Here is a 144,179-nt window from a genome sequence, read left to right as displayed (position 1 = left end):
TATCTATGATACGTTTTTGAACCTGATTCACTGGTGCGCTGTTGAACCTAACAGAGTGCGATGTACCCTATGCTTCCTAAAATCCATCTTGCTGAAATCAACAGGAGGGAGCTGTAATCAACTCGATCTCTACTGAAATCAACAGTTTGCGCTGAACCTACGCTCAGACCTGCCAATCCTGCAGTGGGGAAATGCGTGAGAGTCTATTTTGGGGGGCAATGAAAACGCGAGGATTTGATAAGTGGGGTAAATTTTCATAGCGTATAAAAACACCACAGTGAAAGATAATATAACTCCATATTGAAACCACATGGCGTGGAGATTATTGATAGATGAGAATGCCACAAATATGTTTATGCCTAGTTGTTTATTAGTAGTAAGTATATGATTACTACTTGAAGATTGGGGCAAAAAACAGGTTTGTTTGGGTAAAAGGGGCAATTGCGTGACACGGACGTGAGAGGCATGGGGCAATTGCGTGAGTCTCATGCCCAATGCGTGAGAGTTGGCAAACTCTCACAGACCAGACAGACCAAACAAACAAACAGACCAACCGAAGCGAGCAGAAATCAACTCACTTGTGCTCCGTTGAAACCAACAAAGTGTGCTGAACCCACTGCTTCCTAAAATACAATCTGCTGAAACCAACAGAAGAGAGCTAAAACAACTCATCTGAGCTCTGCTGATACCAACAAAGTGTGCAGAACCCACCGCTTCATAAAATACAACCTTATGAAACCAACAAGAGAGAGCTGAAACCAGCCTATTTGTGCTCTGCTAAAACCAAACTCGTGTGCTGAACCCAACACTTCCTAAAATGCAATTTGCTGATGCCAACAGGAGTAGACTAAACTTTGTAAAAAAGATAACTCTTCAGTTTTAAGTATCATTGCAACTTTCTCCAAGCTAGCTGTCAGTTATTTAACTGATGATCAGAGAGCGATACCGTCTTTCCAACCAATAAACAATTTTATTGAAGTAACATATTTATGTGTTTTCGTCAGGAGCAAAACCCAAGTTGCCGGGCTTAACAAATTGGGGGAACTTAGCAGTTTTAGGTCAAACTGGCCAATTACATCGCTTGGCTGATTGCCGACTTTGTGCCGTTCTACTCTCAAGAAACAGTAAAGTATAGCCTGAAAACAAAAATAATAAGCGCAAAACCTTATCTCGAAAAAATTTATAAAAAAACAGTAAAATAGTACCTTAAGAATCTTTAACAACTAGTAACTAATTGGAACATACACCTACAATATTCTGACAGCCAATCATGGAAATAAATTAATTGTAATAACATACAAACAGTAGAAATAAATTTTTAAAGATTTTCAATTGCGGAAAAATTTCTATAAATTTTGGTAAAAGGCATCGGTCATCTTTGCTAGGTCAACCTCTATCCCAGAAGTTTTGTTTATATATAATGGCTCGGTCGCTTCAGCTTTTCATCAGTCTATCGGAAATGACTGTCACCCTCCAGTCTGGCCTACTCTGGAGTCCGCTCCCCATGGCCCTTTTCACCTTTCACGATTTTTAAAATTACTTCATCACAACAGCCAAACCCATTATTCTTGGCACATGTATTAACAATAATTTGACAGCCAATGTTAATAGCTTGTTGACCGGTCGATCAATTTTAGAAATAGTCTCAAGACCCAAACGCTTTTGCAAGTTCTTGTAAAGCGTTTGAATTTGTTCAATAAATCAACATGTTTATTCATCATTACAATACTCAAGACGTGTTCCAATAGAATATTGATTTACTCATGCAATCAGCTCGCTATAACCAGCTTGAAGATTTTTTCATCAGATGTTTTCTATTTATCAGAAGTGCTTAAAGTAGTTAGAGACCTAGTAAGTGTGAGAGGTGTTTTTAAGGCTTTTAAAATGACTAGATTCAATTTTTGTCAAAAAAGTTAACAATTTAATTCCGAATTCTCCTGCATCAGAGGTCATGTAAGAATTGATTCTCACATGACAATTCTCACTTTTTAGCTATCCTAACTTCAATGAATCTGTTCAATTCTCTTCTAAATTGACAATCAATTCTTAAACGATTGTTACTATAAATTGACTTATGATAGTATATCAAAATAGTAATAAATTACAATCATTAACTTATTTATACACATTAGCTCATTCCTTTGACTGTTAAAATAGCAAATATAAACATTCACAACGAATGTCATTGCTTGTTCTGATGGAGTTGTCAAGTCGAAAGTTTTTGCTGGCATATACTCGGTACTTTTATTGTAAACGCAGTGTTTCTGTAATAGGACTTTAATTTAAGTTGTTTTCAAATCATTACAAATTCTGCACAAAGATCAATGCATTTGAAAAACAAAAAGTATGTTTAATATTTTTGTAGTTTAGTGAAACCGGCTGCAGACTAAAAACGCTATCGTTGTTGCAGCTTGATCAAACTACAGACACATTCTTAAATATAGTGGTCAGAAATATTTTCAATCCAGTGCTGAAGAGTTTTAATTTTTGTTAGTTGCAATTTTTCTTTTCATCCATCCTAAACCGGAAATACATTAAATTTGATACTGCGATTTTATGCTGTAATTTTTGAATAAGGGAATAATTAACTAGGTCGTATCTTTAGGCAAAATGATAACCCAACATTGTAAATTTATTGTGGTAGTTTTGGGTGGATCTGTTGACTCTGTTTTGTACTTTGTTGGTACTATGGTGAGCCACTATAAAGGTTTTTTTGTGGAAGAATGAATGATTTAAACTGACAAGAGATTTTTGTAGGGAAAGAGTTGAGATGAGTATTCAATATTCATAAAGAAAAAACAAATATAAGCGTGACAATATAAGCATAAAAACAAGCATATCTTTCCTAAAAAAATGCCTAACATTACAAAATTACATTTAAAGCACATAAATTACATAATTTTTTTATCATATATTTCAATACATCAGAGTCTTGGCTTTCGAATGAGCCATTGTTTGACATGGTGAGACAGACATTGGTTGGTGTTTATAGGATTCCCCAGAGCTCTAACGCAGAAATGTTCAATGGTATAAGCTCGAAAATTGTGACATCACAATGTTCATATTCGGTGTTTTGTGCTCTTATCGCTTATTTTATTGCTTACCGCTTATATTTATCAACTATGATAATGACGCTAGTGGCAGGCGAAGGTAGGACAACTCCAGAGAACCAATGAAGATGACAACGGAATCAGTGTCATTAGCTCTCCATGCACAGATTATTTCTATGATAGATAACTCAGATTCTAAGCACCATACTATGTTTCCTGATGATATTATGCACTAGCCCTCTCTTTTTATTGTGATGTTGAGGGGCACTACTGAGACTAATTAATTTCAAGCATTGCGTGTTCTCGCGAAAGTGCGATTGACATATAGTCCTAGGGCCACGTAACTGCAGGTCACAATTTAATCGGTGGGATTTCATCACCTTTATCAACGACAGTATATTTATTGAAGCATAATTAATTAACCCAGAAAATGTGTTTGTATTGGTCAGGCGTTAGCACGATCCCCGGGCATTGTTAATTATCTATAATCCTAGTTTATTATTAGCGCTCTCTGGGTTTAACAGCATCGATTGTCACAGAAAAGCGCAGCCTCAATGGCTGCGAAAGGGATCGACTACTTAAGGCTAAATAATAATTATGACATCACATTGTGGGAACCGCAACCAAGTGTTTTTTTATTGCAGTACATACTTTTGGCACCCTAATTTTTATAGTTCTATTATTCTTTGTGTATTAACTATAGGCTCATTCGAAAACCAAAACTCTGATGTATTGAACTATATAATAAAAAAATTATATAATTTATGTGCTTTAACTGTTTTGCAATAAAAATGGCTCAACAAGCCTATTGTCAGAGCGCAGGCAAACCAGTTGAGCTATACTATATTAGTTCGTAGTACATATTATCAGCCAATAAAATATATGCAGTAACATCGGGGTCTTTTGGAAACTTGTGCAGCTGGCAACTTTGGATTGTACTGACATCTTTCCTTCGGCGCACAACAAGAACAGATTGGGTTTACTTAAGATATCGCTGTCCATTAAGGATTTTCCCGTCATGGACAGCAATGATAATAATCATAAGAGGTAATAGTAATAAAGGGAAGCAATAAGGCATTTTGACTCGATTGCTTATTAAAATTAGAGCCTCGAGTCAGTAAAGAGCCCATTCAATTCTTATTAGTAGGAGGCATCAATTCAATTCTTATTAGTAGGAGGCATCAATTCAATTATTTGTGAGTTGAACCTTAAGGTTTACTCGAGCAAGCATTTTAACTCAAGTGCCCATCTCTGGCAAGTGCAAGCATTCGTTGCACACAGTTTTTAAAACACAAAGTTTGAGCGATAATACATTTAATACAAAGTATTATTATGAGACAGTAAGATTATCACACGCAAATGCATTGATAGCGCTTAACTTGAACTACAATACTGTACAGATTAAAGATGATGCTTTATTCGATATTCCTCATTGAATCCTGCTGTATATTACAACGCAAGTGATTGTAAATACACTCTTGAATCACAAACGTAAAATAGTTGAAAGCCCAATAGACCATTTCACTAGATATAATCAAAAATGATTGGCAATCATTGATACGATTAAAGTTAAAATTTCACCCCAATCAAATTATAATTTTGAGTATGGCTCAGGTACGAACTCAGCAAAGAACCAACTATCGACGTTTCACAAATGTTTGATTAATCATCATTGTACCCAAGCTTGATATCTTGCCTTCTACTAAAACTAGTATTGTAGTTCAATTGATAAATATTTTCCCTCATAAACATGAGAAGCCTAAAAACATGCTATAGACCTGTAAACAATAGTGCATGCATCTGAATTTGGATGTTTCAAACGCATGTACTTGTAAATGTTAACAAATTAATGAAAAAAAGACTTTATTGTGTCCAGCTAAACCTAGACTAGTTCATTGTATCCGAAGCTCTGGTTTTTAAGCAAATATACTAAGTAGTATTATATACATGTATATAGTATGTATATAGTATATATATAGTCTATATATATATATCTATATAGTAGAGCAATCTACTTCTATGGAGAAGTAGATTGCTCCATACTTATTAATCTGATGCCTTATGATGCAAGTGGTTTCCTCAATGTTTACAAAGTGTTGTATTGTTCTTGTCATCTTCATTTTAAGTCTTTGCCATTACAAAGTTATTTCTTATTGCGTTTATGTAGAATCGGTAATCTAAAGCCTTTTCCAAATCTTGAACTATGTGAAACAATTATGTGGAATGTATGTTGTGTACGAACCTTGTTAAAATATTGCTTTTTTCTACCCTTTCAATTTTTTATTTTATTTAAGGTTACATTGGCAAATGAGCTAATCATTCTTGCACTGGATTAATTATGTCACATTGTTATGAAAGCCTGGTTATTGCCACTGTAGCCACCGTCTTTTGGTAGTTGGTTTAGATTAGGCATTTGCATGCAGATTGTATTTTTAATTAGAAGGACATTATGTCTGCCCAGTTTTTGCGTTAGTTGTGCTACTGGTATGTCAAGTGAGCATTGCACCCACATGCCACTGCATTTCAGATGCACATCACATCCCTAACATCATTACCAAAAAACTTTTCTTGTTATTGTCGCTCCTGGTCAGGGCATTTTCTTAGACTCTACTCGGCATAACCTTGACTTACGACTAATGTAGCAACATTATTGTTAGGTGTGAAAAATTTGACTGACGATATGAAAGCATGCATAACATGAAGGAAAATTGTTGGTACTTCATAAGCCTTGCTAAATATAATTAGGGAGAGTGAAGGTCATTTATCGATGTTTCAAAATGTTGGCTCACTGATTAAGTAGTTTTTTGTGACACAAATTTATAGCGTGTAAAATGAAAAACAGGCAGTATTCTTGCAGTTTTTGTGGGTTCAATGAGAATAGTGCAAATTATTTTTAGTCTGTTGCGCGTGCATTTCTTATAACTCCCGTCTCGTATACGCTCCCATCGTATGGAAAGATCTTGAGATCTACTTTTTGAATCTTGCTCTTTTATTATTCATACAGCCATAATTTTAACCTGTCCTTAGCTGTAAGATCACAGCCCCACATTCATACCTTTATTTGTCAAGAGGTGTGCTGAAAACTGTCAATTGTCACTGATTATGGATATATTCTTCTTATCCCACATTTGTTATGTTGTTCATGTGAATTTGCTTAAATTTTATTTAATCTGTAATTGTTCATGGGATCTAATCATTTCGATAGGTTTTTTATGATAAATTGATAGAAGTGTGATACCCCAGTTACAATGTTTATGCGAAACTTTAACAATACTAAACATGATTGTCTCGTTATTTTAGTTACACAGCTAGTTTTAATTTCTGAACATGTCGGAAGAAGCTTTCACGCAGAGGGTCATGGACACACTCACCCAGGGATTTGTGTCAGCAGGCATCGCCATGGGTTAGTAACATTATTTTATATACAATTTGTTAGTTGCAGCACCACTGCTGCTCATTCTGCTCTCCATTTTTATGCTTTGCTTAGCGGATGAAAGGAAGACAACCTCGACCTCAAGGTCAATGAAGTTGCTGGTACTATCATAGGGCATATACTCATTACTTAGATGTTTAGATATGATCAACTGCCAAAGGAACATATCTAAATTACCCAGCATCTCAAAAGTATATGAGTCTTGACAAATGAGCAAGCTTTCTGTCATTGTAATTTATTGTTTGTGTTACGCTATATTATGTACTCAATAAAATACTTTTTCAGTATAAATAGAAGCTGTGAATTTGTATAAGAAACTCCAATTATGTTTAAAAGCTTTTTGTTATAGATTACATTGATATATCTACACGAATAACAAAGTACATCAGTGGGAATATCAAAACATATTTTTACAGTAAATTTAAAATTTTTATACAATGTTTTTCATTTAAATGTAATTTTTTTAAAAAGTGTGATCATATTCCAAATTTCCTCTATAAAAGCTACCGTAATCCAAAGTCTAAGTCCAAAGCCTATATTCGTTTGTAAGTATTATAAATTACTAGTGTTTATATTAACAGAAATCAAATTTAAAATGAAAGGTTGATCGGTTTATGTAGTGAGAGGTTAGTAATACAATTAAGAGAATGTGCTCTATCTTTTACACATATCCTTGAGAAAGATGTGATGCCACCAACTTGAATGATACCAGTAACTTGAAGGGTATGATACCAGTAACTTGAAGGGTGTGATACCAGTAACTTGAAGGGTGTGATACCATGTAACTTGAAGGGTATGATACCAGTAACTTGAAGGGTGTGATACCAGTAACTTGAAGGGTGTGATGCCAGTAACTTGAAGGGTGTGATGCCAGTAACTTGAAGGGTGTGATGCCAGTAACTTGAAGGGTGTGATACCCGTAACTTGAAGGGTATGATACCAGTAACTTGAAGTTTGTGATACCAGTAACTTGAAGGGTGTGATACCAGTAACTTGAAGGGTGTGATACTAGTAACTTGAAGCATATGATACCAGTAACCTCTTATGAGTTGATGTTAGTTTTGTAGACAAGCAGTTTAGGAAGTATATCCATCTGTTTCTGAGAAGACTTATGAAGTTCCACTTCAGTTACTCCAACCTAAATTTAGTTCATGCTGTTCATGATGTTTTTGTCTCTCTTTCATGAGAGCGGATTTGTCCTATCATTGCATAGACTATTAGGTATTTGCCTATGTGAGTGTGTGATTGTATGCGCATATGTGTTCATGGCTGTTTGTATGTGCATCATTGGCCTTGTACTGAGGTGTGCCTTTTCCTGCACACATTCAACTTCATGATTGGATGTGTATATGTTGTGCAGGTAAAAGGTTAATGTGTATATGTTGTGCAGGTAAAATGTTAATGTGTGTATGTTGTGCAGGTAAAAGGTTAATGTGTATATGTTGTGCAGGTAAAAAATTAATGTGTATATGTTGTGCAGGTAAAAGGTTAGTGTGTATATGTTGTGCAGGTAAAAGGTTAGGCTTATTTGATGGACTCGCTAAACTGTCACAGACTAGAGAGTCAGCAGTTACTAGTGCGCAGCTAGCTGAAGAGCTACAGTACAGGGAAAGGTGAGTACACTGAGGTATACCTCGATATTCTTCTCTACAGTTTAATCCATGTTCAATTGTTTATTGTATTGTGTGGTTTAGAATATCTTGTCTCTTACTATACGCTGTCTGGTTAGTTAAATTTTAAATCTATGAATGTTTTGGTAAAAACTTAACAAACTCCAAATACAGATTGGTTCTCTCACTATTTCTTTTAGATATGTACGTGAATGGCTGAACGCGTTGGTGTGCGGTGATGTCATTGACCATGTTGAGATAGAGGGGGAGGATAGATACTGGATAGCTTCGTATAAAGTCGCCACCCTAGTCGGCGAAGGGTGCCCCGCTATCAATTCTGAACTTCTTGCTGGAGTCTTGAGTAATGCGAGAAATGTTGAGAAGTGCTTTGCCGTTGATGGACCTTTAGGTAAGCTCAATCGAGTTGCAAAAAACATCTGTTTCTTTGTCAAAAGTTTTTAAGAACTGCCTAGGTCATTCATGCATACTGATAGTGTCGGGATTGCATTATTCTGCGTCTCCACCAAATAATTTTACAAAATGTCATAAAAGTTCAAATAAGTGTTTGAGCGTATTCAAAAGATTGGTGGATTATTGCAATATTTAATATAGCATATGGTAGTAAAAATAATTTATAACATTGAATTGAACCCTTAACCACTTATGCCAAATATTACTCACGTCAAATTTTACTCGCATAAAATTTGAAGTGTCACCTTTTAACGTCTGCAGTAATCACTCTATTACTACTAACTATAAACCTATTACATGCTGTGGTCATACACATTTTTATCTTTCAACAATATTTCTGCTGATTCGATGTGCTGTGTATCGGGGTTAGTTATAAAATATTAAAGCACAACTGCCATTAACAGCTTTCATTGTTTGTTCATAGGTAAATCAGACATGCTGATTCCGATTTTGTACTCAGATTAGAGATTGTTTCACTAACTTTCAAAGTAATGAAGGTTTTTACAGCGTATTAATACCGGTCTCGAAAACAACACAATCGGCACAACAAGCTCTGCCCATAAATATGTGACATATGCTAGCTTTGTAGGAACGAAAGTTGGGGATGTTTAGTCCAATCTAAAATTATAGAGATGGATGTCTTAAAACCCATTATTCTCTTATATGATGTTTAATAGGCTGAACGCGAAGAGAAATTAACTCAAAAAATTAGCTCATTTTTCTTCGCGTTCAGCCTATTAAACATCATATTAAAGAATAATGGGTTTTAAGACACCCATCTCTATAATTCTAGATTGGACTAAACATCCCCAACTTCCGTCCCTACAAAGTTAGGTTACGTCACATATTCATGGGCGGGGCTTGTTGTGTCGATTGTGTCGTTTGAGACACCGATATTGAATCGCTTCAAAAAGCTTTCAAAAACAAAACTGACTTTGAAGGTTAGTGGATCAATCTCTAATTTGAGTACAAAATCGGAGTCGGCGTGTTTAATTTACCTATGAACAAACAATGAAAGCTGTTATGGTTCAAAGTTTACAAGATTTTCTCATCATCACTTATAACATCAACTGCAGTTGATTGAATATGAGAGAACAATTCAAATGATTTCACTGATTCTTGACGCATGCATGTAACGAAGAATGTAGTACATACAAGGAGTGAGCAATAAGTGTGTTGATTCATTCTGCAGGAAGAGACGTTGATGAGTATCCCGGGCTACACGATTTCCTAGCTAAGCACTCAACTCCATGGGCTGATGCACGCAATGTGAAGGACTTGCTAGCTGATGCTAGTCTTATCAAATTACTAGGTACTCAGATTAAGCACATGTAAGAAATTGTTGCTAGATCCGCCTCAGCTGTATATATTGAGTGTATTCGAATTTATACAGTAATTCCTTGACCTTCGAGTGAACCAACTTATGAGAAATTTGAGATACGAGCAGAATTTCGATGCGAGACAAATTTAAGATACAAGTAGACCAGCCAGTTCTCGGTGTGACGGCTAAGTAGGCTGCTTTCGAAAACTGCTTTCAGTCGATCTCGTCAGATTCGTTTAAAAAAGTTTTAAATAGGCCTGCTAAAAATGAAGCTGGAAGCGAAGCACGAAGCTGGAAGATGATAATACAATATTTAAATGAAGACGACATTAGAATTAAATTTGGTGTAAGATTAAAACTTTAGTAAGCTAAATTTATTTAGCTTACTAAATCTCTTATTTAGCTTACGTTAATTTTCATGAATTTAAAGTTTATGTTATAAAGCATCACAGCAGTGTAGCGTATCGAGCTTGTTGCCTTCAAGTCTCTCTGAGACTGCTGTTAGCAGCTACGTATGTCTCAAAGGTGAGAACTCTATGCATTACTGTACAGAGTAATTTTACATTTTAATGCAGATCATAACCACTAAATAAGCATTTGTTACTTTGTGAGCCTTGGTACTGAATTACCACAATTAAAAACATGTTTTTATATCGTAATATCCTTGTTTTTAAGTGTTTTTGTCTTAATATATAAGAGATTTTGTTTTGTTTGGTTTAGTGTGGTTTTGTCACAACATGGGAATGGATTAATTGGTATTTAGTCGTTTCATATAGGAAATATTGCTTTGACATATGAGCCCAGTCCTGGAATGCATTAAGCTCATAGGTGGAGGTACTACTGTACACTTAAATGTATGATACTCAGTAGACTGCATAACCACTGCTTTCATACCAGGAATATACTGACAGTTGAGTTGATAGACTAAGGTGTTTCTGCAGAGAGTGGTGGACGGGTGCTGGAAATCGGCTGTGGCGGCGGGGTTCCCATCAAGGCTATGGCATCTGTTTTCCCAAACAGCAGCTTTGTAGCCTCCGATATATCAGAACAAATACTGGATAAAGCAAAACTGAACTGCAAGGGTAAATCTATTTCCTTTATGTTTAGTCTGTGAGATCTGATAGTTTAAATGTAAAGTTTTTCCTTCATATGACGTAAAAAATTCCATATAGCGTAATTTGTCTAGTCGGACGAGTTCTCAAATTGGATTTGAATGTTAATCTATCTCATCGCACTTTCAAAAGAAAAACGATGTGCTTATAGCGTTATTTCTATAATATATATAACTTTTCCAACAATCTAGTTCGTCCTGATAGATCGTCAGATGTGCTTACAAAACAGAGAATAGGGTAGCTGCGCAATTGTTTATAAATACAAAGACGATCGATTGGTGCAGATGTTACAGCGTCGGTCCACCAATCTGAATGTCACGAGTTGGAGTGTCGTCAAAAGTCTCTTTTATACTAACCTTGATCCTGTCTAAACCTTAGCTTTAAGTGTGCGTTTAGTAAGCTAAATTCATTTAAGTGAAGTAAAAGTTTATCTGATGCATATGTCTCGAAGGTAAGAACTTCATAAGGTACATACCGTACGTAGTAATTTTACATTGTATTGCAGGTCATAACCACTAAATACACTAAAATTACTGCAGGTAACTATAGTTACCAAGGAAATCTACTGTTTAGTTATTAATTTTTTATATGAACAATACGTATATAATATTTGATGTTTTTTTTTATTAGGAGTGTTTGAATTAGATAATTACTGGATCTTTTACAAGGTTTCCCTCTATACAACATTTTTGCCTTAGGAAGTTAAGATGCGAACACTGGAGCAAATTAATGTCGTGTGGTGTGGGTCCACCCCCCCCTGTATATGATATTGATATCGTCTATACTCTATAGCAAGCCTTCTTCAATGATTTGAAGGGAGTTGTTACAAGTGTCTTTTAGTGATTGCAGTTTTTAATTTATCGGTGGCCATTTGAGTAATCTATGTCATTTTGTATTGCTGTCTTCTCAGGTGATTTTGTTTCATAAGTCAGCTCTCCAAATTGTCTGTTTTAGTCATATTTCTGGCGATAACTCTGCAAAGTTTTGTCTTGTCATTTTTAGACTTGCCCAATGTTACTTACGAAGTTCTTGATGCTTGCAATGTGCCATCGGATCGGGAAGACAGATTCGACTTGATTATGCTCTTCGATGTTTTCCATGATGTGTCATATCCTTCAAAGCTGCTCGCCGGGGTACTCCAACTACTCAATGAAGGAGGGCTATTTCTAATGTCTGATCTTGATATGTTCGGCAGTGTCCAAGAGAATAAAACAAAATGTGGTAAGGCCAATTAATAAAAACAACATGCTCACAGAACGTGTTTGTCAGATGTTCATTTTATTATATCCTCATTTGACTAGTTAAAAATCAACTTACACTAAATAAAGTTAAGTAAATATTTTATCAGAAAGTATCGGTATTTTTCTATCATTTGTGATTGTTTTTGATGTTTGAGGTGATCTGACTGCCAGGATCACAAGTTTCACGATTTAAATTGGCAAAACTTGATCGTGGTTAAAATGCTCAGAAGGAAAATACAGTCGGCGCTCCTACAACATAGATAATTCATTCCAGGATCATTTACGTTATAGGGATTTCATGTTTTAAGAACAGTAAATTACACATAAATTGTCTAATCTGTTTTAAGATCTTTCAAAACTCACCCTTTTTGGCATATAAAAAGGAAAAACTTGACTTGGATGTTCTTAATTTGTGGGCTGTAAATTAACTGCAACAATATTAGTTTGCATCGACACCTTTTCTCTTTTTTATGATCAACCTCACTGGTTTTATAGACCATGATTGCGGTAATTCTACAATAAGTTGATGGAGAGCACACATCCGACGTTCATTTACAACAATTTGCTTATTTATCTAAACAGCAAAGTCTATTCTGCAACGTAACACTAATAACAAATATTTTATGCGACTACAAGAAAAACAAACAAAATGTTTCGCAAAAAGTGGTACTACCTGTTCGTCGTCTAACTTTTACTAGGGGTCCAAGTTAGAATAAAAAATAACTTTGGATGATATTTCATATCGTGACATTCGGATTGGTGAACCGACGGTGTAACGTCTACACCAATCGATTGCCTTTATATTTATGAACAATTGAAGCTATCTTATTCTCTGTTTTGTCGACACATCTGACCATCTATCTCGATGAACTAGATTGTTGCCAATGTTAGGCCCGTATCCCCTGGCGCGGCTGTCCGGCTGAGCCGCCCCAACTTTTTAGAAATTTTTCACGGTTAAGTACCGTCAAACTCGGATAACTCGCCCTCGGATAAAATGTAACATTTCATCTCGAACACGAGGTTAACTTGAACGGATTTGTTTGATCCGTTCCCACGCAATGACAAATTGCTTCAGATAACTCGACCTCAACATCATTTACTCGAATAGTTATTTGCCCAACGGCTATGAAGACGGTTTTTATCGCTGTAGAATATCACTTTAATCCAAGCCATAGAGACAAACATCAACTTTTAGTAGTTCTTAGGCGTCATTATTATTATCAGTGGCAAAATATTCTTGTTAACGACTTTTATAAAGGTATGCAAAAGGTCAATTTTTACCAAACATCCGCTAGGGCATGTCCTATCGAAAGCGTGGAAACCTCCGGATGAACTTGAAATAAAATCGGCAAAATTGATCTTTGTTAAAACGCGTAAAAGAAAAAGCGTTTCTGACTGTTTTAACTGCAGTCAAGTTTTGCTTATTTTAATCTAAAAACGTTCCGGCAGTCACATCACCTAAAACAAAACAAATATCAGAAAATAGATAAATGTTGATACTTTCCGATAAAGATTTTTAAAACTTCACATGAGAGGCCCTGCTGAGGCCCTACATGAGAGAAACCTTTTGGGGGCTTACACGGCCCCCTCCACGCCCCCAGGTGTTCATAACTAGTCGCCTAACATTAGCCGCCCCAACTTGCAACCAGTGAATACAGGCCTGGCCAATGTTGTACATGTATATATAATAACTGTAACGCTACACGCACGTTCCTTTTGCAAGTGCGGCGAGATAAATTAACATTCAAATCGAATCTGAGAACTCGCCTGACTTGAAACTTTACGTTATATGGAATTTTTTACATCGTAGGAAGCAAAAACTTAACATAAAGTTTTTATGTTATCTGGAATTTACGCTATAGGAGCGTCTACTGTACTTGGTGAAATGATGCCACTAGTTGCTCTCTCTCATTTTTGATATCGGCTATTTCATTTAAGTCGCATCTCTTTTTCTATTCTGTCGATCTCTTCGTTGAAGTGCAACTATAGACTTGATAATCACACTCTCGCTTGAATCTGAGTCAAGGTTTGTTGATTTTAATCTTGAAATATTCTGCCGGCTAAGTCACCCCAACCATCAAAAACAATAATAAATTAATTATTAAATTAATAAACAAAAAATAATTGCAAATTGTAGAAAAATAACTGATACATTCTGATAAAAGCTACCAAAACTCTGTGCAAGTTCATCGTTATAGAAAGGGAGCCTCTCAAACCTGTTTCCTTGTCATGTTACAGCTGGCGCAGGTTCTGCACTATACATTGTCAGCTGCCTATACTGTGTGCCTACATCTCTACGATTCCCTGGAGGTGCTGGTCTAGGCGCGTGCTGTGGTCCTCAGGCTATCGAGCAACTACTTAATGAAAGTGGACTTACAGATGTTACGTCATCATCTACAGACCTCGGTCGGACATTCCGAGCTACAAAGTCATCCGAGGTGGTGACGAGTAAAAAAGCCAAAACTGAGTCAAGTAAAGGGACTTAATCACTCATACGCACTAGGTCAAGGTTGCCCTATGTTATTGATTCATGTCTTTCCTATGACCAGAGTTGTGAAACGATAAGACTTCTGAAATGCAAACATGTTTATTATCGGAAAATGTGACACTTACATGAATAGATTTGTTTAGTTTATCACCTGAGTAGCTCTATGTAATTTAGGATATTTTTAATTGATGCCAGAATTTAATGGTTCAGCCTGAGCCTGTGATTTGCTTTCTGTGATTTGGGTTAGGGCTTAACTTCTGTGATTTGGGTTGTGTTATGCAGTGGCCACCCTTAATTAAAGTTTGCCAGTTTTTACAGACATTTCTGATCAAGTCTTTGATATTTGCCAATTATTTATCTAGTCTCCCGTCTTGTAGCCCAATTTTTTTTTATTTTCTTATGTGTATACAGCTGCATTTATAAAATATGAAGGATTATCTTTGGCTAATTTATGGAATGATTACTAATAAAATACATTTGGTGCTTAATACTATTTGGGCATCTGTATTGTTAGATCGTACATGATTATCTTCGTAGCTTCAGCAACAGGGTTTCAGATGTTTCTGCTAGTGAATCTTAATAATAAAATTGCTGATTACTTCGTTGGTACAGAATCGTTTCGTGTGAACCATTCTTCGAATATTGACAATGATTTCTGCTTAGCTTACTGCAAGCAGAGGCTGTGCTTGGATTTTTAAGAACATCGTTAAACAAACAATGGCTCTGTGTGGCAAGGAAACCTCATTGCATGTCATTCCAGTCACCATCTGTGGCCTTTGTTGGGGATTGAACCTCAATTGATTGTTTGCTGGTTCAGGCGTCTAGGGTGACTTTGGGTGATTGTTATTGAGTAATAATACTCCTAAAAGTTACTGTTCCTATTTTATCAGTAATAATTATGCCGTAAACTGTAATAACTTTGATTAATCGTCCGACTCGGACAAGCTCTTTTTTAAAATAGCCAAAAAGGGTTCTTGGTATAAAAATATTTTTTGTAGACCCTGTGGTTTAAAAGTTATAACGATTTATCAATACCCCTGATAAATACATGTACATATTAGGTTTTATCGAATACATAATTACGTATGTTTTGGCAAAGAAATCAATTTGGTTGCAAAAGAGTTAATTATGCTCATACTATTTACTCATGATGATCTCTCATGGTGCGTGGGACTACCGAGTGTACTACTCTAAATAAAAAGACTGACAATATTTATGGAAATAGGCAAAGGGTAGACAACTTCAATTATATAAATAGTAAGTTTCTAGTGAGATGTACAATATCTATCTCCCTATAAATTTGATATATATTTTATACATAATTCTGTAAAAAAAAGGAAAAAGGCAACATTTTTCTGAAAATCATAACAAATAAAAAACCAAAGCAAATGACTTCTGATCAATTCTTTTAGCAAAATTTAACATTTACTGCTACGCCGAAAGTGATGAAAAGTAAAGCGGGGCTCAAATAACTAAAAGTAGACATACTAAAATATCTGGGGTAATTAACAATAGAATTAAAAATTAATATGAAAACAGCAGTATTTAGATAACCGAGTTATATGTTAAGTTAAATATTACATAGTCTCTGTTAGACTAGCTTTGTATTCCTATCAACCTGTATTTACACACCCTCCATCTCTAGTACCAGGAGGCTACACAATTGACCTGTTTTAATATTTATCATGTTTTGATATCATAGAAAATAAAATTTCTGATAGAGATAAAACAGTTACAATGGCCATTTTTAGGTTGGCCATTTTGCGCTTGATCTAATCTATTTAATATTCCATGATAACAGTACTAAACATCAAAGTAATATTGTATCAAACTTTATTGCTAATTATTAATCTCTTATTAAATGGCCTAATCTAGCCTGCCATCGGTTATAAATATACTAGTTGGATGCCCAACATTGCACAGGTAATCAAAAAAGATTTTTGATTAAAATTTTTTACTTTTAATCAACTTAATATGATAAAATTTTTTACTTCTAATCAACGTATACAACATTTACCATTCGTAGTTTAAAATGAAGGTGTTTGCTTATTTCTGTTTGTGTCCGGCTAATGCATAATTCAAATGTTTGAAAGCGCGAGGAATAGCTAAAATAGATTATTTAAAAACATTTCTTACTACTTATGCTACACATTCATTCAAGAAGTTAAACAGCTCATAAACCGTGGCAGGTATAGTGTTGTTGCCATTGGCTAAGTTTCTTTACCAATGAATTTGGGTAACTTGAGTTACTCTAAATCTTTACTATAACAAAAGTCGTACCGTCGTTCCGCCTGGGCGTTAAGAAAAATGATTGCACCTCACGGGAAACAAACCTGGACACTCGGATGCCTGGATGTTAAGCTAAGTCCACTAACGCTAAACCAGGCCGTGGTTCACTGGACTTTAATGATGACAATGTTTTTCTGATGAGATTAGTTTTTTGGTTTTCAGAGTTGTGTTTCCACAACAAGAAAACTCACAACAATTACCATTATGAAGTACATAAAATGTGTTATTTTGCAGTATTTCAGTGTAGTACCCAACAAGTGGTGAAGAATTCACAGCACTTTTTATTTGTGTTTACATAATATCCAAGCCAGAAAGCTTGCCGAACTTTGAACCACGATTGGTGCAACTGCTATTAGTTTTAGTGTACTGCTTTGGAGATGGTTGCCATGGCAGTAACATTCAGAACACCAGACTATGATTGGTCAATTCTTGATACCATGCTATATAATACAAGCAAAATATTGATAATGTTTTTAACCAAAACATACAGTTTACAAAAACGAAACTCCTGTCAGACAATAAAATACCAATCCTTAAATCTTTTCTACTCTTCTTGAAGTTAGTCAACAATTTACTAGCTACATAGGTCAATGACACTGACTTTTTATATCAATGTATGAAAATTAGGTACCACCACAATATAACCTTTGAAAGGTATATTGCAGCTACTTCTGAACCAACAACACTATATATATTAATACCGTAATACCTCCTATTATAGAGGAGTTATTACAAAAAGTTGGCCAATTTTCTTATCAGATATTAAAATGCTGCACTAATCGATCAAAGTATCCACAGATTTACAGTTACAAGGGCCACAAGGATTAGTATTTACAATATATGTTCTTTAATTATGTACTCATAATTAACACACCAGTATATTAGCTGTTCATAAGTAACATGTCCGTGTCTCTGTAGATAAGCTTACAAATAACATGCCAGTTCTGTATGTGCTTACAAACAACATGTTAGTAGATTTTGAGAGGGAGAAGGGAAAAGAGAGGAGGGAGAGAAAGAGCAGGAGAGTTAGAGAAAGAAGGAAGGAGGGAGAGGAAAGGAGAGAGAGAGAGGGAGAGAAGAGAGGGAGAAAAGAGAGGGAGGAGGGGTAGAGAAGGAGAGGGAAGGAGGAGGGGTAGAGAAGGAGAAAGAGAGGGAAGAAGGATGGTAGAGAAGGAGAAAGAGAGGGAAGGATTAGGGGTAGAGAAGGAGAAAGAGAGGGAAGGAGGAGGGGTGGAGAAGGAGAAAGAGAGGGAAGAAGGATGGTAGAGAAGGAGAAAGAGAGGGAAGGAGGAGGGATGGAGAAGGAGAAAGAGAGGGAAGGAGGGGGGTAGAGAAAGAGAGATGTTGTTGCTATGGCGACGAATGTTTAAAAATAATAACCTTTTTATCCGCTACAAGCATCTTATCTGACATTAATCCTGAAAGACTACTTCTAACTCTAAACCTGAGGAGGATATATACAGATAGTCTAGCCCCCACCAGTTTAAACATTTTAGCATTTTATATTTTCAAATTTATAAAAGCATTTTTTCCTGGTTTTCATTCATAAATTTTTACATCTGCGCAGTAACTAGCTAACTTCTTCTCAATTACTTTCTCTTTAATATATAAAACATGATTTTTTCCAAAATATGCTTCTTATTTTGTCAAGTTAATTGTATTTTCTTCACACTATGCAAATCTTTCTTGAAAGAACATAAAATAATTATAATAAAACTTGGTAAAAGTACCTCCTTTGACCTTCTTCACGTCGGAATCAGAAGATGTGGTTCTAGAATATTTTTTATATTTAAATTTTTTGGTTATGATGCTGTTTAGCATTGACATTACATCTACTGAAAATTCCTAAACTAATTAAAATATCAATCACATCTAACTATACGTATGTTGGTTGTCTACTCCTTCCTACTCTATCCACTGCTGTGTTGATGGTAATTATTGTGCTAACAGATTCACATGTTCCTTATTGTAGTCCAACCGTTAGACAATTATAGTTGAAATTGTTTGAATTATTAATATTCTTTATACAAGGTAAGGTTAATTATAGAATACTCGTAGCCAATGAACTCGGTGTTTAAATTATTACACCGATTTTATAAAGTTGCTGAGAAGTAAACAGCAACATAGAACATTCTAGAATAAACAAGCTCTATACATAACAGTAGTGACAAGAACGCACAGGTTGTATTCTAAGAATTCTACTGAAACTAGTGTTGTCACAGATTTTGTTCAGGTTACGCATTACTGCTGCCTGTGCCAAGTTGTATATCTCCCCTGCTCTCTAGTCTTATCCGCTGTTCAGTGCTTCACCGCTGTTCCCCGCTGCATACTGCCTAAAGTAATCGTAAGTATTATTAAGTAACTCTATAAAATAAACTGTCTGAAATGTCTCAGTTAACAAACTCTTAACTTTCTTAACAATACTGACAAGAAAGAGTGAAAAAGAATAGAGCTCAGTTAAGTTTCTTTATGGTTTTTATGTATGTTATAATAATATTATTTTTAAATAACAGAGCGAGATGAGCACCCAGACATTGTGTCAATCGTGTCATGACAGATGGTGTGAAACATGCAACCTCAAATTTGCAAGGAATTTTGATGGGACCAAACGTGAGTGTTATATACTTATGCTGTTACGCTGATGCTACTTGTAGCTTGTGACTAACTGGGTTATGTGTTTGGTCTTGTCAGCTTATTAACCTGGGTAAAGCTAAGCTTTAACAATGCCAATAAACATAACTTATTTTCTTGTAAAATCCTGTGTTCTAGTCTTGTTGTGCATTAGATTTAAGACAAAACACTATTGGCTACTGTGAGGTACTTTTGACATATACAATATCTTTGCATCCCTAAGGAATTCCTCTTACAGCCATGGCAAAAATGTTTCCATTACCAACATCTCTAACAACATTGATGGAATACCTTTACAGCTTTAACTCATGATTTACAGCAAAATAATAATTGTAAAAAAAATTTAAGAAGGCGAGAACTTCCATAATGTGTTACACTAAATAATAATCATCTGAAAAAATGTAGAGCAGCGCTGACATGCTATCACCTTCTCTTGATAGGTAGATTACCTCGAAGATATGAGTCTCAACGATTACCACCAACCTTCTACCAGTTATAATCAACCTACAACCACCTCAGCTTCACCTTCTTTGGAAGGTTCTGCTTGTCTTTGTTAAATTTTCTAATTTGATCATGCACTTCACAATCTAGACACCCTGTATCATTCACTGCTCCTGCCCAGAATGAATGCCAGTTGATCTGTTGATCTTGGGTGGTCTGTGGGTCTTGTGTGGTCTGTCTGACTTGCCATAGTGTTATACATTTGATTAGGTGTGCTTGAAGTCATTTTTCTGTTTGCCTTTGAGCCAACAACATGTAGTTTTTCACCTCTGTATTTCAATACTGATACTTTCTTTTATTTGTATCAAGTTTCATTATTACGCCAATATCATATACACATATAATAAAGAATTAACCAGAAGGAGGATCACGTACTATTTAGCAATCTTCTGGATGCGTTATTAAGGTAAATTATATACCTTTCATTTTATATGCTTTATTTTATATGTTGCCAATGGCTTTGCAGATGATCAACTGTATAATTAACATACCTTCATTGCATACACAGTACCATAGAGTTATCTCCCCTAGAGTGATAACTACACAAGCGTTTCCGGTGCCAACAAGGAGCGTTTAGGCCACGCCCCTTTTTTGTGCTAGTCAGTCGTAGTGATTGACTAGATCAATAACATCAGCCATGAGAAGGATTGAACAAGGATCATGAATTTCCAGTTAAGATAGAAATTAATGCTCATATTAAAGAAATGATGATTATAGTTTATTACTCTAATATATGCTTATTATTTAAAGCAATTCAATACTTACCAGGGAATATATTAACCGCTAAACATATTATGGAAATGTTTACTTTTCCATATCCATTTCCATAAATATAAATATTCCATAGTTTTAGGGAAATGGATATGGAAATTTTATTTTAGAAATATGGAAATGGTATGGAAATGGAAATAATATGAAAATGAATTATGGAAATGCTATGGAAATAGAAATAATATGGAAATGAAGTAGGGAAATGTTATGGAAATGGAAATAATATGGAAATGAATAATGGAAATGTTATGGAAATGTTATGGAAATGAAGTAGGGAAATGTTATGGAAATGGAAATAACATGGAAATGAATTATGGAAATGTTATGGAAATGGAATTAATATGGAAATGAATTATGCAAATTTTATGGAAATAGAAATAATATGGAAATGAAGTAGAGAAATGTGATGGGAATGGAAATAATATGGATATGAAATATGGAAATGTTATGGAAATAGAAATAATATGGAAATGAATTATGGAAATGGAAATTGTGACATGCACGTAATCTCTGATACCTACATGACTTGCAAAGGCACTGAATAGATAGTGTTAAGTAAGTGAGTTAATGCAAACAGTTACTCATAGATAAGATAGATAGTCATACTGGGGTTGTATTACATTAGTGTGATGGAAAGCTAATCGATTGCCATCAACTATGAGCTGTACTACCCGAGTTGCCCGAGTAATAAAAAAGTCTTTGGACAGAAAATTTATTTTTATATAACATTTACCATTCTAACTTTTAAACTTCATATCATGAGAAAATATTTTTAAGCAGTTCAAATGAATGAAAAGGAAAAAGAAAACAATTGTAGAGGTTTTCAAGCTTTTTCAAACAACTACAACTTTTAAATTTCATATCATGAAAGAAGGTTTTTGTTGAAATGAATTAGGAAGAAAAATGAAACTGCAAATGTGTTTAAATGTGAAATAATTAGCAAGTAATGGCTAAATATAATCTGTTTAGCTATGATTACAATAAAAAATTATTTAATAAATAAAGTAATAAAAAAGTCTATTTTATTTTAAAATAATTATAATTTAGTATAATTAAGTATAATTTATTTTTATTTAACATATGACAACATTTGCCACTTTAACTTTCAAAATTTTTGCTTGCTTACATCAAGCAAAGATGTCCACTAACTAGTGGATATCTTTGCTTCAAGCTAGTTTATGTATTTGAGTGATATGTATTGAAATCTAATATTACATGCAAGGGTTGTTTGTGAACTGTGGTGTCAATAAATCACTCTATCACCATACAATGTCAATACTTTCAGTTGATGGCAGTCGATTAGCTTTCCATCACACCAATGTAATACAACCCCAGTCTGACTATCTATCTTATCTATGAGTAATCAATGATATACAGCCCCCCATGTGTGGGGGCTGTATATCATTGGAGTAACTGATTGCATTAACTCACTTACTTAACACTATCTATTCAGTGCCTTTTTAAGTCATGTAGGTATTGAATTGCTTTAAATAATAAGCGTATATTAGAGTAATAAACTATAATCATCCTTTCTTTAATATGAGCAATAATTACTATCTTAAAGATGTAGTTGCGTCAAATTTAAGTTGATCTTAAAAGAAAGCATTTTTTTCCCTATCAGTTGATATGTTGTTTGTTGTGTTACGCGATCGCATTACCAAGATATTTGAAGATTAAAACCGAAAAAATCTGATCGCCGTAAAAACGCTCAGGCCACCAAAACGTGCCCAGACTTGCCCAAAATGATGTTTAGCATTTGGCAACCTGTCTTTATCTCTCGTATTCACATCGGATATTTGCGATAAAAGTCTAGTCTTACGCGGCTCTATTGGCATATATCTTATTTTGTATTTGCTCATGTTGGCTAGAATAAAATTTTAAATCCTGCTACAGATGCATTATTATGAATGTTTCAAAGGCCTCAAATAATGAAAATTGAAAATTTGTTCTACTCACTTTCTCCAAATGTTGTGTAAACATTTGGGTACCGACTACCAATTCTACCGGTCTACGGTAATTCTGTCAAGTCACTTATGTAGAACGCGGTCTTTGTATCAGCACAGTTCTGCAGCTACCCATACAAACGATATACAGCCTCCCATAAGCCCCGCCCACATTATGTCGCCTATTACCTATTGCCTACGTACTAGTTTCTTACTAGTAGTATTCTTACCGAATACTAAATAAGTGAAATAAGCAAGCCACCTCTTTGAAAAGAATATAGACAGGGATAGAGTTTTAAGGATGAGAAGTCTGCTGCAAACTGGATTTGAACTCACATTCTCCAGTTCTGCGGACACCCATATACCATATCCGATTCACTACAATATTCTGCAAATCATGTTTTGCATTATCTTCAACAATATTATTTTATTATATAATTTTTACAAGCAAAAATATTTTCATCTCGGCATAAAGCTTTTATTAAAAATATTCATCAAGTTGTGGCCACTCACATAGTATTAGCTGATACAATAAGACAAATTCATCTACTGCAACAAACTCAAACAAAACATCATGGCTTATCCAGCACGCATTCAAGTCTCGCTTTCTCCTTTATGGCAGTTTCCACACTGACAAAGCTTCTTCGGCTGGTGGGACGACATAAACATTCTGTAATTAGTAAAACAAGTATGTAAATGTAAACAAAGTAGATGCAATAAATATGTCATTCATAGATATGTCATTCTAAAGCGTATCTATTGACAGCTTCCAAATTGGGAGTTAAATAGATTGCGAGTGTAATTTTAAAAACGAATAAACATTTAATAAAGGCACAAGTACGCCAAACCAACGATTCGAAGCTTTGGTTCTGGAAATTAAAGATTTGCAATGATCAATCGATTTTACCCACTTCCTACGAGTGAAAATAATTTGTAATCATGACTCTAATTTACCAAAGAAAATTCGAAAAAAATATTATAGCTAGGTAAAACGGCAGATAAGCTATGAAACGATGATTGGAGATAGCAAAGAATTATCATTTTATTAATTAGTATATGTATTTATGACTATAAAAAATATTACATTTACTTAAGTATAGAAGACTCTAAGTTAATTTACCTCCATTCTGTCTTCTTCTGCAGCAAAACGCTGCTGACGCCTGTCAGCTTTGGCCATAGGCCGTCTACTCTAATATTTTACTAAAAGTTGCTCAGATAACTCTGAGTAGCGGTCGCTCGAACTTGAAGCCATTTTAAAACTATGTATAACTTAGTAATTGTTGAAACGCGTTGAATCAGTAACGAGTAATGAGAATGAATTCTCTAATTAGGAGAATCTTCGAGATCACAGACAACGCGTTTTACGAGTGATAACATTTATTACGGCCTATATAACAATTTCGCACGCATGATTGGCTAACGAATCGACCTCATATTTATTGCTCGTGGTTTCGTTTCAGATACCTTGCTTGTGACGTCACGAAATAGGCACCCGCTGGAACGTGAGCTTTTTAAAAGAGGGCCTCATTCAAACGCATATATCTCTAGACAGGGTTGGTCTACAAAGACAAAAATGGCATCAAATTGTAGCTGATGTTTTAGCCTTTTATGTGTCCTAATTTCATTAAATTGACTTTTTTGACGCAACTACATCTTTAACTGTGGAAATTCATGATCATTCTCATGGCTGATGTTATTGTTCTGTCAATCACTATGATTGACTAGCACAAAAAAGGGGCGTGGCCTAAACGCTCCTTGTTGGCACCGGAAACGCTCGTGTTGTTGAAGGCACAGTTATCACTCTAGGGAGAGATAACTCTATGCACAGTACCATCGCAATGGAACAGTCTTCCAATAGACTTACGCAAAACTTTTGCTTTTGCTAGTTTTAGAATTAATATGAAAAGCCATTTGTTAAACCTAGATTCCTAGAGGAAAGACCTGCCGTTTAAGTTTACCAATTCCTGTGGGCCAGCGCCTCGACTAGCTGCAGTGCTACTGCGCATGTGGGCTACGTCCTGCCTTAACAATAAGAACTAAGCTTCACTTTTTGTTCAACCTAATCAATATTATTACTATATCTTTATTTCGGCTTATTGTTATATTTCTACTAATTGATTAAATAAAACACACGCACACACACAACCTTTTATCGACAATCAAGTTATTGTTTTATTGTAGTTTCATGGTGTTGACAAGCATAAATAATAAAGTTGAATAGAATATACACTATTTGCTTCATCATGCGTATGTGACAACAAAACTTTGAACCAGGGGATCCTCTATACTTTTTGTCATCATCGTCTTCATCTACTCCACCTCCAGCGGCAGAGCCCAGTCCAATGGTAATCTAGCGAGAATACGCTAACGACAACAATTTCCGTGCTTATATATTTGAAGCAAGACGACCGATTCAACTTGACTGTTTGACTAACACGCGACCTCGACGGCTGGACTTGTGGAACGAGACGACTCAAACAATGACAAGAATGACAAATACTTTTACTCAGACGGAAACCAATACGACTGACAAGGAGACTATAACTGACAATGTGACTACAGACAGACCGACTTTGACGGACTGGGCCCTGCCACTTTTTCATTTTTGTTTTTCCTCGTTTCTTCATTCATTTCTTTAACAAATACATTTATTCCTTTCCTCTACACCAACTTATTAAGCTTGTTTCTATTATTTTTCACTGTAGAATTCATTATATCTATGCCAATAACACGTCACATTACTTTAACACCAAGCAAAAAAAAACTTTGACGCATGGTTTGCTAGAAACAGATCAAAAAAATGATGTAAGAAAGCTTTTAAAAACTACTATTGATTTTTAAAGGTAAAAATATTGCTAGTATTTTGTACAAAATATAGCTAATTAAAAAAAGAACACTTGCTACAGCTAGTATGTACAGCTATTGAAATATCTTTGGACGAACTGTACAACACTAAATTATATCAGACTGTAGTTATACAGTTCGGAATTATAAGTAAATAAAATGCAATATTCTCTTTCTTTACGTCGTAGAAACTTTTCTATTGTAACGATTAAGCCTGTACAGTTACCATTGTCTACAAATTATAGCGCATAACTGTAGTTCTACACTATAATTTTTAATAACTGGCAATCTCTAGGCCACCCGCCAATGTAATATAAATACTGATGCAATTTTTCAGCCTATGTTATGCTTTTGAAAAAGTCACATGATATTATTACTATAATAAGATTGTTTTTCGTTGGAGAAATATCATTTCTGATCGTTATTAAAAGACTATCAGCAAGCTCGAACAAGATTGCAACAAATTATTAGATAACGAGTTATTATTCTTGCAAAAGTTGGGTTCTCTCCTGTTAGTAACAGCAGGTTGTATCGTCAGCAACATTGGGTTCAGACCACTCTGTTGGTTTCAGCAGAGCACAAGTGAGTTGGTTTCAGCTCCCTCTTGTTGGGTACAGCAGGTTGTACCGTCATCATTGTTGGGTCCAGTGAAGATACGCTAGAAGTAAGGGTTGTCTCCCCCCACTCCTACGAGTTATCTTCAAGTGTAATACCAAATGACAAGATGATATAAGAACATGACAGTATCATAACGCAGTATCGTGACATGGTAGTATCATAGCACAGTCTTGTGGCATAACATTATGACAAGACATAACCCACTAAAACTGCAGCGGAACTCCTAAAGTACCAATTTGGTAAAAATGCCTTGCTATTAGCTATACAATGAGTTTGTTTTCACAAAACCGTAGCAAGTAAAAATTACACATTTAACAGATATGCAAACTGAACTGAAGTGATTAAATCATGCATGGGCACTAAATACACTAAGATAATAAAGACACTGGAGTTGATGCGGGCTAAATCCAGCCCCAAAATGTTCTGTCATTATCCCTTGACCTATGGCGCCTTACAGTGCCTCGCGTTGCGCGTTCACAACTCGAGTTGTACAACTCGAGTTACCGTGTTGTCCAACTCGAGTCGTCGAATTGTACAACTCGGCCTGGGTTTATGATTAACTCGAGTTGTGTTATACGCAAAACTAACACGGGTTTGTAAAAAAGCAAAGTGAGTAATTGGGGTGTCTCATTTACAGAACATTTACAGAAATTTAATAATAATAGTTTAAATATATAGACACATTTAAATTATATATATATTGGCGATATATTTATTTCTATAAATATAACGAGACAAAAACAATTGTAGAATGTAAAAAGCAAACTACAAAACAATCTATGTGGGAGGTAGGCCACTTCCTTTTTAAATGAAAAAAGGGTTATCTCTCTAGAACCTGACAAAAAACTGAATGAACACCGAAAATGAACATAGAAATTATTTCAACGGCGTTTAATGATGCACCAAAATAAATTCCATATATAGAAAATATAGCTAGAGAAAATGAAATGATGAGATGTTCTAGAGCCGAGTTGTTGAACTCGAGTTGCTGTTAAAAGAACTCGGCCTGGATTTTTGATGAACTCGAGTTGTGTAACTCGAGTTGTACAACTCGAGTTATATTTACAAACTCGAGTTGGTAATTTACAACTCGAGTTGTACAACTCGAGTTGTGCAACTCGAGTTGCAAACTCGGCGCAGTATAATTCGCTATTAGCTTTAGTTTTACAGTACATACATAGTTTAATTTCTATTAGTTAACGGGTGCCTATTGATGTAGCCTACCATTGTTAATATAACCAGATCTACGGTTATGCTACCGTAATACCAATATATTGCACCTTACTTTTGAAAAGTCGTGTTGCGCGTTCACAACTCGAGTTGTGAACGCGCAACGCGAGGCACTGTAAGGCGCCATAGACCCATAGAAGATGATTGATTTCAATGCCCCTCGTATGATAGCCTCGTAACAAGGATAAACAACCATCCACCAGCGTGATACTGTTATTTGATAACTTGACACTTGATTTGAGCTTTGCAGACTTCATGCATCGCTAATTCTTTCAAGCCAATGGTCAGCAGGCCTCAGCGAGTACATATTCATCACTCTCTCCTAGGATAATGGCGGCTGAGAAATTTATGCAGGAATTGGGTGTAACGATCCACCACGGAGGTATAGCACTCGGCGTATCAGTAGGTAAGTGCTGGAGAGGGAAACACTGTCATTCACAATTGATCAAAGGTTGCATCTTGTGGAAGGTGAAACAAGCAGGTTCAGGTCACTGCATTGACTGCAATAATATAACCAAAGCAGTGATCAGTTAAAGCGTAGCTAGTTCTAACTGGCACCAGTCCACCAGTATCACCTACTACCGTACTACCGTACGAAATACAACTTTCACTATGATTTGCTGTGAAAGTTGGAGTGGTCATTTGTGCCTAGTAACTAGCAGAACTGCGTTATTACAGGTGTGAAGTTGGGTCTCTTCCAGTCTTTAGCTCAGCTGGCTCAGTCAAAGGACACAGCTGTAACCAGTCAGCAGCTTGCTGACAGTCTTGACTTTAAGGAGAGGTAACAAAGTAATGACATGTTATCAATGAAATCTTATCATAGTGAAAGATTCAGATAGAACTAATGGCAAACAAAGCAAACAGATATTTGGTTACTTACTCAAAAATCATTTTTGGTTTTGCCTATCCGCTCACAAGCTGTTGAAGAATAACTTTCAGTAGACCAAACTTGAGTTTGAATACTAAATATTATAAGTATTAATATATGACAATATATTAATAATTCTAATAATTTAGCTACTTTTATTAATATGTAAATTGTTTTAAAAACTTTTTTAAATTGGACTTCGAAGTAGCAGTTTTTTAAGTATCTCGAAAATCCCAGAGTTCCGAATGACTACATTAGTTGCATGCAATTTTTAAAGAAGGCTGGTTGAATCCTGTCAAGATTTCTCAAGATAAACTGGTACACGGACACATAAAACTATCAAATGAGCACCTCTATGATTAGGCTGGTTTTAAAGCCGGCATACAAAAGCTAAAGCCAATGAATGTTAAGTCAACACAAGCTCAAGGTCAATACAAGGTCAATACAAGCTTGCAGTATTACTTTCGCATAGTAGTTTCTTTAATGTTCAAATGCTTAGTTCATATTTGCATTTGTGAATTACAAACTCTGAGATAGTTTAGGCTGGTCCACACTATCATCAATACATAGGCAAGATTTTCCAGCTGTAGCATAGCGGTTGACCAATGTGAACTATGACAGCAACAGACAGCGCCCTGCAGGCGGAGTTGCAATGTATTTGCTATAATAAAATTAATGCTAAACATTTTAAAAGCTTTTGAGAAACATGTATGTTACGCTCAATATTTTAACTTACTTATTGTGTACTTTAAGCAAACATTTTGTCTTTTGTTAACGCTAATATGCCGGTAGTCCCATGTGTCATGCGTAGTAAGTATGTGCACAATTATTCATCATCTCAGCAATATGGTAGAGTGGTGCAGTTGGTAGCGTGCTTGGTGTGAGTTCATTCATTCATCTGGTTTTGATTCTCATGAAGCACAATATTTTCCTAACACCCTTAGCATTGCTCTTATTATAGTAATGTTGGCACAAATTATCGTTTTATCGGCAAATTAGGTAAGACATTCGGATTAGGTAAATATATTTTGCCTGATGTGAATAGAGCTATCCATAGGAGAATCTCTTGGGCATACATAGGTTGGGTGGGGGTCAAGCCTTGCCTACTCAAGAATGGTAGGCCTAAAGGGTGCCATATTGGTTGTTGAAAGAGTACTGCTCTAACATGCAAAACAGCGAAGGCTGCTGGTGGACAAAGGTTTGTAAAGTTTCAATGTTTTGATGTTCAGTGTTCGTCACACTGATACAGCTGCCGCGAGGAAGAAATGAAATGCAACGCTCGCTGTCACCCAGACAGAGCATGTACAAATTAAGTACTCGCACTGTCACGGTGACCAATTGTTATTTTTTGTGTTTATTTTATCTTGACTAGCTTTTATATTATATACTATTTATTATAATATTAAATTATATATATGTTATTATTATATAATATTATATATAAGTATATTATTATATATAATTAATATGTTATTTATTATATATAGGTTTGTCTCAAATAAGGCCCTTTCTTATATCAGTATCAGTGTCACTTTGGCCTCCTTGTTCCTAATCATAATCACATTAGGCATAAAGTTAGGTGTGACCATAGATATATAAACCTATATATCTATAGATATATACATGTAGATAGATATATAAGGTTTATATATCTATGGGTCTGACATATTCAGACTCCGCAATAGGTAATTTTTTGCTCAATTAATTAATCGGGAAAACCATGTTGCTTAATGTGCCTTCTTGAAGAAATTATGCCTGTTGTAGATATTAGGGAGTGTAACATAGATATAAAGAGTTATAGATATTTTAGCAATTTAATTTTTTCTGTTCGTCATATTCTACTAAAGCTCAACAGATGATACAAATGGTTCAACAGCGGCATACCATCAGTAGTGCATCTGAAACGTACCATCAGTAGTGCATCTGAAACATACCATCAGTAGTGCATCTGAAACGTACCATCAGTAGCACATCTGAAACGTACCATCAGTAGTGCATCTGAAACGTACCATCAGTAGTGCATCTGAAACATACCATCAGTAGTGCATCTGAAACGTACCATCAGTAGTGCATCCGAAACATACCATCAGTAGTGCATCCGAAACATACCATCAGTAGTGCATCTGAAACGTACCATCAGTAGTGCATCCGAAACATACCATCAGTAGTGCATCCGAAACATACCATCAGTAGTGCATCTGAAACATACCATCAGTAGTGCATCTGAAACATACCATCAGTAGTGCATCTGAAACATACCATCAGTAGCACATCTGAAACATACCATCAGTAGTGCATCTGAAACATACCATCAGTAGTGCATGTGAAACATACCATCAGTAGCACATCTGAAACATACCATCAGTAGTGCATCCGAAACGTACCATCAGTAGTGCATCTGAAACATACCATCAGTAGTGCATCTGAAACGTACCATCAGTAGTGCATCTGAAACAAACCATCAGTAGTGCATCTGAAACATACCGTCAGTAGTGCATCTGAAACATACCATCAGTAGTGCTTCTGAAACGTACCATCAGTAGTGCATCTGAAACATACCATCAGTAGTGCATCCGAAACATACCATCAGTAGTGCATCTGAAACATACCATCAGTAGTGCATGTGAAACATTAGGATTCATGTAGATTTAACAGATATGTCTGCAAATAACGTCACTGGTGTCAGTCTCTTAAATATCTGTTTTTACTAGGATTGTACTGTCTATTGTGCCCATAGACCTATTAACTATACTTATAGTTATTATGGTTAATAGTTAGTATAATTAATAGGTCTATGATTGTGCCATAAATACATCATCAACAATTTACACAATGTAGATGTAAGTTCTGGTTATGACCAACAAGTTGGTGTGAGGATCTTCTAAATTCACTCCCATATTACACAGTAAAAACCCCTCATACGTTTATGTAAAACGACTTATTAAATGCATAAACTACTACATGTTATCGAATCAAGTCCGATGTTACGGAGACAAATAATCCCCAAAGAATATCGCAGGTTCACACTTGTACTACCTTGTCTAGCGTATTGTATAAGGTGTAAATAGAGTCTCGATAGGGTATTATATAAGGTGTAAATAAGGTCACAATAGGTATAGAGTCAATATCGCTGTATGTTGGGGTTAATCACGCAAAGCTTCTGTGATTGTCTGCGATAACAGTGTTTGCACTATCACAAACCCATATCGTTTACATCAGCAAGATGCCCGTGACAGCACTCTTATTATTCAATGTGGTCACATAAACGTCGAAATACTAGTCCAGCAGCAACTGTCATGAAAAAAATATAGATGGAGCAATCCGCCGACGGCCAATCATTATCGCCAAAGTGGTACACATTGCACAGGCTATCTTGGATACTCGGCAAACTATTAGGAAAGTATATCATGTACTATTAGGAAAGTATCAGCATGTCATCAGTTTATAGTGCACATAGTTGAAGAATAATCGCCAATAAGACAATGACGACATATGATGACATAGTGTGAACCAGTCTTAAAGAAATAGGTGGCAACTATGACAGCCATAAACAGATGAATTTTTGCTCTCAGATATTGAGCATCTAAGATATTTGCAAACTCAATCGAGAAAGACCATGGAAGTATTGAAAATGTTTAAAATTGAATAGCTGGCACGGTATTTTAATGCGAATCATTCGCAAGTGCTGTTTCCATAATTCGAAAGCATGATGGATTCGATAAAGTTTTGCGAATTGCAAAATTCTCTTAGCTTGCGAATTTATGCAGTTTCCATGATGCGTTTAACTTGCGGATCGGCTCAAGTTTGCGAATCATGCGCGTCGTGGAAACATAGTGAATGGGATTCCGACTGCTTAGTGTAACGGTTAGTATGTAAAAAATCACATAGAACTCTGGTGGTTACACCAACTACTCAATAGAAACTGTGTTTCACACCAGGTCAGCAGTTCAGAAAAAGGAAAAGACTTGAATAGGCTTTAGTGACCAATAGAATGACTCGTACATTCAGCAACCCATTCTCAACCAACAATTAAACATGTCTGCAATGACTTTCAGTAATATATTGTGTTTTGTTACATCTTGGCAGTCTTGTCATGCTTTGAGTGACCTCGCTGTCTTCTTTGTATTGCTTGTTTGGGCAGAGTATGTGGTTTAGGATTCACCCCAATCCTCTGTTCCCAGGTCAAGACTCTAGATCAGTTAGCCACAGCCGCTCACCACATTATGAGCCGTGTTAATATATTATACTAATATATTTTGCTAATATATGTAGTTTGCAAATATATTATACTAATATATTATGTTGATTTATGATTTGTTATGCTATGCAAATGTATTTTGTTAAAATATTATGTACGATTACGTTTCTTTAGGCATCCCATTTAGCCTGGTATCTCTACTACATATTTTTAGTGCGCAAATATTGCTCTTGTTTTTGCAATAACGACAATTTTTTGTTGTTTCTACTAAAGCGTTACATCACACATAGAATTCGCGAGAAATAGAAAGATCATTTGGCTTTAGCAGCTCCGTACCTGGAAGGGCATTATAAAACCTCTCCCAAGCTAGCAGACACGTTAATAGTCCATTTACAAAGAATTTTTTGCCGTGTCTCTATGGAAAAGTTTCTCAAAAACTGCATTCTGTGTAGTCAGAAGACTCCACTAAACTACACTCTAGTCAGCGGATGCAGTCAAGTGTTTCAATCCATAATTATGTAAGTTGGCGCGCAATTCGCCTGTGTCAAGCACTAGTTGTCACGTGCAGTTTGTTTACTTCTGTCATTGGCCAATGAAATTCCTTGCTTAACAGCGAGTGACCAATAAGAAATAGGCTCATCTTTTTGAAACTTGATTATGAGTGAGACAAACACATGCTGAGAGATTTGAGAGCGTAATAACAATAGTGATACAACTAAAATAATTCAAGATAGTGTAAATCATGGCTAACCAATCATCAGCCAGTATTTGATTTTGATAGATCGCTTCTGCATGCTTGGATCTTCTGCATGCTTGGATCACTCATTCTATATCAGGTTTTGTTAGTTGTTGATTTTAATTAGTAAAATCACCTAATCTAAAGTTGTAAACACACCCTCACGCACTCAAAGGAATAGGCTAGAGGAAACCTGTATTCATAACACTCATCGCTGCAAGGACACTAAGAGCAAGAGAGGCTCTAGCTCCCCAACATATTTGGTAGTAAACTGAAGGTCTATCTCAGGAATATGGAATTTTAGATTTTATATGCCGACTATTTTAAAGGGTTTAAAGGTGAACTTGCACAAACTCTAGTAGATTTTACCATGAAGTGTCGGTATTTTTCTATCATTTGTGATTGTTTTTGATGTTTGAAGTCATCTGACTGCCAGGATGTGTCAAGATCAAAATTCACACACTCGTTCGTGGTTGGCACACTCGGATCAAGCGAAAGTGTGGTTATGATGTCTATAGTTGCAAAGGGACTGATAGAATAGAGATGAGGAATGCTGTAACTTGAAAGCAATAGCGAATATCAACTATAAAAATGATAGCAACTAGTGATGTCATTTTACGCATATTTTTCTTCTGAGCATTTTAAACAAGTTTTGTCGATTTTAACCTTGAAACATTCTGACAGTCGGATCACCTCAAACATAAAAAACAATCGCAAATGATAGAAAAATATCGATACTTTCTGATAAAATTTACTAGAACTTAGTGCAAGTTGATATTTTTAAATAAGCAGTAATTTAGACATATCCTTGAAGTTATCCTCTCTCTGCCTCTGGCGTAATGAAAAGCAATCGACATTATAATCATTCAGGGTAGCGACCCTGCACACAATTTTAACAATAATTTTTTAACGTTTACTAAGCATGGTCAATGAGCAGTGAGTTATTATAGCCTACAATCATTGAGTATCAATAAAGATCTCAGGCCATTTTGTCAACAAGATGCATAGTGGCATATGCACATGCATTCTTCACAGCTTTCACCTACCGTTCTGTAACCAGCTGATTACAAAAAAACATCGATAGCTCTTCCGTGAGTGCATAGGAAGAAGCACAACAACTATCAGTTCTCTTTTGAAAATGCGAGAGGCGTTTGTATTTTATAAGCAACTTCACTGTCAGTATTGATAGTTTGATATCAGTCTCAATGCCAAAAGAAGTTGATACGGTGCCGGATTGGAAACGAAAAGTCATCGTACAGCAAAATTTTGATTAAACATTTGATAACACCCATTAGATTTACTGGCGGTTGTAATATGTTGCTTGAAAAAAATGTCTGCAAAGTTTCTATGCAAGGAAGGTTACACAACTCCTGTATCGACAAATCATTTGCAAAAATTTTTGTTCACGCAAGGTATTATAACTAGAGAGCACTAGACAGATTCGTAGTTCTCATTGTGATTTAGAAATTTTCGCTACAGTATTACACAGCTGTACTTATCAGCTGACTGACCATCGCTGACTGTGGCTTGCAGGTATGTAAGAGAATGGATCGGTGGCATGGTCTGTGGTAATGTGGTCGATCATGAAGAGATAGATGGTGTGAACAAGTACTGGCTAGAGCCTTACAGGCTTCCAACTCTTCTCGGAACTGATATGGAATGGGTTGCCTGTTACTCGGAGATTTTGCGGTGTGCATTTGCTGCTGCCCCTATGGTTGAAAAGTGCTTTCCCAACTCTGGCCCACGTGGTGAGTATTTTAGTGCCTTTTACTCCCAACTATATACACGTCTGTTTGAATTATCTTTAAAATTTTAGTAAAGTTTTTATATTTATTTCTAAAATTGTAGTAAACCCAATTCATTGCCTTTATCGTGGGTCATCATGATTCATCTTATATAAACAAAATCAGTGGCAGTTGCCTTGAATATGTGATCAAATATGTGGGAACCCCCTTTCAAGAACAGCATCGCTTGGTCTTTTTTCTTGAATCATTTTGAAAAATGTTTTTAACAGATTGGCTAAAAGTCATAGTGAATACGCGGCAAAAATGCATAACCGGAAACAAAACATAACCAAAAAAACATGATTGCAAAATTAAAGTAAGTGCAGTGAAAGATTAAAACTTTGCTTCAAGTATGTGTAAAGCTAGTAAGTAAATCCTTAAATCCTTAAATCTTTTATAATCCTTATAATCCTTTATAATCCTTAAATCCTTAATAACTTAAATCCTTTAGTAAGCTAAAGGATTTAAGTTAAATTCAAAATTTTTCTCACACAGAGTCACAAAAGTTTAGTGTATCGAATGCGTTGCTCTCAAGTTTCCTTCCAAGCACCGTTATCCACAGCGTCTGTCTTAAGGTAAAAACTCCATTCAATAGTGGACAAAGGGATGTCACATTTTATTGCAGATCATAAGAACTAATTAAGTATTTGTTACTTTTTTAGTGTAGGTACTGAATTATAACACTTAAACACGCTTGTCTACCATAATATTCTCTTTAGGTTTTTCATAATATGGTAAATTATTAATTTTTAATTATTTATTTTATATAGGAAATGTTGCCTTGAGATGAGAGTAAATTGACATACAAGCTCAGTCCCGCAGACAGACAGGCAAACACTTATATTTATATTTAGATGGAAGAAAATAGTAATTGCTGAACATTTGAAGGCTGTTAGTGTTGTGAAGTGTTAACATTTTGGCTTCTGTTACGTGCTGTAGGTGCCAAATATGTGGAAATGTGATTACAAGCTCTTGAAAGCTCAAAAAGGATCAGCTAATCGCAGCCATCACGAAGACGCCGTAGATAGGAATCATTTTAATTCTCTGACGTAGTCATTACATTTCATTATTGTTTTGTCACGTGTTCTCACCTAAATTGAAAGGCCACTAAGGCCAATAAAAGGCTCAATATAAAACTTCTCGTAGCACTAGTTTATGAAAAGCACTTCGGGTTTTACTGAAGAGCCCGTATCAAATATAAATGTTCCCTACTTTACAGTTTTGTTTTGGCTTGGTCTAATCGTCTAGTCGTAATCTGATCATGTGACCCGTACTTCCTGCCAAACAGCGCGAATAATTTCTGCAGCATTTTTCGATTTTCACAGGTGACTAACAGGCTCATCATGTTTATCAGAGAATGATATGTACTCCTTCGAGCTAAGGTTAAAAAATTGAACAAGCTTTTACAGTAGGTTATAAGATACCAGTGCTGAAAGTGACAGCATTACAATGATGATGAAATAGACGTGTAAGGACAATAGATATTGTTTTATTGAATGTGTGAAGTTTATTTGTGAAAATATTTCGACGAATGAGGTTGCATGAAAGTGTAAACAGAAGCCATCTTGTACAACTACGTCCAATTTAAGCCGTTTCGGAAAGGGATTAATCTACGGCAGCCTCGTGATGGCTGCGTTTAACTGTTCGTTTTTGAGCTTTTAAGAGCTTGTAATCATATTTCCACATATTTTGCACCTGCAACACAGCAGAATAAGACATGGGGAATCTTTTGATACCAAATAACTTTAATGTAAATTTTGTTAAAAGTCAACCTTTAAAGTTAATCGTTAACGATTTCTATCCTTTCGCTAGGATGGCGATTGCTTCTTGTCCATCAACTAGAAATGGGAACACAGTGACCCTATTATTTTCAACCATGTTATGACAGTTGTAATATTTTGCATAAATGGAATTTTCCGCAAAACTTCCCGCACAACTTCCAAGTTGTGACTATTTCTAAAAATAGCAACAAAGATTAGACAACTCCTGTAATAAAAAGTTATTTTCATGAATATTTCCGTTTACATAACATACATGTATTGTAACCGAATTCTGAATGAACAATTTAAAAGCAAAGGTAGTGTAACTAAGACATAATTTTGAATGTGGTTATTATAGATATGTATGCCATGTATTAAATGGTAAAAATAAATTCTTAATAAAACATGATCATTGTCTTACTATTAAAAAATAGTTTATAAAGTTACAAAATGTTAACAGCTTTGGTGATTTATTTTATGATTGTTTCTTGGTATTCCTATTAGGTTTATCAAGTTTTAGATTAAATTAAATTTCACTTCAATTATCGGGAAGAGAAACTGAGACTTTATCCTGCAATTAACATTCTGTTTGATTTATACTCACCATTTACCAACTGTAGAATACCAAAAATCCATCACTTCTCTAAAACTTCTGGTATTAGTGAAAGAAACTAAAAATAAAATAAATTTGCTGGATTGAAGGTTCTTAGACGCGCTTTTAAGTTCCTCAGGATGCCCTTGTTGTAAATGCCTCAATAGTATTGAGGTGGATCCTTCTTTGTAGCTTAAAGGTTGACTTGCAACAAAATTCACATTACAGTTATTTGGTATCAAAAGATTCACCATGTCTTACTCTGTTGTGTTGTAGGTGCCAAATACGTGGAAATGTGATTACAAGCTCTTAAAAGCTCAAAAACGAAAAGCCGCCGTAGATTGGATTCTGTTTATTTCTCTGATGTAGTCATTACAGTTTGGTTATCGTCTTGTCACGTGATGTTCTCACGTGAATTGAAAAGCCAATAAAAAGCTCAATATAAAACTTATCATAGCACTAGTTTATGACAAACACTTCGGGTTTTACCGAATACTCCGCCTCAAATATAGATGCTCTCTACTTTACAGTTTTGTTTCAGCATTATTCAATTGTCAAGTCATAATCTGATCACGTGACCCAATACTTCGAAAATAATTTTTGCAGCGCTTTTTGATTATCACAGGTGACCAACAGGCTCGTCATGATTGGTACTCCTTCGAGCTAAGGTTAAAACATTTAACGATTTTTTACGGTAAGTTATAAGATATCAGTGCTAAAAGTGACAGCATTACAATGACGATAAAACAGACGAGTAAGAACAATAGACATGGTTTTATTGAATGCGTGAAGTACATTTGTGAAAATATTTTCACGAATGAGGTTGCATGAAGGTGTAAACAGAAACCATTTTGTAACAACTACATCCCATTTGAGCCGTTTTGGAAAGCGAATCCAAACTACTGCGGTCTCGTGTGGCTGCGATTAACTGTTCGTTTTTTGGCTTTTAAGAGTTTGTAATCACATTCCCATATATTTCACACCTACAACACGACAGAGTAAGACATGGTGAATCTTATGATACCAAATAACTGTAATGTGAATTTTGTTGCAAGTCAACCTTTAACTTGCTTTTGCATATTGTACAAATAACTTGGTATTTTCCTTTCGTGACTGGCTTCTTCATGAACTCCCAGACCACCGACATGTTGATTATTTCTTGCCGAAAACTTTGTGAAACCTATACTGCCCTGATCTGGCAAAACCCAATAATTGCCTAAACAAAAAGTTTTCAGTACAGCTTTTCAAAGTTTAAATTGGTGCCAACCTGGAAATATTGCACTTAACACTTCATATTTGGTACAAATATTTGAACATATCATTGTTCACCTCCACTGAAAAATCACAGTTGTTTTTGCTCAGTAAAATGAATTTTGGGTCAGTTATTTTGTTTTGACAGAACATTGATGCTACTGGCTTCATGTGAGAGTGATCTGGCAAAACCCAACAATTGAAGTTGTTATGTTTTGCATGACTATCTTGTTTGTGGTTAGCATCCTGAAAGGCAGGCATAACCAAACAATTCAATGAATCGATTCCCCCATTTTGCTAATTGAAGGGATTAAACTTGCTAATCCCATCAAATGTGACTTATTAGTCCAAATTTGATGCATATCGTTGATGATGCTCGATGTGTTAATCAGGTATCCATGTGTGCTCAGAAAGAATGTTTTACACACTCTCTGCCTTGCACCAGAAGGATCTTTAATGTGGTATGTGATGGTTCGATCACGGTTAGAGGAAGCATCCCGCTTCAATGTTTTTGGTTCAGTCACATCTAGGAGGCTAAACATCTGAATGTCTCTCTGCTGCTTAGTTAGCTGCCAAAAAGCTGAGTATGTGTTGATTCAGGTTTCTTGAGATATCTTATCACGGCAGTTTAGCTTTGTGCGTGTGCACGGAGGTCTGAGTTTGTGTTTTTCGACATCTCTTTTCCGCTTTTCTTCATCGGTGCGGCAGCGTTTTTTAGGCGGTGTCACGAATTCATCCAGAATGTCTGCAAATAATGATGCATATAAAAGATACGGTGTCGGTAACATAATTACTTTTTGCAAATTTAAATACATCACAACTGATATAAAAAAGTAATATGTGAGCGTTCATTCTTGGTGACATGAGTGAAAATAGAATTGCCACCGAGACCAATAAATACAGTTAATCCCACACCGACAACCAGTATTAGATAAACAATGTTGGTCTACTAGCTAGTTATCCTACATTGCGTTGCGTACGAGTATGTGTGACATTGCGTTGGCACCAATTAAGATGTAATATTAAAATATTTATACCAATGGTAAGCATGAATGAAAACAACATTAAGAAATAAAACAGGATACTCACTGTCTCTGCTTGATGTACGTAAAGCCATAGTAACTGATCTGATAAACCACTTTAATCCTTGGGTAATCAATGAGATGTATGATAATCTGATCTACTGAATAAACTTGAATTGATGTGAATAAACAAGATTAGAAGTGCACAAGTGTAAGTTGTTTGTATTGTCTGCTCAGTTTGAAGCTAGCATTTTGCTTTATACTGTGGCAGAACACAACAATTACAATGGGCAGCATGCTGTCATCCAATCATAACCAAACAAGCCCAATTGTTGGGTTTTGCCAGATGAATACCATTGGTGATATTGAGTTATTGGGTTATGCCATGCCAGAAAATCACACTTCTGGTAGGATTTGACATATAAAATTTTGTGACATGAATTTTCAACCAGAAAACAGGTCAAATCAAGAGAAAAGTCAATTTTGAAAAAAATGTCAATTATTGGGTTTTGCCAGATCAGGGCAGTATAGTCCAAAGACTATTGTAAAAATATATTGACTTAAAAATATAGTCTTGACTCACTTTGTTTTATTTCACCTGGTCCTTCCGCGCTAGGACTATATGCGACTCCATTTCAATCACACTTGAAAAGCGATATACAACCGCTGTTTTTAGCCATAAACCTATCCGTGTCTTTGTATAGGAAGACCCGAGGGTCGGGTGGCCCGACCCGAGCACCTCTGACCCGGTGGGTCAAGACCAGATGAGCTACTCGTGCCAGCTCTATTCTTAGCTTCATAATGCGGCCTAATCGAAATTATCTCTTTGCTATCTCACGAGCTAGGCTACTAGCTTGATGATTACACTTAAACAATAGCATGATGTTGAACCTCAGCAACTTCTCCATGGTGGCAATTAGTGCTAGCCTGGGAAAGTTTTTCACCAATCCAGCACTGCTAAACAACACTCTCATGCTTTCTCACTGTGGTTGCAAACCTCAATCACCACAGGCGAAGACAAAGTCAAGCCACCACAATTCTTAACTGTGATTAGGGAACTCTTGCTTGGTTTACATCATAGTTGGTAACATCCACGATGCTAGTGATACAATCATTACACTTCAGCTTTGGTGACCTAGCCAGCTACATAGCCAGTTGTGAAATAATCATTCTGTCTCATTTTTGACTTAAGACATACTTGCATACTCATCATATTTAGTCATGTTTAGTTCAGAATGATATTAGTCTATTTACCTAGCCAGGGTCTGGCTCTTTGAGTGGGTGGGCTATTTGCCCCCCCCCCCCCTCCTTTCTCCCTTCTCTCTTTTCTCCTTCTCACTTTTTCTTTGGAGAAGGGGAAAAGAGAGAATGGGGATAGGAGAGGGTGGCGAATAAAGCCCTTACGGCTCATGATTTGTGTGCAACAATTCATAGCTTTTATAGTTTTAATCTATGGTGGTTATCAGATATTATCACAGAATTGCTTTAGTTTACTGGATTATGTATACAAGAAGGTTTTTATGTGAAAATAAATGTGATTTTGTCACCTAGTCCTCATTAGCTTCATTGTTAACAACAGTGCAGTCAAGCATGAGGTACAATACAATGACGTTGCATCATGCTATTTAAGTCTGATGAGGCAACCGATGAGAATAGCTATTATTGGCCAATCTAGGTTTATATATCTATGGAGTTATCAGAGCACTGTCATAAGTCCATGTATTTATTAGTAGATACATGTACATATACAAACTATAATATAAATCAAAAGCAAAGATGGCTCGTTTCAAATTAAATGCTTCTAATGTAAAGTTTAAAAATTTTTTATCAGAAACTATAGAGATTTTTCTATTACTTGAGATTTGTTTGTTGTTTTATGTGATGTGACTGCCAGGACGTTTTCAGATTAAAATTGGCAAAGCTTGATCACTGTTGAAATGCTCAGAAGAAAAGACATCGTTTTCTTTTGAGCGTTTTAACCAAGATCAATTTTGCCGATTTTTCTTGAAGTTTATGTGAAGGTTACCTCTCTTTTCTTAGCCTTCGTATGGCCATCGCTAAGTGGATGTTTGGGAAAAATCAAATTTCACCAAACCTTCAGAAAAGTCATTGATGAAAATATTTTGCCAATGATGGTATTAACGACGCTTACGAACTACTAAAAGTTGGAGTTTATCTCTATGGCTTGGAATAAAGTGATATTCTTAAGCGATAGCAAATATCTCAGTAGCCGTTGGGCAAAAAACTGTTCGGGTTAATGATGTTGAGGTCGAGTTATTTGAAACACGTGGGAACGGATTAAACAAAACCGTTCGAGCTGTTGTGTTGTGTGAGCCTTGTGTTTGAGCTATCCAAGGGCGAGTTATCCATGTTTGGCTGTAGTATGTTTACTTTAGTAATTATAGTTACCTACAGTAACTGTATTGTATTTAGTGTATTTTAATGGTTATGATCTGCAATAAAATGCAAAATTATAATGTGTGTACCAAATGCAGTACGTACGGTAATAGTGGAGAAGCAGCCCAGAGCTATCTTTCACTCTTATTTATATAAATATGGAGAATAAAGTAAGACCAGATTCTTGGCCAGAATTTTATGCTGAGTTTAATGATATAGTTTTTACATCTATAACTGGTCACATTTAGAAGTTCTAAAACGATTTTATTTTGAGGAGGACAACTCCTAAAATATCGGGAAATCCTCATTTTCCTGCTTAGAATTACTGCTATGAGTCAAGTTTTCACATTTTAGAGTTATAAAAGCTGGATGATGAGAAGTGTGTCTTCTGTTGTGTGGAAAATTGTGGGGAAACCTTGGTTAGGGTTCTTCAAAAAGTATCAAATGAAGCTGACAAGTTTGCTATAGAAACTGCAGTAGTAGTGTTTGACCAAGCTATATATTGTAAAGCACAAACTATTTGCTTCCTCAATCCCATTCCGATGTCAAGACTTGTCCCTAGATTAAGAGATTTCCACACAGTTATGGTTTTCCTTGATGTGATAGGCAAAAGGTATGGTGATGCTGGGTGTGCCAAAATAATCACAGAATCGTAATGTATCGCTGAAGGAAGCCTGAAAGGGGTGATCAATGGTAATAGTTACAATAGGTCCTTCATGGCACACAAACTCTGCATGGAGGCGCTGTATGACCTATTGTTGGATGAATTCACTGAAAGTCTTGAATCCTCTAGGGTCCTTGACTCTCTTAGTTTGGACGTTAGTAGAGCTGTTTTCAATCACACTAAATGTAATCAATCTGAACTCGCCCACATGAATCAGGCATTCTAAGATTATAGTCACCTCTTCAATAGGCAACCCCACATTTAGATTCTGGGTAGAGTATATTGAAATGGTGACACAGCTGCTAAATTTTGCCCGTGCCAAAGGAAATCTGAATGGAACCTCCATGTCAACTAACTACAACGACTCTTGCCATGGTTTTTTGCATACGACCACTCCAACTATGCAAGGTATGGCACACTTTACTATATGGAGATGAGGCAGCTGGCAAAGACTCACACCCTAATTTACCAAGCAATGGCAGATCACCGTGGTTATTCTGCCTTTTAATATGAGCATCACCACCCATTCTCCAGCGTTGCCTGTGATATGGCAATGGAACAGACCGTCAATCGTGATTCTAAATCGCAGGGAGGTCTCATTGGATTCACAAAAACCCAATCTGCCTCACAGAGATGGACCATGGCTCATCCACTCATCCACAAAGGACAGCTGTGCACACAAAAATAAAGAAGCTTCTAGAATTGGACTCCACTAGCTCAGACAAGCATGGCTTGTCAGAATCAGCATGGAAAGCTGATGAAGACACAATATGTCTCATCAAAGAAATCATATCAGCTCGAATCAACCTATTCAAACACAAAGGTAAAAACTTTGTCTTTATTGTCAGTGGAGGCTTGAATTGACATTGCCTATGATTTACAAAATGCAAGACAGATCGGAGAAAAGCAGTTTCACTATTTTGTCACCAAACGGATGACAACTCAAGAACTAGAAATAATTGCGCCAATAAAGGCAAACAAACTGAAAGGTTTTGCTTCGAGTCAAAGTGCTAAGAAAACTTCTAGTAAGAAAAGTCTACAGTATGCAGGACGGATCTTTGATTGTCTTTTTGTAATCAGCCAGCAGAGGAACATAGATCTTAGAAAAGTACTTTCTCATTCCCTTGGCAGCGTAAGCTGGAGCTTAGAAAATGCGGATGGATTGAGGATGAAGACAATTAAGTCTACCCTTATGACAGCATTGGAGAAAAAGCTAGAGCCACATCCAACATGTTAGACAAAATTTGAAAACCTAAAATTTGATGCTGTGGTCATTGATGGAATGGCTGAGATTCAAGCTTTGAAGCCCTCAGCAACATTTGGAATGGTTGCTAGTGTCCTATTGAAAAGGCTAGCATCAATATCGCTACATCATATGATTCTTCTCGGGTAGATTTTGTCTGTGATAGCTATCCTGAAGCGAGCATCAAATCAACAGAATGAATGCATCGTGGTTTGAAAAGTAGTCAAAAATTGGCAATTTTTGGACCAAATCAAATGGTACCAAAATGGTCAGACTTCCTGGCAGAGGGTGCTAACAAAGAAGCTTTGGTGGCTTTCTTGAGTAATAAGTGGAGCAGTGCACAGATCAAACAAGATCTTGATGTATACAGAGCATTTTCTTCCAAGTGCAACAAGATCAGTTTTCAAATTGATGGGAAAACTAGTAATAAAAATATAGTGAGTGTAGCATCAGATTACGAGGAAGCTGACACAAGAATGATAGCGCATATAAAGTCTAACAAGAAAAACAAAGGATCAGACTGTGTGGTGGTGATAAAGTGTCAAGATACAGATGTGTTTATGATTTGTATATCTTTGGTACATGAGCTTCCATCAGATCAATTATACTACTTCTGTAGAAAGAAAGAACGAATGCGATACATACACATTGGAAATGTATCAGGTATTCGAACACCGCCCTACTGCCAAGCACTTCTGGGTCTACATGCACTCAGCGGTTGTGATAGTATCAGCGCATTTCATTCAAAGGGACAGAAATTCTTTTGGAATTTGCTCAAGCAGAACCCTGAGTTCATCAATGTATTAAGCTCTTTGGGCTTGGAGTTTGAGATAGATGATGGTACTCAGCACTCTATAGAGAAACTCATATGCAGGCTTTATAATATTGACACAACTGAAAAGGCCAATAAAGCAAGATATTTGGTTTATTGCTCTCCCTCAAGGATTTCTCAAGCTAACCTTCCTTCAACCCAAAATGAACTGAGGCTGCATGTAATGAGAGCTGGTTACCAAGCAGCCATATGGCGTAGAGCTGCGCAGCCAACAATTGATCCTCCCCTACCCACTAATAATGGCTGGAATTTGTCTAATGGCAATCTCAAAATCACATGGATCACAAAGAACCCAGCGCCTTCTGATGTGATGAAAGACATGTTTTGTCGATGCAAGACAGGATGTTCATCCAATAGATGCCAGTGCCAGAAGGCTGAACTCAAATGTGCAGATGTGTGTCAGTGCAAGGACTGTAGAAACAAAACTGGTGCTGAAGAAGAGAATACAGATTCTAATGAGAATGCTGGCGAAAGTAGGTTATTATACATCAAGTATCATTTTATGTCTTGAAAAGTTTGCAGAATCCACCCATGATACCTTTCTTTGATACCAGACAGAAAAAAAAAGATTCTACATCTTAGTCAAATCTTTAAACAGCTGTGACAGTTTTTGATTCATTTGTCCTTCTTGTAGATGTGTAGGAGATAACACACAGTCACGGTGCTACATCAGACCGACAGACATACAAATTATGTAATCCATTATATTATATAATATCGCGCTTAAGTTCAAATCTATGCAACTTGGAAAGATATGGATATTACATCTGAAATATACTACAAATTCTGATTTTTATTGATGAGTTGCAACCTCTTTGCTTTCCCCAAATGATAAACTGGCAAAATTTGAAATTATATCATTAAATTCATGTATTACATTACAAAATACATTATAAAAATGTTGTGGCCAGTTGAGAGAATTGTCAATTATATACTCAGAACAAGTTTCAAAGTCTGGTCCAAAAACAAATGGAATTGGGTGGTATTCACAATCATATTTAATACATACTTCAAGTTACGCATATAACTTACATAATAGTGTTATTATGTAATATAAATTCAACTTCATGCATTTTTGAAATCTCATTATATGATATTTGAAATCAGCTACAAATTTTGATCTAAGTTTGTTGTATCACAGTCCCACTTTGTACTGGTCGAACTTGTAAATTATAAAAATTATATTATTAATTTATTGTATCACGTAATATATCATAATTAGTTTGGTGGCTAGTTTAGAGGTGTAGAAACTAGATATTCAGAATCAGTATAAAATTCCGGTCTATAACATTATTTCAGCATATTGTCCATCCTAATATAAAATAAATCACCTTTTTGAGCACTTTATGGTAGGCCGCTTTTCCACTATAAGGAGTTATTACCTTCAAAAGGTACGCATGACATAAACTTTGATTTCACTTCAAGTAAGTTTAGCTTGCTAAACCCACACTTAAAACTAAGTTTTAGAATGTATTTTGAACTATTTTACTGAATTTCCTCTTTTTATCACGAAATTTTATCCTTCAGCAGTTCGTATCTTCATTTTCACTATAAAATTTAGCGTGTCTGGTTGAAACCTTTTTCAATCTAATTCAATAAGAAAGGCCGAGCGATGCAGTTATCAAAAGCGGCCTCTCACACACTTGACCACTTAATGGCTACTGGAAAGAAAGATGAAATTTTATTTACTATACAGGACGTACATACCTTTGGAGTAACGTGGCTTTAGCTGGTACATGTAGCGAGCAAAGCAGAGAGGAAAAAAGGTATCAATGCTAATTATGTTGCTGTACACTTGAAAATAAATTTAATACGTAATGAACTGGAATTTTTTTAGCAGACTAAAAGAAGTTGTCCATTCCTGTCTAATTTTTCTACTCGTTTGAAAGAAAAAATTGCTGGTGCAATGCAGAAATTTCTAGCTAGCTAACGCTTGTAAAAGGATCCAGAGAAGGTGGTACAGTAGTTTGTCTTGTATGACATGTGCACAAGAATCAATGTAACCATACATACAAAGTTTGTACGTATTTATACCCTAGAGGACAGGGCTTTAACAAATTACAGAAAGTAATGTGGATGCGTCAACTATCTTGAGTAGCTAGTTATATATGAGTTACATACATACAATGAATTGTATTTACGTAGTAGAGAACAGGCCCGACTGCAAAGACATGGTTAAACAAGAAAATAAAACATAAAATCAAAATGAAATAAATAAAACATAAAATGAATAAAACATGAAAAACATGCCACACAAAGAAGATAAATAATGATATCATACACATTACACACGTATTGTTTTTATGTACCAGTCCACATCAGTAAATTAAACTCTTGAAATATTTCTGCCGATATAGGTTTTTTCTGTATCTCCTACTTTCTCGGCCCTCGCCCATACTAAAAGGTTGCTCGTCTTGAATGCTGATCGCGTGCATGGCCTTCCAACTCCTTCAAATCGTCAGTCGTAAGCTCCTCCTTGTGCTTGCTTTAATGGAGTTCTTGTTTTAATCATAACTGCAAATGTTGATTGGTTGCGACCATATTCCTTGACAATATTAACAATACGGGCGCTTTCTTCTTATGACCTCCAACTATGTTGACATGGAAATCATTTTTCCTTCGTTTTGTAACATTAGTATCGGTCTCAGATTCCATAGCTAACGAATTAAATATGGATACCTATAGTTATATTTGTATGCTTATTAAAAGTTTATAGTAAAAGAGAGTATAACGCTAAAAGTGAATATTTCCTCCCGCTTGTGTATTTTACACGAAATTCTCACGCGGAATGCTGACCTGAGAGAAGTCGGTCATCGTGTATCTTCTAAGCGTTCTAAAATGTTTTCGACGAACCGTATTTCGGCGTCTTTGTTATTTCGACGTGCGTTATGAGCACACCGACCGCGAAATTTTAACTCGGTTGAAACTTTTCTCAAAATCGTACGGTGAAATAAAATTCGTATAGTGAGGTGAAGATCTCACAACGTTCAACTTCGTAAAGTGAAAAAAATCGTATATCAGGGTATCGTATAAAATCGTATATTGATCGTATCCTGAGGGTACACTGTACTGTGCTTTGTGTTTGTTTTGTTTTGGGGTGCACCACGTTTTACTGATGCTTTTGGTTGGTTTGATTTTTATTTATAAATTTGTCTGGTTAACTGTAAGCTTTACTTATGTTTTTTTAACTAAAATTGCTCAGCATCGAATTCTTTTGGTACTTCAGGAACAGAAGTTGATGCCTATGATGACCTTCACGAATTCTTACGAAAGAGAGCTGTAAGATGGCAAAAGGCGGAGAATTGCAAATTGATCCTAGAAGACGAGCACCTCCTTGCAAAGCTAGGTGCCTTGATATTTTCTTACACAAAGCTAGGTGTTTTGATATTTTCTTACACAAAGCTAGGTGCCTTGATATTTTCTTACACAAAGCTAGGTGCCTTGATATTTTCTTACACAAAGCTAGGTGCCTTGATATTTTCTTACACAAAGCTAGGTGCCTTGATATTTTCTTACACAAAGCTAGGTGTTTTGATATTTTCTTACACAAAGCTAGGTGCCTTGATATTTTCTTACACAAAGCTAGGTGCCTTGATATTTTCTTACACAAAGCTAGGTGCCTTGATATTTTCTTACACAAAGCTAGGTGCCTTGATATTTTCTTACACAAAGCTAGGTGCCTTAATATTTTCTTACACAAAGCTAGGTGTTTTGATATTTTCTTACACAAAGCTAGGTGCCTTGATATTTTCTTACACAAAGCTAGGTGCCTTGATATTTTCTTACACAAAGCTAGGCGCCTTGATATTTTCTTACACAAAGCTAGGTGCCTTGATATTTTCTTACACAAAGCTAGGTGCCTTGATATTTTCTTACACAAAGCTAGGTGTTTTGATATCTTACTACAGTGCACCCTCGAGATACGATGTTAATTCGTTCCAAGGTTGGCATCGTATGGTGAAAAACTCGTATGTCGGGGTATAAAGACCATTGTAATTATACAATGCAAACACCCCTGGTAAAAATCGTCAATTTTTTTATAAAAATGTGTACATATTGACAATTAGCAACAAAATAGTATGTTAACTTTAGTAATTATAGTTACCTACAGTAACTGTATTGTATTTAGTGTATTTTAATAGTTATGATCTGCAATAAAACGCAAAATTATAATGTGTGTACCAAATGTAGTACGTACGGTAAGGAGTTCTTGCCTTCAAAAGGTACGCATAACATAAACTTTGAATTCACTTCAAGTAAGTTTAGCTTGCTAAGCCTACACTTAAAACTAAGTTTTAGTATGTATTTTGAACTATTTTACTGAATTTCAACTTTTTATTACGAAATTTTATCTTTCAGCAGTTCCTATCTTCACTTTCACTATAAACTTTAGCCTATCTGGTTGAAACCTTTTTCGACCTAAATCAATAAGGCCGAGCGATGCAGTTATAGAAAGCGGCCTCTCGCACACTTGACCATTTAATGGCTACCGAAAAGAAAAATTATATTTTCTATACTGGACGTACATGCCTTTGGAGTAACGTGGCTTTAGCTGGTACATGTAGCGGGTAAAGCAGAGAGGAGGCAAAAACGTATCAATGCTAATTATGGTGCTGTACACTTGAAAATAAATTTAAAACGTAATGAATTGGAATTTTTTAGCACGCTAAAAGAAGTTGTCCATTCCTGTCCAATTTTTCTACGAAAAAATTGATGGTGCAATGCAGAAAATCGCTAGCGCTTGTAAAAGGATCCAGAGAATGTGGTACAGTAGTTTGTCTTGTATGAAATGTGCACAAGAATCAATGTAACCATATGTACAAAGTTTGTACGTATTTATACCCTATGGGGGGACAGGGCTTTAGCAAGTTTCAGAAAGTAATGTGGATGCGTCAACTATCTTGAGTTGCTAGTTATATGAGTTACATACATACATACGATGAATTGTATTCATCGTAGAAGATAACAAGCCCATATGCAAAGACATGATTAAACAAGAAAATATAACATAAAATCAAAAGGAAACAAATAAAATGAATAAAATATGAAAAACATGTCACACAAGAGATAAATAATATATATTATACATGCATTGTTTTGATGTACCAGTCCACATCAGTAAATTAAACACTTGAAACATTTCTGCGAATGTGGGATTTTCTGTATCTTCTACATCCTCGCCTTTACAAAATGGTTGCTCCTTTTGAATGCTGATCGCGTGCATGACCTAGCTCATTCAAATCTTCAGTCGGAAGCTCTTTCTTGTGCGTGGTTTAATGGAGTTCTTGTTTTAATAATAATTGCAAATGCTGATTGGTTGCAATCATATTCCTTGACAATGTTAATAATACGGGTGCCTTCTTCTTATTTACGACATCCAACTTTGTTGACATAGAAATCATTTTTCCTTCGTTTTGTAACGTTTGTATCGGTCTCAGATTCCATAGATAACGAATTAAATGTAGATAGTTGTCGTTATATACGTATGCTGACTTAAAAGTTTATAGTAAAAGCTATAATAACGCTACAAAGGAATATTTGCTCTCGCTTGTGTATTTTACACGAAATTTTCCACGCGGACATGAGAGAAGTCAATCATCGTGTCTCTTCTAACCATTCTAAAAATGTTTTCGGCAAACTATATTTCGGTGTCTTTTTTATTTCGACGTGTGTTATGAGCACACCGACGGCCAAATTCTAACTCGGGCGAAACTTTTTTTAAATTCGTATGGTGAAATAAAACTCGTATAGCGAGGTGAAGATATCACAATATTTGACTTCGTAAGGTGAAAAAATCGTATATCAGGGTAATCGTATCTCGAGGGTGCACTGTACTTACAAACCTAGATGCCTTGATATTCTCTTATGCACATCTAGCTGCCTCTCCGACGTTCTTTTACATAAATCTAGGTGCCTTGATATCTTAATATAGAAAAGCATCACCGGCTCCCAGTGAGATAACTTCTGTGGCTGTGCACAACAAAGCTACTAAACAGTGCAGTGCATCATATTGAACAATATATTGACCAATGAGAATTGGCCCATGTCGAGTGAGAGTCATGATTTCCTTGCTGAATTTTTTATTACTACTATCGCGGTACCAGTATTATTACTACTATCGCGGTACCAGTATTATTACTACTATCGCGGTACCAGTATTATTACTACTATCGCGGTACCAGTATTATTACTACTATCGCGGTACCAGTATTATTACTACTATCGCGGTACCAGTATTATTACTACTATCGCGGTACCAGTATTATTACTACTATCGCGGTACCAGTATTATTACTACTATCGCGGTACCAGTATTATTACTACTATCGCGGTACCAGTATTATTTGTAGTGTAAATTGTTATTAGTATTTTTATATTTTGCTCAAAGAAAGTATCGTAAACGCTTATATGGTTGAAAATCTAGTACAGAAGTGCTTCAAGTTCCTGATATAAATTGAACAACGGTGTTTAAAATAGGATTTTAAACATAATTTACCGAAAACAATGATCTAAAATGTTTTATATACAATTAAAATTAAATTAAAATTTGTAGCGACTGCTAGAAGTATTTTGTGCAGGCAATTGGTCAATCAAAGATCGTAGTACGTTTTCCAATATTACCCATTTTTTTAATTTATATTATTTTAAAACTGTTTGCACTGAAAAGGATTTTAAGTTCTTCAACAAAGTCATTAACTCCTTGTTTGTTAGCCGGCCGATGAATCGGGCATGATAAAAGAATGGGACTTATAAAGTTATCTCTTGTGATTACACAAGAGATAACTTTATATAATTATAGTTTTATAATCTCTCATGATCGCGTAATATAAACCTAGCGTAAGAGATCTTCAGAATTTTGCAAAGGAAGTGATAATGGATAATTAGACAGACAGCAACAAGATCACATAGATATGTATTTTGTCTGTTAATTATCGGCTAGTTTGCGAAAGAGCCAATGAAAATACTGGTTTGAAGCCACTCATCTTCTAGCATAATTTACCAACTATTGTCAAATTTTATATCGCAGCTATGTTTCCATGCAGTGATTTATGCAGGCAAATCATTGCATGAAGTAATATTAACAATAGCAATACTGAATAATGTAACTATGGTAATGCAAAAATGATACAATTAGAGAAGAAAGAGCAGTGCTTTGTTTCCAAATTCAATCTTCACTAACAATAGCAAACTTTTGCGATCTCTTTTGTAAATGGATAGACACTCTATTCTGTAGAATACGTGAGCGTTTGTTGAGTTTTATGTGGAGTTGTCAAACCTCCATTCTGAAATGCCGTACATGTGTAATATTTATACTCTGAATATGTAGGCCTACATTAATCCACTGATTTGTAGAGGCTGGCCTGCAGGTGCTGGAATTGGGATGCGGGGCTGCTGCCCCAACAAAGGCTATGGCTACCTTATTTCCTAATAGCACTTTTGTAGCCTCAGATTTGTCAGAATCAGTTTTGGAGGGAGCCAAGGCTGACTGTGAAGGTAGCAAAAATTATTTTTAATTTAAGTTGTATGTAGTTTAGTGGACCTACTTATTTTCAACATCTAATTATATGGTTAACTTCTATTGACATGGTTAACATCTAATCATATGGTTAACTTCTATTGACATGGTTAACATCTAATCATATGGTTAACTTCTATTGATATAGTAAACATCTAATCATATGGTTAACTTCTATTGATATGGTTAATATCTAATCATATGGTTAACTTCTCTTGATATGGTTAACATCTAGTCATATAGTTAACTTTTATTGATATAGTTAACATCTAATCATATGGTGAACATCGATTGATATGGTTAACATCTAATCATCTGGTTAACTGCTATCGATATGATTAACAGCTAGTCATATAGTCAACTTATATTGATATGGTTAACATCTAATTATATGGTTAATTTCTAATGATATAGTTAACATCTAATCATATGGTTAATTTCTAATGATATAGTTAACATCTAATCATATGGTTAACGTCGATTGATATGATTAACATCTAATCATATGGTTTAATTTAATCAAGTAATGGTCAATTGTAAAATGTTAATATGGTTACTTCTGCCAGAGACATGCGAGTAGAAGCTTCGACTTGGCGTTGTGTCAGTACAGAGTGGTCAACCTGCCTGAACAGTGATTTTAAAAAGACCTAAACAAATTAGTGTGTCTATACCGTATACATCTGTTTTCATAGCTGTACCTGTACCTAGCTGTCAGTCAGTACGATTGGCTGTTATACACCAGCTGTTATATTGTACAACTAGACACTACTACATAGCTGTTATACCTACTATGTAGCTGTTAAACCTGTTATTAGCTGTCAGGCCTGTCAAGTCTGTCACTAGTTGTCAGACTTGTCACGAGCTGGCAGACCTGTTGTAATAAAAAAAGTGGATGATAAGTACGACACTGAGTTTCCACCATTGTCGTCGCAGAACAAAACACTTAAAATGGAAATGATAGCCCTGAAAAGAGCCGAGGTGGTTGGTGGGGCAACTGGCACTCAGAAATCGATTTTGACTGGTGAGTCCAGTAGCCCGAGAGGGTCACTGTCATCCCCGATAGGGTCTATCGATGGGCAAACGATCTTGGACTCCACTTCATGCCGTGGAGTAGGGCAAGCGTCACGGGCTGGCCTCCAGTACGGCCGTCAGTCTTGCCGTGGCCTCGTGTAGCGTTGCCCTCGGTGATGGTGTTGGCGACGGGGTGAACACACTCTCGGTCTCTGGGGTTCAGTCTGGGTAGACTGTGTTCTTCGGTGCTCAGCAGAGACGTGCACTTGCAGGAGAGGCTGGGTGGTGAACACCTCGTCACAGGAGGAGCAGCGGTGTCTGTGTACACGAGCGTGCCTCTTTAGGTCACGCTCTTTGTTGCAAGAAAAATCGCAAAAAGTACACGAGTGCTTCATGCTTGTAAAAGCGAATGAACTGTCAATCAGTGTGTACCCGTATTTATAGACAGTCAGCATGTGTAAGAGTTTTGATGATGTCTTTTCTAAGCTTATAATCCGGCAGCTTCAAATTGCTGACTCAATGGATCTATATTACGTTCGTCGCAATTCAGACAAATTTGAATAGTCATTTATAAGGCACACGCTTAACACTTGTCCACTGTAAAGTATATGTATGGGTTATACTAGCAATTTTTTTATTTTAACCATTTATTACCATATTGTTCTAAGATTTGCATGCTACTATACAAACACTAAAAAAATTATTAATACTCGTATTGCGTGATTAGTTAGTGACAAATGTTATCGTTTTTGTATTCGAAATATGTTATTGTGGAATTGGCTGACCTAATTACCGTGCAGCCAATCAATTGTAGACTTGTCCTTGGGATTGCTATATAACCTGTCAGCTTCATCATTGCTGGTGTGTTACTGCGTGGTACTGAGAGATATAACACCAATAAAGATACTGCATTCTTTACAATAAGCTCTGCTTGATTTTCAAAAGCAAATAGGGTATAAAATTCTTGTCACTGTTTCTGACTTTAGCATTGTGATATTAGCCAGCGTATCATAGCTGCATTCACTATAAGTGCTATTGACCGAACATCAAGAATTATTGCTCTTGGCTTGCTAGGGTGTAATAGTTGAGAAAAGACACCGTCGAGTCTGTTTATCGGCTCACCCTCGAGTCTGTTTATCGGCTCACCATCGAGTCTGTTTATCGGCTCACCCACGAGTCTGCTTATCGGCTCACCCACGAGTCTGTTTATCGGCTCACTCTCGAGTCTGTTTATTGGCTCACCATCGAGTCTATTTATCGGCTCACCATCGAGTCTGTTTATCGGCTCACCCACGAGTCTGTTTATCGGCTCATCCACGAGTCTGTTTATCGGCTCACCATCGAGTCTGTTTATCGGCTCACCCACGAGTCTGCTTATCGGCTCACCCACGAGTCTGTTTATCAGCTCGCCCTCGAGTCTGTTTGTCAGCTCACCCACGAGTCTGCTCATCAACTCATCGAGTTTGCGTGAACTCGCTCTTGAGTTGAGAGTTGTCTATCCTTGTCGAGTAGAATTTACTTCACTGTCACTAGCTGTCAGGTCTGTGTCTGTAAATTGACATACACACAACTTTCTTCTCACAACAAACCCAGTTAATCACAAGTAGGAATATTCAGTAGTTATTCGAATATTAATACAAGTACGAATAAACAACGTATCATTACATGAACACGCATGACTTACTTAATTAAAAACATGTGACTTTCTTCTCACACCAAACCCAATTAATCCAAACTAAGCCTGTACTACTTGTGTGTATTCTCTGGCTTAAAATACTGGGACTGAAGTTGAAACATAAACTAAAAGTCAAGATAACTTCTAACTACTTACTTTTTATATAAGAAATAAATACGATGAGTTTAGAAAGCAGTTCACGTGTTCCGGTGTGAAAATTTTGGCTCACACATATACTTTAAAAAATTAGTATCCCTTTCACTGATTTTAACTTATCACGGGGATGCCGGTCCACATCAACTGCAAAAGTAAGGGATTCCTGTAGCCTGTTTTTGTATAATTGAGACAACAATGTCAGTGAGACTGTCATATTATCGTATTCTGTACGTGGCGAAAATTGTAATCTTTAGCGGTGTACAGTTCTGATACTTGATAAACCAACTCTTTATGCTGCTGTTAGATCAGTTTAAATAGTAATACAGTCCCGATGCTTTTTAGGGTTGAGCAATGTGACCTGCCGAACTCTGGATGCCTGCAATATACCAGCAGACTTGGCAGGTCAATTCGACCTTGTCATGCTATTTGATGTCTACCATGATGTTCCACAGCCTCAGACACTCGTAGATGGTGCACTCAACCTATTAAAGAGTGGAGGTCAATTTTTTATGAATGAAATAGATGTGCATGAAAGGTTGACAGACAACAAAAATAATAAAGGTACAAACGTATTTTATGCACCAAAGTCAAGGTCAAATAGCTATGACACATTCTGACAGACACATTCGGCCTAGTTTTGACAACCTTCTCATTACTACCATTTGAGTTCACCATTAAGTGAACATGCTCTGTCAGCCGAGAAGGCAACCTCTACTTGTCAGGCTCCAGTCAACTTCTGTAACAACTCTTTTCACTCCTTGCATTTAGGGAGGGAGAAAGTTTTATCATTTACGACTTCTACAATCTGCGCAACTTCTTTTCCATCTACATAACCCTTTGAACCCTGCCCGTCTTCGTCAACGTTTGTCAGTATCGCAGGCAATTTGTGAAAAAGTAAAGCGTTTTAAAAGTTTTAGTTAGTATTTCTAAATAATTATGCTCATAATCAAATGATATTTTGTGAAAAAAGTTCAGCAACACGCAGCAAATGTCACCAAGTATAAAAAACTTGTTCCACAGTTCTTCGCGTTGAAACAACAAAAATTCATACAATTTTACCAAATTCTGAAAATGTTTTGCAGTATCATCATTGTTTTCTGACTCAAAATGATCGGCAAATAGTTAGTCTAACGTGGTTCTTTATCTGCATCAGAATCATCACATACCAACAAATTAGTCGTATCTATTTTTTTGTTCCAGTACAATTGTTATAATAACGAAGGAAGTTGAGAAAGAGATTTGAAAACGATAGAATTGGAAGTAAAATTTCTGGTCAAACCCTCAATGCACGAATATATGTTACTTGCTGCCGCTTCATCAGTGACTACCTTGCCATACCCACCTTGCCATGAATTTATTGGTAATAGCTTTTTAATGAGTTTTATGCTTGGTAAAGCCTATTTGCCTAGTACTTTCATACTGTTCATTTTGACTGCATGGCCTTTAGGTAGTATGGCATTGTAAATGTCTTGTTCTCCCCTCCCTCTCCCTCATGTTTTGCATGAATTATTGTCACTAGTACCCTGGCAGCCCGGTCTGCCGTAAGAGATCATCATGTGTAATAACTATGCACACAGTTATTGGGAAACATCAGAAGGTAGTGTTAGTGTAGAGCTACCATCCGGCAGGTCATGAGTTCGAATTTCAAACAATGCAATCTTTTTCTAATTATCAACCATTGCTTCGGACAGATGAACAGACACGGCACTTATTATAGTAAAGACTAGTTGAATGCTCGGCGTTGCTCGGGTAACACAATAATTACCCAATGAATTTGAATAATTTCACTGGAAAGCTAGATCTTCACCAAAATCCTTACTAAAACAAGCTTTTAGCTTTTGGACTAGGTTAACGATCGTTACGGTCAGCAGTGCTAGTTATTAAACCAAGCAAGCGCTTGAAGCGTAAGTATCTTAACCAATGTAATGACTATTTACCCATTAAATATGTTGTACTCTGTGTAGCTTAATCGTTAGGTTCACCGCCTCTAGATCTAGAGGTCCTGAGATCAAATCCAGTGCTGTACAGATTTTTCTTAACTAGATTGTAATCACTGGGAACATGTTTAACAGAAAGACAAAAACCCATAAAGACAAACACTGAGATATATATAGATTATAATTACATAGCTGACTGTCTTCTCAGCAAACTAAAATAGCTTCAAGCTCTTCGCGTCACAGTATTACTGGCTTCATATTCTGTGTTGCTAAGAATGGTCCAGAACTTGTCAAAAGATTTTGATTGGTTAGGGGTGTTTTGTTACTGCATCTAAATTGTCAAACCTCACACTGCTAATAACTTTAGGTACATTACTTGCTGCTGCCAGTCAATACATGTACTCATAGAGAGTAATGCCTTGAGATATCAGCTTAAGGTGGTAATTTACTGAGCTTGTATGTTAATTCACTTGTATCTCAAATCAACTTTCCTTATATAAAATCACTAAATACAAATTAATCCCTTCTTACCTTTTGTAAAAAAACAACAGCCTAAAAGTCAAATATTGCAATTTAAAAGCATGTTCAAATTGTTCTAATCACTTGATATATCACATACCTATATAGTGGTTACGAGCTGCAATAAAAAAGGGACATTATGCAGTAGTGTATGGAATTTTTACCTTGAAGACAGACAGTGGTGAGAGAGACTTGAAGGCAATACATTCTGTATGCTACAATTTTGTGACACAATGTAACATAACGTAAACTTTAAATTTAACTTGAATAAATTTAGCTTCCTATACACACACTTGAAAATAAATTTTAATCTTGCATTACACTAAACTTAATTCTAATTTTGTCTCTCAGCTCTATTTTCCAATGTTTACAGGAATTGTGAGCGCGCTGTACTACACAATAAGCACGATGTATTGTCTGCCCACCTGTATCAACACCCCCGGGGGAGAAGGCCTCGGAGCCTGCGGTGGTAAAGAACTCTACGAGAGGAGGCTGAAAAGATCTTTCACGAAGGTCACCAGAGTTGGAGAAAAATTTGGCTTGTATTTTCTCTGTACAAAATAAAACTAGATATTAGCATTTGAAGCTAGTCAATTTCTCTGTTGGCCACAAGTGACTTTCTGTTTGATTCATCAACACATTGAGAAGACAACTCACATTTTAGAACAATGCCAGGAGGTTACACATGAAGGTTATACAATGACAGACACTGAATCATTGTCATAGTTTATACGCAGCACAGAGAGTTTATCATTTAATGTAATATAACAATATTATTAGATAACAATATAATAAGTATTACTGTATAGGTAATCAGACGCTGCCATGGCCTCCTGGTCTAGAATGCCTGACCTTCAAACTACAGGTTAGGGTTCAATTATCAAGGTCACTGGTGGTGACAGGAGTGATATCTGACCTTAAATTCTTCTGTGCAACTGGGCATGTCACCAGTCTACGAGGTTCCCTTTCTTGTGGACTCAGATATGTCCAGCCACTACCACGAAGCCATTTTGAATGCCGCCTCTATTAGAGAAAGTTGGACAAATACAGCGCTACCCTCTATTTGAACATCACCTCCATTTGTCCACCACTTTGACTATTTTTAATCTTTATGAACCCATAATATTGAGTGATCAATGAAAAATTGTCCACAAAATCGTATTAATAAATCGTTTACATTACGATAATAACAATCAATTCTCTCAGTGTCCAACTCTAAAGCTTTTCGCAAATTTGTTAAAACTTTGAAAGCAACACCATAGAAATAATTCAAAACTGCCTCAGGCTAATCATAGTTCTTTGTTTAACACGGTTTTAATACTTCGATGTACATGTACCTATATAAAAAATAGTTTTCAACTCTTGGGCCGAAGGCTACGCTCGGCGAGCAAAACCATAACGCGTTGTATTTGTGCTAAATGCACCGCGTAAAAGTTTTTCTCTGCCAACAATTGTTTGGCCGCTAATATCGACTAGTTGAGCAGTGCAGAAGAAAAGTTGAGGTAAGATGACATTGTGGAAGGCATTGGTCAACCAGAAGATGTTCGTTCCATTGAAAGCACCAATCGGAATGCAGCTGTCCTAGCAAACGATGTAAATATTTTCTGTGTTGAAATCGTTAATAATATTGCTCCATGTACATGTAGTATAGGTATGGTTCGTTTATGTTATTTGTTCATGAATATACACATATAGCATTTGATTATCAGGGGCAGATCTAGAAAAAAAGTGTGTGGTGCAAAATTTGTGGAATATATCTCACAAAACCTCAACAGCCATTAGGTTTGGCTTTGCAGAAATAGGCCATCATTTCTGCAAACTACCATGAAAAATGTTTTGTAGTATTAGCTACACAACGATGCTTTTATAAAACAGACATAGTAGGGCATACCTTTTGGAATTGTTGTTTTGTTGTTGAAAGAAATGATCCAAAGTTCGTTTTTGGCCTTTCTTCTGAGACATTTTGCTTTTAAAATTGCTTGTAGTACTTCTTTCAAAAAAGTTGTGGCTCAATTGAGGATGTCTATTGGGACCACCCTCATTTGTTTATAAGCTAAACAAATTCAGATCAAGGTTATTAAAACTTGATCGTTATAACAAGCCCTACTAGGCCATTTTTGTACATTTCCTCCCAAAGCAAGTTCTCAGTAAAATGTACTGTAATTCACTCAATTATTGATAGATTTTAAATGTTTTTGCCATATTTAGGGTGGTATATTTGCACCATATGCACTACAGTAAATATGCCCCTGATTATCTTTATATAATTTATAAATTTGCAGATTTATAGCATATTATTTGATAGCATCATTCCGATAATCTGATCTCACAATTGATCAACTCTGGTACCTCCTCTTCTATTGCACATCAAAAGCTAGTTTTGGATGCAAACTGTAGCCACCATATCAATGAGTGCAATGAGCTCTTATGCAACATTGGTAAATATAGATATAAAATAAAAATATGTCTTCAAATTTAGAATGAAATAAAAATTGAAAGCTCAGACAAATTGCAAACCAGAACACAGGCTATCATATCATTGCAGATTAATTGCAAGCGATAGATATGAAGTAGTAGAGATATTTCTCGGTTTCTCAATGCATATTTACTAAGAAATCTTTGACACGTTGAAAGTAAGTTAGCAGATTTATTGCATCCAAAAGGTTCAATCTTGTTACACCGGAAAAAGAGGGCAAAATATAGGTGACATTCACTTTACTTGTAAAAGGGCTAAATTTATCTTCCCAAAATTCTGATGAGCCAATTGAAAAATACAACGCCAGCCTCTATTTGGACACCACCTCCCATTGACCATCACTAAAGAGCAAGGATTAAAAAATAGAGTGCCATGGCGTTCAGTTAGAGGTTTTACGGTAATAATAATATGAATATTAATGTAATTAGTATAAAAATATTCCATGAACAACTTCTAAAAGATACTGCAGTAGACTTGGAACTACTAAAACCTTTGGGTCAACAGTAATTTGAATCAAAGTTGTCAATTATAATATAGTTTATCTCTATGCAGCGTAAAACCACGATCTATTCATTGGATTGTGAAGCTATTGTTCGAGAAGCAATGTAGCTTTGACTCCGATGTTTCTGATGAATACCAGAGCATAATGTATAAGCAAACAGTTATTGTGAATAGCTATTCTTTAGTATGAATGAAAGTAAAGCTAGTGTCTAGTTTATAGTTGATGCTAGCAACAACTGGCACTACTAGACATGTGGAAAAGAGCGACAGCCAAGGATCATAACGGAAAGGTAAGAGCAAAAGTTATTTTAATAACACGCCTAATTTTAAGCTGGCCTAGAGAGAGGAAGATATAACAGCTTATATGACTGCTAGCAAATTTTTAAGGTGTTTCGACTCCAAGTGAAAATTCTTAGACTATTTCCTGACTTTTGGTTTTTTAAAAGTTTATAATGTCCTTATGTTTCCAGGATGTTTGATTTTTTAAATGTTTATGGTAATTTTGTAATTCCAGGATGTATCCAAGATGGCTGAAGGCCAAATGCTGCAGCAGATATTTGGTAGCTTTAGCCTTACTAACTAGTTTAATGGTAGTTATATATATTAGGTCCTTTCCTAATCTAGTATTCCCTGCTCAACATCCATCCACTCTTGAAGAAGCTGATATTTCTCACGCCCAGCAAAGATCTGTGATCATACCTAAAGCACCGAAGAAGGTATGTACGGATATCAGAGAAACCATGATAAAAATCTCTTATCTAATAGTTTACTCAATAGCACATCAACCAATCGATTCTTGCTATGTATCCTCAGTTGTTAAACGCAATACCTAAGCTAATTCGATGGAGTGCCAACCTTACTTTGGTCGAGCATGGTTACGGTCCAAAATGGTTCATATCTTTAATCCGTATTGGTGCTATACCTAGCCATGCATGAAGACAAATCAAAACTTTGTTAGCATTAAAAAGAGGAGTAATTTTTGTTCCTACGCTAGAGTTATAATAATGATGTCGTTAGACGGGTTGGTATATTTTGAATCGAATCACCTCGTCTTGCTGTCTTAGCATCTTGACCTTGACATTCATGGGTTGAACATAAGAAAAGGAATTAAAGCGTGAAGCAACAGTAGTGTTATCTGATGAGAAGCAACTTCAATTGTGCGCCTTCACAGGTTAATCTACCAGCTGTGAATATGCCATATTAACTTTTTAACTTTCATACAGTCCTCATTCTCATACTGACTACTTATAGACAGAAGTGGCCAGTTTAATCTGTAAACAGTAGGGTTGATAATCAATACTACATGAGGCTAAAGAAGTAGCTCATTGTCAATTGAAGTGTTTGATTATTATTAGATCATAATACATATCCTTCTCAATATTCAGCAATTTAGATGGAGTTATACTTGTGTACTAGTTAGAGAGATATTGAGTAGATGGAGAATTATTCCCATGTACTCGTTAAAGAGATATTGAGTAGATGAGGAGTTATTCTCATGTACTGGTTGAAGAAATATAGAGTAGATAGAGAATTATTCTCATGTACTGGTTGGAGAGATATAGAGTAGATGGAGAGTTATTATCATGTACTAGTTAGAGAGATATTGAGTAGATGGAGAGTTATTCTCATGTACTGGTTGAAGAGATATAGAGTAGATGGAGAGTTATTATCATGTACTGGTTGAAGAGTCATAGAGTAGATGGAGAGTTATTCTCATGTACTGGTTGGAGAGATATAGAGTAGAAGGAGATTTACTCTCATGTACTCGTTAGAGATATATTGAGTAGATAGAGGGTTACTATCATGTACTCGTTAGAGAAATATTGAGTAGATGAAGAGTTACTCTCATATACTGGTTGGAGAGATATTGAGTAGATGAAGAGTTATTCTCATGTACTGGTTGAAGAGATCTAGAGTAGATAGAGAGTTATTCTCATGTACTGGTTGAAGAGATATAGAGTAGATGGAGAGTTATTCTCATGTACTGGTTGGAGAGATATAAAGTAGATGGAAAGTTATTTTCGTGTACTGGTTAGAGAGATATAGAGTAGATGGAGAGTTATTCTCATGTACTGGTTGGAGAGATATAAAGTAGATGGAAAGTTATTTTCGTGTACTGGTTAGAGAGATATAGAGTAGATGGAGAGTTATTCTCTCATAAACAAGTTAAACAAGGCTTAAAACTCATAAAATATTAACTTTTGGTTCTCACACACAGGTGATATACAAAGATTTTTTACATTGCTCTCCAAGACCTCCTTATTTAAAAGAGTACAAAGCTCATTGCTGGTTAACCTGTAGAGCAGGAGTGCATTGCAGTGCAACGTTCACAGACTTCAATAAAGGAAGGTGAGAAGTCTTAAACTTTTTTTAAAGATGAATATTTATTGTACAAGACACTGTCGTGCACATTTATCATATACATAAACATGCTTTGTTTGCTTTAAGATGGTAATAAATCAATAAAGGCTGTAACATACATCTTGTCTTGGCGGATGTACATACATCTCTACGGGTTTAAATTCTATCAATAAAACTTTGAACCGGTACCAGCTCACTTTGACCTTTAATCATTTGACCATGGTTACTATGGTTACCTAACTGACAGGGCAAAAAGACATTGCTTTCCTAACCTACATTTAGTGGGAGTACGAAAATGTGGAACTCAGGATCTAACCAAATGGTTCACTTCTCATGGCTCAGTTTCTAATACATTGCAGGTAGTAAATCTAATTTTCCTGTTTGAAGTTATTTTCTTTTGTTATAGTGTTGTGTACAGCTTACTGAGCAACAAAATATTCATCACATTGTTTGTTCTTGTCCTCTATAGGATTACCCACCAAGCGACAACTGTCCTGTTGATTATCTAGCTGCGAGGATGAACCCTAGGCCTCACAAGAATCAACATGGTTTCAATGATGGATCGGGTGAGTCACTTTAATCTTTCATCTATATTTTTAAAGTAATAACATTTTGTATCACATCTGTGTCAGAGCCAATGGTATTATTGTTGAGTGATACCCATATAGTTATAATGAAAGTTTTAAACAAAATATACCAGTGTATCCAGCTTGTGCCATTTACATTTGTGCAGCAGCAAAGTTGTGTCAAAACATTGTGAAAACTCAGATCACAAGAACTCGGTGTAGCAAAAAATCTATAACTTGATTTTAATAAAAAGAGACACTTCTTGTCATTGAAACCTAGGTGGAGTCTTTGAGATGACAGGAGTAGATAGGTGTTCAAATAATCAAAATTGAAATCCTTTAAAAATCATATTAATAGTGATAAAACAAAGTTGCTAAAGTGCGCTTACACCCACACTTAATACTACAGGTATCCTGGTGGAGCTAAAAATTTTGCACAGCAATGATACTCACATGGAAGTTGTCACCCCTTTACAATTGCTTGGCTACATGGCAACGCTAGATACCAAGTTCTATGTGCAACTACGCAATCCATCTGACAGGTAGACATTTCTTATACCTAATCAAGAAACTCATATAAGCTGTCTAAAGATAATTAGTACTTGATATTTTGTAAGCATGTTTCAAATTGATATACGTACGTGAAGCCAACCGCCTGAGGTGAGACTTGGTTAGCATTAAAGCTAAACGTATGGCCATTTTTCCATCTAACACCAACAAACATCAGCGTTTCTGCACTGGGCTAGCGGCCACACTGATACATGACTGAACCTTTGTAATTGATTCTTGAAATACACTGCCGTGCCTAAAGGAGATACTAACCAGGTTTGTAGGCATTCTCATCAAAATACTGTGGTCATACAGTGTAACCTTGGCCTGTTGGTCTTCGAGATTCAGTCCGGTTTGGTTGATGACTTCAACAATTGCAGGACAATTTCTTATCTCTTTCACTGGCTCAAGAAGGGTTACATGTGGAAACAGATACCCTTAACAAATGTGACAGAGGCGATGGTGCACAATCTATTTGAGCCCCTCGTATCTAGTTTCCATGAGTGTGTGGCAAAAGAAGGGGAACTGGCATGTGTCTATAAATATGCTGGAAGTGCTAGGTTTGAAAGCCGAGTCCCAGAGGTATGACATTTACCAAAAACGTTTTTGTTTTTGTATGTAAAATGGCCATGTATGTGAGAAGTTATTGGACTTGAACATACAGGTCACATGGTGTCTGTAATGCGCTTGCTTTGCCAACAGCTTGCACAGAGTAGCCTTGAATCCACATACGAGCAAAACTAAAAATGAGATCACAACTACCAAATCTATATTCTTATTTATTTTTAGAATTTGTTGAGGCACAGTCTGTATGTAGTTTATTTAGAAGAGTCGTTCAAGTTTGTACCTGCGCGGCAGTTTCAATTCAGGACTATGGATGAGTACAGCTTGGACCAGGTGCGACTCATGTGTTCTGAGAATTAGCAGATATGATTTGGCTCTAGGGGGGAAGTCAATTTTTTTGGTTTGGTGCTCTATCGTTTACTATCAAGTCGTTGACAAAGGTCATTCCAAGCGATGTCCTGAGTGTATATCTAAATAGCCTTTTGAAATATTCAATTGACTGCTAAACTAGCTTTCCTAGTATTCTGCTTTATTCACTACTCATTGTGAGCTATACATTAAGCAACTATGCAATACTTATTGCCTTGGAAGGCAAGGTTCGCATTTTTCGTCTGATCAATTCCTGATGGTAAATTTGTAGGTTGGAACAGTTAAGAGTTTGATGTCATTTTTTGGATTAACATTTCAAAAGAGCAAAAGCGATCTGCAAGAGCATGTTAGGAACATTGGGAGTAAAAGGCCAGTTTGGAATAAAACGATCGATATGCTGGATAACTTCTTCAAACCTTATAATGAACGATTAGCCAAATTGCTCAACAACGATAAATGGCTGTTCAAGAGAAAAAGCTAATCATAACTGTGTTCTGAGCCTCTTTCTTTGAAGAACAACGTTTGTTCATGACGCATGATGATCAAGAATGAATAAATGTTGGCTCAAGTGGTGCAGTAAAATATCCACTTTATGACTGGCGCTTCTGAAAATGATCAGCACAATCTACAGCAACAAGAGCCAACATGGAAAACTGAAATATTTATGCAGCAGATTTATCATGTTGTGTGCTTATGAGCTGAAATCAAAATTGTGTAGTCTAGAATGGTGGTGACTTCAATAAATTGCAAATTGCTGTTTGAATCACATATAATAAAATATATTTCAAAACTTTTGCTTTCTTGAGGAATTCTCCCTAAAACTACATGGCAAAAAGCAAACATGTTGCAAATTTGCAATGAAGTATCAATACATCTAGCATGGTGTTTGAATTAGTAATTCATACGAATGTGGATTATAGTTAACTCTGTCCATGGCTTCAATGTGTTTCAACTTGACTAAGGATGCTTTCAAATTCCGTACAAGAGGGAAGAGGTGGGGATGGTTGTGTGTACACAACTGGGTACACACGAGGTAATTAAATTCCAATTGTGTACCCCATTTAATTTCAGAACGTTATGGTAGTTTTTGGCTTGATTGCGGTATACAATAAATATATCAGGTAGGATACGTTGACAGCGGCTAAGCGCATGAACGTGTTTTTGGCTACGATAACCGAATGCTCGCCTGATAACAAATGCACTTGCTGAACTACAAATGTTTTATCAGGTTCATTCTCTGGTTTTTTGGTACGGTAATTGTCAATAATTATTCACTAATTGTCAATAACTATCATGTCATCATGTCCGCTGCATATCGTGGCAAACAGCATGCAAATAAGTTAATAGATATTTGTAGGGCTAAACGGATGCTTATTGCATACCTCATTGCAAGCAAGATATTTTTTGACAGAAATCCAAGAGCCTTAAACTGAGAATCTTGATGCCATTATTTATGATGGGTGGGCAACCTACACCGGAGAGGGCTATTTAATCACTTTCATGCCGTTTTGTAACCTTTCCATGGATGCTCTTTTAGCATTTCGTAAATACAATGGCACAGGAGTCACACTTCTTTTATGGAACTTTCAAATACCTTTACCAGGGATTTTTGTGAACGCCTGTAAGAACTTATAATACATTTCTGCTACACAGCAATAATATGCTAAACTGGTCAATAAACCAGGTGATGCGCGTTTCACATGCATGATCTAATGCAGTCATTGATGTATTTGGTAATGTAGCTATCTCTTCAATTATATTGTTGACAGACAACTACTTTAATTTTCGAATTTTAAGATAGCCGAACATTCACCTTATAACAAACCACTTTAATGGTTGCTAGAAATGTTTAAATATTAGGGGAGCAACACAAAGTTTGAGATTTCCGATAAGTTCAGGCTGAGTTGTTGAACTGGCATAGCAGTTCTGTATTTTGTATTTTACTAATATCATACACTGCATTTTTCAGTCATTGTCTACTCAGATTGATAGATTAACTAAAACACGTGTTATGTATGTTACTAAACCCATTGAGCTGAGTCAGACAAGTCAACCGGTCATGGAGCTAAACTTAGGTTTTAAAGTTATTTCTGACGTCAGTGGTGAATTAGTACACATGCATGATCACGAGCAAAAGCTTAGTTATAAAATACTGTATTTAGCTTATCTAGAGAAGTGTACCGGGTATACATGTAGTTCACAATCTGTTTTTCCATTTGGCTCTAGTCTTATAACCTGTACATTGAATTACATTTACAACCAGTCAAGACGGACTGTACAATTATTTTTTTATAATTTGAATAATTCTATGAAACTGATTATCATATTTAGTTAAAAATATATTAGATTGCTTAAACCATAATATACAGCTTGTTCACTAGACCGTAAAAAAATGCATCAATGTATGCTTTATTTCTCAGACAACCAAGTTGTCCATACAAAACTGTTTACACATTTCATTCATCTGAGACAATTCTCGCTTTCTAAAAGAAATAGTTTTTTTTGTATGACCAGGTTCCAAAACTCCAAAACCACATTCGGCTACTCGAATCATGAAAAGTTTAACATATTCTACTCCAACGCCGTAAGATGTATCATATCGTCGATAACGAAGCATTTCTCTTGTAGTTTGTACACCTTCAACAGTCAAAAGCTTGCAGATTGCACTTTTGTATTTCTCGATGAACTCCTTGTTTCCCTCTGTGAACGCATAAGCAGAAACGACCATTTGGCTCTACAAGTACACCAGAGATGGTGTGAGATGACTGTATCGGTGCACGAAAGTAGGACATTTATTATTTAATTACAGCAAAACTTCAGTTGCCAGCCTCGACCACTTCTGTAAAGTTTCGCTAATTTTCAAGCAGCTAAGAGTCAAAGCTTGCATGCTTGTAGATATCCCTGAGCGGTGATTCACTGGAAAAAGGGGAAAGACTTTCACTCTGAAAGCTGCATATGACTTTTGTGTGACTCATGAAGTGAAAGTAGACAAGAAACTATATTTAGCATACAAATTGGTAATAGGGATAAGTCATTGTGAGAACCCGAAGAATTCACCCAGTTTAGCTGTATTGTCAGTTCGCCTGCATTCAAATGCATGCAAACAGTAATGCCTATTTTAACAATTTGTAAAAGAAACCTAATTACTTAAACTCAAAGTTTGAGCAGTTCGATTCTCAAGATAAGTAGAAAAATATTTTATAGACTGTCAAGAAGTTGAATGAGCATCTTGCAAGCAATGTAAGAAATCGAATCACTCAAAAATTCAGGAATTACTAACCCGACAATTCGAGGATTTGCCAATGAAAACTAGCTTCAACAGGTTGGCCGTGAACTGGCTAAAGCATCTAGCTGTTCTATAACCCGAACCGTAAGACCATACGGTACTTTGTTGTTCGCGTCAAAGTGCGTGTGGTACTTTTCCAAGTAAACGTTCAAGTGGACGCCATACTTTGCTAAGCTTTCAGCATTTGCATTGGCATTCTTCACAAAGCCTAAATTTGCATAGAGTTTGCCCAACCTATTCTTTTCTAAATCAAGAAATGCTTCTTCTACGGAGTGAGCGTCAGGTCGTCGCCTGTAAGAGTATGACATCCGAACTTGTCTAGACGATGTGTACTTTCCTGAGGATGTGAGGATTTTCTTAGCAATCTGAATTGTTTTTGGAAATTCTTCATTTGAAACTTTGCAACCCTCAGCCTAAAATTAACATCCAAATGCTGATGTTACAATCAGTTCTTTTTCAGTCGATGTTTTTTGAAACTTATTTGAAACAACTAAGATTGGTGGCACTTAGTTCAATCACCGGGGATAAAGATTATCAAAAACAAACCACTTGTTCCTAAGCAAACCTCCCAATAAAAAACCAAAAGCTATTTCTGCTTGTAATTTCATCTCGTTAAACTCTTTCTCAAAAGTAGTACATATAACGTTTCTCAATTCCATGGAAAATATAGTACCCGAACAGCATAAGATTTTCCATTATATATGGAAATGTGGAACTTTAATAACGGATGCTGAAGGCAGTTTTATTGGATGAGATGAGTATTGGTGGTATTGACTCGCTCGAAGACGTTAAAAAATTTATATACAGTTGAAATTAAAATGATAGGCTTGTGTGCTGGAGTTTACTAAAATGTTAGTGGATTGCAGAGAGCAAGCTAGAAAATATTAACTGACATTTCGCATGTGAATAATTAGAGACCTGGCTATAAAAACTGATCAAGCACATAGCTTAAGTACAGAATAGGTAGCTGTTGTGGCTACACACACAAACTGACACTACAAAACGAAGCTTCGACAAATAGATTGGCCAATAAAAATTGGCCTCCGCTGTGTTACAGCTGAAATGTCCTTGCTAGATTTTTATACATATAATTAAGTATCATCAACTTATTCTCGAATATGAACCCTCAAAGAATGCAATAACAATAAGGCTTGTGCAGCTTGTTGCATTGATTTATTTTTCCTCAAAAAACCCATTCTACAACGACAATAGAAGTCGGCCAAGTACAAAAATAATTAGGATTAATGACATGAATCAGACTAGAGAAGGACTTGGATTTCAACCATTTTATTTGCCTTCTTTAAAAATGATTGGTTGCTATGAAACTTCTCTAAATTGCGCCTGGATCATCCACAATCTGCTATCAGTGAGAAATCTTCATCCATGCATGAAACAGTTTTTGGGTGAAAACCTGGCATTGTTTTTGAAAGCAAACTTCAGCTGTCATTAGATTCTAAGAAGATTTAACTTTACACTAATCAGAGATATGTCATAGCTACTAATGTAGACCGACATACTTGTTCAAAAAGAATATGTCAACCAATACATAAAAATTCTTTCCAATGTTGTATGTAGCCACAGTCCCTTTAAACAGGATTTCATTCTGTGAAAGCATAATTTTTCACCCTTCGAGATAGCTCGCTTCAAGGACACTACTTTTTACAATACAGGCTTGAGAATAGTGTTTTTAGCGGAATATAAGAAGTCACTGCATAACAATAACTAAATTTTTTAGCAGAACGTAGTTTATCAAGATCAAATGGTCTTTGGCTATTGACAATCTAGGCAAGATTTTATGGAGCGACATGAATCTTTATCACTCTACCTGCTACAACATCATCAAAAGTTATTCTAAGATTTTCAACGATAAGTAGTTTTGAATTCCAAAGTTCTTTTTATTGGTGTCTTGTTTGCACCTGCTATATAGGAAATTGCTTTAAAATTAATACCAAAATAAATTAGAGAAGCAAACTAAAGTAGATTTTTATAATTTTGTATTCCTTCCTCTAGATTCAGTTGGCTTTTTTCACTAATATTAATTCTCTATAAAATATACACTGCATTGTTGATTACTTGCTGTTGATAGGGGAAAATCTTGTCAGAGAAATAACTGAAGTACATTACAAATGCTAGTAATGAAAAGCAGATGAGCAGGCCAAACTAATATTAGTAACCCTAATGAAGCAATGCTATCAATTTTATTTTAAGGCTCTTGTAATTACAATTAGTATAAATTGAATAAGGCTAAATAAATTATAGAACTGACATACTTTTTTTCAAGTAAATAAGAGAATAAAGCAATGCACTTGTAGCTGTTGACAATTGAGGTGGAAACCGGTAATTTGAAAGGGTATACCAGTATGTGGCTATATTTTCAAGGTTTCAACTGATTTCATGAAATATAACACTCTAAATAAAATGTGTACTGCTAATCATATTTAGATGCAACAACAATAATGAAGCTTCTAAAAATATGATATAAATATTTAAAAAAAAACTATGCAATCACAAATTTATACAACAAAAATGACAAATAATAAAATGTGGGCCAATTACGCCAAATTGGTAATAATCTCATAACAAGATATCTGACACAGAGTAACGACAACAAAAAACCATCATTTTGTCAACATGGAACAAATGATGATTGTTGGTTGTAAATCAATTACTATATTTAGAAACTGCCTAAGCAAGTACTGACGAAATATGGATAGACAACTTGGTTTATTGTAAAATCATTACAAGCATATGAATTCTATGCAGCATTTTTGGAGTAAATGCAAAGTTAACAGTTTAGTTATAGTCAGCAATATAAGGCAACTAAATGGTAAATGCTATGCTACCATAAAAATTAGCATAGATCCTTTACAAATATGAGCCATACGAGTGCGATGAATTTTGGTTTACTGTTTTGTCAACTAATTGGTCAATTATGACCTATGCATGGATTGATAATATAAAGATTTGTACACCTGATAACTTTGCCATACAATTGCGAGCTGTTATTGTATGACTGATATAAAATTCTCTTACACTGGTTGTCCATAGCAAGTTAGCTAATTGAGACCTTACGATGATTAAGGACTTTCGCAAAGCAAGGACAACACAAAGATCATTTAAAAGAGGGAACGATGCAAGTCGTTAAGCTCTTTCATTTTATCTGGAGCAACTTGGTGGTTTCCCTTGGTAGAAAGAAGCTTTTGATAATACTCTTCACTAGACACTCCATAGAAGACTAACTGGAGATGACTGAGCCTGGGATTCTTAAAGAACCGTCCTTTGATTAGGTAACCATAACCAGTTTGAGCGAGCGTCTTCATGACTGACTCTAAACGAAGACCTAAATCTTTTTCATGATGCTTACGATTGATAGAGTAGCGAACTTGACTAACATTCACTACTTTGCCGTGTGAACATAGGATTCGTTGTACTAGAGCTTGCTGGCTCAAGCTTTCCTACAACAAGATGTAGGAATACCAGTGTACCACAATTAATAATAGCATAAGCCTTGATGGGCATGGTCTAAAGTTGCGCTTATGGTAGTAGACATTAAGTGGAGTTGTTACTTGTAAATTGGTTGAATGCAAACATTTCAACAGTTAATGGTAACACGTGACAGTTTTGCTGTAAATCATTACAATCATATTTATTTAACTAGAGATATGTAAAAGCATTAGTATATACAAAATTACATGCGAAATGAACAGCCAAAAATAAGATAACTAGTATCAAAGACCAAATTTGCAAGAAGCATCATGTTTACAAACATGGCTATAAATAAAGATACATCTTCCAACCATAGGTTAGGATAATGAATAATCGATGTTAATAGGATGTGGAGAGATAAATCCAATAGTGTCTTGCTCAATATTGAATATAGACCGGTGAACCGCATTGTGTCTCATACTGGATGCCTGTGTAGTTCCATATCGCAGTTCTGAAGACTGAAGGACAGATCGATACAGTGCGGGATCAATCATGTATGCCTCAAGCATCGTTTGAGATAATATTGGGTTTTTATAAAATACTGTGTTTCTCATTTCACCATACCCTTTTGCTTGCAGAGATGTCATGATCGAAAGAATTTTGTGATGTAACAAAGGTCGCAAAGTGCAAGGCATACTATATTTTATCTGGACGAGTGTGGTAAACATTCCAGGGTTCATCAGTATCTTACGAGCAATCCGGGCATCAGTCCATTTCTAAATGACAATAAAGGACTTATTAATTAATTCAATTAATGATTATTGATAGTGGTGCTTTTAGTTGGTCTTTGTAGACAGGTGTTGAAAAACAAATCTAAGTATGATGACAAAAGAAACTGAAGCCAAAATATGACTATTGTGAATCACAAATTAATCATTTATCAAAAGTAATAGGCAATCACAAGCACAAAAGCTTTGGGGAGTCCACGATTTCTTCAACTACGTGATGATCATGTCTAGACCAGAGTTGTTGTGTTATTCCAAGCTTCGCAAGGGTTTGCCTACAGAATGCATTTAAATCCTGCCACATATTTCTCTTAAATGTTATCTTCTTGGTACGACCTTGAAGAACGTTGCCAAAACCAATGCTAGCAACTCGGTAAAGAAAATGACGAGCGGTATTGGCAGTGTACGTTTTCTTTCTTTCTTCATTAAAATCAAATGGACAGAGATGAAGCTGCTGAACTCTCGTATGAGTTATGTCTAATAATCTGTCATCAAGTAGCAGTAGCCTTTTGATTGTATAAGCATGATCTTTGACAAATTCCGAATCGGAGAGAGACATAGATGAACCACCAACGCTTGTAAATGCTTCAGTTTTCCGATACTAAAATTAAAAATTCTAGATTATTTGTCTAGATCATATAAAAAATGTTGTTCGGATCACATGTATCACAAGTAGGTAAAAAATACACAAGTTGGGTTCCGTACGTAGCATAAAGTGTAGGATCACCTTGCTTATTTTTATGAAGATATAATTCCGATTATCTGGTCCATTACTGGGGATTCACATCAGCTGTCGACTGTTCTTGTCGCCTTACCCTTTTCCAAAAGTACTCTAACCACCCTATAATACGATGAATTTTATTGTTGAGTTTCAATGTTAAAAACTATTTCATCATTATTAAAAAGCATAAAAAGATCAAAGAGGTGGAAAATAAGCCAGTGCTTAAGAATTAAACAAGTGTTTTTCAATTGTAATAAAATGAGAAACACAAGCCAATCAAAACATACCATTGGAAGCCTTGAAGCTGTGATACCCCAGCTCTTCCGCCACAGCTTTGGCCTTTGACTGAATTCCAACTCCAGTCAGAGACTTGCCTGCTGCCTTAGAAGCCCAATACCACTCAAGAATAGCAGAGTTTATTTCAGCGTAAGCAGGAGATTTAAGCGCTCGATGTTTCTTCTGAAGGTATGGATTGGAGAATCGAAACCATTCAGACATTATCTTCTGCTTGTTATGTATAACATTTTGTATAGAAGCTTTACTCTGATTGAACTTCATACAAAGACTTCTGATGGCTACACCACTATCATGCAGTTGGCAACACTGAAACTTGTGTTCCAGAGTAAGTGCACTAGAAGCAGGCTTAGTATGAATATTTTTCCATTTAGCAGTGTGTGGAGACCAATGAGATGGCCCGGCAGCTGAAGAATTCACAAACTCTTCGTTAGTTTCTACAGGAGTGCTTGCCACAGCATCATAGTGAAGATATGGCGGTTGATCATCTCGCGTATCGGAGCCATAGCCTGCCAGGATTCCTTCCTGTCCTGCGTCACTTGCAAACCTTGTCTACAGCCAATGTGTTGGAGTTAACAACACTCCTTACTAAATTATTTTACTTCATCATGGTTTTGCAGAATGATCAATATTCTGCTATCTAGAGGATGATATCCACTATGCTGTTACAATGCGCAAATAAGTGATACATGTGATCCGAAAAACACTGATTGCAAAACTGTCATGTAACCGAATCACCTGTCTAGAAAGACCAAAGCTGATCTTACGAGGTAAAGTCAATTCATCCAAACTGAATGAAAATACGCAAATACAGTAAAACAATGTGAGAAATGATATTGACAAATAGAATTTTGGCATAGATATGACTGCATTAACGAGTATAGGGGCTTGAGCCCCTATCATGCAAGCATTTGATTGTATGAAACATTTCAATAGGACAATTTTTAGCACTAAACAAACAGAAGTAAATAAAGTGAAAACTGCCAAAGCAGCCTACCAATCATGACTGAAGAAATAGTGAAGATTGACTTGTGCTCATTTATTGTGTAAGATATCAAATAAGCAATAATAAAAAAACAGGATTTGATCACATTACTGTTTGATAATTTCAACAAAAGCATGTGGAAGCTCTGATAACTGTCTTTTTCGAAAAGATACTGCTCTACCGTGATACTCTATAAACCCTAATCCTGCTTCAGCGAGTCTTTGTAGATACGATGTTCCTTGCTCAGAATTGTAACTCTTCGAATCTCCCACAACTTGCGGTGGAAAAAGTTTCTTGCATTGCAGATTTCTCATGGTCACTAATTCTTCTTCACACCTGAATAGTCTTTTCACATAAGATGATTGAAACAACTCTTCATCTGTTTTACCAATAAAATCCTGACCCTAAAATCAAGATACATTAAAACTTATAGATGCCAAAAGTGTTGTTTAAAATTGCAATCATAGATCTTGATAAATTGATGTTTTCACAACCGCCCTTATACCCACTCTAGCAGCATTTTCTCTGTGCAATAATGCTGAGTTTTAACTCTTTGAACCCTGACAGTCGGTATTCCAGCATTGTGTAGCACGTGTCAGAAACCCTGACAGCCAGTATAGTGGTATCCATTTGGTTCTGTTTACTAATAATGTTTTTAAGAAACAGCGAAAATTAAATTAATTCTTGCATAGCGCATTAGATTAGAAATTTTAGTTCATTTTTCACCGCTTTTAAATATCTTTATCAACTTCCTTCATTGCTATAAAAAATTTACGGAGATGACATTGAGAAAAAATTTTCTACCATTTATTTGTTGGTATGTGATGCATGAAAGTGATGCAGACAAAGAATCATGTGATACTAACTAGAATTTTGCTGATTATTTCAAATCATAAAACAATGATAAACGTGTGCTAGATGAATAAGCTGATACTGCAAGCATTTTTAGAATTTGTTGAAATCGTACTAATTTATACGATTTTAGCCCGAAGAACTGTGAAATGATTTTTCATATTTAGTGTCATTTGTTGTGCATTGTTAGACTTGTTTTCCAGTGTTTTACCATACTGTATATCATTTGATTATGAGCATATTTAGATATATTTAATAAGTTTCAAAACGCCTATCGTTTGACAAATTTCCCAGGGATACTGACACGCATTGACTAAGATAGTTAGGGTTCAAAGGGTTAACAAGTGACTAATTTACTTCCTTCACTAGGAACTAAATTTGACTCAACCTGATATGGAGCAATTGTACAAAGTCATTTTAGAGTGACACTGTCAACTCTTCTAAAGAAAAGTACAAGCAACATAGACAATAATCACACCAGAGCACAGGACAACTCAAGAAATGCACACGATTTTGTCAACTTATATTGTGAAAGAATTAATTAAAAATTCTAAACAGCGTTGCTACGGTGATATGAATAATAATACCACTTTAATTTTATATCTACAGATAAACAACAAACAGCCCGTTTGTGAAATGAAATATTTTTACCGTCATTGGTAGCGGTGCAGCATCTTCATTTAATTAGATGAATTTGCTCTCAAATGGAGCCTGTATAGCATACATTGCATAATTTCACATTTTCCAAGCACAGCGCGCAAATAAATTTATAAATAATAGCACGCTATATAATGGTTTGCAAAGCTTGTCACAATAACAGCATGCTATCTAATTTGGTAAAAGGAGTCATTGCTTAACAAGGTTTGCATGGCAAAAATCTAAACACTGAAGGTCATGGACATGTTGTGTAAAAATAATCTTGAATTACCGAGTGTAATATAGGAGTTGTCTGCTCGCTTATACATCGTTTTTTGAAACGCTGAATTTTAATAGATTTTTGAATGCGTATGTAAGATGAAAACAGAAACAAGTCTTTGTGACAAGTGATTAAAACTAACTATACGCGCAATGTGCAAAGACAAAAAGTTTTCTGCTTGAAGATCTATGCAGCGCCAAATCACATAGATTACTGTTTAAGCAAATCTAATAAGAGTGATAAATTTCAGAACTCAGTTAAAACAGTTTATCAATCAGACTTTTTAATATAGAAAACAAGAACTTTTAATGCAAGTCTTGATAAATTTTTTAGGATATGACAACACCACCATTGCAATAAAATTATCAATGCTTACTTACCGAAACAACAGGATCATCCTTGCAGGATCCTTAGGTACATGATTATAAGTGACATCCAGGAACTTAGAGGTGAAAGGCTTATCGATCGCGGTAGCAGTGGAAGACGAGTTTTTAAACCGCGCGCGAATAGAAAATAAATGAAAATTGACAGTAGCACCCTACAAACATTGCAGATAAGTAAGGTGTACGAAGTCGATATCATTGCTCATGGTTGAAAATTTAAAAAAACTCAAATGAAATGATAAGCACTTAATGACACATATTCGAAACACTCAATTCATAACGATAATGCTGAGCACCTTTTTTAAAACCTATCAGCCTACGTAACAGCGGTAGTGCTAAAACCTATCAGCCTACGTAACAGCGGTAGTGCTAAAACCTATCAGCCTACGTAACAGCGGTAGTGCTAAAACCTATCAGCCTACGTAACAGCGGTAGTGCTAAAACCTATCAGCCTACGTAACAGCGGTAGTGCTAAAACCTATCAGCCTACGTAACAGCGGTAGTGCTAAAACCTATCAGCCTACGTAACAGCGGTAGTGCTAAAACCTATCAGCCTACGTAACAGCGGTAGTGCTAAAACCTATCAGCCTACGTAACAGCGGTAGTGCTAAAACCTATCAGCCTACGTAACAGCGGTAGTGCTAAAACCTATCAGCCTACGTAACAGCGGTAGTGCTAAAACCTATCAGCCTACGTAACAGCGGTAGTGCTAAAACCTATCAGCCTACGTAACAGCGGTAGTGCTAAAACCTATCAGCCTACGTAACAGCGGTAGTGCTAAAACCTATCAGCCTACGTAACAGCGGTAGTGCTAAAACCTATCAGCCTACGTAACAGCGGTAGTGCTAAAACCTATCAGCCTACGTAACAGCGGTAGTGCTAAAACCTATCAGCCTACGTAACAGCGGTAGTGCTAAAACCTATCAGCCTACGTAACAGCGGTAGTGCTAAAACCTATCAGCCTACTACAGCGGTAGTGCTAAAACCTATCAGCCTACGTAACAGCGGTAGTGCTAAAACAAGTTGGGAGTATTTATATTCAGCCCAGTCATCCGACACTTAGCCAAAATTGACTAGGAGTCTTATGAATAGAAGACCTACAAATGCTAAAGAAGACCTACAGTTGCTATAAGAGACCTACAGTTGCTATAGGAAACCTACAGTTGATATAGGAGACCTCCAGTTACCATGGGATACCTCCAGTTACCATAGGAGACCAAAATTGCTATAGGAAACCTACAAATGCTAAAGGAGACCTACAGTTGCTATAAGAGACCTACAGTTGCTATAGGAAACCTACAGTTGATATAGGAGACCTCCAGTTACCATGGGATACCTCCAGTTACCATAGGAGACCAAAATTGCTATAGGAGACCAAAATTGCTATAGGAAACCTACAAATGCTAAAGGAGACCTACAGTTACTACAGGAGACCTACAGTTGCTATCGGAAACCTACAGTTGCTAGCAGCGACCTACAATTGCCATAAAAGACCATAGTTGCTATAGGTGACCTACCAGCTGCTATAGGAGACCATAGTTGCTATAGGAGACCATAGTTGCTATAGGAGATCTAAGTTGCTATAGGAAACCTACAGTCGCCATAGACCATAGTTGCTATAGGAGACCTACAAATGCTAAAGGGAACCTACAATTACTATAGGAGACCACAGTTGCTATAGGAGACCTACAGTTACCATAGGAGACCATAGTTGCTATAGGAGACCTACCAGCTGCTATAGGAGACCATAGTTGCTAAATTGATTTATTCTAAAAGCTACCTGGCACGAAAAACAGGTCATAAATGCAAACTTGAAAAACTTGGAATGATCATGGGTTGGCCCAGTAGTTAGGTTTACGAATTATATTGAGATGAGTGTATCGCAACAATAACTGCAATTAATTAACTTTATGAAAGCAAACTTTTGCTCGTTTCCATTCCTCATTAACACTATTACACATTCGTTGTCTTTTAAACTCTTTCACTATCTCCAAAAATATTATGAATGCAGTTGGAACTTGCTAAGTTTCTTGTACATCGATTCTTTGTTAACAGCGCTGTGTATCATATAAACAGAAAAAAAGGTGAGCCAAACCGCAAAAGTTAAAGGCTCTCATAATTGACCACGCAAAAAATATAAAAATGCTCCATAAATTTGTAAAACTGACATTTTTTTGGTAAAACTTTTTTTTTAATGTGAATTTCCCGATAAAATTATTGATTGTTTATTGTAGCGAATAGAAACCTTGCAAATGATCAACAGCACCTTTTTAGAATGATTTTTGCTTTTGTGTCTTTGCCATTTCAAAGAATTGTCATTTTTTCATAGAATGCTATATACCTGTATGTGGCAGCAACACTCAAACCAGTACTGGACAATATCTTGAACGCGAGCCATGTTCAGCCTCAGAGGTGAATATACAACACATTTGAAGCCTTTTACTAAATGGTGCAGGTCTAGCCATGTTTGTAAACTGTCATGACTTAGCATCTTCCATGTATGCAAGAATCAAGGCCAGAATAAATGTCTAAATTTATTGGACAGTCAAATATTGAAAAAAACATATTTTTGTAAAACAATGCTATTACAACAAAACAGATGATAAATAATATTTAATAGTTGACTAAAACAATTAAAAAAGAGCATTGTTGCAATTAAAAGGAAGACACATGAAAACATGAGGTTTCAAGATCTACGAGGTGATTTCAATGAGTGTAAGGAAAAGGTAAATTTTGAAGCTGTTATCTTTCAATGGTGTCATTAGAAAGTGACTGTTACTACAGCTTACGAACGATGTTCGGGACGTGCAAATTAGGGTATGGCTTAAAAAAATCATGAGGAAGATTTCGAAGCTAACCCAAATTGGGTTTCTACCCAACACTCGCAAGATAATAGGAACCACACATTTGTTAAATTGTACCAATTACGGCATCACCGACGGAAAAGTATTTTCAAAGAGTATAAATTTATAGACACATTTCGGCAACAAATAAAAACTATACTAACAACATTGCTATCATAAGTGTATACCTATGATTATATACTTACAACATGAAAGGTAAAATTTGGCAAAATGTTTTTATGAGAATGCGTTTATTTATTCTGTGAATCGAGTAGAAACACTATAGCTAACAACACAAACTATGACACTAGTAAGCAATAGACAGGATTCAAATTTAGCTAAGCATTAAATATTTAAGCTAGACCGTTGTCTTGAATACCTCTACCACCTATAGCCTCAGAAACCTACAACGAGACACAGAATACAAGTTACTGCTGGTACAACTAAAACCAATCATAGGAGTGTAGAAAATGATAGCTTAATAGACCATTGCAAAAGATAACAAGGATAAGGACTTACTTGATGTTTCCTTTAATTTTTATCCTCTCACGTCTATCGTTTACCATTCATTTCGAGCGTCATACCCGCAGGCGATTGATACCGAAAACTTAGAGTGATATGAGTCAGGAAACTATCCCAACACCATAAGCTTAGCTTTGACGACGTAATACTGTCGATATGTATTGTGTGGCACGTATCGTACACACAAATTATGTTCTTAGCAAAAATTGACAAATGCCATCTACACTGATGTTACCGACTAAAAAATCCGGCCACTAGGAAAAATCTGCCAAGAGCTTATTCAACAACAAAATTATAGTTTCAATAATTGGAATTATTTTGAATGAACATATAAATAGCAACTGTCTACATCATTTATCTACCTGCCTGAACGTGATAAAAAATCTTACAATAGTTATTTCTAAAATCCATTTTAAATCTCTTTTGAGTAGCTTAGTTACCAGACTGTTTTGCTATCACGACTAACATATAGATGTGAACAAAAACGTGCTAAAAATGAAGTTTAAAAAAAGCGAGCAGGCAACTCCGTGATTATTTTTCTTTCTATAATTTCTTTAATCAAAAGACAAACTTATGTTAAGATGCCAAAATTTAATACATGTATATAATATTAATATATGCATTGCTGTTAAAACTACATGAAGCTAGTTATGACGAGCCACCGCAAAATTTGAGCAGGCAGCAAAATGCGTCGTATCATGGCCTCATCTTCTTCCGATAATCAAGTACTTATAAAATGATGCTCAGGTGACAGAAAGCTTTTCAAGAATTGACTCCAAAACTATAACAGGGTTTTACTTAGACTTTAACACATAGTCAAGCTTTTTATCGGTATAGGAATAATTAATAGGAATATATAATATATATAGAAATAATTAAGAACTATTTACAATTTAATACTAGCAGACATGAACATATTTAATGATTTGAATACGACGATTCTGGATGACATAAAATGAATCCCAGTTTTAAATAGAATTTTCATAATCGAATCTTGTTATAATTTATTATATTGCATTGTACTGTATTATGTCTAGTCTAATTATTTAAACTAAGAACCATGTTCAAAGCACAGTTCTGTTTTGAACATGAGTGTTTTGTTCAACTAGCTTGACCAACAAGATTGGTGAAGGTGGTTTCCCTTTACAAACATACTTCTGATAGACTAACTAACCTTGATGCCAGAAGGTTGTGAGGAACCGGGTGTTGCTGAAGTAGTGTGATGAGGTCTGACCGGGGTTTTTATATGCGAGAGATGTCCCATAGACAGCTGCGGTAACGGATGGGCTTTACGATACGCTTTGGTTGCTGATCCATGCAGACTAGAGAACTGTGGTGAAGGGTTACTGTGCGGATGGAAGACAGGTAGGCTGGTAGAGCTGTGAGGATGGGGTTTGTGGGTAGGTGCCGAAAGGACGTGTCGCTGATTAGGTGTACGGAGAAGGGGAGGAGTGTGGGGAGCGTGAAGAGATGGAGGATTGCTAGGGAAGCGATGAGAAGATGGATTGGACATGCTGTGAAGAGCGGGTGGGGGAGCAGGGGCTGGCTGAGAAGAGGAAGAAGTGAACATGCTCATCATGCATTCCACTGAATTATCCGAAATGCCTGCACCTCCAAATAGTGTGTCTACAATATGAACACAAGCATACGAATAAGTCTCTCAAAGTCTAACTCATGAGTCTAACTACACCATAAATATGCAAAAAGGCAGATTTCTCTTTATGGATGCTTATATAAACTAGTATAGCAAGGCATAGGGAACAATAGGAAAAGTTCCTATTGAAAAAAGTTTGTTTCCCGTAACAATGGTTCCTTAGTTGACTCGCTGTTTCAGTATAAGTATAAGACATTCGTCTACGTAGTGAACCGAAGTCACCGTTTTCAAGTATCTGGAAACTATGCAATAGAAACCTGGTATAATCTCTCAACATAACCAGAATAAGTGATGATGGAGAAAGTCTGGTAGGCAAAGGAGAAAGCAATAAGAAGGGATGGTGAGTAAATGGTGTTGTAGATACTAGAAATTTGTCTATCTCTGTAGGGTATCTTTTGCAGATAAAATGGTTCAATTCGAGGAAAATAAAGGAAAAAAGTTAATTAAATTGTAAAACTTTAATACTTCGATTCAAAATTAATTTTTCATTGCGTTAGTATTTATAGTATGCAATATGTTGTTGCATCTAGTAAAATATTGAGAGTTGGTTTGTGTAAACCGATGAATATTAACTTCAACATCTTGACATTGGATTTTACTGTAGGAGCGCAAGTCTTTCAGCCCTCATCTGTGTTCAAAGGATTGCCAGTTGCTACTTTTTATTATTTTAAAGCAAATATTATTAAGACTACTAAAGCCATATATGTTCACCTAAAGTCCTTGTGATTAATTTTCTCTAGGACTTTAACCAAGTATTTAAGATCAAAGTTCCATAACTTTGACACGTGCTCCACTATAATAGGCAAGTGAATACCAAATAAGCGGTTGGTTCTCTTAGCTAGAGAGGAAGCGTTTTTGAAAGTCAAAAGGGGTGGCATTTAATTTCTGAACAGTATTGTTTATAAACCCAGAAAAGTCTAAAAATCTGCGCATACACAAACCGGGTAAACAAACTTGTTTAGCTCTTGGTTGAACTCCAAATTCCAAATGAGAATGAACACACGGCGAAGTTTGTGCTCGTTAGTAAAAAAAATCATTTACAACACCTCTGGATTTTGGTGAGTGAGTGAAGAAATTGTGTTATATTAGTCAGTACAGTTTTGCTTCTTCCAGAGCAAGAGAGTAATCGCCAGAGCAAACAATTATGACTAAAGTTCTTGAATAATATATGCATGGGTTTTGTTTTTACGTACTGGAACTTGTTACACTTACTCAGAGTTGTACTATTATCTGCTTACTCACATCAAGACTTAAATAACATGACTTACTTTGAATAAAAAGAACGGGAAAAATAATTGTGGAACGAATGGCAACAACTGTGATAGGCACCAATACATACCACATGCAAGCATGGAAGAGATATGAATGTAAAACTGAAAATGAAATACCAGACTGAAAGAGCGGTAAGAAACTTGTGTAATGCCGTGAATATCTACATGTATATTGTATGTCGACTAATGCGTATGTGCCATCATCTGCTCAGAGTATGTCCAGTAATGTATTATTAATCTTGTTCTGTGATACCATTGTAGATTGCGTGTATCAAGATAATACAATTTCTTACATTATGTTTACTAAACTGGTCTAATTTTGGTAAGGATGTTGTAGTCTTACATTGCGAGTTTGATAGTGTAACGCCTCAACTTCTCACACTGACCAAAGCGTAGTCAGTCACTTTTCCTTACTACCTCTTTAATGTGAGAGGCTAGATTTCTGTTAACAAGTTTGCCTTTGCTCATTTTTTTTTATTTTGTGCATGTTGTATGCCTCACAATGACATCAATTTGGAAACACCTGGATGGAGAGATTATTTGGTGTGGTTCACAGATTTTATGCTTGGTTTGTTTGTAGGTTTACTGTGTATCACTGACCATACAACAAGCATCAGCTTGAGAATTAATATCGTAGAACAGTATATCTATGGTTCAGTACAGTACTGGCGAGAAATGGTACCACCGGAGATGTATAACTCTTGACACAAAACATATCATCACATTTTTACTAACAAATTAACTGATGATTATTTCTGTAAAACTCATGTTGACAAGGACAGGTGCTTGAAGGAGATGTGTTCATTTCATTGGACAGATTTCTCGTCGTTATCTCTAATCTGTACTCTGATGCTGGTCTTCTTGTTGAAAATGATTACAAGAATATGTCTTATATACCAACTGAAAATAAAGATTCTTTGTGTTCTATGTCTACTGTAAATGGTTATCACATACTCTGTGTTTTAGATCTACTGCCAACTGTTACAAGTATCACCTACTTTGCGTTGTACACATACAGTGAACATATATCACGTACGGTGTTTTGTTGTACTTACACTGTTATTAATGAGTATCGCATAGACTTTTTGTGGGAAAGAAAAATGGTAGGATTACAAAATGGTAGGGTTAGGAAAATTGTTATAAAATGTTCCATTATTTTGTTGAAACAAAATTGTGAATAGCTATCACATACTTTGTATTGCTTTACACCTACCACTGTTTAGTACTAAGTTACCAACTACTGCAATAAGTACCACATACATAGTAGTTTTGTGTTGCAAAACAAAGGGAGCTCCTTTACTTTCAGAATCCTGTTAAACTTATCGTTTAGCCCAGTACATGGAGCCAGGCACACATTTTTCTCAAATTAAAAGCTGTTGTAAAAAGAAGTGTCCGCTATACAAAAAACAATCAGTTGACACCATAAGAAAAAATTAGTAATAACAGTGAATTTTAATTCAGCTCGCTTTTCGCGGTGATAACCTTTATAGTTATCTACAACAACTGGAAGATGCAGCGAGTAAACTAAGGAACCGTTGTAACGGGAAACGAACTTTTCCCAATAGGAACTATAATCTTTCAAAACAATATGTAGCTGGCAGCGTTTGAATGCGACTTCAAAAAGGGAGCCTGAGGAAGATATATTTAGATTTTGTTTTTTATAAAACAAAATATGCAAAACTGACTACGACATAAAGTTTGTAAAGCTCTTGTCTTACAGCTCCTTTAATGACAACTACAGTATAAATATGTGAAAGGGACAAATAAACTACAGTATGTGAAAGAGACAAGTAAACTACAGTATGTGAAAGAGACAAATAAACTACAGTATGTGAAAGAGACAAATAAACTACAGTATGTGAAAGAGACAAATAAACTACAGTATGTGAAAGAGACAAATAAACTACAGTATGTGAAAGAGACAAATAAACTACAGTATGTGAAAAAGACAATTAAACTACAGTATGTGAAAGAGACAAATAAACTACAGTATGTGAAAAAAACAAATAAACTACAGTATGTGAAAGAGACAAATAAACTACAGTATGTGCGAGAGACAAATAAACTACAGTATGTGCGAGAGACAAATAAACTACAGTATGTGAAAGAGACAAATAAACTACAGTATGTGAAAGAGGCAAATAAACTACAGTATGTGAAAAATACAAATAAACTACAGTATGTGAAAGAGACAAATAAACTACAGTATGTGAAAGAGACAAATAAACTACAGTATGTGAAAAAGACAAATAAACTACAGTATGTGAAAGAGACAAATAAACTACAGTATGTGAAAGAGACAAATAAACTACAGTATGTGAAAGAGGCAAATAAACTACAGTTTATGCGAGACAAATAAACTACAGTTTATGCGAGACAAATAAACTACAGTATGTGAAAGAGACAAATAAACTACAGTATGTGCGAGAGACAAATAAACTACAGTATGTGAAAGAGACAAATAAACTACAGTATGTGAAAGAGACAAATAAACTACAGTATGTGAAAGAGGCAAATAAACTACAGTATGTGAAAGAGACAAATAAACTACAGTATGTGAAAGAGGCAAATAAACTACAGTTTATGCGAGACAAATAAACTACAGTTTATGCGAGACAAATAAACTACAGTATGTGAAAGAGACAAATAAACTACAGTATGTGAAAAAGACAAATAAACTACAGTATGTGAAAGAGACAAATAAACTACAGTATGTGAAAGAGAAAAATAAACTACAGTATGTGAAAAAGACAAATAAACTACAGTATGTGAAAGAGACAAATAAACTACAGTATGTGAAAAAGACAAATAAACTACAGTATGTGAAAGAGACAAATAAACTACAGTATGTGAAAGAGACAAATAAACTACAGTATGTGAAAGAGACAAATAAACTACAGTATGTGAAAGAGACAAATAAACTACAGTATGTGAAAGAGACAAATAAACTACAGTATGTGAAAGAGGCAAATAAACTACAGTATGTGCAAGAGACAAATAAACTACAGTATGTGAAAGAGACAAATAAACTACAGTATGTGAAAGAGACAAATAAACTACAGTATGTGAAAGAGACAAATAAACTACAGTATGTGAAAGAGGCAAATAAACTACAGTATGTGCAAGAGACAAATAAACTAAAGTATGTGAAAGAGACAAATAAACTACAGTATGTGAAAGAGACAAATAAACTACAGTATGTGAAAGAGACAAATAAACTACAGTATGTGAAAGAGACAAATAAACTACAGTATGTGAAAGAGACAAATAAACTACAGTATGTGAAAGGGACAAATAAACTACAGTATGTGAAAGAGACAAATAAACTACAGTATGTGAAAGAGACAAATAAACTACAGTATGTGAAAGAGACAAATAAACTACAGTATGTGAAAGAGACAAATAAACTACAGTATGTGAAAGAGACAAATAAACTACAGTATGTGAAAGAGACAAATAAACTACAGTATGTGAAAGAGGCAAATAAACTACAGTTTATGCGAGAGACAAGTAAACTACAGTATGTGCGGGAGACAAGTAAACTACAGTATGTGCGGGAGACAAACTACAGTATGTGCGAGAAGCAAATACAGTGAAACTCGGATAAATCGCCCTCGGATATATCGAACACATGGTTAACTTGAATGGATTTGCTTGGTCCGTTCCCACGCAATGATAAATAGCTTTAGATAACTCGACCGAAACTGCGTTAACTCGAATAGTTTTTTGCCAAACGGCTACCGAGACGGTTGTTACTATCGCTTTAGAATATCACTTTATTCCAAGCCATAGAGATAAACATCGACTTTTAGTATTTCTTAGGCCTCGTTATTACCAACATCGGCAAATATTTTCATTAATGACTTTTCTAAAGGTTTGCAAAAATCAAATTTTACCAAACATCCGCTTAGCGATAAGCCCTCCGAAAGCAAGAAAGGCGAGGTAAAATTTGGATAACTTTAAAGTAATATCGGCAAAATTGATAATGGGTTTTTAATAGTAAAGCAGTTTTGTAATAACTGACTTACTGCAAAATTGATCTTGGTTAAAACGCTCGGTAGAAAAATACGTATGTATTTTTTTTAGCGTTTTAACCGCGATCAAGTTTTTCCAATTTTAATCTGAGAACGTCGTGGCAGTCACATCACCTAAAGCAACAAACAAATCTCAAGTGATAGAAAAATATCTATACTTTCTGATTAAAAATATTTAAAACTTCACACGAGAGACCCTTTAAAGAATAGAGAAAGCATAATATTATTATGCTTTATTATTTATCTTGAGGTGTTGACTGATGTTCTAAAAAAAGAATCAAGGAGATTGACCAACCAGAAGCTGAGATATAGCCAGCCAAACACGGGTCTACCAAAAAACAAGTGTTTTGGAAATCATCAATATATGACGTATAAAATCGACTTGTGTGCCATTGGTCAATTAAGCCAACTAATGGGCTCTCCTATAACAATCACGGCGTTTTAATTGGTTTAATCCCTGGAAGTATAGAACAATCAAATTGGGCCTAACAATCATTGCTCTGAAAGTTCTGAACCAGTCCCTCTGACGTGTAGATTAGTTTTAGCATAAAATAATTACACGCATCTATTATTTCGCAACATTCCGCTATCTTGCTAGTTCAGCTCAGTTTTGTTGTTCCCCTACTTAGCTTCTCTATTCAGACTCATCTTTAGCGTTGTTCAGATTTTTTTAACTATAGCTAATAAATGGAATCAATTAAATCAACCATCAATCTTTTTTACAAATTATATTAGTTACATCATTTATTCTATACGCAGTTATATTATTATTTTGTATAATATGCATTACCCTAGGACACTTAAGTATTCGCGGCATCTAACTTTCACGTTTTCGCGGAATCATCATCACGCGAAAAATTCATGCGCGAAACTAAACTATCATAACGAACTAGCGAAAATTCGAAATTAAATAGCTATGTTCTACGCAGGCCTGTATTCACTGGTTGCAAGTTGGGGGCTAATGTTAGACGACTAGTTATGAACATCTGGGGTGTGGAGAAGGAGGGGGGTGCTGTAAGCTCCCAACAGGTTTCTCTTATGTAGGGCCTCAGCCGGGCCTCTCACGTGAAGTTTTAAAAAATTTTATTGGCAAGTATCAACATTTTTCTATTTTTTGAGATTCGCTTTGTTTTAGCTGATGTGACTGACAAAACGTTTTAAAATTAAAACAGGCAAAACTTGTATGCAGTTAAAAAGCTCAGAAAGAAGACATCTTTTTTTTAAGCGTTTTAACAAAGATCATTTTTGTCGATTTTATTTCAAGTTCATTAAGTAGGATATGGGCAAGCAGATGTTTGCTAAAACTTCATATTTTGCAAACCTTTATAAAAGTCGTTAACAAGAATATTTTGCCGCTGATGAAGATAATAATGACGCCTAAGAACTACTAAAAGTTGATGTTTGTATCTATGGCTTCGAATAAAGTGATATTCTACAGCGATAAAAACCTTTCTATAGCCGTTGGACTATGAAATTCCTAAAAAGTTGGGGCGTCTTAGCCGGCCAGCTGTCCAAGGGAATACGGCCCTGTAGTTCATTGATATCCACAACAAAATCGTGATATTAGAAATGCAGATAATTTTGTGTGTGATTGAGCTCATTGGAAAATTTCTAGTAAATTCGTTAGTACACCGAATGAGCAGCATGGCAAAGCAAATTAAGATAACAAGTTTTTTTGGAAAAGCCAAGACAAACGAAGAAGATGATGATATCAGTTTAGTCACCGAATTTGTAACTGATGAGGATGAAAGTCTGGTAGGTGAAGTCATACAATTAAATAATACTTATTGTAGTGATGAATTTTACTGCCAACCAAAAACGATAACAACCCTCACCAGGTCCAACCATGTTATACAGTTCTGGTTGTGATGTTGGTTGTTATCTATTTTCTTTTTTATGAGACATGTATACTACTGTATTTGATTTTTTTTAAATTTGAAATATTGTGAACTCAAAACGTGCCATGGCCATCGCTTGCTATAAATACTTGAAATCTAATATTGGTACCATATCGGTCACGACGGAAAGGACCGAGACGTCATTAATAGTCCAAGAAACAAATGGCAGCAAGCGATCACGTTGAATTATCGATTTCTGCCATACATTTATACCTGCGGGTTACAAATACGAACTAGTCGCAAATATAACAACTTTTTTTACTAGAGGACCGGACCTGACGAATCTAATTTGTTTGTTCCACTGTATTTATTTTCACATCACTATATTTTCGCACTCATCAGAGCCGCGAAATTAAGCTGCAGCGAAATTTTACTCTGTGTGCTACTAACGAAACTAAATACTAGCGAAATATAAGTGTCCTAGGGTATGATTATTATATTAATCATAAAAAATAATCATAGATAAGATAATAGATCAATAGAAAAATCAAATCAAAAGTTATCGTTTTCTTTTCTTATAGCAAGAGCAGCACAGTCAAGTTATTCTTTTTAAGATTATGGCTGTGGTGAGCTTACAGTCTGTTAATAGTGACGATAATCATGAAAATCAACTGAATGCTGCAGTAGATACACAGTAGAAAAATGATGAATGAACAAAAATTCCCATTCCTATTTCTTATCCTAAACGAACTGCAATCGCGGATGTCGCATATAGACTATACATGCGCCATTTGTTGGACAGAGGATCTTCGAAGCATATCCGTGGAGATCGAGTTAAAATTTGAAGCACAATAGTCAAAATCTGCTCTTCTGTTTTGAAAAATCATGGCGAGGGGTTGTGGGCAAATACCTTTACCACACAATGTTTGCTTGATTTTACTGAGAAACCAGAGCTAGTCTGTAAATTATTTACTATCGCGAGAAGCGTTTCACATCTCGTAGCCAAAACAATCATTATACGTAACGGCGGTAAGGGTGCGCAACTCCAGCACATGAACATTAAGTCGATTTCATACGTCACAGTTTTCGGGATTTTCGAAGGGTTTTCCTCTGATTCTTTATTAGGTAGACCTGTGTTTGGCTGGCTATATCTCCGCTTCTAGTTGGTCAATCTCCTTGATTTTTTTTTAGAACATCAGTCAACACCTCAAGATAACTAATAAAACATAATAATATTATGCTTTCTCTATTCTTTAACTTGCAACAAGCAATCTATGCTTTTGATTGATATATAGTTTGTATATGTACATGTATCTACTGATAAATACGTGCACTTATGACTGTCCTGATAACTTGAACGCTCTAATAACTCGAACACTTTTGCTCGGTCCCTTGAAGTGTGAGTTATCCGTGCTTCACTGTATATGCAAAAGTGACATGAAAAATTGGAGAATTTGACTTGAAAATAAGAGAATATTTACCCAGGCAGAGCTAGGAAGCAGAACCTACCTGAAGAACACGTAGGTGTATCGATTGTTGATAGAGGAGGAGGAGCTGATTCTGCCTCGGCTGACGGTTCCACCTCAACTTTTATTTCTAGTATGTCTGGATCAAAGGCCTCAGCAGCCTCGGATTGACTAACTGTGCCCGGGTCATGTACAGAGGCAGTAACAGAGGGGGTCTCCTGCAAAGGTAACTGGTTTGTGCAATTTCAACGAGCCTGCCAAAAGTTTTCCCATAAGTAGGCGTCTAAGCTAAACCACGCCGAAGAAATATTGTAAATCCACATATGTTAACGCTAACAGTAACAATAACGCAACAGTGCGTGTTAAGAGTACTTCATATTTATACCTACCACCTTGCTGATCCTCAAGTGCGCTGAAGTTAAATATGAAGTTCATTGAGGGAGAGAGCAGAAAAATCTAAATTAAACATAAGCAGCCCAATAGCTCTATAATAGATGATCATATAATGCAATAGGGAAGTTTTACATCCTTCACAAAATAAATTCAATTTTGGAGTTATCATATATGATTTCGTACAAGTGGTCTAAAAAGTCATTATATCACTTATTTTAATAGTTTTAAAATATATTTTTAACAGTCTTAGATTTCTACCCCTCAAAAATGTATTGTAGTGTAAGAAATATCATCACATCTTTTAGCGAATAAATTACCCAAAACACATCGTGTTCTTGAAAGTTGACTTGCAACAAAATTCACATTACAGTTATTTGGTATCATAAGATTCACCATGTCTCACTCAGTTGTGTTGTAGGTGTCAAATATGTGGAAATGTGATTACAAGCTCTTAAAAGCTCAAAAAACGAACAGTTAATCGCTGCCATCATGAAAACGCCGTAGGTTGGTATCAGTTTATTTCAGTTTGACACGTGATATTATCATGTGAATTGAAAGGCCAATAAAAGGCTCAATATAAAACTTCTCGTAGCACTAGTTTATGACAAACACTTCGGGTTTTATCAAAAAGCCTGTATCAAATATAGATGCTCGCTACTTTACAGTTTTGTTTCGGTTTGGTCTAATCGTTTAGTCGTAAGCTGATCATGTGACGACCCATACTTTTTGCCAAACAGCGCAAATAATTTCTGCAGCATTTTTCGACTATCACAGGTGACCAACAGGCTCGTCATGTTTATCAGAGGATGATATGCACTTCTTCGAGCTAAGATTAAAAATTAAACAACTTTTTAAGGAAGGTTTTGAGATATCAGTGCTCAAGGTAACAGCATTACAGTGATGATGAAATAGATGCATAAGGACAATAGACATGATTTTATTAAATTTGTGAGAATATTTTGACGAATGAGGTTGCATGAACGTGTAAACAGAAGCCATCTTGTTCAGCTACGTCCCATTTAAGCTGTTTTGAGAAGAGATTCTAATCTACGGCAGCTTCGTGATGGCGGCGATTAACTGTTCGTTTTTGAGCTTTTAAGAACTTGTAATCACATTTCCACATGTTTTGCACTTACAACACAACAGAGTAAGACATAGTGAATCTTTTGATACCAAGCAACTGTAATGTGAATTTTGTTGCAAGTCAACATTTAAGAATATATTGTATTTTGTGTAGTTTATTGATTGACCTCCCAGCGACTTTGCACCTAGGAACTATTACATGCAGTTGTTGGTCTTATTCTGCGAGGGAACTTATTCTGTAATGCGGATAAACAAAAGCAAAAGCAGACTAGAGAAAGACTGCTGATTCAAGTTGAGCAGAACAAAACTTTTCATTCTAGCTGGAGCAATCCTAGCTATAGCAATCCTAGCTATAACCAATCCTAGCTAGAGCAATCCTAGCTAGAGCAATCCTAGCTATATCAATTCTAGCTATAACCAATCCTAGCTAGAGCAATCCTAGCTAGAGCAATCCTAGCTATAGCAATCCTATCTATAACCAATGTTTGGACAAACAAAAACACTCCGCAACTTCGAGCGGAACTCATGTTGAAAGTACTGACCTTAGAAGGTATGGTGTCAAAATCGAGTGCCTTGTGACTACCATCTTCTATCTCAGGTATAGTAGGTGTGTTATAGTCAGGACTGGCAACTGGTGCATCGAACTCTATGCTAGGTGCCTCGACAGAAAGAGGACTGGCGACTGAATGAGACACCTGCAAGTAGAATCTAAATATCCAACGTCGCTACACTTGCATCCATATCTCAACAGTTCTAATGTTCTGTTACAGTAACAGGGAGTGTTTTTTAGAAACTGAAAACTTTCCTTAAAATACACTATTAACCAATTTAACTTTTACTCCTACTTGAGTAAAATGAAGGAATACATTATTGAGAGTTGAATATATTTCGAACCGGCGCTATTCAAATGTTTCAGTATAATAAAGAATGGTTATCAACAAACTTGACTATGTTTATACATCAAGGGTTTCAGGTAATATTTAACATATCAATTGATAGTACTACAATGTTCAACTCTCTTGACCATCGTAAATCAAGGTGCCTAAACGCGATAAACATGAATCTTCGGCAGGGACGACAACTCAATATCAAAGCGACGGTAACGCTATCGTAATCTCACCAGCTCATACAAACCAGGAACGGATTTTTCCAGCAATTATTAAATTTATCTTGGACAGTTGGAAAAATATGGTGTTTACCGGTAAATACCGGGGCGAAAATGGGAAAAAGTGGTAAATGGTATTTTAATAAGAACATATCAAATTTCAGAGTTTTATAGGAAAAAATATGGTTTTGTGTTGTTTATCACCCATTGGAAATTTAAACTGTAAACAATGAACCAGTTCATGCACTTTGGACAGCTCTATCACACCAATTAACATAGGCGTGACAACTTAGAATAACCAAAAGACCTAAACTAAGGTTGTACTTGGAAGATTAGCTCACCCTATCAACCTAAATAACAAGGATTGGTTGGATTTATTGTTACAATTGGACTGTATTTTGCTAAAATATTTCATTGAATTAAACTATTGGTTAAAAAGATTTACTCAAAAGGAGACTGCTACAATTTAACATTCGCAGGATGTCTATCCATGAGAACTATAAAGTGATAATACTTTCACGGTACCATTTGCTAACAACAGACAATCACTTCAAATAACTATTAAATAATAAAAATTATAATTTTGTGGCTGGCTAAAGTGCTATCAGTGCTCTTAGTTTCAGTGGAAATAGTTTATTTAGACCATAGAGCGAAAGCAAGAAGCCTAATCGTTTGAACTTGTTGCTCTATTTCAACTTGTTATATATTCTCAGGTTTCTCCCACTTATCTCAGTGTATTTAGGGCAGACGGTGCAAACCATATTTTTGGGAAACCTTCCAACCCTGATAAAACATACATGAACAGATGCAAACTTCATATGCTAATGTAAACGCAAGCAAATACATTCGTTTCAGATAATTTTTTCTAGTTTCATTATGACCAACTTGTACAGATTCCAACAATATATTTCGTATTATAGCATACACTATACCAAGAGAGGTAAACAACTACTTAAAACTGTTATAACCAGTTTAATGCTAGTTCTCTAGACAATTCAGACACGCGGTACCCCAGCGAGTCAGAAGAACACAACCATGATGGATTATAAAAAGCTCACCGGAGCAGCAGGAGTACTGCTGGTAGATGGAGCTTCCATTGGAACTGAACTTGTTGGATATTCTAATTTAGGAGAGGGGCTAGCCATGAAGTCTGTCTGTTGGGAAGTGGAATTAGGAAAGAGGTGGTTGTCTGGGTCTGAGTCTGAATGAAGACACAGAATGCACCTAGTGAAACCTAGAGCAAGCTCACAGGAATTCTCATATGCCTAGCAAACAGCAATCCGTTTATGAGAAGATATCAGTGAGTGCTCAATGTGAGTTACTAAAAAGGTACTGAAGATGTCCTGGATAAACAAAACTACTCAAGATAAAGAGATAATGTAGGTTGGGCCACTAGCTGTAGTAGTAGTTTGTTCCCACTAGCTGAGAATGAGCCGTGATTGAGTTGAACAAACCAGTTAAATAATGACTAAACAAGTCAATGTTCTACACCGATACATGTTGCGATGTGTTGATATTCAGCGCCAACACAAGACCCAGTCAACATGTGGTGTTTTTTCGGAGCTCTTTAGCTGATCCAGCCAAAAACACATTTCGCCCTTTTGGAAAGTCGCTAGAAAAATGAAATAATCAGCCCGTCATTATGCCCATTAATCTGGCAACGAGTAAAAATAAAAAGTGATTGCTGATAATGAAAGTATATGTATAACTTCATTGATCAACGTACTAGCAATGGTGATCTAATGATTCTAATGCATGCAATATTCATAAGCCTAAAAGTACTTTGGAAAACCTAAATGGTAGATAGTTCTTTCATGGAGGTCCACAGTTGTGGATTGAAACTGCTAGAGGAGCACCTTACTTGCTCACAAAACACCACATCTTTCATATCCATTGCATTGAATGCACATACGCTGCCACCTACATTATTCATTATATAAGAGCTAGAAGCTTCTTTTAATCTTCAATATACCACACAGAATTACAAGAAACCAATTTTTAGAAGCATTAAATATGTAACGCTTTTAACAAATCCTAGTCAGCTCCCGAGATTTATTTTCTGCAAAATCAACTATGACAAAACTTTATTGGTAAATAAATGTTTTCAAAATACGTGTAAACTCTTCACATTATGACTGTAAGGAGAATCTTCAGAGCATAAAAACCCTACTGGTTACTCAAGCTATATTCTAAGTGACTATTGCATCCACAGAGAAACATTACCCTTGCATGATACACTTAGTATTTCTATACCTATGACATTCAGACTATATTTTATGCCATTTGTAAGAAATTCAATAAAGACTTGAATTGTGAAACTTGTGAAAACTTGCCCTCTACAGACAAATTACTTTTTGGTAGATAAAATGTAATTAACTTTCATGTTGATCTGTTGAGTATCTATTCCTAAAGGAATAAAGCATACCTTCGAGAGGAGGGGGGACTGTAGCTATAGTACGCCGCGGAACACCCATCTTTCTTCTTTTAACAGCTGATTTATTGTCAAGATATGCATAACACGTGTTTTTATGACTTTCCATCTCTGGACAGTAGAATGTTTTATAGCAACATCTGTCACATTCGAAATGCCAACTAAGACGCTGTATGTAACCGTCATGAGGCAAGGTCATGTCTGTGTTGCTCACGCCTCCCGAGTTACTCGAGTCCATAAACTGCTGAAGAATGTGTCGCAAGGCAATAGACAAGTTGTGTTGACCTGAAGTGTCCTAAAAGTGACAAAACAAGAGTGTTGAGTGAGTCTGGCCCTCCATCAAAGAACGCTGAACAATATAGTCTGGTGAACATATGCGATACTGATTAATAGAACCTAAAATGATAGTATTAGCATCAATGTTCGTATTGAACACGAGTTGCTTTGAGACTAGAGTTTGATGAATTTCCTCATCAGTAGTATGGATTTTTATTTTTCATGCAAATACACAACAATTAAAAACCTAATAAAATGGGTCATAGATACGTTTTGCCAAGCTAATTAGAAAAGAAACCAAAGGCAATGAATGGTGAGATTCTAAAAAACTTCCAAAAAAGAGAGTCAATATACTAAATAAACGAAGAGAAAATATGGTAGAAAAAAAGCTAACCATTTTGTGTTGATAGGGCTTTGCTTCTCATATGTTTCTTGGCTCACAGCTAAAACACAATGAAGGTGGTTTAGTGATAGTAAAAGTCTTGGCTGATGGTAACCGAGTCCTCAAAATGTCTGTATAGGATGTACAGAGGGCTGAGCTGATGAGTAGACTGGAAAGAAATTCAGGTGTGATGGCATGTGATATTAGATAGATGACAAGATGGGATATGCTTGAACAGAGTGTTGCTAAATATGTTTCGAGTTTGTCAAAAAAATTCTCATATCACAAATCTTGTAGTCACCAGTTCATTGATGTTTCTATTCGATGATGTGCCATTACTTTGTCAGAATACAGATTGTTTGCAACCCTTTCAGATAATAAATGGGAGCCCATCCAGCAAAAACGTGCCAGCGAAAACAGCTAGCGATCCTATCAAAAAGACCTATCAGCAAAGACAGGAACATATAACCTATCAAACCTATAACCTATCAAAAAGACAGGAATGCACCTCTCTTTTGGTTAATGAAAAACAAGCGAGCTCACTATTTGACGACTCGTGAAAATAAAAGCAAACAGCATTTACATATTTGCTGTATAGAAATTATGAGTTTTAGCTCATAATTCCTATATAGCAACAAGAAATCTATGCTCTTGATTAATATATAGTTTGTATATGTACATGTATCTACTGATAAATACATGCACTTGTGACAGTGCTCTGATAACTTGAATGCTCTGATAACACTTTCGCTTGGTCCCGTGAAGTTATCCGAGTTTCACTGTATATATCAGTATATATGTGATCTTTTGCCAGTCTACCTATGGAGAAGATGGACTGAATGTTCTCAACACAAACCTCCACAACAGAAAATGGTTTAAATTGTATATAGCTAGTTGTAAGACTGCTGCTGGTAGTCATGAAATGACACGGCTGCGAGAAATTCTTGACAAAAAGGCCAAATGCTGGGATTAGGAGGTAATTCTTGTTTCTAGTTGACAACTATGCAGCTCTGCTGACCAACACTTACAAGTAGACTTGCTGTATGGCCTTTGATGACAATTAAGAAACTCACTGCTTAACGCTTACTGACAGGCATGTGACTCCCGGCTGACACTGCCTTTCCCTATCTGACATTTACTGACAGGTATCAGACTCCCGCCTGACACTTGTTCTTTCGTTGGTATTGTTATTTGCTGAAAAAATAAAAGCAACTTTGATTACATTGACACGATCACGGAGGTGCTTAGATTTGGCAGTACTATGTCAAGCGTTACGTAGATGAGTACTTCTGTTGCATCGTGATTCGAGCACAGCAGCTTCCATTATGGAGAAAGCATATTTTCTCTGATGCCATTGCATATTTTTGGGTCACGATGCAATAAGCCATGTTTCTGTTGCAACTATCATGCAGTTAAGTGGCTAAAATATTTTAATTAGAATAATTTGATGAAGAATACTAAATGTTGTTTTATCTGAGTGCTTATTTAGTCAAATTATGACAATCTAGCAGAGGAAATGTGCAAGACAGCTACGGAAACAGTGATTTTTGTAGTTCCATGTAAAAAATGAGATTGCTACCTATATGAACACTCGGTCCACAAAGTGTTATGTATTGACTAGAATCTTTGGGTAGCCTGTATGTAGCAGTTTTTCCAAGAAAATAGATTTGGTGACCACTGATTTAAAACAACGATAACCAACATTACAATAGGTGGAGAACAACAGTTGTACTAAATGATACAAAGAATTTTTGTATCTTACGGTCCACTCAGTTGAATGGAATTCAAACAAAGGCCATGAATTTGGAAGTATATATTTATAAAAAAAGAAGACGACTGATGACAAATAATTTGAGTAGAAATGGCAGATTCACAACATTTAGGCTAGGTTATCAGGGAGCAAATTGATGTTCTCAATAAAGCATTAAAAAATACAAATAAATTGCAGTACCAAACTTCTGGTAGTTGGCAGAATAACTTGCAGGGCAATATTTTATCACCATTTTTATCTGGCATGACAAAATCCAATCAAGGAAATTTTCCTACTGTATAGCTAACAGTTCAACGATCTCAAAACTGTGGTGTGAATAAATTGCTGCATAATTTTATTAAGATCACCATATTTTCTCCTTAACCAATAGTTAATTGGTGCCAACAGATATATATATATATATATATATATATAACTACGTGACGTTTTTATAGTGTCAAATATTGGGAATGTATAAAAAAATTACATTATAGGCAATCATGACACGCACAACCTTGAAAGCGCTTTGGTTCCTATCACTACTGTCCACTTATACCCCAATATACTCTGAATGAAGAACGCCGTAGAGAGCATGCATGTCTTATATCTGTTCGCGTCTTCAAATAAATATATTTAGATAAATAGCTAAATAATAGCAAAAACACAAAAAGAATGCTTATAGTAATTAGTACAGTATTAAGTACTTATACTATTACATATTACTATAAGTATATTTATAGTAATACTTGATACTACCCAAACGTTATTATGTCGACATCGCTTCTTGCGGTCCGTTAAAACAGTTGATACGTTGTAGTTTCTTCGGCTACTAAGCCTGCATACTAGGAACACTGCAGATGTGCTCGTTGTAGTGTTTCAAAAATACTTTTAAATATATAAGTTTCAAACTTTATAAATAAGATTTTATATTATACGCTTCCGCTAAATTGGTTCAAATGCAAACATGAAAAATATCAATTCATACAAGATTACGGAAATTTTGAAAATTATCAGTTAACTATGTCACTACTTTCCAAAAAAATTACTTGATACCTTCTTACGATGTCTTTTATGCAAAGTAATTTAGCGCAAACATCAGCAAGTATTAAATATAAAAGTGTTCAAGCTGTTGTGTTTAATGAAAGAACTATGCGAACAAATCCGCCATAACAAAAGGAAACCAGAGTGGCCACAAAAATGAAGACGTTTTTGACAGTCGTGTGACGTTTGTTATATCCCTAATTGGCACGAACGTTTTTACGGCAGGTCAACTTAAACGAGTCTAAATTGAAAATTATGTGAGAGGACAACTCTCAATTACATGTATGTGAAGTCGTCCAAGTTGGCAGCTTTTGTTTAGCTGCTGATAAAGATCCTTGTGCTTTATGAAAACTGACCCCACGAAGTGACTTTTATTGTACTTCAAGTAGTTATAAATCATTTTAGTACTAAAAGACCTTTGCTGGACACGTGTTTGGTTCAGCAAAGTCAACCTATTTGTTTGGACACCTATCAAATATTCCTGCTTGAACTTTTTTATTTTATTACTATCTATATGTAACAAGTTATAACAACAGCAGCAACATTACGCTACTGCGAGTTTATAAACATTGAATATTGGCCGAATCAAAAACATCAAATTTTAGCAAATTTGTTATGCTTCAATTCAGCCATGTTTACCTAACACATTCCTAAACCATTAGTGAAATTCTAAGCTTCAGCAATTATGTGCCACTGTAGATACAGATACAAGTGTGATGAATTATTTTTTGTTAAAGACATGGTTTAAATTGTATATTAGTACAACAATGGAATGTTAAAATGGCCATAAAACACAGAAATAGTGGGCTACATATATTTCAAAAGTAGTGGGATCCACATGTTTAAAGCATCCAAATGAAAAAGCATGTTATGAGTTGATAGTTTACTTTCACGTATACGAAACTAAGGCATATATGTTTTGAATGTTATAGTATGCAGCACTAAATATGTACATTATTATTCGTATATACTGTATGTATATATGTACACATATGAAGAACATTGATATAAAATACAATGTTTAAATATTTACATTTCGTTACCAACAATTAAACTTGCATATACATACAACATCTATAACCAGAACTTGTATTTCATATAATAATCTCTAGACAGTTACAGCTCTTCTGTTGGAGCCAAATTTACATTGTCAGAATGTGCAGTAATTGACAAATCAGCCACTGATTCGTCAGAAGCATCAGCAATTGATTCGTCAGAAACATCGGCGACTGAGTTGTTAGGGGCATCACCACTTGATTCGTCAAAAACATCAGCGACTGAGTCGTTAGGGGCATCAGCAATTGATTCGTCAAAAACATCAACCATTGATTTGTTAGGAGCATCAGCAACTGAGTTGTTAGGGGCCTCACCACTTGAGTTGTCGGCAACATCAGCGATTGAGTCATCAGCTATCGAGCCATCAGCAGCACCATTATCACCAACCGCATCATCTGAGACATTCTCAGCAGACATTTCATCGGATATCGAGTTTCCAAGAGGATATTGCGAAGAGTTAAAATCAGGAGATATAAATGACTGGTCCAGATTCGGGGAAGTTGGCGAGTGCTTCATAGGCCTGTTTAGACCGATTCTGAGCAAAAGTTTCCGATTGTTGGAAGCTTTAGCGCGAATCACACATTTACTGCGACCCGGTAATGCTTCGCAGAGTCGTTTCATAATCTCCCTAGATGGCATTTCTGTCTGTTGAGGATGAATGGCATTGAGGATGTCATTCTCTGCTTTTGTCCATCTATGACAGACAACTCCTGTAAGAAAAGCATATCATCAGTCCAGAAATTATAATTGCTCAAAGTCAGACAAACAAACAGTAAAATTATTAATTTTTTTAGCATTAGGAACTGCTTGACAATATTTCCAAGAGTTTGCTGTCTTCACTAAAATGCAGAACAATTACGAATTGGCATATATTACATAGTAACCTTTCAACTACCAAGCTTTTCATTGGATTCTAAAGCGGATGACACTACATGTCAACCTCAAATATGATAAAAATACATACAAAGACAATTTTTTAGTCACCCTCTTCTCATGCAAAACTCGAACCAGCTTGTGTGTATATCTTACATTTCAAAACTAAACAAATACAGCGCTACAGAACATAGAACTACTCTAAAATACATCTATGTTTGCGGACATCTACCAGCCACCTGAGAAGTAACAGAGAGATTTGTAAGAGTATAGTTAATACAAATAAAGAGAGTACCAGTTTACAGACCGTCATACATAATAAATATGCCTTAATTGTTTGTAGTTTGTTTATAGCAGAGATGTCGATGGAAAGCATTTGAAAAGCACAAAAACCACATTAGTATTTTGGTCGATAGGGAAATGAGAGTACAGTATGATTCAGAGCAAAGTCCCAGGGTGTAATATTACTACATATGGCCACATATGTAACTGATTCATTTAGAGGCAATGTTATGATCCTCACGGAATGTGAAAGAGAATGCCTAATCAGGAGAAGACGATTATGTTACAAGCATTCTAAAGATTGTATAAAACAATAGCAGTGATAAGCAAATACAAAAACATAGCAAATGCAGTTTTTAAAAAAGGCTTTCTATTTGGAGAAACATTTTTAACATTGGTAACATAAATACATCCAAATTCAATAGAGTAAGCAACATATAGCAGCTATTATGTTATATATTGATTGTTGGCAGATGTGGCACTACAAGGCTGGTCACGGACTGGTTTCTGTTCCCCGTTATAATCTCCATCAATGTGAAAGACCGGACTCTCTGCTGTTAACTGCATTTGATTATTTGTGGCAGAAACTGTCTCTCCAACTCGAATTTCACTATTTAAAAAGGCTTCAATTCGTGAACATGAGATGCCATGAACACTGGCATAAAAGTCCTTGCAGACACGCTGAAATGCTCCATTTACTACGATACTATAGGCCCGAGAAGTCAGCTTCTTGCCCTTGTATCCAGGCCTACTTCTAAAGTTGGCCACTTTCTTTGTTATCGTTCGGCAGCAGTAGTCGACCCGACTGCTGTTGCTCATCGCCCAGAACTCATCGTGTATCATCCTTTTTGTTTGGGCATCCACCAGCAGGTCACACTTGTAGATGCATTGTGTGTGATCGAATCGAGACGCTCTTGGCTGTCTGGAGGAAGGAAATAGGACTTTTTTTCTGCTTGTAACTTCATTAGTAGTAAGTAGGTGACTGAGATGGCTGTGAAGCTGATCGCCTACAAAAGGTAAGAAATATACTTTGGATGTTTTGCGAACAAATACCTGCAGCATTCAGCATTTGCAACAAAAACTCCTCTCAGTAAATTAATGGAGATCTATAGCTAATATATTGGACCAGCTCTAGTACGGACACCAATTAACAAGTTGCTAATATATTGGACGAGCTCTAGTGCCGACACCAGTGAACAAATTACTACTGTGATAGTAAATATTTTTTCGGCAACAAGTCATGTACCAAATAGCTACGCAATTTATTCTATTTGTGATTGCCTTTTGATATCCAATAACTGATAACTTCTTTAATATTGATATTTTGGGACGAACAAAAATTATTAACAAGAATATTTGGAAAAGGTGTGCCACTCGATTGATGACTAAAAGCGAGAGCAGCATTCCACACGTTCACAGAGACACATTTAGCTAAGAGGATCTCCGCAACTTCTTTAAGATACATGCTGGAAATCCTATTAAAACTATATTGGATAAACGATATGGTGTAATTTACATTCTTGCTTTTTCAATACAAAGTGAATCATTTACAATTTAATCAATGTTTCACATCAATATACACACATTGTGACATTGCTAAACTGTGGCGTGAAATTTTGGAGAGCGTGAAACTAAAATAATAATATTATGCATTTATATGTATATTACATATAAAAATATATATATATATTAATATATAATATTATACATAATATATATTATTGTATATTATACATATATAATAATACAAATGCATATTGTAATATGTATATATATTACAAGATATATTATAATATTGCATATTGTATATATACATTACTGTGTGTATTGTATATATAAATTGCGCGTTAATACATCAAGGTAATGTTAAAAACACTAGATAATACAGAAACAATAAATTCTATTAAAACATTCTGGTATAATTTACTAATCTCACATGAACTGTGACATATTCATCACATGAACCAGTCCATAGGATACATGTACGATTACATCCGTATTAGCCACATCATCACGTCTTCATTCATATCAAAAGCCAAAATGTTGTCTCGTTCAAATGACGGTGTATCAAAGCTTCAATGACAGTGTACAAGTTCTATGGCGGTATTACTCTATAGTGAAAAATGCAAACAAAAAATTTAAAATGCGGAACAGCTTATAACAAAGACTCACCTGATGTCGGCAACTGTGAAACAAAGCTGGACATTGCCTGACTCTCTTGAGAGATGCCATATAGAGAGTTACTGCATGTCCCACCCGACAGCACTTCAGCATCAGTCAACGCAACTATATCAACAAAACGTTCTGCTTCACTACGTAACTTCAAAGAAGGCAGTCGGCACGACCTAAAAACACTGACTGCCACTATTGCATCGTTTGAGGTCGTTAGCATGCAACTCTGTAGCAGAGCCTTTTAAGTCTTGTGCTGTTATTAAAAAGGGAACAACCAATGCAGACCTATCCAAACAGAAAAATCATAATTACTCAATAAACCAAGGCACACCATTAATGAGAAGGCGACAACCTCTAAAAATTATTGTTTCCTATATGACTTCCTCCGCTGACCTGCGCCACAAATCTTTATTACGACCTTTGCCTTCGAGTTTATACATTGTCGTGCTTGGACGTCTAATCACATTGAGGTAGAACGACAATAAAAACTCTCATGACTGATTATTACTTTATTTACGCCACCCGTAATTTATCCGTTAAATCTATATGTATAAATCTCTGTTTGTTTGTCTGTCGTACCGTGTGTCTGTCGTACCAATTCTCAGTTATAACAATTTTATTCAAGTAATGAAAAAAAGCTTCCTACTGGATTTGAACTCCAAACTTCCAGTTCTTCATACAGGCGAGCTAACCATTACACTAAGATGTCCTTATCAATCTTAATTATCTTATCTATCTTTATCTAAAGTCTATTGGTTATTATGCGCACTTTGTTTATTATTATTTAACCAGAAATTGAAGGAGTAAAACGACAAATTTGATAAGACATTTGAAATTGAGAAGACACATTTGAAGATTCCAATTAAAAAAAGGTATTAGATTTGAAAATGGCTTTTAAAGAGCTTTAACAAACAAAAAAAGACGCAAAAGGTAATATTTATAATAAAAAGTACATTTTCAGCTTGCAATCGCGATAAGATAATAGATAAACTAATTAAAGGTTGACTTGCAACAAAATTCACATTACAAGTTTTTTGATATAAAAAGATTCACCACGTCTTACTCTGTTGTGTTGTAGGTGTAAAATATGTGGAAATGTGATTACAAGCTCTTGAAGCTCAAAAACGAACAGTAAATTGCAGCCACACGAGACCGCCGTAGTTTGGATTCTCTTTCCAAAACGGCTCAAATGTGACGTAGGTGTGGTAGATGGTTTCTGTTTACACTTTCATGCAACCTAATTCGTCGAAATATTTTCACAAATATACTTCACGCATTCAATAAAACCATGTCTATCGTTCTTACGCGACTGTTTTATCGTCATTGTAATGCTATCACTTTTAGCAGTGATATCTTATAACTTACCGTAAAAATTCGTTTAATTTTTTAGCCTTAGCTTTAGATTCACCATGTTAAGACATGGTGAATCTTTTGATATCAAATAACTGTAATGTGAATTTTGTTGCAAGTCAACCTTTAAGGATAATAAGAACAGCTTAGCTCAGTGGTTAAAAGCAATGAGCTAAGTCTACTGTTTGTAGACTTGTGATTTGAATGTTGTGAGTTTAATTCCGCGAGTTTTTAATTGCTAGATTTTAATCGCTATAACTGGACACACGGACGAAAGATAAACAAAAGACAAACAAACACTGCGATTCATATATACATATATATATATATATAGATTAATAAATTTAAATAAGATTTTTTATAATAATAGATATCATCTCTTCAAAGTCGGCTAACTGGTACTAGCGGCTTTATAATATTGCGCACTTCATTTGCTTGTTGCATGGCAGCCACTAACAATAGCTAAATATTTTTTTATCTGTGTTCTCCACAAAATTCTCAACAAGATACAAGCTATTTGAAACCCTATATCACCAAATTAATGGGTTCTATAGTTCTATAATAAAAAAGGAAGGTAAAATTGATGGAAAATCTGGTTAATTTTTCTTACCGCTAAGAAACGAGTAACACAATCAATGTTCATTTTGAGAAATTTCTTTTCTGATTCTGCTTTAACTGATCAAAACTGTTTTAACAAAGATTTTGATCAACTTATCTGATGATATATAAAAAGCTAGCTTTCCTAAATTCTTCCATTCCATAAAAACGGTTTAGAGAAATAATCTTCAACCCCTAATATGCAGGAGATTATTGGCTATAAGAACTAAAAAGTAATGTTACACATGTTTTGTGATCTCTCATGTTAGTCATGTACATCATGGTGAGCACCGAAACCTTGTCATCATAGTAGCTTTATTACTTTACACTACAGGGGGCATGTTTCTATCAAGGGCAACGAGGAGTTGTGAGTACGAATTCGCTTGACGTTTTCATTTTTGTGTTTTTTTTGTTTTCGTTGGTTTTGCACTTTTGCTTTTCTTTATAAAAATAGACCATAATAACATAATAAACATAATAAATAACTACAGGGATAAGCAATGATGAGTAACAAATCAATAGGGAGTAATAGTAACCTTTTCACTCAAAAGCAAAATAAAATAAAAAAATTCTTGCTGCCTGCCCATGACAGAAATGAAAGAAAACCAAAAACTATGTGTGCCTTTCATCTTCAAAAGTAGAAGAAAAAAATATTTAAATCTTGAAAAGAAAAGTAAAACCAGTGGAAGTCAGAGGCATAAAAGAACCACATGCTAAATGTAAAATCAGTGAAATCAGTGTGAAAAAGTGCCAAATAATCGGCATAGATAATAAAAGATGCCTTCAACTTATAGTTGAGTTCGGTGTGATACACAGTTGGTTCGAAACAGTGGTTTGGCTGTAAATGTGGAGTGTCAGAGCAGCCTGTGCAAACAAAGTGGGTACGTTTATGGTTTGCGGGTGTGCTGCATACCACACAGTTTTGGTCAGCGTTACAGTAATCTATAAGGTGTTTTTTGTTTTGCAACCTCTCAATGGGTGTGGAAGTGGGGCGCCCATGTGTACGATGAATAAAATGTGGCTCATTCAGCGTCATATCACCTGGACCTGCTAAAAAATCAGGATCACCCAACTCACTATCACTTTATCGACTGCTAATTTCAGACTCTGACTCCCAAATAGAAAGACTCTTTTGAGTGTCTTCAGCACTTTGAACATTTGTACACCCACGGGTAGCCATTTCGCCAAAATGAAGGGTGACCCTTACCTTGATGAAAATGGAGAGCGAAAAAATATATAGTATGACGTACAACTTGCTGTTGCAGTTGAAACTAAATCTATGTACAAGAATAATCTTTTCTGCACAAACTAAAAAATTCATTTCTAGGCGTAAGAGTTTCTTACTGAGAAACTTCCTAAACAAAAACACCTTTAAAAACCGGTAGTTGGGAAAGGGTGTCTAACCAGTCAGATCAGTTGATCAAACACTTTGTTAAAATGCTTTTCATAGGTTGAACCAGAATCAGAAACTCCCAGAGACTTCACAGAACAAATTTAAGTTGATTGTGTTACTCATTTCATAGCCATAAGAAAATTAAACTGGATATAAGACTCAAGCAATGTAGCCTTTGTTTTTATTCCTGATTTGGGGAAAATGTACAGCCACTCAATTGGGCAACATTAGTTTTCCAATAGGCTGTATCTTGTAAAGAATTTTGTGGAAAACACAGCTAAAAATCACTTAGCTACTGTTAGTCGTTGCCATGCAACAAGCAAATGAACCGCGCACTGTCAAAAAACCGCTGGAACGGCTTTATGACTTTACAGAATTGAATATGTCAACTGCTATTGGATTGAGCGGAGTTTACAATCGAGTGTAACAGTACGAATGAGATGAAGAAAGTGACCCAAGTGCCGTAATAAAAAACCAGGTTTCTGACAACAAAAAGAGGACAACTTCAATTCACAATTTCCCAAATAACATCATATAACAACTTGAAGGTTTAGTTGCAACAAAATTCACATTAGTTATTTTGTATCAAACCACTCTCCATGTCTTACTCTGCTGTGTTGTAGTTGCAAAATATGTGTAACGGTGAATACAAGCTCTTAGAAGCTCAAAAACGAACAGTTAATGGCAGCCATCACGAAAACGCCGTAGATTGGAATTCCTTTCCAAAACGGCTCAAAAGGGGACATACGTGAACACGATGGCTTCTGTTTACACTTTCATGCAACCTCATTTGTAAAAATATTCTCACAAATATACTTTACGCATTCAATAAAACCATGTCTATAATTGTCCTTACGCATCTGTTTCATCATTATTGTAATGCTGTCACTTTGAGCACTGATATTTTAAAACCTACGGTAAAAATCATTAAATTTTTTAACCTTTGCTAAAAGGAGTGCATATCGTCCTCTGATAAACATGACGAGTCAGTTGGTCACCTGCGATAGTCGAAAAAGGTTGCCACATTTGGCAGGACGTATGGGGCACATAATCAAATTACGACTAGATGATTAGACCAGGCTGAAATGAAACTGTTAAGTAGCGAGCATCTATATTCCTACGAGCTTTCCAGTAGAACCCGACATGTTTGTCATAACTAGTGTTATGAAACGTTTTATATTGAGCCGTTTATTAGCCTTTAATTTCAACACAATAACCATGTTTGAAAACGTCATCAAAATAAAGAAATTCCAAACTACAGCGTTTTTGTGATGGCTGCGATCAACTGTTCGTTTTTGAGCTTTTAAGAGTTTGTAATCAAATTTCCACATATTTGGCACCTACAACACAACAGAGTAAAACATGGTGAATCTTTTGATACCAAATAACTGTAATGTGAATTTTGTTGCAAGTCAACCTTTAAGTAACTTGATCATCAACAATTCGGTATCTAGCTCTACGTCGCTGACTGACCTTTTCGGACTTTACGAACTTTTCCTGGTTGACTGGCGAATTCTTTAGTGTCACCATCTACAAACACAATCAAAACCACATACTTTTTCTACTAAAATAAAAAGGTTATATTGTACATACGCGTAAAATAAATACACAGAATACTCAAAAAAGCGCGATAACAATGCTAGCTTGTGACAAAATTGCGCTTTTTTGTGCTCATTTTTCTCGGCGTTCAGCCTACTAAACATCCTGTAACAAGCTACGAGCGATTTTAAATAGTTTATCTACTTTTCATAAAAGACAGATTACTTTGTAGGCTGACTTTAGATAATAATAGGTCATTCTATATATTCTTATAAATGATATAAAGTCTTATTCTATATATCATTCTAAATCAGACTAAACATCCTTGATTTCCTTTCCTAAAAAGCTAGGCTACGTCACATATTTATGGGCGGAGCTTGTTGTGTCGATCGTGTTGTTTTCCAAACCGATATTGAAACGCTTTAAAAAAGCCTTCATGACTTTGAAAGTTAGTGGACCAATATTTATTTTGAGTACAAAATCGGAATCAGAGTGTCTGATTTACCTACAAAATACGATAAAAGTTGTACATGACAGTTACAGTTTGAACAAAATTTTGGGAAATTTTATCAGAAAATATTGGCACTTTTCTATCATTTGCTATTGTTGTTAGTGTTTGAGGTGATCTGACTGCCAAAGTATTTATAGATTAAAGTTGACAAAACTTGATCATGGTTGAAACGCTCAGAAGAAAAATACATGCGGAATGACGTAACTAGCAGCTATAGCTGCTATAGTTGATGTTGCCTATTGTCTTTGTGCGTCTTTACTCAGTCCCTTTGCAACTATAGATTTCATAATCACACTTTCGCTTGATCTGAGCCTTTTAACCGCGATCAAGTTTTGTAAATTTTAATCTTGAAACATCCTGGTAGTCAGATCACCCCAAATATCAAAAACAATCCCAAATGATAGAAAAATACCGATAATTTCTGATGAAATCTACTAAAATTTTGTGTATGTTCATTGTTAAGCTATTTAATTACAGTCGGAGTCTCTGGTTAAAGCTCGCCTTCAATTACAGTCAAAACCTTAACATCTAAGCTATCTCAATAAAGAGGAACAACTTGGCAAACGGCTGAGGAACCTTTAGTATAACAGCCGTATCTGTATGGTAGGGTGTTGGGGAAAAAAAGATTACATTGCATGGGATTTGAACAGTCACCAAAACCTCACATTTTGACCCCATCACCAATTAATCACCTCTTGCATTACAGCGTAAATGTGAGGATACTGATACTCCACGCTTTATAGGCATTATGATCTGCCATGAGGCGCTAGACCGCCGGTTACTAGTAAACATCATGCACCTAGCATCATGTGTCTACCAGACTTGCATGCAGCATACTCTTAGTAGGTCTGTAGAACATACTGATACAATAAACAGTAGCTAGAGCAATGATATGAGACAGTGAGAAACACACAGTTTACTTGCAATACCTGCGGATACCAAAATGTGTTCAAACGACTCCCATGGATTTTGATTGTTAGTAGAAGAGTCAGCAGATGAAAAATCACGACTTGCGACCTCTTGCGGCTTTTCACCTGAAAAAGTGTATCTAATATTAGTAACTCAAGACCTTTGAAAGAGCCATGCATCCATGCATTACAATGACACTGATTCTGTAAATATATTTCCACACAGTTCTGGTCTTACTCGAAGCACAAGGTGTAGTCGATACGCCACTGATTTTCATTGACTTTCTTTTAGCTCCTTTAGGTTTGGGCTTTTTCCTTTTGCCAGATCCTGCAAAAAACATAACAACTTAACTAGTTGTGTCAGAGGTTGAGAGTTAACTTCTGTTGGTACTAGTTGTGTCAGATGATAAGAGATAACTTCTGTTGTTACTAGTTGTGTCAGATGATAAGAGATAACTTCTGTTGTTACTAGTTGTGTCAGATGATAAGAGATAACTTCTGTTGTTACTAGTTGTGTCAGATGATAAGAGGTAACTTCTGTTGGTACTAGTTGTGTCAGATGATAAGAGATAACTTCTGTTGTTACTAGTTGTGTCAGATGATAAGAGATAACTTCTGTTGTTACTAGTTGTGTCAGAGGTTGAGAGATAACTTCTGTTGTTACTAGTTGTGTCAGATGATAAGAGATAACTTCTGTTGTTACTAGTTGTGTCAGATGATAAGAGATAACTTCTGTTGTTACTAGTTGTGTCAGAGGTTGAGAGATAACTTCTGTTGTTACTAGTTGTGTCAGACGATAAGAGATAACTTCTGTTGTTACTAGTTGTGTCAGATGATAAGAGGTAACTTCTGTTGGTACTAGTTGTGTCAGAGGTTGAGAGATAACTTCTGTTGTTACTAGTTGTGTCAGATGATAAGAGATAACTTCTGTTGTTACTAGTTGTGTCAGATGATAAGAGATAACTTCTGTTGTTACTAGTTGTGTCAGATGATAAGAGATAACTTCTGTTGTTACTAGTTAAGTCAGATGATAAGAGATAACTTCTGTTGTTACTAGTTGTGTCAGAGGTTGAGAGATAACTTCTGTTGTTACTAGTTGTGTCAGATGATAAGAGATAACTTCTGTTGTTACTAGTTGTGTCAGATGATAAGAGGTAACTTCTGTTGGTACTAGTTGTGTCAGATGATAAGAGATAACTTCTGTTGTTACTAGTTGTGTCAGATGATAAGAGATAACTTCTGTTGTTACTAGTTGTGTCAGAGGATGAGAGATAACTTCTGTTGGTACTAGTTGTGTCAGATGATAAGAGATAACTTCTGTTGTTACTAGTTGTGTCAGATGATAAGAGATAATTTCTGTTGTTACTAGTTGTGTCAGATGATAAGAGATAACTTCTGTTGTTACTAGTTGTGTCAGATGATAAGAGATAACTTCTGTTGTTACTAGTTGTGTCAGAGGATGAGAGATAACTTCTGTTGGTACTAGTTGTGTCAGATGATAAGAGATAACTTCTGTTGTTACTAGTTGTGTCAGATGATAAGAGATAACTTCTGTTGTTACTAGTTGTGTCAGATGATAAGAGATAACTTCTGTTGTTACTAGTTGTATCAGATGATAAGAGATAACTTCTGTTGTTACTAGTTGTGTCAGATGATAAGAGATAACTTCTGTTGTTACTAGTTGTGTCAGATGATAAGAGATAACTTCTGTTGTTACTAGTTGTGTCAGATGATAAGAGATAACTTCTGTTGTTACTAGTTGTGTCAGATGATAAGAGATAACTTCTGTTGTTACTAGTTGTGTCAGATGATAAGAGATAACTTCTGTTGTTACTAGTTGTGTCAGAGGATGAGAGATAACTTCTGTTGGTACTAGTTGTGTCAGATGATAAGAGATAACTTCTGTTGTTACTAGTTGTGTCAGATGATAAGAGATAACTTCTGTTGTTACTAGTTGTGTCAGATGATAAGAGATAACTTCTGTTGTTACTAGTTGTGTCAGATGATAAGAGATAATTTCTGTTGTTACTAGTTGTGTCAGATGATAAGAGATAACTTCTGTTGTTACTAGTTGTGTCAGATGATAAGAGGTAACTTCTGTTGTTACTAGTTGTGTCAGATGATAAGAGATAACTTCTGTTGTTACTAGTTGTGTCAGATGATAAGAGATAACTTCTGTTGTTACTAGTTGTGTCAGAGGATGAGAGATAACTTCTGTTGGTACTAGTTGTGTCAGATGATAAGAGATAACTTCTGTTGTTACTAGTTGTGTCAGATGATAAGAGATAATTTCTGTTGTTACTAGTTGTGTCAGATGATAAGAGATAACTTCTGTTGTTACTAGTTGTGTCAGATGATAAGAGATAACTTCTGTTGTTACTAGTTGTGTCAGAGGATGAGAGATAACTTCTGTTGGTACTAGTTGTGTCAGATGATAAGAGATAACTTCTGTTGTTACTAGTTGTGTCAGATGATAAGAGATAGCTTCTGTTGTTACTAGTTGTGTCAGATGATAAGAGATAACTTCTGTTGTTACTAGTTGTGTCAGATGATAAGAGATAACTTCTGTTGTTACTAGTTGTATCAGATGATAAGAGGTAACTTCTGTTGTTACTAGTTGTGTCAGATGATAAGAGATAACTTCTATTGTTACTAGTTGTGTCAGATGATAAGAGATAACTTCTGTTGTTACTAGTTGTGTCAGATGATAAGAGATAACTTCTGTTGTTACTAGTTGTGTCAGATGATAAGAGATAACTTCTGTTGTTACTAGTTGTGTCAGATGATAAGAGATAACTTCTGTTGTTACTAGTTGTATCAGATGATAAGAGGTAACTTCTGTTGTTACTAGTTGTGTCAGATGATAAGAGATAACTTCTATTGTTACTAGTTGTGTCAGATGATAAGAGATAACTTCTGTTGTTACTAGTTGTGTCAGATGATAAGAGATAACTTCTGTTGTTACTAGTTGTGTCAGATGATAAGAGATAACTTCTGTTGTTACTAGTTGTGTCAGATGTCAAGAGATAACTTCTGTTGTTACTAGTTGTGTCAGATGATAAGAGATAACTTCTGTTGTTACTAGTTGTGTCAGATGTCAAGAGATAACTTCTGTTGTTACTAGTTGTGTCAGATGATAAGAGATAACTTCTGTTGTTACTAGTTGTGTCAGATGATAAGAGATAACTTCTGTTGTTACTAGTTGTGCCAGATGATAAGAGATAACTTCTGTTGTTACTAGTTGTGTCAGATGATAAGAGATAACTTCTGTTGTTACTAGTTGTGTCAGATGATAAGAGATAACTTCTGTTGTTACTAGTTGTGTCAGATCATTTTCATCTCATTAATGAAGCACATACAGAAAAGCAAACACAACGCAGTACGTAACGTTGGCTAAGATGTTTAAGCTATCCCTTAATAAATGGTCCTCTTTCTAAAGTCCTCACCAATCAATCATGAAAGCAATGTTGTTACCTAATAACATGTACCAGCTAAGACGCGTGTCTTCAAGCAAAACTATTGAGACCTATTCATATGTAGCACTAAAGAGGAAAGTTGGCAAGTAGTTATGAAGGACTAGTGAATGGTGAGAACATACCTGAAAAGTCCACCGATTCCATATTTATTTGGGATTCTGTTTTGATATCAACTAGCGCAGTTGGTGCAATACTTTGAGGGGTTCCTGAATCTTGGGCCTGAAAATATCATTCGATTAATATATAATAGAAGCCTGCCAACCTCACATATAACAAGGTAGTTGATAGCGGTCTTCTCAGTTCTTGACAATGAAACTAACCCAAAAATAAAACTGACTTTTGAGAATGTATTTTAATATAAAACCGATCTATGAAATTTAAAATCCTCGCCTCGTATATACAAGCAGGACCCCTGATCCTTGACAGTATTCACAACCTTTCATTGACTGTGTAAGCACTTAGCATTACGAAATCCATTTGAATTCATCGTGAAGCGCTAAGCTTGCAAAATACAATGCAAACAAAATGGAAATACTATAGAGTACATAGGTTTTATTTCACACCCTCAAAAAGTAGTTTTATATAGGCTCTATCTGATTAATAACAGGAGAAACTGATAGATCCCGTTAGTCATCAACGGCAGCTTCCAAACTCTCTTTAACTTCTGTACACAGAGATGTACATTGTATATAGTCAAGGTATTTTGTGACATAATGTGTAACAATTTACTCATGAGTCACGCTCTGACACCACAAAGTGTACTTAGTGTTGTCATGGTAGTACAGAGTTCATACTTTACATACATGTATGTCAATCAAATAAGATAAGTTTTGTTACATCCTTGATGTTCGAGCTTTATTGAACATTCTTTTTTAATACAGCTTGATTGCATAGTCACCCAGATATATAGTCCTCATTGGGGGCAATTTTCAAATTGACTGAAATCGAAATAAAGTTATTTATTATTCAATTGATTTTATTTCTTTGCAGTAGCAACAGCAATAGGCTCTGACCTAGTGTGAGAGTTGGGACTAATTCATCGCCTGAGTCTATTTTTGAGTATTACCAAGAAATTCAGCCAGCGTGTGATTAGTAACTAATCACCAATCACCTGTTAACAGCCGTTAAACATTGTTTCTGCCTGTTTGAAATGCTTTCAGTATTTAGGTGGTATCTAATGAACTACTAGTTCAATTGACATTAAACTGAAATTACAGAGGTGTTAAGGAAAAAGCGGCAAAAATTTATTAATCCTATTGAAACAAGAGGTGGGTACAATTATAGTGAAACTAGGCAGTCGAGATGTCTCAAGTGTATAATTAAATGGAGAACTTCCAAATTATTTCGCGCCGAAACTTGAAAAAGTTAAAATAAACCTTAGTTAGACGGTAGCCAATCTTTTTAATAATATGCATTTATATTTTTTAATACTGCATTTAACATATTTAAAAGTCGCATAATCGCTATGAATGTAATTATAGTTTTAATAAAAAATCTTTTTAAATAAATCTCAGTGACTTATTGTCGAGCTCAAATAAACATTTTAGGGTCGACATAATATATGTCCTATAACATATGCTCCAGTATATCTCTATATATAGTAATATCTAGTAATTTCATTATATTAATGGATTTGTGGACAACTAACAAGTATGATATTCTTGCCAAGAAGAGAGAGATGTGTTGATCAAGATAAAACTTCATTCACATTTTAGCACATCGTTCTGTGGCGTTGTTGTTATTACCGAACAATGCTTTGTTAGTAGGAATATATAATTATGCCAACATGTTGTGACCAGCATTTTTAAAGAATAAGATACAGCGTTAAGAAAACATCACAACATGGAAGTAGATTTTCCGTGTTGTGATTATACGCGCATTTACATTTTAGCGAGTTAGCCAAATCACGATTCAAATTGTGATCTGTGATTACATGCAGATAACTCTACTGCACAACATGGCGACATGGGGTTTCAAAATATGATTAGGTTAAACATGAGGGGACATAAATGAGTGTGTAGTTTATGAGACCAATCCAAGGATGATTAATTTACAGGTGTGTATAGGTTATAAGGAGTACCCAGAGATGATTAACTTACAGGTGTGTATAGGTTATAAGGAATACCCAGAGATGATTAACTTACAGGTGTGTATAGGTTATAAGGAGTACCCAGAGATGATTAACTTACAGGTGTGTATAGGTTATAAGGAGTACCCAGAGATGATTAACTTACAGGTGTGTATAGGTTATAAGGAGTACCCAGAGATGATTAACTTACAGGCGTGTATAGGTTGTAAGGAGTAGCCAGAGATGATTAACTTACAGGTGTGTATAGGTTGAAAGGAGTACCCAGAGATGATTAACTTACAGGTGTGTGTATAGGTTATAAGGAGTACCCAGAGATGATTAACTTACAGGTGCGTGTATAGGTTATAAGGAGTAGCCAGAGATGATTAACTTACAGGTGTGTATAGGTTATAAGGAGTACCCAGAGATGATTAACTTACAGGTGTGTATAGGTTATAAAGAGTACCCAGAGATGATTAACTTACAGGTATGTATAGGTTATAAGGAATACCCAGAGATGACCAACTTACAGGTGTGTAGAAGTTATAAGGAATACCCAGAGATGAATAACTTACAGGTGTGTAGGTTATAAGGAATACCCAGAGATGATTAACTTAGAGGTGTGTATAGGTTATAAGGAATACCCAGAGATGATTAACTTACAGGTGTGTGTAGGTTATAAGGAGTACCCAGAGATGACTAACTTACAGGTGTGTATAGGTTATAAGGAATACCCAGAGATGATTAACTTACTTGTGTGTATAGGTTATAAGGAGTACCTAGAGGTGGGTAACACAGATGTGTATAGGTTAGGAGGAACATTCAGACATGACTCACAGGTGTGTATATGTTGTGAGGAGTAGCAACAAGTTCTTCCTGGAATCCTTCACTCACTCTAGCAGCTGGAATGCTGGTAGCATTGGTCCTGCGGATGTTGTTGGCTGCACCACGCACTATATATATAAAAAGGCCAACACAGATTAGTGATTGAAATATAAAGCCTTGAATTACAAACATGTGTCAATCTAGAGCAAGCAAACCTGAAAACAATTGGGAAATTTTTTTTGATGGATTCACCTTGACAAAAATATAGCAAGTCTAATAAATGCGCTATAAATCAGCGTTTACAAGCTCTTAAATAACTTTTTAGGTCAGACAACAAAGGGGCTAGAACAATACCATCTGAGAAACCCGGATGAATTTCATTCAGCTTTATTTCTCCACAGACTTTTCTATGATTTTCAATTTCACGTATGTAGAAGGCTTTGTAATGGCACTTGTCACACTCAAAGTACCAACTCAACCGCTGAAAATAGCCATCATGAGGCAGCGTCATGTCAGCATTCTTATAATAGGATGAATTAGAGCTGTCCATGAACTGTTGCAGGATGTGCCGGAGTGCAAGGGATAAGTTGTGGAGGCCGGTTGTATCCTATTCAACAGATTAGATGATTCACCACGCAGATTTCATCAAGAGGTTTTGTAGTCAATTTTTGTTGGAATATACCATGGATATAGTCAATTGCATAAATAAGTGAGGGTGGTACATTTTATCAAAAGATATTCAGCAGAGCATACATCGGGGATGAGAGAGCCATATACATTCAATATTCTTCATAATGCAACACTTGGCAAACTCACCATTCTTTGAAGTCGATATTGCCAATAGTATAGAAGACGCAATCTGAGCACCTACAAAGAATGTATACATTGAGATCTAAACCCTTATACCATAAAGATTTCTTCATATTCATGAGTAGAGATGCTAGAAAGAGCACACAGGCAATAATTAGTTTATGCAGAATGCATCGTCAGCGAGCCAAATAATCAAGTATCATATATTTATCCCAAAAAATATTATAAACTATATACTACCTATTCAACCGGCATTGTTTAACCTGTTTATTATGCCAGAAAACAGTTGGCAAAAGTTAATGGCTTAACTATTCCTTAATTTAATGACAATTATTTGACGTGAAAAGAGAAGAGGATAAATCCTAAATTTTCAGGACAGGTAAAACAAGTCCATATGGATACCTCAGTGCTGGTGCATAGTGCTTGCCAGTCTATGTTTTATGTTTTGTTATGAATACTGTAAGGTTACTAGTGTTTTGTTTGGTGTCTTTAGTCTGGGATAATACATCCCCATTAGCAAATAGCTTGCAAGGTGTTGCTCAGACGTTGAACCAAATACTTGAACATTTTCAAACCGCATGTCAAAAGGTTCATATGTTAAAATGATCATAACATATCATATTAATAACACTCTTAAGCTTTTTTCATTGTGTAATAATTTGATTCCTTAGCAACAAATACAAAAGCAAATACAAAATAATCGGTATTTAAAGAGTGTATACTCCTAAAGAAAATAATACAATCTTAATAACATTATGGGTACAGTTTTCATCATCTCACAATCAACTGGGATCGAAATATTCTAGGAAAAATATTGAAAACGTAATAGAATAAACGCCAATATAGTTTTCATACTAAATTTTAAGAAAATGGAAACATTGTAAATCAGTAGATATTCATAGCAGTCAGAATTTGTTAAAGGCGATATAGTGATCATTACGCTATCACTAACCTTAATCTATATTCATGCTAATCTCCTTGTCGATAATGTAAACTGCGATAGTTGCTTGTTAATAGTAATATAGATAATTCTTTGGCACCTTTAAAATGTTGCATTTCCAATTTAGTACCCAAAACACTCAATATATAAGTTAACACCATTTTTCTTTGCAAGCATAGTCCTTGAACAGATTGCTTATGTATAGCAGAAAGCCCTTACAACTTTCTATTTTAAAGAATATTAATAAATCATCATGCTTATGACATATAGGCCTATATTAGTCCGAACAAATTGGTCCGAACAAATTCCCGGGAACAATTGAGTTTATCTCAGATGGTTGAAAAAAAAGGTATTTGCTAGTAAGTACCTTGTGAAAAAGCGGTAAACCCATTTTTATTGAAAAGCACGACAAATTTCGACGTTTCACAAGAGAAATATGGGTTTGTGTTATTTATTACCTTTTCAGGCCATTTAACTGTAAACAAACCAGTTGAACTTTTGTCAGTTCTATTCCATCGAGCAACACATGTACCACAACTTAGAATAACCAAAAGACCTACAATCGTTTTGTACAAGAAAGTATAGCTCATCCTTTCAATCTAGATAACGAGGATTGGATTTATTGTTACAATTAGCCTCTATTTTGCTAAAAGTATTTCACTCAATTCAAACATGGGTTGAAAAGAATTTTACTCAAATGAAGACTCCTATAATTTAATGCTCACAGGATTCTAGCTATGATCTATAGTCAAATAATAATCCTTTAATAGTACTATTTGCAGACAACTGACAATAACTTCAAAGGGAAATGCGCATAATCATTTTATTATCTAACTACAAGCATATGCAACTCGGGTATAAAAGTCTGGGGAAAAAGACGAAGTTCATGCCACCATTTGCTTGAAACTGCGTTTTGCCTCACTTTTGTTTTGGTGTCATACATTGAGGCTTAACACGACGGCTTAATACCATCACTATGGCTCGTGAGACTGGAAGACCGCCTGGTGGCTTGCTAAAATGCTTTCAGTGCTTTTAGTTTCCGTGGAAATAGTTTATTTAGACCATAAAAAGACACCAAGAAACATAACAGTTCAAATTTAGTGCTCCATTTTAACTTTTGATATTTTTTCCCAATTGCTCCCGGAGTATTTAGGGCGGACGGTCGAAGCCATATTTTTCTCAGCGGTATTTACCAGCCCAAGAAATTTTGTTCAACCCTGACAAAAAAGCAAAAATTGGTAACTAACTCAAAGGCATACAAACAACTAAAATAACTTCTATAACAGTCCTACCATGTAACGAGGTGAATTTAAGAATTGACGATGAAATGAATAAAACCTCTCAACCATACCTGCCAACTCTCACGCATTGGGCGTGAGACTCACGCAATCACCCCAAAGAAAAAATGAAAATGCGTGAGATTTTTGCCCCAACTTCAAAAAATTTATATACCGTATGCTATCATTCATTGATACATCAATTGCCCCAAAACCAAATATCACGCATTGCCCCACTCTTGGGTTGGCAGGTCTGCTCTCAACTACATTACTCAAAATGTATGAAAGCAAAAGTAGTGAAAAGTTCAAAACAACAAAAATCATTAAAATAGCAATCTTACGATTAAAAGCTATAAAAAGTATACCGAATTAACTATTACATGTATATAAAAGACGTTATTAATTTTGCAAGTTTAAGTCAGAAAAGAATGCTGCGTGCTGAGTTGTTAGACTGTGCTAACTTAATTAAATGTTACAAATTAAATGACTAGTCCTTTACAATTTGAACGTATAGAAGAACATTGGTAAATTTAATTATTCTTGACCACTTTTCCCCAAAAATGTACATTCAGGTAGCATGCTGCAAAGTTTGGGAGAAAAACGACGGTCATCACAGTAATCACACAAAAAATATGGTCTATTTGCTCCATCAGAGCAAGCTCATACAACTTATTTGTGTCAAACGATTCAGTCTAAGCTGATGAGCATCTACGAGTATCAATATCACAAGAAAAACAAAGCTGCATAAAATTTAAAACGTACCAATCGGTGGATAAAATTGATGAGCCCAGTTATTTTACTCGCAGTATTTCCGTTTGATTATTAAATAGAGTTATTCACTTAATCTTTTAGCGATTTCCAACTATCGTATAAAACACAGTTTGTTATTGTCTCCCTTTGTCATCAGCAACATCATCGCGTGTAGGCATAGGCACCTTTCGCGAACGCGACGGAAGATTACGGCTAGCACTACCACTAGGCCGTGGGCTAAGGCAGTTTATCTTGCATTTCCGTTGGCACCTTTTTCAGTGGCAATTTCGGCAGTGATTCAGACTAACTTGGAGAATGCAAAACTGAAGAGTCGCCGCAGCTGCCAAAAATGATATTTTAGGATTTATCTCCCTTGTAAATAAGATTCCTTCCATAGAAGCATCAGATTTGTAACTTTTAGCATAATTATTTTGCAGCAATTTAGAATGTCAGTGGCAAAGTCAAAATTCATTTTATATATATATTGTCAAACATCCCTTACCTTACGGTTGTTACATGCACATGTAAACTATATACATGTATATAGTATATGTACACGTGTATATAATTGTATGGTTTAATAGCTTTATTTTACAAAAAAATTCTAAACACTATAATTATGTTTTATAACCTGACACTGATGAATCATAAGAAATAATAAAAAGGCTGCAAGCACTGTGAACATGGTGATTATTATTAGCATTATTATTAGTAGTAGGCCTATTATTAGTAGCTAATATCAACATTCTTACAAAACGAACTGGGATATTTCAAAATATCACGTATTCTAACTATTTGTCTAATATGTTGAGTTCTTAGTCATTGTCCTCACCATCGGCATCCTTTGCAACTGCCGCTTCAGCTTTGTCTTAGTGCACGCATGTGCAAAGCTCTGTGTAAGGCAGCTTTGCCATGATACTGGCACATCAGTTCCCTCAGCACCTAGATTTTTGACACTACCATAGAACTGCTTGTAAAATATCAAGTGAGGCGATGATTCCTGTATGACACTTGACAGCATACTTATCGTTTTTCTTGCCCAGAATCCACCGATGTAAAGAAGGAAATAGTGCATTCGCAAGTTGGGTCGTTGCCTCTTTCCATATACATGTAGGTAGCTGCTACACAATTGACACAATGCACATGGTTTTTCAGCGATTGAAGGAATGGACTATTTGGCCTAAACCTAATCACAAAAAGTCTGTCCCTTAGTCAGTTGAAGTCTGTGCCATTTTCATCGATGCTATTTTCTTGGCCATAGAGTCTGCATGTGTAAGTCTCACAGAGAGAATAAAGTTGCCCCAAAACTTAAATGATTCTCAGAGTCCTTTCTGAAAGTCGACTTCTGTTTTGATGAGTTTCCTATGACTCTTTTTCTCTTTGCCTGCAAAAGATGAAACTGCATCACAGCTAAAGAAATCGTGCAAACCTATGAGATTTTCACATTGGAAGTTTATCTCCGAGCTTAGTAGCCTTAGTAGCTCTATTCTTGCAAAAGTTTTCGATCACAAAACCCACACAAGCAGCCTTGTATTTTTTAGTTTGAGCGATAGGCACATCAAGCATGGTATCAGCAAGTTGATGGAATGTTGAAGAAATGGCACTGACAGGCAGGGTTTGGATAACCGCCATGGCATCCGCAAGGATGGCCCCTCATCCTCAATAGCTCGGAGTCACTGCTTTTATGGTAGTTTGATCATGTCTGCTATAGATATAAACTAGTCCTCTGAGAAGGTTTCTAACTCAGTTGCCCTCTGGGAACCTAGACTGTAATATCCACAAACTGCAGTTAGAGGCACAGCTCTCAGCTTGTCCCCTTACATAAAAAGTTCCAAGATACCATAGGTAACTAGTGAACAATCTTAATTTATTCTGTTGAGCCAAGATTAATCAACAGTTTCACCACTTACGCAGTTGTGTATCGAGCATTACGCAGATATACTCGTCATAACACTTGTTATGAGAGGCCATCTCTAAAGCAACCACATCTTGATTAAAGTTCTATAAACCATGCGTTCTTCCTGTTTGATGGTATCAGCATTCTTCGATCCATCTGCATATGTAGACAAGTGCACCGCTCTCAAAATTAAAAGTTGTTTACGTGAAACCATGCTTGAAGATGTCAACAGGAGTTTAAATCCGTTGTGAGGGCCATAGTAGCTTGTCTTGACAAACTGTTGTTTTTGCGAAGTTGTCCTCCGTCGTGCGGGCGAGCAACACAACAGTTGTGTTGCTCGCCCGCTCGACGGGGGACAACTCCGCAAAAACAACAGTTTGTCAAGACAGGCTAGGGTCATAGCTGCATGTAGGGCGATATGATGCCAATCATTGGTGCCATATCAGTACAAGTTGGTCTGCAAAACAATACAAAGCAGTGCTTATCAATTACTTAATCATAATCAAAGCAACTGAAGAAATCATACCTTAGGTTAATATACAGGATAGATGGACATACCAGCAGACACAGTTTTGGCCACATGAAGGACAGCTTTGTTAGTAGTTGATTTGTGTGCGAAATCCTGCATATATGTTTAAATGTAGGTCTTGATGCATATAAATGGACAGCAGAATTGGATCTTGTGATTTTCTTTGGTGGCTTGTCTTCATCTTGACAAGGTGTATCATGAGTAGCAGGTTTCCGACTCTCTTCAAGTAGCTAAATGAACGCCAGGACAGCATTGACTGGGGAGATCACTACCACTTAGTCAGCTTAGACCCTTAAACTAGAGTGAATACATGCATGATTTGTCCATTTGATAAACGAGGGTAAGACTAATGGTTAATGCCTGGTTGGATTGAAATTTAGTTATTTTTCAAACTGAATACAACCATCTTGATCAGTAGCCACCACTGCTGGTTTGTACAGATTACAATGTCAGCATTCCTTTCATCTTCATCATGATTATTACTTATGTAATTAAATTACACAATAATTATTTTATAGAATAATTATAAGTCACGTTATCTCACCTTAAATGTTAGAGTGGCAAAGTATCACAAGTCTAAAAAAATACTCACTCACCTCACTGCGTTTTCTCCTAGTAAGCTCTATTTTGCTGTTGTTAGTCAGTCACTGACAGCATGTTCTGTGAATCTGGTAGCCCTTGCAGACAAGCTGAAGACATACACCATTGGAAACAGACCTTTCAGGCTCTTTAAAAAGGGTTTTTTCACCTTTCTAGACAATGACCAAGTGTTTGACCTGTGTGCTTAGTCAATGTTTATTAAATTAATTTCTTGAGATCCATGTATGTGGTCTACACCAGTCATGTAAAAGCTCAAACCATGAATGCACTTATCTTGTATCTTATTATTTTCTATGATTCATCAGTGTCAGGTTCTAAAACATAATTATAGTGTTTTGAATTTTTTTTGTAGAATAAATCTATTAAACCATACAATTATAAACTGTGTACATACCATACCGTATAATATTATGTATAAACATGTATAAAGTTTGCAAGTGCGTGTAACAATCGTAGGATATGGAATGTTCGAAAATGGATAGAAGAAGAATTTTGACTTCACCACTGACATCCTAAATCACTGCAAAATAATTATGATAAAAAGTTGCAAATCTGATGCTTCTACGGAAGGAATTTTATTTACAGGGGAGATAAATCCTAAAATATCATTTTTTTCATCAAATTTCTCATAGAAGTGGGAATGGTAGCTGCGGCAACTCTTCAGTTTTGAATTCTCCATACCCAAATTAGTCTGAATCACTGCAGAAATTGCCACTGAAAGGGGGTGCCGACGAAACATCATTTCTAGAGCTCTTTTGCCTGCTCGGCCCACAGCCTACAGTTATATACCTCAACTACCGAATGCTCTTATTATGGTAGTTTATGAAATACAGTACACTAATTCATATGTGAATAAATTGTACTGTGATTGTGAATTATTTGTGACCTATGCTTTCATAATTACACAGTTGTTTCGTTGAGAGATTTAGGCCTTCTAGGAACATATGCAGTCGATTTCAAAGGAAGCGAGCGAGAGATGATAACTCCACTAAGACTGGTACTACATTTTAAAAGATTAATCCTTACGAGCTCATGTTATGTTGGAACTGTAGTGATAGCATATGGATGCCAATCCGAAGATATACACAAGCTTCAAATGAACATCAAAGACAAGAATCTCTAGCATTTCATAGAAATTAATTTATAAATGATTTAGAATTGATTAAATATTAGTTATTATCTTTCAATATTGGTAAACAGCTACCTGCGATTATCATTCGCATTTACTACATATAAATTGAATAAAGAAGATTCAGCAAAATATATCTAGCTATGTTATTTGTTACCTGTCGACTTCTGTTAACTTATTTGTCCCAAAATAAACAATATACGTACATAACATTACAGCATGACCGAAAAGCTTGCCAAACTACTATAACGACAGTGCAGACTTCTATCTGACAAGTGAACCACTGATGAAGGCTAGTATGCCACTGTCCAATACTTTCACTCTTACAGCTGGCACCAAACATTGAAATTCATTTGGCTATAAGCAATGCAGATAATTAGGTAAAAGATTTTCGCTATCTTTAGGAATTAACTCGCTCTGTGAACATATTAAAATGCAAACTACTGTAAACTCTTTTGGTACCGTCTGATTAGTTATGTACATTTATTACGAATGAAAGAAGAAAACAACCTCCAATGTTTCTTATAAAATACACTCAAAACAATGCAACAATAATGTCAAAACTTATCTGGTATTTCGATTCTACATCAAGTATTATTTTAAAAGACAACTTCAGTTGTTATGACTCATCGAGGTTAATAAATGCAGATGGCTATATACTATATTTGCTACCGTACCGTTTAAATACCGTACTTCAAAAGCAAATACAGCGAGGCAGAACTTGTGGTCCATGTGTACTTCTGATAATTGTCAAAGTTGCCATCTTTCTCAGATAGGCCAAAGTTTGTCAGGATTATCAGGTACCTGCTCAACATTGCGACATGTTAGGTCCTCAGTCTCCTTCTTGACATAAGACTGGTTTTGCATAACTCTTCACTAAAACACAATGTAAAACAGCTACATGTAATTACAAAACAAAATACAGTTAGATCATTTCTTATTGAAGTATGGTATAGCATCAAACAGAACACAAGGAAATACATTTCACTTGAGCGTATCCCAGCTAATTTAATCTGCAAGAACCAATAAAAAGCAGGGTTATCTAAACTAGTTACAGCATCAAACGTACAGTTGCGCTTTCGTACAGCAAGTTATGTCTTAAGGTTACCTCATGATAATCTGCACTGATTACACTTACGGTAAATACAACCGCACAATTACCTATTTACCTTTTTTGTATTTAACAATGATGTTAATATTAAGGAAAAAGCTGAAGATGGAGGAAACTTTTTCTTGGTAAAATGATGCGGAAATCGTGTTTATGCAGGGACACCAGATATGCGAAACAATCTGAAGGTTTCAAGGCTGTGTCGTGTTAATGTGGCAATCTATCACATAATAGAAAAGCAATGCCATAGCTAAACAGAGTCGTACAGTAACTTATCAAAACACCATACCATCCAGAGCATTCTGCTCAAACCAGCCCGTAAAAAGAATAGACAAAAGACTGTTTCTTACTTGAAGCTTTGATAGCCTACTAATGACAGCAATCTTGAGTTACTTGAAAGATGCTTTCAAAGATGCTTTTCAATTACAGTATCTCTGTTTTATTTATTATTGGTATGAGAATTACAACACTGAAGACCTAGAATGTCGATTAGTAAGGTTTCTTTTAACTTTGACAATGGAGCAAGCAAGATGTTTTTCTTGAAAAACAGCTGGGTACCATAATGAATTAGGGTATAATACAAAAACATCAATAATAATTAGGTTAGAAAAAGGTACGATACTTACCCGTTGTTTACGATAGACATGGACTGCAGGACTAGCCCTACATACTCCCGTTATGTCAGAAGAATCTGACACATGAAGCCTCCAATGAACGCTCTCTCCAATCGAAACATGAGCCCACAATGTGAAAACTACAAATCTGTGAAATAGAAACTTATAAACTCATTCCTAGTAAAATCACTTTTTCAGTCATAAATATTTTTTTTGTTCGCTTACGTTTAGTAAGTAATTTAAACAAACAATGCAGAGGTTTACAAGCGCTTTTCAGTTTTACCAAAAGGGGCACATTTCACAAAAAGTAATAGGAAATCAGCGACAGTACTGACAATTGCGCTCGCGGAAAGATCGCATAAACATCGCAGTCAGTACCTTCTGTATCAGAGACTGGTGCGCCATTTGTTATTATACCCTTATTTTCCTATACATGTACAGTGTATCTTTCTTTTCCTTCTGAAGAAGATCCATACTCCCTGGAGCGACCGGCCGGCTGAGCCGCCCCAACATTTTAGAAATTTTTGGCGGTGATGTAATAATAACAGTCAAACTTAAATACATGTAACTCGCCCTCAGATGAAATGTAAAATTTTATCTCGATCCTTTGGTTAACTCGAGTGGATTTGTTTGGTCCGTTCCCACGCAATGATAAAATGCTTTAGATAATTCGACCTCAACATCATTAACTCCAACAGTTATTTGCCCAACGGCTACGAGAACGATTTTTATTGCTGTGGAATATTACTTTATTCCAAGCCATAGAGATAAACATCAACTTTTAGTAGTTCTTAGGCATCATTATTATCATCAGCGGCAAAATATTGTTTTTAACAACTTATATAAAGGCTTACAAAGGTCAAGTTTTACCAAACCTCTCCTTGGCAATGGCCCATCGAAAGCGTGGAAACCTTCGGATGAACTTAAAATAAAATCGGCAAAATTGATCTTTGTCGAAACGCTAAAAATAGATGTATTTTTTCTGAGCGTTTCAACTGCGGTCAGGTTTAGCCTATTTTAATTTGAAAACGTCCTGGCAGTCACATCCCCTAAAACAAACAAATCTCAAATAATAGAAAAATATTTATAATTTTCGATGAAATTTTTTCAAACTTTACATGAGAGGACCGGTTGAGGACCAACATAAAAAAAACCTGTTGGAGGAGGGGCTTACACCACCCCCTTCAAACCCCCAGATGTTCATAACTAGTCGTTTAACATTTGCCATCTCAACGTGCGACCAGGGAATAAAGGCCTGTTCTGAAGTGCCTATTCATTCAATTGTTTCTAATTCTTTTCTGGACATTCTCACCAATCTGAATCAATGAGAATCAACTTCAATTTCTATCGTTCTCTTACTCTCTATTACTCTGAAATATACTTACATCTGTCCATATACACCCTCGAATTCATCATCATAATCCACGTATTAACTCCTGTGTCTATGTCCTGTGTTTATGGACAGATGTAAGTTTATTTTAGAGTAATAGTGAGTAAGAGAGAGATAGAAATTTAAGTTGATTCAGATTGATAAGAATGTCTAGAAAATAATTAGACAGAAATGAATGAATAGGCACTTCCGAAGGAAAATAAAGAAGAACTTTTTGACTGGCAAATGGTGCACCAGTCTTTGATAAATATTCCAACAACTTTATTCTTCCTCCCCATTATGTTTTGGTACGCATTTGAAGTGTACACAATGTGCAAATGGTTACGATTACATTTATTGACAGAAGAAACAGATAATAGTAATGACGTTTAAACCTCGCACTATCACTATCTATCACGTGACTTCCGTTAAAAGATAGCATAGTCGTTAAACATAAAGAGCGGCATAACTCTATGGACACAACATTCCTTCAAGACTAAATGGTAAAGTACATTACAAAACAAAAGGTAATTAGTTAGTTGAGTATACACAATAAAACAAGACAACTACTTACTAGCATAGTCTAAAGTTAATGTTAACAAAATACATGAAATGCACCAAGTAAAAGGAAATATAAAAACAAGACAAGTACCCCAGCAGTGTGCGTGTGTCTAATACATTTAAAAAGCGTCAAACTTTGAAGGTCGCTTATGAGCCCGAGAACTACACCTACGACTGGAAAGGCCATCCTCTATAACAACACTAGACTTAGATTGCTCGTTTGGCACCTGCGCTACACTCTCATCTACTTGTTGGCTGTTGTCAAAAGAACTAGGAGATGCAAGCTGCTTTGCAAAAAATGCGTTTCTCCGAACCAAAGAACCATCCGGCCTCGCACAAACTGAGCCAAATGAGCCAATCGGAACCCTGAAACCAAACAACTGTATGCTCTTCTCGTCTATTGTTAGTGTCTAGCTTCCCCTTGCTCTCCTGTCTCATAACCACCTTATCTCCTACTCCAAACTCAGTCTCTGTAGTGCCCCAATCGGCATAGGTTATTATTTTCTTCTTGTATTGAACATCACAATCCCTAGCCTCACTGTCTATACCACAAACAAGATAGCTGTACATAGGTACTGGTAACTTAGTTCTCATTTCTTTGCCAAACATCGAAGAAAAAGGTGTCATTCCTGTTGCTGAATGAGGCGTCGACTTGTAAGCAATAGCAGATTCCCACACAGCTCTTTCGAAATCTCTGCCCTCTTCTTTCACAACTTTGAGAACCTTTAAAAGAGTCCGATTCATGCATTCCACTTCCTCATTGGCTTGGGCCACAAGGGTGTGGTGGATACCCATCGCACCCCACACTGCTTTAAGTATTTTTGAAATTTGCCTGACACAAACTGAGGACCATTATCTGAGCGAAGCAACTCCGGATACCCATACAGTGAAAACACATTCTCTAAAAAAGGACAGCTTTCTCCGCCTTGTTTAAAAAAAAAGAACATTCAAAGATTCTACTAAAATAATCGACTAGAACCAGAACAGAATGATCATTCGGCAAAGAACCCAGTAAATCAATAGCACAAAAATTCTAGGGACCATTGGGCATTTGGGTGGTAGGGATTGGTAAAGAGGACCATTATTACTAACTAACTGACATGAAATGCACTGTCTACAGAACAATTCGGCCTCTTTGTCAACAAGGAGGCCGACATTGGACCTTTTAACATTGGAGGTTGTTATCTTCTTTCATGCATGATAAATGTACATAACTAATAGACGGTACCAAAAGAGTTTACAGTAGTTTCCATTTTGATATGTTCACAGAGCGAGTTAATTCCTAAAGATAGCGAGAATCTTTCACCTAATTATCCGCATTGCTTATAGCCAAATGAATTTCAATGTTTGGTGCCAGCTGTAAGAGTGAAAGTATTGGACAGTAGCATACTAGCGTGCATCAGTGGTTCACTTATCAGATAGAAGTCAGCACAGTCATTATAGTAGTTTGGCAAGATTTTCGGTCATGCTGTAATGTTGTGTTAATTGTTTATTTTGGGAGAAATAAGTTAACAGAAGTCGACAGGTAACAACTAACATGGCTAGATATATTTTGCTGAATCATCTTTATTCAATTTACATGTAGTAAATGCGAGCGATAACCACAGGTAGTTCTTTACAAATATTGAAGAATAATAACTAATATTTAATCGATTCCATATCATTTATAAATTAATTTTTATGAAGTGCTAGAGATTCTTGTCTTTAATGTTCGTTTGAAGCTTGTGTATATCTTCGGATTGGCATCCAAATGCTATCATTACAGTACCAACATAATATGAGCTTGCAAGGATCGCTTTTTTGAAATTATCTACCAGTCTTAGAGGAAAACTGGTTGATCAACCAAGTTGAAATCTTAAAGGGCCACCAGACTTTCAGATGTAATCGCCGTTTTGTCTTCACAATCCTTTGCTGCCATTCATGAGCCAAAGAAAGAACTCTGTGTCGCAATGACACTGGAACAAAAATACGGTTGCCGCGGAGAATTATGCCTTCACAACTACTCAGCTCATTGCGAACAGCCTTTATTGCAAAAGAAACCTGCTGCCAATTACCAGTTTGAAATGCTGAATTGCTAGTCTTAGATTCCTCACAAGTCAAAGTCGCTTCACACAGTTCCTTCAAAAACAGAGCACAAGGCATAGCATTCTCTACAACTGCCCTGATGTATGAATCATCAGTGATTGGCCCAGAGACATCTCTGGATACACTCAAACGAGACATGGCATCAGCAATATTCTCAGTGCCTCCCGGTAGACAAAATTGCCTGAAGTTGACAAATCAAATGCCTGAAGCCTAAGATTCCATCTTTCTCTAACGGGGGGGGAGAGGTTGGCCCGGAACTTGGGTTATTAAAAATTGCTACTAAAGGTTTATGATCATTAACCAACTAGAAACTGTTCCTTAACAAGTAAATTTTAAAATGCTCTCAAGCCCAAATCAAGGCAAGCGCCTCACGCTCAATATGAGAATAATGTGATTCGACATCTGTCAAACATTGATGACCGTATGTAACAACGGCGAGAAACTCTCTGTTGAAATTAGCATAACACCCCACCAAGACCAGTAGGACTTGCATCTGCGACCACAGTGGTGGGTGCATTCCTGTCATAGTATGCTAAGTTTTCACATAGTCATCAAATTTTTGATAGCTACAAAGGCATCCTGGTGTACCTGCAACCATTCAAAACCAACACAGTTCTTGGTCAGTGACTACAAAGGTGAAGCAACATCAGCAAGATTGGGAACATGTCAACCAACAAATTGCACAAGTCAAGTCCTAAAAACACCTTTTAATTCAGCTACATTTTGAGGAGGTCTAGCTGAAAAAATTGAACTAATCTTACCCGGGTCAGGTGAGACACCATCACTCGAAATAACATGACCTAAAAATTTGGTCGAGGAAACACCAAATGCATATTTAGCAGAGTTCAAAGTAAGACCACACTCGGATAAGCGACTCATTACTTTTAACAATCTGACTTTGTGCTCAGCACTATTTTGCCCAAAAACGACAATGTCGTCGACTAAATTTGAAACTCCTTCAAGCCCATTCAAAACTGTCTAAATGGTATACTGAAAGATCTCAGGAGCAGCAGATACTACCATTCCTAACCACTTCATTCTAAACAGACCAACATGTGTTACAAAAGTAGTAATGTTACGAGATGCAGGATGCAATTCACACTGGAAATAAACGTGTTTCAAATCCAACATTGAAAACGCTTTGGAGCCATTGAGCTCAACTAGCATTTCCTGCATTGTTGGCACAGAATAGTGTTACCTAACAATTGCTGTGTTGGCTCATCTCATATCAACGCACAGACGAACCTCGTACTTTTCTTTAGGCACAACAACCAAAGGACTTACCCAAGTGGAACTTATACCATGAACCATGAAAAAAGACCAGAGCGATGGCTTTTCTCAGGGAGATTTATGGTGCTGCCTCAATCAATAAACTCAGATTTGAGAACATGGAGCTGACTGCGCCTTCAGGTGCTAAGATCAAGCTAAGGGCCATCGCCACGAACTATCATATCGATGTCACACCAAGTGACTGTGGGGTCCATGATAGACTTGTAATACAGGAAGTCATCAAGAATCTTGCCTCCACCACAAGATTTGGTGCTGACAGTACAGAAGCTAAAAAATTTAAAGTCGTGATTATGAATGATGGCGATCGACTGACAAAAGATGCTCAGCCTGCGCTTCGACGCACTATGGAAAAATATGTCAGTTCCTGTCGTACTATTCTCATCTGCACAAGCACAATTAAGGTTACATATATAGGCAACCAGAAGCAGGTGTCTGCTCATTCGTGTTGCTGACCCTACTGATCAACAGGTGCTGAACTCCTTAATGCGGGTAACAAAGACTGAAGGCATATCTTTACCTGCAAGACTCGCTTCACGCATCACAGAAAAATCTGAACGTAGTATGCAGAGAGCTTTGCTTATGCTTCAAGCATGTTTTGTTTCTCAGAATCCTTTGAGGGTTAAACAGAGAAGTCACGTGATATATGTGCCGCTAGCCTAGCCTAACGTTCTAATTCAATATCTCAGTAACTATCGGGGCATTGCTGAGTGCTCCCGAATTTTTTGATTCCCTCTTTTAGCAATGCTCCGATAGTTAGTGAGATGTTGAATCAGGACGTTAGGTTAGGCTAGCGGCGACCATTTCTAAAACAGCAATCGGACAGTCTCAAATTAATAGGGACTTGGGGACAAATTTTGAGAAACCACAAGGTGAGTTGTGCAAGACATGACTTGAAACTTGGAATATATTTTGAAATGATGGGTGGCTCTGTCGATTGGTTTAGTTTTTGTGTGTACTGCCCATCGGACTGGTGAGATATCGGGGTGGATACTTTTGTTTTTGCTCATAACTACGTGGACCTTTGTTGTTGTTTTGTGTGTGTAGACTACGGCCCGGCCTCGGCAACATTCCGCTAAAGGACACCTGTGTACGGGTCGATCGTGCTAAGCTATAAATTCTTTGCTGCTTTCAGAGGTTTTCACGAATATTCATAGATTTGGAGGCCTTTGATGAACCAACAATTTGTGGTGAGTAATGAGTTTTTCACATTTACTAAATTAGTTGAATTTTACTTTGGTTCTTCGGTAAAAAGCAATATTTATTTTTTTCATCCTTACCGCTTCATTATTTGTTTTAGCGTGAGAGAGATTTTTTATCATACACGGAAGCACAATGATTGCAAGGGTGGTAGATGTCATTCTTAGAAGATCACCAATCATTTAGGGAGGTCTTGAAATAGAGGTAGAAGTGACCGCAGCTGCTAACGAGGAGAATATACCTGTTTTAAAAAAGGAACAAAAACGCCTTTACGAGCACAAATCTTTGGCCAACCGCCAGAACATTGCAACAGTAAGCCACAAGGAGAGTTCTGATGATAACTTCCTTACCAGTCATGTAGTAGCGAGAGAATCGCCTTTAACATCTACCCAAGACAGCAAGAGCGACAGAGCTGCTATTAACAAAATAACTAGTCAGAGAGTACCATTACACGCTAGTATTCACTTATCAAGAGTACCAGTTTAATTTTATAGCTAGACAACCACCATATGGACTATATACTGTTTATATTTACACCATTCATCGTTCGTAAAATTTTATTTGTTTTTGAAATATTTTATTTGTACACTCAAGTTTGTAATAAATTATAATATATCTATACATGAAATAAAATATATAATTTAATCATGTTTGCTGCAGCGATATCAAGGAGTTGTTGTCGATGAAGGGGGGTCTAGGTTGACTGGTTGCTTCTCTGCCAATATTCCTGCCTTGATGAATATTACTAATTGTCTCTAGTTTTCGTAATCGGAGTAGGTTGTTTCATTCTCAATCTGCAGTAAACACAAAGAAGAAAAAATATTAATAAGTGTTACGGAAGTACAAAAACAATAGCTGAAGTATTTAATGAAAACGATCAGTTTTTAAACAAAAGAATTAACTAATGCAGTTAATTATGGAAAAGCGTATCTGCACTGCAAATCAAATACATACCATAATGTCCAGATCAGAATCATGATCGTCCTCAACTTCGGTATTAGAGATTGATGGAATTGATTTCAATGTAAAAAGACTAGGAGAGATTTTTTTGCGATGACGAAGCCATGCCTAATAACTTGTGAAAACCTTGAATAATTTTGTAAAGTTTGATACAATGGCAATAAAACTCGAAGCCCGGCGATGATTTTAAAGAAGTTTTAGAACTCAGCTACGTTTAGTACTTCTGCCTAGCGGCTATTTTTGCGATGACGCCATTCTGCATATCTTGTGACAACCTTGAATAATTTTGTAAGTAAATGTGATGCATTGGCAATGGTGTTAGCTCATAGCCCACGCAATGATTTTAAAAAATGTTTTGGAACTCAACTACGTTTAGTATTTATATTAAAAACTAGCCTAGCGACTAGTTTTTAATTTGATGCAGTAGTTATTCTCCCTTGTGATTAAAAATAAAACTAATTATTTACGGAATTTAATAATTCGCGGAATTGACTGTTCGTGAAATCACGAATTTTTATAACTAACGAATATTTTTATCCTGTAGGGTATCTGTTTCTTCTGTCAATAAATGCAATCGTAACCATCTGCACATCGTGTATACTTCAAATGCATACCAAAACACAATATTGGTGACAAAGATGATTTCGCTTAAAATTGACTCGTTTTTTGGTTATTTAACTCGTTGTTATTATTAACTGTGATTACCTATTCCCACATTTGATGACGGCACCGAGGTTGACTCGGTTTTGGAAAGATTAGAATGCTATTTTGCTGTGTCTTGTACCGAGAATGCAAAGAAGGTACCTATCTTATTAATGGGACTTAGTGCTGGTCAGTGTCAGACTTTGAGAGACTTGGTTTTGTAATCATTCAGGATTATCGAAAAAGCTGATTGAGGATACAAGAGTTACAACATTAGCTAGAGCTATGGAAGTTGCTGGTACAGTTCAGTTACTAGATGGCAATTTTCGAGCTATAGCTGCTACTACCCCTAATGTCGTCGCTCGTGTTGCTCATAAAGGACGTGCAATATCTAACTATAACAGTTTTGCAACTAGCAGCACTAGAAAAGGACACAAAACTCCCCTTCTGTTGTTGACATCAGGCTGCAATATAATTCTACCATATATATGGACAGACAACTCTCAATTTTGATGCAATACCTAATCTGAAAATTACTGTACATGTATGTAATTGGTTTAGTTGATTAGATTAGATCATGGGGCAGCATGAAAGTTTGGCAACTAGAGCTTGGCTCTACATTAATAACAGTCATAAGTGTTTAATCTGATAATGCAGTTACTTTTGCGTGATAAACATCTTATTATTCCAAGTTCGATCAAAGAGTAAAATTGAACCAAGTTTTACTGTTTAGTTCAATAGCTGGCCCATAGCTTTGCTTATTCTCAGATATTTGTATTCAGTTTGGCTGTCTGAGTTACAAGCGATAAGATCCTGAAGAAAATTTTGTAAAAAAGTGACAGTGTGGTATAAAGATTTTGAACCCCCTCTGCTAAGCTTATGAACTTTGAAAAGACTTACGTTGGGTCCAGGAGTGTTCAATCATAAATGCTCATGTAAGTTCATAAACAGAAATTGATTATGCACTAAACAGAAATTATGATTTGTAGAATTTCCACTAGATGGAACAAAATTTTTATGAATGGCGGCCGACAGAAAAGCTTTTGCCTCACATTCACCCATTGTCATTGACACTGTATTTTCTAAGTAGGGATTTAACAAAACTATGACTGCCTGATGTCACAGTTGGAGTTAGTATTGCATGTGTTTTGTCTCTAAAAATGTTCTTTGTTTTGCCTACATCAATACCACAGCTGAAAAATTAAAAATTATGATTATATTAGTATAAATGGATGTAATCCCACGACCAAACGAGCGGAGCGAAGTGAAGTTTGAGAGTTTTTATGATAAATGCATGTGCACACAACTTACGAAAATTATTCATCAACAATGAGACGAACCCTTGTTTTAAAATCTCATCAACAAATTTAACCATCGTTTTGTGGAGTCGTTAAAGTATAATAACGATACAAAACACATTTAAGCCTATTTAAATATATTATCAAATCTTTTTAAACCGTCGGCATTATCTTAAAACTTACCCATCTGATCGAATTATAACACAAACAGACAGATTAATTTGGACGAAAATCGCCACAAAACGCTTGAAAAGCTTGGTTTAATAAAAATTAAGACCGGCCTATGATACGCCAATAAAGCCGTGCGACAGATAGTAGAACTATTTAGCAGTGCGCATTTCACGAGAAAACCATGCTCATTTCACCAGTCTATGGCATTGTTTACTTGTAATCGAATTTATTCGAAGGTTTCTGTAATAAACGTAGACCGTTTGAGGCGTAGACCGAATTAAAGGTACGAAATTGTGGTACACAGTTTATCAGCCTATGTTTTTTGGTCCAATCACCGGGCGTTTCATTATTTAAAGCGTTAGCCGAAATTCTTTACAACTCATGTACAAGCTAGGGCAGAACTACAACGCCCCTTTATGACGAGAACATTTTTTATTTTGCTGCAGTTTCAGAAGCGTGAATGCTCATACTTGCTTTCTGTTAAAGATCGCTATCAAAACCATTCTACATTCAACGCAGCCAACTTTCAAACTGTGTATAGTACACAGTAGCTTGCCATTTTACTTTTAATTTTGCATTTCAGAGTTATAATAAACATATTTCCTTATTGTTGTTGAGTTACATACATTACAGTAGATTAGGCCTACAGCTTTATAACACTTTTATAACAGCTTTTATTTTGCTGCAGTTTGCAGAAATCTTCCAGACGCGTGAACCCTCATACTTGCTTTCTGTTAAAGATCGCTATCAATACCATTCTACATTCAACACAACCAACTTTCAAACTGTGTATAGTACACATTAGCTTGCCATTTTACATCTACTTTTGCATTTCAGAGTTATAATAAACATATTTCCTTAATGTTGTTGTTAAAATACATACATAACAGTAGGTTAGGCCTACAGCTTAAATTAAATTTTTTTATCGTTGTAAAACAGGTTTGCGATCGTAGTACATGTAGATTAGGTGTGATTTTTTGTGTGATTAGGTGGGATTTATTATTGTATTAAACCAAGCTTTTCAAGCTATTTCTAGAATATTTATATTTCAGTTTCTATTTCAAACAAGTCTCATTTACACTGTACTCTGTCAATTCCTGCTGAGAACTACTTTTTCAACAATCAACAGTACCCTTTCTTTTTTTCATTATCGCTTTGGTCGTGGGCTGTATGACAGTGGAATTTCTAGTTTTAAACTGGTGTCAATTAGTCTTCAACATGATTTGCGATGATAGCATTTAAACAAACTATCTACAGTAAGAAATTACATATCATATGAGTCATTCATCTTGGTTTACAGCTCATCAAGTAAAAAACTTTTAACCTGGTGAATATTTTCAGTCAGTTTTGTAGGTATATAAAATTATATAATACAAAGTTACTATCTCAATGTGTGTATTGAAAAATATATGTAAGTAATATGAGTTATTGTGAGTATTTTAGTATAAAAAGGGTAAAAGATGCTGATAGTGTTTATATGATTTCTGGCTAGAAAACCGACACAGATGTGGTATTTAGTAGAGCTGTAGTAGTAGAGGTACTGTCTATTAATTAGAACTCTGCATGGTTGATAAGAGTTGCTCAACCATCTTTTAACTATTTTATTATTAACTATTATTCTAACTTATTTTAACTAACAATATAAAACACATGCAACATAATAACAACTGAACATCATCATTTCATGCGCTATTGTAACACTTATCCCAACATAAATACAAATAGGCATAGATCACATTGGTTAGGCCAATAATGGAATATGCCAGTGAGGTATGGGAATCATATTTAATGAGACAGATAACACTTTTGGAAAATATGCAGAGGAAGGAAGTTTGTTTTATTTCTGGGATTAAAGGTACACTGAGTGTATCGGAGGCACGCAACCTTAATATCGAACTCTTAGCACATCGACGAAAGAATGCTCGCATGTCGTAAATGTTATGGGTTTTATTCGAGGGTGGTCACAGCTCGATTATTAACAGTTTTGAACACATACAAGATTTTATTCACAACCATGAGACAAGACAGGCAACATGCTGGGGACCCCTGGCGTTATCCACAAACCAAACATTTTATCACCAAAGCTTTGCACCACGAATTTCACGTAACTTGCTTGGCTATGATTAAAGGGGACTAGGAATTTTTATTTTTTGCGTGGTCCATGTGCAAGTGTTTCTACAGAGTGCTACTAAATTGATGGCCTTCTTTTACCCAGCCCCGGGATCTAAAGGCTCTATTTTAACCTAGACCTAGATAAATAATCTATATACCGGTATATACTTCTAAAGGTGCGTTTACACTGGCCGACACCGACTCCGATTAGGTGCCAATACCCTGACTCAGACGTTTCACGTATCGATGCCGACACCGACTTCCCCTTTACATTGCAACGATCGAACTATTTTTGTCGGTACCAACAGCCAATGACAGCGCTTCACCATTCTGACCTTCACCCGACCACGCGAAGACGAGGACACAAAAAAATCAAAGCGTTTGATGTGGAAAATTCTATACTATTACTACACTACTACTGCTGCTGCTACTCCTACTACTACTACCGCTAGAAGCAACTACTGTATGCCAAATGGAGTCTTCCAATGATGATGAGATTTTGTTGATGGCAAGATCAGCTGCGGCAGCTCTGACGTATGACTCCTGTATGATGGAGGAGGAAGAACAGGCTGTTTGAAATAATATTTATTTTGTTGTTGTTGTTGTTTGTTGGTAGTAGCAGTAGTAGTAGTACTAGTTATTAGCTATTGTTTTGTGTGTACGTTTGCGTGTCACGACTGCTATCAACATACGTACCAGTCTAGTCTATTACTATTTATTTATTTAAATAATATTATTATTATTACACTCACTACTTTAATAGTAGGCTCCTAGCTCTGATTGGCTGATGAGCGTCCGATTTGTTGGCGCAGCCGGGCACTGCAGGGTTGCATCAACACCGATTTTCAGATCGGTGCCGACACTGATCTCTCTGTTCACACCTACCGACGCCGACACCGAATCATCAAATTTGTCGGTGCTCAACAAAATCGGTGACAAAATCAGCCAGTGTAAACGCACCATAAGTGTTGGTGCGCGCGTTCAGCTATAGATAGAGCTGTAGTGCGCGTTGATTATTTTACCAATGCGGCCACGCGTTACGACATCCCTGTTATGAATTATTTATCGTAAGGTTCAATTACTATATCTGGGGTCAAGGCAAATTCTTCTTGCCCGGATAATCACATTGAAATATTTTGGGACCTAAGTATATGCAACGCTATGCTTCTTCGTCCTTTTTCGTTAAAGCTAAGATTTTATCTCGAACTTAAAATTTGGCGATTTTTGTACTGATTATATAACTATGTTACCAAAATATATATATATATAATATATATGCTGCATCGAGGTTTCGTAGTTGACATACTTGCTATTTATTTTATATCTACATTTAGTTCACTAATAGTTTATTTCAGCTGCTTCGAAGACTTATTCCCAGCTACATTATGTTTTTGGATTCGTATTTGTGTATTAGCTTTCACATCTTTCCTTATAAACCTAACCAATTAGTAATTCGGAATTAATTTCACATTTTACAACAAACATTTGTAAGATTATTGTAAAATTATCTGTTGGACTATCTGTAAGATTTACTGTAAGATTACAAGTATCAGTTATTCCTTTCTCTTAAACTTACACACATTTACATACTTTGAGAAACACACATATATATATATAAATCTATATATATATATGTATATATATATATATATAAATATATATATATATATATATATATATATATATATAAATTTACATTCTCTCATTACATTTATAAACTTCTTATAACTTTTGAAGTTCATAATATAAGTTTTTTAAAGTTTGTTTCATTGCCGTTATTAGTTCAACTTGCATTCTTTTAAACATAATTTGAGTATCGTGTTTGAATTTTAAACATTATTCATTTTCTTATCACTGTTACTCTTGCTTAGTTAGTTTCCATTTTTCATTATTAATATTAATTTTTCATTCAACTATTTTTGGCAGACATTGTTCTAACAAAATTTCATCTACAAAATACTACCATATTCTGTCATATTTTTTTATTAATCTGTTAAATACATGCATTTGCTGAAGTTATGCATTGCCTAACGCCTCCAAAGAAAAGATCCTGTCCTGCACAAAGTAATTTCCTCATGATATGAAGTTTAAAAGTTGCAGTTGTTTGACAAAGTTTTAAAACCTTTACAGTTGTTTTATTTTCTCTCTTAATTTATTTCAACCGCACAAAACACTTCTCTCCTGATATGTAGTTTGAAAGCTAGAATGGCAAATGTTGTTATATATGTTAAATACAAATAAATTGTCTGTCCAAAAACTTTGAATTACCTGGGGCAACACCGGGTAGCACAGCTAGTTATATATAGGGTAATATACCATAAAATCCCTATTTGAATGCCACTTATAAAGGTTTTACAGTATATACATTAGCTGATATTTCATGGCCTCTGATCTGGATAATAGATGACAAATCAAGAAATGGAGTATGTATTGTTTACACCTATTTATGTGGAGAACATAACTCCTTATATATTTAAAAAACAGTCACTGGATTAACCCAAATTTTCCATGACTTTCATATGAATGAAAAAAATACAAATGTAGAAAAGGTAAATGTGATGCAATAACATGGTGTTAAGGGATGACATTTTGATAAAAGGCTAATAATCTTAGCTGTGTATCGTTTTATCTATACTAAACAATGAACTCTGTCGAAGTTGCCTTGATTATTCTACAAACCAAGGTTCATCATCTTCAGGTGTATCAGACACCTGCTGTATAGTGTCAACTGTTACTTCATCTATGTCATCTTCAGGAGTTGTAGGAACAAAGAGCATAACTTCAGTCTAAAACAGAAGATGAGGAGGAATTTTAGTTGATGACTCATCAAAACAGTATTACATAATATCTACGCTGCTCTAGAGATGCTGTCAGATCTTTTACAAATACATCTTTTTACAAATATTTTATAAAATTACTTAATAAAACCACAAATGCATACATTCAAATTTAGCAAAATGAGAAAAATGTAATCGCTACAACTAACTAATTACAACTCAGATTATATGATTTTCAAGTGTGAAATGCAAGAACTTTCTGATCTGTCAGACCTGTCATCAGCGTTGACCCAACTTTTGGTACATTACTAGTGCACATTTTATGCGCAAATGTACGTGTACATACATCCATTTACTCTACTGAGGTAGGTGCTGCAGAGTACAACAGCAGCTGATCTTAAGCATTGCTGAACCAACTCACCAGATGGTTGTTTGTGTAACACATGGTCCAGTAGATTTAAAATATAAATGTTATTTTTCTTACATGTATGTATGTCAAACTTGCTTCTCTCTGCAATAGATTGAGTCGGTGAGTTTATAACTGTACTTAAAGAACATGTTAGATACGAGTACAATATAAACTACAATATACCAGTGTTCAGTGATTGGATTATACAACCTTTGAGAAAAGATGGCAGTGAGAATCCATCCTTATTTAACAATCATAGAGCCTTAAAATGATGACTAGGAATGTGGAGTTTGTAACATCAGACTTATCTGCCCCTGTTTTGTTGGTGAGACTAAGAGAATGATGCTATGATGACATTATAGTAGTTACATACTTTCAACAGACAATGATAGGATAATACTGAATAGTTTTTAATAAGGTAGGACAACTCTCATACTGTATATTGATAAACCTCCGAAAGCAGTGAACCTACAACTTTGTCTTAGAGGACTCAATTGAAAGAGAATGGTTATACATAAATAAGAAATGATAAACTTTTTTAAGTTTGCAAAATCCTGTGACACCCCATTAAACAAAATAGCATAGAATGACACTCTAATGCAGTGGTAAATATAGGTAATAACACTTTTAATGTATGCATAGACTCACTCAGTGCGAAACTTGGGCCTGCAAACACCACTTGAATATCCTTGCAGAAATGATAAGATGACACGCAAAGCTTTTGGTCACCTTGTGAAACCTCGGAATAATTGAGCCAATCTGAGAAAAGAATTACCTTATGTACAGCTTGAACTCATGCACATTAGTACAGCAACATTCTATCCAGCTACACTATTCAGGCGCATTCAGGTGCAACAGAATAATTATGGAAAAACATATTTTCTGTTATTTTATGACAAAAAGAGTGAACAGATGATAGATAACCACCAATCTTTACTATAATAAGAGCTGGATTCATCCATCTGTCTGTGTGTCTGAAGCCATGCTAAGATTGTTAGTGAAAAATATTGCCCCAAACTGGAGTTGAACTCACATATACCTATTTACAGCTTTACATTCTTCCAACTGCACCACTCTACCACCTTGCTGAGTTGAAGACTAATTGTATACATAGTTATTACACATGATGGTCTCTCATGGCACACGAGACTACCAGCATACTAGTAATAATTTAGATAAAGTTTGAAAAAGAAGCCTTTTATTAATAACTAGCTCTCTGACAGTCTAGTATGCTGTGAGAGATCATCATGTGTGCCCATAAAGAATAGAGAATAAGTAGCTGCATATTTATGCTGAAATACTTGAAAGTAGTTGATTGGTGCAGAGGTTAGAGTGTAGATGTACCTACCTTCAAGCATTGCCATCTTATCCATAGCGTTATGCAAAGCTACAGACTATGATACTTACTATTAAAGACTCATTTATAATATAATTTTATTGTTATATTTAGAGAGTAGAACAAGATACTACAGATGTTATACTTTAGCATATGGTTTAACTCACCTAATATTATAGAGTGTAACACACAAGCTGTACTGTCTATACTGGTAGTTAATACAGATCTCTAACTACAACCTTCCTTGTACAGCTATCCCTTGAAAATGATACAAACTGATCTACATAATGACATAAGCTATGAAATTGTGTTGGCACTTTACGTTTGTTGTGTTATTGTTTCATTACAATAATGTGCGCGCATATGCACACATTATGGCTACAAAAATCCATTGGACTCCTGACTCATTGATACGCTCAAGGAATTTTCAAGGCAGTTGTAATACATGTAGGCGTACTTCATCCCAGAGCCGTGAAAATAGTTTCACTGTGAAACTATTTAGCTTCATCCTATTTGCTAAATGTAGAACAAGTTATTTGAGAAAATGAATTATAATTATTCTAATTAAATAAGCCAGTGCAATTAAACAAACTGTAGCATTAAACTATATAAACTCTTATACATATGTGTTACATTTTTATTAAACACATAAAGTTTAATTTTGTCTATTTAGGATAGCATAATTATTGTCAACAGGAAAATTTTCCTTCAGTAGTTTGCATAAAGTCTCGTGACAAGTCTGACCAGTTGAGCGGAAATGTTTATTTATTGAGAAAAGACAAGCCGATGGGTACAGACAACTGCTGTTTGTTCGCACGAACACAGATGGGCCATACGCTGACATTGAAAAACTCCAGACATTGAAAATGAAATACTATACATTAAACCGCCTATATTGTCTCACATACAGACTCCTAGACTATAATATGATACGATATGCATATACAGTACATATAATGGAGTAAAATATGGTTATATCTGTAACAGGATACAGTATAATATTAATAACAGTAATAATAATAAATGAGAATTACAGTACAACACTCTGGTGGAAACTCATGCTCAAGGGTTACTCATACCATCTGTCATGAAAGCTACCTATCGGTAAAAGTTGTCATTCTTTGGACAGACCCGGCTGTTTTGGACTTTTGTACAGAACCCAGACATTGTACAGAGAAATTAAAGTCTGGAGAAGTAAAATTTAAAGAAGTAGGGTTCGACTGTATCTATTAGTAGTTATCTCATAGTACACATGAGGGAGTAAAATATGGTTATACCTGCAGACTGTATCTAGTAATAGTTATCTCCCCTACAGTACACTACTTACTGATTATACCATAAATAGTTTTATAGTTATTATTCAGTTGTATAGAATATTCCTTAGAAGGTTTCTCAACATCTTGATTTAGTAATAATCTATGAAAACCTGCATTACATGACCTTTACACTTAGTGTTACAGTCCTAAATATACAGCAGATATGCCCTGCTTTTAGTATTCTTAAAGGTTGACTTGCAACAAAATTCACATTACCGTTATTTGATATGAAAAAATTCACCATGTCTTACTCTGTTGTGTTGTAGGTGCAAAATATGTAGAAAGGTGATTACAACCTCTTACAAGCTCAAAAGCGAACAGAAAATCGCAGCCACACGAGACCGCCGTAGTTTGGATTCCTTTTCCAAAACGGCTCAAATGTGATGTAGTTGCGAGAGATGGTTTCTGTTTACACTTTCTTGCAATCTTATTCGTCGAAATATTTTCACAAATATACTTCACGCATTCAATAAAACTATGTCTATTGTTCTTACGCGTCTGCTTTATCGTCATTGTAATGCTGTCACTTTTCGCACTGATATCTTATAACTTACCATAAAAAGTCGTTAAACTTTTTAACCTTAGCTCGAAGGAGTACATATTATTGTCTGATAATCATGACGAGCCTGTTGGTCACCTGTGATTATCAAAAAGTGCTGCAAAAATTATTTGCGAAGTAGTGGGTCACATGATCAGAGAACGACTTGACGATTGAATAATGCCGAAATAAAACTATAAAGTAGCAAGCATCTATATTCGATATGGGGTCTTCGGTATAGCCCGAAGTGTTTGTCATAAACTAGTACTACGATAAGTTTTATATTGAGCTTTTTATTGGTCTTTCAATTCACGTGAGAACATACGTGACAAGACGATGACCAAATTATGTGGTTACGTCATCGAAATAAAGACATTCTAATCTATGGCCGCTTTTCGTTTTTGAGCTTTTAAGAGCTTGTAATCACCTTTTCACATATTTAGTACTTACAACACAACAGAGTAAGACATGGTGAATCTTTTGATACCAAATAACTGTAATGTGAATTTTGTTGCAAGTCAACCTTTAAAGTAGAGTACCTCGTATAGTGGTAAATGGTTCTACAAAAAAGGGATTA

The 144,179-nt window shown here is 35.8% G+C and overlaps 5 protein-coding genes and 1 pseudogene across 16 annotated transcripts; 4 read left to right on the top strand and 2 right to left on the bottom strand.

Moving 5' to 3' along the window:
* Positions 1-6,348: 6,348 nt before the first annotated feature.
* Positions 6,349-15,214, top strand: LOC137406294 (S-adenosylmethionine-dependent methyltransferase Rv2258c-like). Of its 2 annotated transcripts, XM_068092843.1 has the most exons (7): positions 6,349-6,453; positions 7,994-8,096; positions 8,294-8,502; positions 9,757-9,876; positions 10,827-10,967; positions 12,000-12,218; positions 14,477-15,214. In XM_068092843.1, exons 1-7 carry the CDS (start codon positions 6,378-6,380, stop codon positions 14,722-14,724), a joined length of 1,116 nt encoding a protein of 371 aa, XP_067948944.1. In that variant the 5' UTR covers positions 6,349-6,377; the 3' UTR covers positions 14,725-15,214. The 2 variants fall into 2 exon arrangements, with proteins under 2 accessions (XP_067948944.1, XP_067948945.1); XM_068092844.1 differs by lacking the exon at positions 10,827-10,967.
* A 12,442-nt stretch (positions 15,215-27,656) lies between these two features.
* On the top strand, positions 27,657-58,299 carry LOC137406153 (S-adenosylmethionine-dependent methyltransferase Rv2258c-like). Its single transcript, XM_068092683.1, has 7 exons — positions 27,657-27,959; positions 28,232-28,334; positions 34,889-35,103; positions 48,127-48,246; positions 52,254-52,394; positions 55,601-55,819; positions 58,088-58,299. The coding sequence occupies exons 1-7, from the start codon at positions 27,884-27,886 to the stop codon at positions 58,276-58,278; spliced, it is 1,065 nt and encodes a 354-aa protein (XP_067948784.1). The 5' UTR covers positions 27,657-27,883; the 3' UTR covers positions 58,279-58,299.
* Positions 58,300-60,954: 2,655 nt separating this feature from the next.
* On the top strand, positions 60,955-65,825 carry LOC137406391 (carbohydrate sulfotransferase 15-like). Its single transcript, XM_068092967.1, has 9 exons — positions 60,955-60,981; positions 61,299-61,407; positions 62,910-63,040; positions 63,300-63,411; positions 63,522-63,618; positions 64,028-64,160; positions 64,548-64,749; positions 64,957-65,064; positions 65,372-65,825. Exons 5-9 carry the CDS (start codon positions 63,570-63,572, stop codon positions 65,579-65,581), a joined length of 702 nt encoding a protein of 233 aa, XP_067949068.1. The 5' UTR covers positions 60,955-60,981; positions 61,299-61,407; positions 62,910-63,040; positions 63,300-63,411; positions 63,522-63,569; the 3' UTR covers positions 65,582-65,825.
* A 1,344-nt stretch (positions 65,826-67,169) lies between these two features.
* On the bottom strand, positions 67,170-98,960 carry LOC137405908 (uncharacterized). 10 transcript variants are annotated; one of them, XM_068092367.1, is made up of 10 exons: positions 98,850-98,960; positions 96,059-96,107; positions 95,383-95,683; positions 94,016-94,158; positions 92,395-92,547; positions 90,420-90,594; positions 81,288-81,739; positions 73,606-74,164; positions 73,325-73,438; positions 68,750-68,799 (listed from the first exon to the last, which is right to left on the bottom strand). In XM_068092367.1, the coding sequence occupies exons 2-9, from the start codon at positions 96,059-96,061 to the stop codon at positions 73,368-73,370; spliced, it is 1,857 nt and encodes a 618-aa protein (XP_067948468.1). In that variant the 5' UTR covers positions 96,062-96,107; positions 98,850-98,960; the 3' UTR covers positions 68,750-68,799; positions 73,325-73,367. The 10 variants fall into 10 exon arrangements, with proteins under 10 accessions (XP_067948473.1, XP_067948471.1, XP_067948468.1 ...); XM_068092366.1 differs by lacking the exon at positions 68,750-68,799 and adding an exon at positions 72,477-72,588; XM_068092364.1 differs by lacking the exon at positions 68,750-68,799 and adding an exon at positions 73,073-73,198.
* A 668-nt stretch (positions 98,961-99,628) lies between these two features.
* Positions 99,629-116,761, bottom strand: LOC137405945 (uncharacterized). Of its 2 annotated transcripts, XM_068092424.1 has the most exons (9): positions 116,704-116,761; positions 116,242-116,494; positions 115,900-116,015; positions 113,117-113,213; positions 109,757-109,846; positions 109,540-109,644; positions 108,034-108,090; positions 103,221-103,334; positions 100,729-102,055 (listed from the first exon to the last, which is right to left on the bottom strand). In XM_068092424.1, exons 1-9 carry the CDS (start codon positions 116,704-116,706, stop codon positions 101,496-101,498), a joined length of 1,395 nt encoding a protein of 464 aa, XP_067948525.1. In that variant the 5' UTR covers positions 116,707-116,761; the 3' UTR covers positions 100,729-101,495. The 2 variants fall into 2 exon arrangements, with proteins under 2 accessions (XP_067948526.1, XP_067948525.1); XM_068092425.1 differs by lacking the exons at positions 100,729-102,055; positions 103,221-103,334 and adding an exon at positions 99,629-100,603.
* Positions 116,762-129,635: 12,874 nt separating this feature from the next.
* Positions 129,636-131,506, top strand: LOC137407219 (replication factor C subunit 3 pseudogene; annotated as a pseudogene).
* Positions 131,507-144,179: the final 12,673 nt, after the last annotated feature.

This window comes from Watersipora subatra, chromosome 10 (assembly GCF_963576615.1).
Source record: "Watersipora subatra chromosome 10, tzWatSuba1.1, whole genome shotgun sequence".
NCBI classification, from domain to species: domain Eukaryota; kingdom Metazoa; phylum Bryozoa; class Gymnolaemata; order Cheilostomatida; family Watersiporidae; genus Watersipora; species Watersipora subatra.
This window is presented reverse-complemented; position numbering and strand designations above follow the sequence as displayed.

Bases quoted from the DNA above. Each gene is read 5' to 3' on its own strand.
- LOC137406294 (XM_068092843.1), top strand. From the start codon at position 6,378: ATGTCGGAAGAAGCTTTCACGCAGAGGGTCATGGACACACTCACCCAG. The intron at 6,454-7,993 runs GTTAGTAACATT...TATGTTGTGCAG, and splicing joins GTCAGCAGGCATCGCCATGG to GTAAAAGGTTAGGCTTATTT. The intron at 8,097-8,293 runs GTGAGTACACTG...TATTTCTTTTAG, and splicing joins GAGCTACAGTACAGGGAAAG to ATATGTACGTGAATGGCTGA.
- LOC137406153 (XM_068092683.1), top strand. From the start codon at position 27,884: ATGGCGGCTGAGAAATTTATGCAGGAATTGGGTGTAACGATCCACCAC. The intron at 35,104-48,126 runs GTGAGTATTTTA...TTGGTACTTCAG, and splicing joins TCCCAACTCTGGCCCACGTG to GAACAGAAGTTGATGCCTAT. The intron at 55,820-58,087 runs GTACAAACGTAT...CAATGTTTACAG, and splicing joins AGACAACAAAAATAATAAAG to GAATTGTGAGCGCGCTGTAC.
- LOC137406391 (XM_068092967.1), top strand. From the start codon at position 63,570: ATGAACCCTAGGCCTCACAAGAATCAACATGGTTTCAATGATGGATCG. The intron at 63,619-64,027 runs GTGAGTCACTTT...TTAATACTACAG, and splicing joins TGGTTTCAATGATGGATCGG to GTATCCTGGTGGAGCTAAAA. The intron at 65,065-65,371 runs GTGCGACTCATG...GTAAATTTGTAG, and splicing joins ATGAGTACAGCTTGGACCAG to GTTGGAACAGTTAAGAGTTT.
- LOC137405908 (XM_068092367.1), bottom strand. The intron at 94,159-95,382 runs GTATGCTTTATT...GTCTTCATTCAG, and splicing joins AGTCCCCCCTCCTCTCGAAG to ACTCAGACCCAGACAACCAC. The intron at 73,439-73,605 runs GTATGTTTTGAT...ATCGTATTATAG, and splicing joins CAGCTTCAAGGCTTCCAATG to GGTGGTTAGAGTACTTTTGG.
- LOC137405945 (XM_068092424.1), bottom strand. The intron at 109,847-113,116 runs GTATGTTCTCAC...TGTTTTTTGCAG, and splicing joins GGAATCGGTGGACTTTTCAG to GATCTGGCAAAAGGAAAAAG. The intron at 109,645-109,756 runs GTAAGACCAGAA...ACACTTTTTCAG, and splicing joins GACTACACCTTGTGCTTCGA to GTGAAAAGCCGCAAGAGGTC.